At 33.3% G+C, this 112,670-nt stretch overlaps 5 protein-coding genes and 3 long non-coding RNA genes across 13 annotated transcripts; 5 read left to right on the forward strand and 3 right to left on the reverse strand.

Annotated features, from left to right (window-relative positions):
• Nucleotides 1-209: 209 nt before the first annotated feature.
• LOC125050551 lies at nucleotides 210-24,503 on the forward strand. Its single transcript, XR_007117156.1, has 3 exons — nucleotides 210-291; nucleotides 7,037-7,081; nucleotides 24,025-24,503. It is a non-coding gene; the product is annotated as an uncharacterized LOC125050551 (long non-coding RNA).
• Nucleotides 24,504-32,955: 8,452 nt separating this feature from the next.
• LOC125053103 lies at nucleotides 32,956-56,111 on the reverse strand. Of its 2 annotated transcripts, none has more exons than XM_047654325.1 (12): nucleotides 55,997-56,111; nucleotides 55,549-55,655; nucleotides 54,446-55,179; nucleotides 54,021-54,236; nucleotides 52,049-52,215; nucleotides 51,248-51,360; nucleotides 50,079-50,328; nucleotides 49,327-49,486; nucleotides 48,833-48,934; nucleotides 47,634-47,723; nucleotides 46,172-46,290; nucleotides 32,956-37,010 (listed from the first exon to the last, which is right to left on the reverse strand). In XM_047654325.1, the coding sequence occupies exons 2-12, from the start codon at nucleotides 55,578-55,580 to the stop codon at nucleotides 36,966-36,968; spliced, it is 2,028 nt and encodes a 675-aa protein (XP_047510281.1). In that variant the 5' UTR covers nucleotides 55,581-55,655; nucleotides 55,997-56,111; the 3' UTR covers nucleotides 32,956-36,965. The 2 variants fall into 2 exon arrangements, with proteins under 2 accessions (XP_047510281.1, XP_047510275.1); XM_047654319.1 differs by having other exon boundaries at nucleotides 54,446-55,185.
• Nucleotides 56,112-56,728: 617 nt separating this feature from the next.
• On the forward strand, nucleotides 56,729-67,088 carry LOC125057486 (serine/threonine-protein phosphatase 4 regulatory subunit 3). Of its 5 annotated transcripts, none has more exons than XM_047661244.1 (10): nucleotides 56,729-56,851; nucleotides 57,248-57,662; nucleotides 57,793-58,728; nucleotides 58,939-59,131; nucleotides 59,397-59,539; nucleotides 60,008-60,183; nucleotides 60,898-61,088; nucleotides 62,290-62,472; nucleotides 62,781-62,908; nucleotides 65,080-67,088. In XM_047661244.1, exons 2-10 carry the CDS (start codon nucleotides 57,366-57,368, stop codon nucleotides 65,194-65,196), a joined length of 2,364 nt encoding a protein of 787 aa, XP_047517200.1. In that variant the 5' UTR covers nucleotides 56,729-56,851; nucleotides 57,248-57,365; the 3' UTR covers nucleotides 65,197-67,088. The 5 variants fall into 5 exon arrangements, with proteins under 5 accessions (XP_047517200.1, XP_047517506.1, XP_047517284.1 ...); XM_047661550.1 differs by having other exon boundaries at nucleotides 62,781-62,884; XM_047661328.1 differs by having other exon boundaries at nucleotides 56,790-56,887.
• A 1,300-nt stretch (nucleotides 67,089-68,388) lies between these two features.
• On the reverse strand, nucleotides 68,389-73,259 carry LOC125057761 (cilia- and flagella-associated protein 36). Its single transcript, XM_047661672.1, has 7 exons — nucleotides 73,013-73,259; nucleotides 72,859-72,935; nucleotides 72,467-72,670; nucleotides 71,927-72,063; nucleotides 70,981-71,167; nucleotides 70,522-70,645; nucleotides 68,389-69,844 (listed from the first exon to the last, which is right to left on the reverse strand). Exons 1-7 carry the CDS (start codon nucleotides 73,116-73,118, stop codon nucleotides 69,687-69,689), a joined length of 993 nt encoding a protein of 330 aa, XP_047517628.1. The 5' UTR covers nucleotides 73,119-73,259; the 3' UTR covers nucleotides 68,389-69,686.
• A 218-nt stretch (nucleotides 73,260-73,477) lies between these two features.
• Nucleotides 73,478-75,622, forward strand: LOC125054197. The gene is made up of 4 exons (XR_007117678.1): nucleotides 73,478-74,013; nucleotides 74,442-74,566; nucleotides 74,759-74,839; nucleotides 74,908-75,622. It is a non-coding gene; the product is annotated as an uncharacterized LOC125054197 (long non-coding RNA).
• Nucleotides 75,623-76,296: 674 nt separating this feature from the next.
• LOC125054733 lies at nucleotides 76,297-78,170 on the reverse strand. The gene is made up of 2 exons (XR_007117746.1): nucleotides 78,020-78,170; nucleotides 76,297-76,330 (listed from the first exon to the last, which is right to left on the reverse strand). It is a non-coding gene; the product is annotated as an uncharacterized LOC125054733 (long non-coding RNA).
• Nucleotides 78,171-88,520: 10,350 nt separating this feature from the next.
• Nucleotides 88,521-89,765, forward strand: LOC125053423. Its single transcript, XM_047654803.1, has 2 exons — nucleotides 88,521-88,637; nucleotides 88,873-89,765. Exons 1-2 carry the CDS (start codon nucleotides 88,557-88,559, stop codon nucleotides 89,656-89,658), a joined length of 867 nt encoding a protein of 288 aa, XP_047510759.1. The 5' UTR covers nucleotides 88,521-88,556; the 3' UTR covers nucleotides 89,659-89,765.
• Nucleotides 89,766-96,513: 6,748 nt separating this feature from the next.
• On the forward strand, nucleotides 96,514-97,949 carry LOC125051111. The gene is made up of 3 exons (XM_047651270.1): nucleotides 96,514-96,763; nucleotides 97,070-97,139; nucleotides 97,614-97,949. The coding sequence occupies exons 1-3, from the start codon at nucleotides 96,515-96,517 to the stop codon at nucleotides 97,913-97,915; spliced, it is 621 nt and encodes a 206-aa protein (XP_047507226.1). The 5' UTR covers nucleotide 96,514; the 3' UTR covers nucleotides 97,916-97,949.
• The last annotated feature ends 14,721 nt before the right edge of the window (nucleotides 97,950-112,670 follow it).

Genomic DNA, 112,670 nt, shown 5'->3' on the forward strand with positions numbered 1-112,670 from the left:
TTTGGTTTCTTAAATATAAATATTTTAACATTATTATAATTTTCATAGCATAGACCTCGTAGAAAACTGTCGAAATTACTATGTAGAGAGATCGAAACTCCGACCGTATCGGATATCCGTGATTGCACATCCACTTGCACATATTCTGTGTAAATGTTAGTACACATTTACCGCGACCGCCTGGAGAACTTCAAGTTGATGTCAAATTTGACATATGACTCTTTTTACAGAATTGCCACGCTTCGGTTCCACGTTTTGAAGACTTCCGCTTTCTATGGCCTGAATTTTAATGTAAGTATTTTTCAAATTTAGAATTCGCATGATTTAACAATGGTGGAGATTGCTACGTTGGAGCCAGTAAGCTATGATTGAAATAAGTTCACCATACTGAGCAAAAACGGTCTTTTCTACTCTATATTAGTGAATTAAGTTCATAGTTAAATTGCACTTTTAAATGTATGTACGTACGTATGTGGACTCGCTAATAATATCCAGCTTCATTAATCGTCCGTCACAAAATAACCCTACGTATATAACATTAGAGTAAGAGCCAATTCAATGTATCGCTTAAATGTGACCCAAAGTAAAAATATATGAACACTGCATGTGCATCTTGCAGCCTACTCTTATCGATATCAAAATATACGCTAAAATTCTCGAGATTGTCACAACCAAAACGCTTTGGTACGATTTGATATATATATATATATGTACTTTATAGTACATTTTTGTCTATTGTTTTGATTCCATCCCAACTTAAAGGATGTTCGTGTTTAATAAATTTTATTACATACAAATAACACTTTCTTCCATACCTAAGAAATTTATAAAATAACTGATATAATGTATATCAATTTTAAACCAAATTAATAGTTTTTATATTGTGTAACTGTATATATATCTCAAGACACGTTTCGCTCTTTAGCTAAGTCTTGCTAGTGTGTGTAAATGTTACATATGTAGTTGTGTGCAGCTTGCACATGCGCTGGGAGGGGCACGGCCATGGCCACCGAGACCTTGAACGCGCCTAGTAACAGCGACGGGTTATTTTTGTTCCACTCAAAGCACAGGGTAACGTAAAACTTTATGAAGTAGACAGTTCGCTAGGAAATTAACTAGAAAATTTTATCTGTAGATGTACCTTTTAATGGCGTCAGGCCAGAGCACAGAGTATAATTAATTTTGGATTTAAAATATAAACATTGTGGCAGTACTAGTAACGTTATAAATGGGGGATGGTAAAAAGAGGAAAATTCAAATAAATTTCGATTAAGTCACTCTTATCACTTAGGGGCAAAACAGCTTACTACCAATTCAGGCCTTCCTAACAAGTTAAATTTTCATAATAATTGGTCGAGCTGTTTCAGAGGAGGCTTTTTTAGCCTGCGGCATTAGAATGATATTAATGTATTAACATTGTTTATTAAATAGTACATACACAATCAGGTACCATAAATTATTAATCAAGCCAGCCTTTTCGCTAATGAGCGATCTGTTCCAACTTCCAGGCAACAAGGAAAAATAAATACTAAGGGTACAGTGCATAACTACCTAACATCAAAAAAAGCTAAACTTAAGAATAATGTATCACAATTAATGCTAGGTTAAATATATATATGTATTATGTCTCTTATATAAGAGACTGGAAGCCCATTGCAGAGTTTGGAATTACTCAACTATGTAATAAATTAACAGTAAACTTGACATTTGTTTTTACACTTAAAAATAGACCTGCCCTTTGCTTTATAGATTGCATCCATATTAATTGCTTACGTCATTTATAACTTGCACCCACTCTGTTCTATTTTCGTTTACATTTAGGGCGATCATTTAATAACATATAATCCAGCTTTTAGTAGAACAACTGACATAGATGACATAGTGGTATTTATACATTACCTCCTACTAATAAAGATTTATGCACATCGTATAAGCCTGTTATAAGAAAAATTTTACGAATAATTTCTGAATAGGCAAGTGTAAGAGTCATTTAAAACTTGAGACGAGCTGACGACATCTTTAAAGCTTTATTATATATCTACTAGCTGATTCAGCAGTACTGTACTCACGTTTTAAATACAAAACTTACACACAATCATCAGAATCGGTCCAGCCGTTAATCAAGAGTTTAAATACAAGTACATACTATGACATATATTTAAATAAACATTTATGTTATTTGAATGTGTAGTTCTTGTAAATCAAAGACAATTTTATGTACGTCATAGAATTATATACATATTTAAACATATATATATAATTAATGTCTTTAGATAATTCATAATACAAGGTGCACTCTGGATGCCTTTGATGAATTAAAGAATTTACTTAATTTAATTACTATTTTTAAGTAACAAAACTATTTTTGTCGATTATACATATTGAAAAACAAATACAGAACTCTGAGGCCAAGATGTTGTACCACTGTATTGTAACTGTACGTCAATATTCTCTACATAATAAATATATATTGGTGCATAATAGGCCCAAATACCCGCACGAAGCGCAGCTCAAGTTTTTAATACAAAATCTTTTACTTATCAACCTAACGATATATTTTTTGAAAAGCGTCACGTTTTACGAGAGTATAATATAATAAACGCTGATGCTCTCATAGTTAAGAATTAATGGATTGTTTCCTTATCTCACGTTTCTTGTATTCTGTTATACTCGTCGTACAATGATACCTCGAGCACCTACATATTTTTAATGTTACTACTGTATTTATGTCATAAAACAAATATATGAATTACAATTAAATTTCTAACATATCTTCCTTTTTCGCTCCCTCTAAGTCTCGGTAATCTAAAGTTTTAGATTTGTATAAATATGAACAAGACTTAAAAATTAGTTTGCCAAAAAAGTAAGTTCAAGGAATAAATAAAAAATAACTCCAGCCGTCTTCCAGTTTTGAGCTTAGCAACGTAGGTATTTTGCGATTAATAAAATATTCCCTATCGATTAGTGATATGTAAAAATGGGACTTTACAAATTGCAACAAATAATTTATACCCACTATGGTGTATCAGATGTCCAGCGAGTATTCGAGGTCGTTCAGTATAATTAACAACTTACCCGCATGTTAATTGAAGATAGGGTTGCATTCAATGGCGAAGCGAAATGTCTTTGAAATATGCCAAACTGCTTTTAACACGATTTGTTATTGCTGACTCAGACATATAGCGTCCCCTAAGTATTAACCGTTAGTTTATATTCCTCGATAGTTTCATAGTAGACAATTGGAAATTACATAATTATTTCGTCAAATAAATGCAAAGTACTTACAAGAGTTTATAAATCTTGACCAAGGAGTTTAGCATTTTTCTTTATAAACAAATAATAATAATAATAAAAACTTTATGTATGACAAAAGGGTTGTGACAGATTTCATATATCGCTAGTCCCCACACTAGGGAGGCCCTGTGTTGTGGGTTACTAGAAAACAATTATTACGTGGTAAAAAGGATAATAATAAAAAATAAAATTATGTGAGTGTGTGAATGGGGGTGTGTATGCGCATGTATTTGAGAGTGTAGCTGAAATTTTGTTATGATCGTGCACCGTGTCTGTGTAAGTTTGAAATGTCTGCGATGTTTTAATAAAACATCGATTTCCGAAATTATTTGCGCCCATACAAATTCCATTGACGCACAACCAACGCACTCTCCTAACCACAAAAATTGCCGTTATAAAAGGCTTTAAAGACAAAGAAAGGCTGGTAAATACGTAAGCCTGGTGGACGAGTGGCGCCAGTGCCGGAAGACCAAAACCTAAGTTATTAATAGGCTTTTGCGTCATCTGCCCACGCGGGGTGTTTCCGAGCGACAAGTGCGCAGGCGTCCGCCCACTTAAATGTCGAAGGGCATCCCGGATCCCTGGATCCTAGGACTCACGGAGCGCTAAATTGATTTCCCGACTCGTGTAGACTTATGTAACCGTGAACTTTGACTTTTACAAGTATGGCTTTATGTTGAATGTTTATTCTGTGACACGAAACTTAAAAGAGAGGAGATATTATTCTGATTATTATATAATGAAGGAATCGAATTTTTTTTTCGTGAAGTCCTATCGGGCCCCAATTCTGTAACAAAGGCTTTCACTGAACAAAGGGACAAAGCCCGCCCGTGAAATGTTCCTGACTTTTTTAGAAGTAGACTTTTTTTTTAATTATGTCTAATTATTTTCATTACATTAAATCAAATGTTTAAATCAAATTATTTTTTAGAAATATATTAAATTGCATATTGTATTTCTTAATCTAGTTTTTTAATTGTATAATTTACTGTCCCTCTAAATGTTGTGCACACTTGTCATTAATGCACTTGCATGTACTTTTTTCCCTTTATAAGTACATTATATCCACATCTCGTACAAATAACAGAAAAACAATAACTAACTTCAAAATATAATAACTAAATTATATTATGAAAAGGAGTCCCTTTAGGCAAGGTTCCGAAGATACTGGCAGCGTTCCCCCTTTGAATAGCTAGACTAATTCTTTGTCCGAGGTAGCTGCCAGCTCTTCGGTCTCCTGTGACGTCGACTAACCTTTTTGCCTTTTCCTTAAAAGCCTTATAGCGCTTGGACCCCACGGACCAAGGGTCTCGACACCGAATGGGACAAAATCATATTCGGATCCTAGACGTATGCCTTTGCCTTGCATGTATTGTGTTTTTATATGAGGTGATTCTCTTGTTTGTATGTGTTCGTGTGCCTTTCAAAAAAAAAAAAATAATTGACATTTACTAATGGTATCTAACCGAAAGATTGTCAAATTGCTTTAAAAAAATCAATAAGAAAACTTTTATATAATACCTACAACATAACTTAATTTGCTTAGCTACTAATTTGTTATATTAAATGCAAGCTATCGGGTCTATGACCCCTATACCCGCCAAGGCCAGTGACACCTGTCAGATTTATCACGAAACAAAGGAGTTAGTCTACTCTCCATTATTTACTGTCAAATTTAATTATTGTATATAGAAAAAAAGAAGTTTACAAGTGGAGACATAAATTGGCCACAGTTTGTCTGATCGCCAGGACGTGGAACAGATTTCAAACTTATTTACTAAAATACGCGTTCATAAGTATGCATATTATTTGTGGAAAAGTTTTTAAATACAGATAACGAACGGGATCTTACATTGAAACTACATGCAAACCATTACCAAGTTTACACTGTTATATAAGTTATATGTTGCACATACTTGAGAATTCTATTTTTTTATTGAAGTGAAACTTCGTTATCGGGGTTGGAAAAAATTTTAGTGTAACATTTTTTCGTTACGCGTCACGTTTTTCGGTTACGCGCCATGTTACTTTTTGAAGTGAAACTTCTTTATCGGCGTTGGAAAAAATCGATTTAAATTATAATTAGATGCCTATTTATTACTATTTTAAGATAACTTATATATACCTGAGTGACCTTAAAAAAATTTTTAGCCTTTAGATGGGCTAAAATTTTCGTATTTCATAGAGAAGTAGGGAAGGGGATGACGGGTCTGGGCGTTACTGCATACGGTTTTTTGCATTTTCTGAGAAGATTTACTATAGTAATATATATATATATATATATATATTTTATAGGAAAGTAGAGATTTCAACGAACTGAAAGCACACCAACTTATAGAAAAAAAGCTGAAATTTTGACGTCAGAATTTTCGATTGAAAATTAGGGTGTTTTTTCGATATTAATTCAAAATAAGGTGAAAAAATAAATATTTTTAATCAAATAAATTACAGTATATTTGGGACATAATAAGGTAAGTTTTCACCAAATTTCGTTTAAAAAAATAAATTTTTGTAAAAGATAAAAATAAAAAACCAAAAAGTTGTTTTTTTTAATTTTTCACATAAATTTTGAGGTTATGTGAAAAATGTGTGAATACAAAAGTTTTAGATCTTTTTATTACCTACAACTTTGCGATTTAGTTTTCTTCGATAGGACTTTTAGTTTTGCCGGAAATCGAGATAAACCGTTTTTTACCCTTAAAACTCCGGATTTTATCTATTTATTTGGCAGGAGGCTCACCTGATGTTAAGTAATACCGCCGACAATAGACACACATTGCCAGAAGGCTCGCAAGTGCGTTGCCGGCCTTTTCAGAATTGATACGCTCTTTTCTTGAGGGACCCTAAGTCGTTATGGTTTGGAAACACTTCAGCTGGTTCCACATAGTGGTGATGCGCGGCAAAAACTGTTTTAAAAACGCTCAGTCGTGGAACGACGGACTTCGATATCTATGGCTGAATAATATGCGTCCATAAACTAGATAGAGTACATAATTGCATGCATATCTTAGAATTTCTGCATTGTAATGAAATCAAAGCTCACAGGAAATAATGTAAAGTTAATATTACCTTGGACATTATAAACAAAACAACACCATCTAAGAACATTGTAATTGCTATTTTTATAATACACCTGTTTGTCGTTCGAGCTTTCTCTGCCAAAATCCCAGATGCAATTCATGACTAAAACAATGAGAATATTTAATGCAACATTATAATGCAATGTATACTATACCTACTTATTCCAACAGCATGGGTTTGATGAGGTTTAAGTTTCTATTTAGTTTTTTTATATTTTCTGGTTGCTTGTTTCATTTTTCCTATGCTCGTTTATGTTTTAATATAATTGATGTATCTGTGTGTAAAATTTGCGATGTCATATTTTCTTTTATTATGCGGACACGCTGTTTTAGAACTTATTAATAAATAAAAATAATAATAAAAGTGTGTACCAGCGTTAGAAGTTATACTTCTTTGGCGTAACCAAAATCTTTTCAGAATTGTTATCTTTCCCCTTATTCTACGTTTGTAAATAACGACACTAACAATAGAAAAAGTTTACTCTCATCATTTTTCCGGAACGCGCCAAAAGAAGTATAAATTTGTTTGATTAATTTGACGTGACGGAAATAATTCCAGAAAGAAAGTAATTCCCTTGTCCCTACAGCTGTCATAAATAATAAGAGAAAAACCCTTCATTGCCAAGAAGAGAAAATCTATAATTTGTATAATATTTTTTCAGACACCCGAAGATAAGCTGCTCTTTGGCCATAGCGGAACATCAAAAGTAAGTAAATTTATATTTAATAGTAAATTATTTTAAGATTTCCTTAAATATTTGATTGTTATTCTTATTACATATTTCGGATTTTGTCGATTAGGCCCTTATTTAAACTACCCTTCATCCATTGTTGACCTTCGGAAGCAAAACAAATCCCTCGACTCATTAAGTGTTAAATAAGTTTGAGGTATAAGACAGGAAAGTCTGTACTTAAAAATAATAATGGCTGAATATTAAAATACTAGTGAAATTTCGGCGCACTAGTACCGATTCGACTAAAGAATCATAATTTTCATCTATTATGCGTAATTAATAGTATATAATATATACACAATATGCATACCTAGGTATATTATATGCATTGTAATTATTAAATGGTCGTAGGTGTACACGTGTATTTATAATCGGTGATGTCACACATGGCCAATACTGATAAGATACGCTCATCAAATATTTCGTACACTTAAGCTCTTTGCCCACTACACCGTAGCATACCATGACCGTACTAGGACCGTTTCAGACAAAAAACTATTCTTTGTATGGAGAAGTATGAGACCTTGCCCACTAGACCGTTCCGTCACCGGCCGACACCGTAGCGTGCCATGCACGGGCCGTCAACTATTCGTCGGAGGGAATATTTTGCCGGTGCGGACACGCTACGTGCATGGCACGCGACGTTGCCAGACCGGTGACTGAGCGGGGAGTATGACCGTTACAAACCCGTTTTAAATGCGTTAAATTTGAATGTACACATTCGGAAGTACTGAAAAAACTTTTCTCCGTCATCAACTAAGTGCCTGAATAATGTCCAATATTAACACTGATATTTGTACGAGAATGAACCGATGCCTTACGAGTGTATTGAAAAGATTTCTGCCGTGTCACATACGGGCATCATACGGATTAAATACGGGTTACATACGGGTTGTAAACGGGTTTAGAACGCTGTCGGCCCGCTTCAGTGGGCGAAATAGAGCGTACCGGATTGCTTTCCGTGCCTGATACGTTCCTAGCACGGTCATGGTATGCTACGGGATAGTGGGCAGACACCTTTAAGTGAAAGTAGCTATCTTTAGAATCAATACTTCATCGTTATTATCATTTTGATAATTGAATATTGAAAATCAAATAATTTTAACCTCAAACTACATTTAAAACTATTAATGTTTGACTTATATGTATATTGTACATATCTTCATTACTAAAAATAACTATGTTTTTTATTTAAAAAAAAAACGTAAATACCAAATATAATCTTAAAATACGCCGTGTAACAAAAACAAAATGGTATACGATAAAAAATACAATGACGTATTATTAGTGGCCAATGCGTGCGTAACACAAATGTCCTTGGTTAAATTCCTGGCCATCATTGGCTTGTAAACAGGCTGATCGCGAAACTAACTTCAAACATTTAAATGAATATCGTATAGCTCTTACTGATATCTATCTATCCCAGTATATCTGTAAAACAGGTAGCAATACAAAGTAGATACATGACGTAGATAAGACAATATTCCACAACAACCGATTTGCACGTGTCTTACGTACGTAAGAATGTGTGCGTGCGCCAAGGTCAGGGTTGGCACGTGGGGAGGCCGACCCTACTTTTCCACCCTTTCTACAGCTGCCCGTCTTCTTACCTATTTATTATATAAAACTTTTTTATTATACTTAACATTGCTTAAGCTAGCTACGGTTTCGTTAAGTTAATAAATTAGGTATATTATTTAAAATAGTTTGTTGCGTATTTGAGACAATGTAGAATAAAACGTTGTTTTAAACATTACTATATACGAATTGTTGTATTTAAAAAAGCAATAAAAATTGAATTATCATAAAAATATTCTTGACGCAAATGTTGACGTCATAACTTATTGTTTCATAATCGATTTAATACACTTGTTTATAGCATTTGAACCCCTATTTATAAAATACCTACTAAAAACGTTAAATTACTAGTATAGATTTAAAGTATGATATTTAAATTTACATACATTTTTGTCAAGACCAAAATGTATAGGCATGTCAAATTGAATATATACTCTTTTAAGTAACGTTGTCTCGTTTTATCCCAGCGTAAACACAGGATTTTAGAAAGACACAAACACATTAAGTTTGTTCAGAACTTAGATCATATTAAAGAATATGGTGGCAACATGTTGACATTACCAATAGTTGTATTACTTATAATGTACATAAAATATATAATTATTAGAGCCGTGTAACCATATTTTCATCTTTTCGAAATGTAACTATTAACAGACATGTCGAGTCTGCCTAAGCTAGCATTGTAAAATGTAAAGCATTCGAAACATCCATCCAAATTTACGTTTTAGTCCGTTAAATATTTTAATAATGTTAGCTAGTATTGTAGTGACATCTTGAATTGTGAAATGTCTATGGTAAGCTTGGGGAAAGTTAAAATTAACTTAGTTCTGTAACTGTTACATAGGTGGCACTGCAAACACTGTAAGCATGCTAACGGAAGCAATAGATGGCGCTACTAAACAAAGGTTATCGAAATTTTCCCTTTATTGCGATTTCCAATTAATACTGATTATAAAATGATTTGTGATTACACATTTATAAGAGATATGTCGTTTAATAAATGAAGTAAATGTTCGTTTGAGACAAATTGCTCGCATTTTAATTGTTATAATGCTTAGTAATATATTTAATTACAATTTTATAACTTATCTAACTGAATGTTATTATTGTGGCCGTACATATTGAACACGGCAAAGAATAGAATTCATTTCCTAAGGTCTGTTTCCTGTGCTGTGAAAAGAAGATAAGAAGACGGGGCTATCGAACAACCGGGTGCCACGCTGTGCTCTCTCGGGATAGATGCGAGTGAACACAGCTGGTGGTATCTCAGTTGTTCCTTAGTTCACTCCGCTCAGCCCATCAATGAACCCTTGAAAACGGAAGACATCAGATAATTGAGGAGATGGCAGTTTTGTCCTTACTACTCTACTATAAGAATGTGAAAAATGAAGTTAGACAAGACAAAATTGTTTTAATTTTTCTTTTAAATTTGTAAAATTTTAATCATATTAATGCAATAATTCTTAATTTATGATTGTTGTTAAATTAAGTATGTTTATTTATTTATTGAAGCTTACCACATCATACATACTATATTACGGTATATGTTAAAACCTCTTTTATCTAAAACAATACAATAAAAATATATCAAATAAAATAAAAATACCAGCCATATTTGTTAAGCAGAAAAAAATGAATTAGAATGTATTTATAAATTGATAACATTACATTAAATGGGTTTAAATCAATTATGAAACAGTTAATAAAACATCGAGTAATACAAACATGATTTATTCAACATTTTTCAAAAGCCGTCCGCGCAAATAAGTCTACCTCAGATTAGGGTAAAAAACCGCCTTCAGCGGGGAAGGCGTGGACCTTTACTTCGTACTTCGCTGACTCCAGTGAGCTTCCGTCCTGCCCTTCAGGCGATTGACCACCCCGCGACGGCCCAAGCCGAGGTCCGAGTCTCGCAGGAGACGCCCTTGCGCTAGTCGCAGGAAAACGCCCATTCCGGCCGATCTACGCTCGCCAAAACAGCCCGAGCTGAGCTGTAAAGGCCCTTAAGGCCGAGCGAGATTCCATTCAAGCCAGTTAACTGTTCAATTATCAAGAAGCTATATTGTCATTGACGCAATAATGTAAGTGTACATTTTAAATTATAATTAAGTTATTAATGAAATGGTGCACGCAGTGCTAACGGGAAATTGTCGTAACTTATAAGTGAAAGTATGTGCGTTTACTGCCTTCATTGAGTAAAGATTTATTTTCGTTTTATTAACATTGACTCGTAGTAAAAATCTTATATGATTATAACTCTATTCTTTTATAAGTCAGAAAATCACATGTATCGGTCGGTAAAAAAATAATTTGTAGAAACAATCAAATAGAAATTGAATTAGTCAAATACTTTGAATTTAAATTAAATTTAACTTCCGACACTTATCGGAATGAAGTTCTAGTTCAACTTGCGTAATTCCTAATTAATGTGTTTTGAATGTAAAGTAGGTACTCATTATTGTCACTAACGTTCATTTATTTTCTAAACGTCGTAAGTCAAACTATATTTTAGAAAGATACGAATTCTAAATTAATAATTATTATTTCACGTTTCCAAAAATGTAGTGAAATTCTAAAGACAATGGAATTTTTTAAAAACTAATGGATTTTTTTAAAGATTATTGATTTTGATTCCGTTATAGTGAAATAACATAACGATTATTTATATTTAGATCAAGAATATCTTTAATTAAAGTGTCGAAGCCCTATTTGTTTAAATTTTATTAAAAGGAAAACTCTTCGCAAATCCAATTCTAGTGAAAGTTGTTATGAGAACTTGTAACACATTTCAAGTTGATGTGAATACCGTAAGTTGAATTATATTTGCGTATAGTTATAGGCTGTGAAAGGCCGATAGGGTTTATATGATAGCCATTTCGAGACGAAAGCGTTTTTAGAATCTGTGTAACGGAGTCTGTCTTCAAGGCTATGAAAATGCAGTCAATTAGTTCAGGAAGGAGGAGATGGTCTCCGAACCCAACATCATGCTAGACTGAGAGGGAATGGGAGAAGCCTGTCCAGAAGGCATATATCGGAATACGGGCGAGATATCGCTGGAAAGACGCCGTAGACTTGCGCGAGTTCTTTGTCACCAATTGGCAAACAGCAGTGGAAGATCGAAGGGCGTTCTCTTCTCTCGTAGCTCAAAACTCACGTCACGGTAGGACAGAGGACTAACCAAGTCTAGTAATGCTCGGCTTACTCAAAAATTTTAAGATATAAAATGAAAACAAAATATAAATGTACCTACTCATAGATTCAGAGTTAAACCAATTTAACTATAACTTTAAAAAAAAACTATAAGCAGACTTTAGAGGTTTTGTTATATGCTCTATCATCTATAGTTTATAGAAGTAGAGTATTTTAGATATTACGTCTTAAACGCTTTCGTTACAAACATGTCCATGTTTTACAACTGTTAATTTCTTTTATGCCTAGAAAGATATAATGCCTACTTTATAAATGCCTAGAAAGTATGAAAGTATACATTAAAAACATATGTGTTCTTTTTATGGTATTTTTAATCAACGAGGGATGGTGAAAATTGGTATTGTTTGAAAACTTTAGAAAAGGTTTTCGTGGAACACGGAATATTAGTTTTACACAAGCTTGTTTAATTTTAATTTTTTTTTTTTTTATTTGGACCACAAAATTAGGACAAACACATGATATAAACTAATTTAATAAATTAAATTAATAAATTAAATTAATCTTATTAAATTAATTTAATAAATTTATAATTTAAGATAACATTTAAATATAAGGAACAGGAATTTATGATATTTAAATTACTCAATGAATCAATGCTTTACTAAACAGAGAGACTATTTAAATAAATAAAATAAAAGCGAAAAACGATATATGATAGGTACCTATCAATGTTAGTAGTAAATGATAACGTCAGAATATGGCGCTGTCCATTCTAGTTCTATGCAATACACACAAACATTATTATAAGTTTTAAAATGAAAGTATACTTGATAAATATTAATGTTTGACTAGCTGTGCCTTACGGGTTTACCCGCGTTGATACCGTCGTTGCGTCATTATATAAACAGTAGGTAAACATTCCTAAATAAATGGATTAATAACAATCCTCCATGTATCTAACACATATTTATTAACGTTTTTATTGATGCTCTATTCCACAGTCCACTCATAAGCCTATGTTACTCGCCGAGAGAGAGAAATAGTAGAGTTTATGTATTACAAACAAAATTAAAATCTTTCTCTATAAAAAAAAAAATTAATTACTAAAATGTATCTTTAATTAACATATATTGTATCTTGGCGCCTCCGAGTCTAAATAACTTTGGCTGGGGGCTCACTGAGCACAATTGGCGTGCCAGTTCTGCTTCTTGCATGCCAAGTGTCGCTGGCACAGCCCTTGTTGCATAAACGAATTTACTGCAAGGGCAGGTCGAGGTGACGAAACGCTTTAGCACTGGCCCAGTCAATCCTCGCTTTTCTTTTCCTGTTGCATTTTGCGCTCAAAGTGAGTGGAAAAGAAAGCAATCGTTGCTGTGGGATTTCAAAGACACTTAATATATACAACATTATATAATACAACAAACGGGCAGAAGGCTCATCTGATGTTATACCGCCGCCTATGGACACAATGTCAGAGGGCGGGCGAGTGCGTTGCCGGCCTATTATATAGTCTATTTCAAAAGAACAAGTCAGAAGTGTTTCTTAGTATTTGATAACTATATTTTATATTATAAGATATTACATAACATTTTGCAAAAAAGATAAACCCTTTAAGATGCTACGCCGTAGCAGCGTAGAGTATACCCTAATCTGACCAAAACGAATGTGTTTAACCAAATATAAATTAAAAAAAACATATAAATTACAAAATTCGGCGCTTATCTCTTGATAATTTTTGTTTTGTTTCTGCTCTTACTATTTTAACTTACACATTTATTTATTAAACTATTGTCCTTTACAAAATATAATATTCAAAGCAGATTTGATACGCAAAAAGGTACCTACTAGAATATTCTCGTCCGTGGAGCTGAAAGGCAAAAGTTCAAGGACATCGGGAACCATATAGCAACAGCTGGATCGATAAAGGCTCCGATAGAGCTCTCCATATTACCATGACGACCTGCAGCCCTGACCTGGAGGGGGGGAGGGGGTGCATCGAGCGGCCGGGCTGCATCTAGCAGTTATTTCGGTGCAGCTCGGACGCCGCAGTCGTTCTCCGCGCCTCGCATCGCGCGCGCGTTTCAAACCGAAGCCAGTATCCGCCCCCGTACACTCTGCTATACATATACGTGTTCTTTGTAATAGTTCTTCGATAATTTTTTTTTTCTAACGCTCGAAGTGTTGACGCACCTGTTGCGCGAGGTGAAACCGCGTGGAAAACTGTTTTTCTCGACGGACGCGACCACTTTCACCGTTCACATTCCGCGCCTACGTCGCACTAAACCCGTCTATGCCACGCTAACTTAAATCAATTATACCGCCTTTACTTATTCGTTACGGTGCGTAAGGTATTGTATTTAACTAGAGCTCTAGAATCAGTAATGTTCTATTGTATCTGACGGCCTAAATGTGCCACGCAAGATAACTCATATCTAATTACCAGTGATTAAAATAAACATCTGTTTTAATCTTCGGTCATAGTTGCCAATGCAGTTGTCACGTTATGCAAGGTCTGATGCGTTAAGAATGTGTGCTGATAATTTAAGGTGTTGTGGAGAGATGCTGGCAATTGGCCAGGGATGCAGCCCTGAAGGTCGCGCATCTGCGGGGCGAGGGGGGGGACAATGTATGACTGTAATGCGCAGGTACACTGTATCCGGGCTAGGTCTGTAATTGATCATCGATCGGGTGCATAGTTTGAAGTACCTCCTCCTCCTACCTCTTCCTCCTACCTCCTCCTCCTACCTCCTCCTCCTACCTCCTCCTCCTGCCTCCTCCTCCTACCTCATCCTCCTACCGCCTCCGTGAAAGTGGAATTCCCAGGATTTTCAAGGTCTATAATAATTATCTTTATATATTTCCTTGAGATATGATATATGCATATCAAAACAAGGCAGGTAAATGTGTACCAATCATACTTTATTTCATATAGAACATTGCCTTATTGAGGCTGTATCCGAAAATGTTTACAACATTATCCAAAATCGTACCAATTTTCCTTGACCGTTTGCCCTTTGATACCTCCAGTTTTGTTTACCGTTTCCAAATAGACAGCTATCACTTTCATCTCGGGAACTCGTATTCGAGCATCTCGGTTGCGAAACGCATAACACAAGACTTTCACTGGCGGGTCCGTTGACCGTGGCTCGACTTTCTAAATGTCGTAACTCGCAATTGTAATTCGTGATACGCCTCGCCGATACACGCGATGTCATTACCTTTTTTGCGCCAAATCCGTAGAAAGTTTAAAGAATTTCGACAAAACTTCCTTGTAACGCGAATATTGCACTTGCAATTTGTAATAATTTTTTACTTATAAATAGTATTACATTAGAATCTACAGTTCCATACTACAATCAGAACTAAAACATTGCTTTTGCTCTGTTGTCGCTGCCCCTCAATTGGATTTTAATTATTAAATTTAATATCTACTTGGTTAAAAATAAAGCCACTAAATTACCCCAGAATCTATTGTGTATTTTAAGTTATAAAATCATGTAACTTCATTATGTAGACCCGTCCCTAGTTGAGCTAAAGTCGGTTTTATTTTTCACTATCTATGAAGTTGTTTGTTCAATCGTAATGAAAATTTCATTCCTTAATCGTAAATTTAACTTAGAGAGTTTCAATCAATTCTCAAAGAACAAAATCTCGTATCAATTGAGATGCCTCTATGAAAACCCTTACAAACGGTATATATTCGCCTCCCAGTAAAACGCTCAATGCAACAGGCGTTGGCAAGCCACCTGTGGAATGTAAACCTTCGCTAGAACTGTGAGGTCGTTCCTTTCTTTTCCCATAGCAAATTGTAATCAAACGTTTCGCGAAGTCTTAAGTGTTGCCATTCGTTTCCGTAAGAATACAAATATAAATTAAAATATAGTCGTGAGATTGGCAACATCCTGCAATCTATGTTTCCATCTATAGATTGTATTGTGCGTATTATATATATTTCAGTGTATAATATATTAAATGATGTGTCTAGGGTTAGATTTAGCAGAGACTTGGCACTTAGTTTTATTTTTGATATAGGTTAGTATATAATATAATTTACCTTAAAGTACATAAGGCTACATAAACTTCTTTAAAGGATATTGCAAATTTATTCTCCCGGTGACTACGATTGCTATCAATATATAAATTATTTTATAAATATAGTAAAATACTTAATATGACTATAACGATTAGTTATATTATTACTAACCGAACGTTTAATTTATCAGTTAGGTATCACAGCGACCCTGACCGGTCGTCCTAGGTTGCCTAGCCGCGTCCTTGGGCATAGTGCCAACCCCTCCCCGCACACAGGAAGTCACCCATATTGCCAATATAGCCATCAATAGATCAATAAACGAACATTCCTTATTAATGAGCCTTGATATAGGATGAACATGTCGAAGCATACAATTCCATTGCATAACTATTATTTAAAAAACAATTTATTTTACCGATTTAATTATATTTTACAGAATATAGTAAATGTAAATCCAAAATAAATCGCAACACTTTCATAGATATTTAAAAATAAAACTGACTTTATCTCAATGGGTCGACATTAAAAAAGTTAAGTGACGACGTTATAAAACAATATTTTAGTAACTTTTTTCTTAACCAAGTAGATCTTAATTTTTTTAAATTAAAATCTAATCGAGGGGCAGCAACAACAGAATCAGAGTAAACGCAATGAAAACGTTCTGATTAAAATATTCAAGATTTCTTTATTATAATTACAAGTTTGTATTGTGCAGAATAAACCCACAAATGTAATTTACATTTTCATCTAATATTAGATGTACCTAAATGCAATACGTCCGGCATTTGTTTGAGCTAAGGTGTATGCACTAGATCGCTGTTTGAGCTGGTGGGACGCACTCGTGACTAAGCCGACCTTGGATGAAAATTCACCTATTCTAGGTTTTATTGGTTCACTGGCCAACCGCCGAGGTCGCTTCGTGAATTCAATAAATCCGACTGCATTCAGATTGAGGATAAAATATTGGAGATATTAGTTCTTTTTATTACTTTAGGTTACTTAAGGTTAATTTCTTGTTTTAATATGTTTGTTTTGCGATGTTTTCGCGTATCTTCGTGGGCTGGCCGTCGAAATGGGGCATCTATTTGTGGAGATCGAGGCCCGCGGCGACATTATTGTAACGTACCTTACGCACTGTTCTAAATACTACATTAGCGGTTATAAAACGTTATTTTCAGCTCTATAATAACCTTCCCAGTATAGAAATAGCAGAGTGTACGATAACCTAGTTACTGTTGCATCGCGATGCGTGCGTTTATCTACGAACAGCAAAAACGTTCACTGCGTCGATTACGTACGTTTAGGATGAAAGCGATGGAAAGTAAGCGTGAAGTGATGCAGAGAAACTGCAGAGTGGCGCGACAGGTGTCTATAGATCGTTGCGACAGTTCGGCCCCGTTGGCAGTATCCGAAGCAGGCTGCGTATTTGAAGCCGGCTCGCTGCAGTGGCTTTGCGAAACCGGCGGTTATGCAAGGCGCGCCGATGCCAACTCGCAGGCGATCGTGGCCGCGCCGGAAGGAAAAGTGGAACGAGCCGCAGTGAGGCGGGCGCGCGCGTCGCTTCCACACGCCCGTTGTCCCAGTCGAGTGCCCAGTGTCGTGTAGTGTCGCTTCTAGAACGTTGAATTGTGTTGCGCAAGTCCTACGCCTACAGTGGGATTATTTTAAACTAGATAATAAGACCTCGCTCCGACGTGTCAACCCCTCGGCGCTGATGGCACGTGCAAAATAACGCGATCGCGTGTACCACCCTTCAATCGTAAAACCCGCGATACAAACACCCAATCAATCCGTGAATAACAAAATCTTAAGCAATTGAATTAAAAAGTCTAATTTGCTACCGTATGCGTAGGTATTCATGAAAACGAATACATTACCATTCAGCATTAGGAAACGCTACAATTAGTTACTTTAACGGAAAGTGTTCTTCAGAGCGTGGTAACTTCCTGAGATTATTCGTTTCGTTTCGCGTACCGGACTTTCGAATACCACTAAATCAAATACATACTGACAAATGTAATATATTGTTGCTATATTATAGTTAGGCAACTGGCAAGTCGTGAATAATCATTGTTGAAAGGTCCCACGCGAATAGTCACATAAACCTCTATCCATGTACTCAAGGACGTTTTAATAGTGTACAATGGCAATCAAGCCATAATTTATCATGTGCCTCGTGTCATTGCACAATGCAGCTTATCTAGCGGGAGCCTAACAATTATTTGTCCTACTTTCTCGTTGGGAACAGTTGCTGCAGTTGATAGATTAGGACGTCAAAATTTACGATTAATCGACGTATAGGTACTTAGGAATCGCAATGATAAATAGCGATAAATAATTGCAACGAATGCAACAGGACGTGTATCAATGCGTCATTCTTGTGCAGTCGCTTTGCGTTGGCGGCTGTGACTGCTCTTATGCAGGTACTAGATTGACATCATCATAGACCTGGATATTAAGTCTGTTAATAGAATGATTATTCGAAAAAATTCTGGGTTCCAATCTCACGCTACAATTTAAAATTTGATTCATCAATATAATTTGAACAATAGATTCCAAAAAAAGTCTTATTAGTTAGTAATTTTAATTATACGTTGTTTAGGTAATACTTTATAATGGCAGTGATAAATCATGATGGATTAGGTATTAAAATGGAGAGGCTAGAATGTAATAAATCTATTATTTTATCCGATGGAGGGCTATGTCAGAGTCTACAAGGCCGTAAGCGTGACCCACTTACGTTCACCTTTATTTAACTGAAGCCGCGCGAATTTCAACCTAATTACAAGTAGGATGATATTCGATATTCATAGTAATACGTTATTTTATTGGGATTATTGGGATGAATTTATTTCAATAGAAAATCAGCCCGTTCAAAGAAAACTATTATATTTTAGTTGTCCTGAATTGTATTTTCCTTCAAGAAATGCATTGATATCGCAAACATTATATGTACTTATCATATTTATTGTATTTGTACACGTGTAGATTCAACATGATTTCCACTTTACGTCATAAGGAAATCGCAATAATTGTATCTAATTACTGTTATTTTACATTTAAATTTGCGACTGAAAAATGTCTTTAAAGTTAAATAAATAGAACTGCCTGAAATCATATACGCTATTATTAGTACATATTTATTTTGCACTTAGTTGCATAATGCATGTAACTAATTCCACAAAGCGTTTTCCCCATGATGTTTTTCATTGCAATTCACGATGACATCATTCTTCGTACGTAGATGTTACCTAGATTTTATGTTATTGCATCAATAATTATCATCAGTCTTATATTTTAAATTAATAAATTTATTTCGTACGTTTCGGGTAAAATCATAAAAGTTACATCGCGAGCTAATTTAGCCCACCTTTGTTGAAATGTCACGCTCTCTCTGCACTTTCCAAATAACAAACTTTCAAATACACATGTTCTTTTAACATTATGGCGTCGATACGACATGGACACGTGATAAATCTACACGTTGAATGCATAATTATAATCAATAATTAGTCTGACAAGCGACGCGTCAATAAAATACTAATTATTGTAACTCACGACGTGATATAATTTTGAATGCACTAACAAATGCTTGACCATAGTGATTTGACATAGAGGACAGTAAGTGATAAGGGAGGACATTCCATAGACTCGTAGTGTTGCGCCTAGTGAAGTCTCGATATCGAAGTTTGTACGCTCCGGGGTTCGTGCCAGGAGTGCGTTTGCAACGCACGCGCCAAGTTTGCGTTTATGCAAAGTTGATTTTGTAAATGCACTATCTGGTACGACACCCAGGGGCGTGATGCATCGCATAAGATCAACCGTTCGGAACACCAAACAGTTTTAACTGTTACGAACTCTTAAGTGACTTTTAGTTTAATTTTATTTATATCTGTACTTGTATGTAGACTTGTTGTATTTTACCAACGAATTTATTATAATTTTTATTTATTTATTCGTGTATTTAAGTTTGATGTACAATGTTTATTTGTGATTTTTTGTGCCAATTTTGTCTTTATTCTATTGATGGTTTATTATACTGCTTTATTTTATTTTCATTTGTTTTATTTATATTGCACCGTACTTTTAATTAGTGGTGAACGGGTGATCTGTTTATTGCGAAATTTATAACATTACGAGAGAGAGACACCAAGTATTGTTATGAACAGGTATCCTAAATATTATATATACATAGCAAAACAAAAGTATCGCTTATTGTGTAGAAAGGTGGAAATGTTATTTTATCACATTTTGCAACTGGCAAATAACATTAAAGAGATCAGTAATTAATCTTACATATAATAAAAAATCTTGCCAATATTCCTCTAATAGTACTTTTTGATATATATTTCAAATCTAGGTCAATTGATTCGATAGATCAAATCTGATTCTACTATATTGCATCAAGTGACATTTAGATGTATGTTGAGATCAAACAGCTGACGGCGAGAAATGTTGGCGTGTAGTTAGTTGCAGATCACAGATGCAGTCATGTTCCAGATAGATACACATTGTTGCAATCTATTCGTGCCGAAGCAATAACCATATTATAAGTTAGGTCAAATATAATATATTTAGTCTCGCGTTAAGGTCTGTATCGATACATATTCACAACACTTAGCGATTAATTGAGCGTAATTAATATTAATTAATTATGATCTAGATATAGGCCGACAGGAACTCATATTGAATAATGTAGATATAATAGTTTATGTTAATGGGTTATATACATTCTTCCTTTATGGAAAGCAATTGCTTAGGAGGCTTCTTGAATAAGGCTAATATAAGGCTGATTATGGTATTAACGCCCTTTTAGGCCGAGCTACGCTCGCCAAAACAGCCCGAGCTGAGCTGTAAAGACCCTTAAGGCCAACAGCGATTTTTATTGGATGTTATATATATTGTTTTTGTACTATTTATGTTTACCAGAAATGTGTTTTAGAAAAGACAGCCTGTAACATATACTGTAGATTTAATACTATATATAAATATAATGTGGTAAAGTTTTATAAATAAATAAATACAATTTAAACAATTAAATAAAAAGGAGAACACCTTATAGAACCTACAAAAATGAGCTTATAGTTCTGGAATTTTCAGAATCAATCTTTCAATACCTACTTGTCGGAGAATTGAAAAGATTGGAGGTGTAATGTAAGCCTTTACATTGCAGTTCATTATTGGATAAAACAAGCCGGTATGCCAGTGGGTCAAGTATACTGTGTGTAAGAAACCTTATGCAGTAATCTCATTTTACAACAACTTACAATTATAAAACCACACAAATACCACTCATGGTTAATATGTTCCCGATTTGTTTTTAGACAGGTTTCATTTGTAACGTGAAGGAATTTTTCATGCCTGGTTTGATTCACTAAATATATGCAGACTAAATTGGCAGAGAACTATATATATTATATATGTAAATAAAAGAACTTTAAATTTACTTATTTTCAAATTATTAATTTACTTTGAATTAACTGACACGATAAAACAATAATGAATAATGATGATGATATTAATTTGTCCCTAATGGGAAAAGCAAAAACATAATAAACAATAACACTTCTCTTGTCTTAAAACATTTACGACAAGACAAGTGTCAGTGCCACTTCACCATTAATTAAAGTGAGGAGTTATATACGTACGATCATAAGTGTACAATGTGTTACCTATTTTTTTTTTTTTTTTTTTTAAGACAATTCACACCAATTGACCTAGTCCCATGCTAAGCTGGTGAAGCTTGTGTTATGGGTACTAGGCAACGGATATACATACATATTATAGATAGATAGACATATAAATACATATTTAAACACCCAAGACCTAAGAACAACACCAAATGCTCATCACATCGATGTTCGCCTCAGCCGGGGATCGAACCCGGGACCCATGGATTCGCAGTCAGGGGTACTAACCACTAGACCAATGAGTCGTCAAATATGAGTATATGATTAAATGATTTTTGAATTTGAATTAAAGTACGAATTTTAAACAAATATATTATTACTAATTAATTAGGTGCCCCAGAACTGACACTTCGTGTAAACAGCAGTGAAAATCAGCATTCCACATTATAATTATGCTGGTTTCACGACAATAATTTGGGGAAATGTAATACCTAAGTACTGAATAATAGTACTGAAGTTAAAAATAAAATTTTCAGTGTTCTGTTTTGTTTTATTTATGAGTTCTCCAATTAGCATTGTAAATTTGTTTGTGAATCTTTTATTCACATTCTTGTCTATCGATTGTGTTTACGCTGTGATGGAAAGGGACAGACTACTATTTATACAATGTAAATAGATTTATTAAGTTATTGTGAACGGCGTTAAAAACTAGTAAAAGTAAATACTTACTGGACTAAAACGCATTTTTTTATCTTATTTTTTTAGTTTAATTTCTGTTAATAAACGAAAAATATATTTTGTTCATTATTTAAAATATATAATGATAGGGTAAAAAAGCCAAATTATATAGGAATATAAAAACTGATGGTTTTATACTAGAACCTAGAATTAAGTACCTATGATAAACATTTTAGACTTTTCTTTATTCAGGTCTTCGCTATTCAGGAACGCATAGATAATAAATCTAGTCCACACTTTCGCTAGAAATATAAAATATTTAAATTTAATAACACTGTCTAGTGGCTTAGTTGGCGATTCTGACCCGTGGTTCGGATCCCGTCTGTGAACAATGGATGTTTCATTATACACATCTTTTAAAACATTGGATTTCATTTCTTGAAATCAAAAATTTACACGTTTTAAGCTGTTACTTTTCTTTACCAAATGGGCAATAAATACATCTGCCCCATGCCCATGCCTGAACTTCATGCATTATACATGTTTAAGCAATATATAAAGCCTCTGTACCTTGTTGTATACATTCAAGTAGGTATTTGTGAGGTATGCGCTATGCGTGACTGCAATAGAAAACGACTAGCCTTCGGAATATCTACTTGGACGGCAAACAAAATATTAATATTTTTTTAAGAAATTGTTGTATTCTGTTTGAACTATTTAAGATTGTATATCATTAGTTTATTTTCTGTTATGGTAGATATTGACATAGGCCATGGGTTTTACTGAGTGTATGCGCAGGCGCCGATACACTAAATCAGTGTTTCCCAACGTGGAGTCCTTTACTTTTTTTTTAAACACTTTAATTTGGGGCTATTCGAAAATTTATTATCATTATTTGAAACTTGAATTTCAGTTTTTTATAATGTTTTAAAAATTTACTTACTGTGTTTCGTTAATTTCATAGAAATTTCTTCTTAAAACCTATCATTTAGGTTCTTTGTAAAACAATTAATTTTTTTAATATAAACAATTAAATGTTACATTCGCATAAGTTTTTTTTGCTAAAGTGAGGCACTGCTCTATAAAGACCCTCACAGGATGGTATTGGGACAATTAAATACTAGATCGAAATATATACGTTTGAAACTAAAAATGCGTTTGCTATGACGAAATAAAAAAACTATATTAATTATAGTAGTTATTTCGTTTATATTTCTTAATAAATACGTAAAGTTAAAGAAATCCTTATTTATCTGAATTTTAAATTACTAATTCACTGATGAAGAACCCGGTAACATAAGGCGTTATCAAGCCAAGTAGAAGCTAATGTTAAAATTATAAAATAATATAATATAAAATAAAATTTGTAAGAGGACGTGGATCAGCCTTGTACGAAATCAGGGTCGAAAATCTCATGACTACCAGCTCAGCTTTATTATTAAAATTTAATTATATTTGTACGAGTGGAGGTTTGATAGGCTAAAACCATACTTCTTCCGATTTTTGGTTTCTTACTTAACCTTCACTTTCCTACATATGATTATAGGATCCTGGAAAAAATCCACGGTTCCTTCAAATTCCTTTATGAAGTCATTGTAACCGTTGAAGCACTTAAAGCGTAAGAGGGTAACAAATAAAACCACAGAATTTGGACGTTTACGAAATTACTAACTACATTTCTTGGTATATTTATTAATGGACCGAAGTATTGTTTTATATAACTAAATTAAATAATTATATCATTTTGATAGGTGCCTTCAAGTCCATAAAACTTTGAGGCTACACCAAAACATCTGATAGGCAGTAAAAGTATGTTAAAAGTAATATAATATCATAATTATTTTCAGGTCATGAGTCCAGCGCAGACACCTGAAGAAACCATGAAGATTGAGACACAGAACAACACCCTCGCAACTTACTTTAGGCGAAGAACCATACTAAAATTTTAGGCTCGTTAATCTAATACTATTAACAGATTCTCGAACCCAAGACGAATCCAATCCGGTCGTTAAACTCAAAAAAAATTTTTTTTTTTTATTCAATAACAAGTTACATTTTTAGCAGATATTGGAGCTCTTGAACTAAGTCTAGGGAGACCTGTACATCAGGGTACTCCGCTCTTCCAATAATATATCTAAGTTACTATAACTTAACAATAATTGAAACCAAAATACTACATAATAAAGAAAAACAGAAATCTAAGACTAATTACTAAACTAAGGATACAGGTTTACATTTGTACGCACCAGAATGATAATCTTAGAAAACTTTTCACAAGTTTTCCTTGAAAACGTAAATAATAAAAAAGAACAAGGTATTTCCCCTGCTAAATTCGACTAGATTAGATTAATCATTAATTAGCATAATCTGCTTTTTATACAGAACTGGACAAACGTTTGGCCAATCCCATCCGATGTGGAGGCAACGCCTGTCCAGGAGATGCCTATTTAACTGCTGCTTAAATGAACTCATATTAAACTGTCTAGGAAAGATGGAAGGCGGCAGGGAGCCGCCTCCTTTGCTGCTTTTACAAGAATCAAAGATCCAAATCCTGCCGTGCACCTGGAGAAGTCAACAAAACAGGGGCGAAACTCCAGTGTGCTTCTAGATGAGCGTTATTTGTAAAGTAGTATTTTATGCAGACTGTCCATACTACTGGATCGATCTTTACATCGCTACGACTAACGGCCGAACCCAATAATCAAACCCTACGAAGACAATCCATTTTTGGCGACGGATTAAATGCTCTTTGTCGTTCCATTTTACCGAGTTTTCACTCATATTTGATAAACAAAGTAAACCAAATAAAGTAAATAAAACAGTACAAATTACATTAAAATGTACATGTGTATGTTTAAAACAAAACAAACAGTTTTTTTAATTATTCAAAAAACTGGTGTAAGTTAAATCTGTTAAAATAATTAACTGTTGAAATCGAGCTTTTGTCAACTGTCATTTTCATACAAAGGTCTATCCACAGACACCGATACGACCTCCCATTGATAAATCCGTCGATTGGTTATTGGCACTCTTGTTACAACTGTGATGAGATGAGATTGAGATGGTGGATTATGGATTGAGATAGGTTACTGGGTTCGGGCGTTAATTTAGTGACAAAAATAATATTATAAGCTTGGGTTATAAGGATAGATTATTATTAAACTTTTCTACGAGATTTTCAGACATTCTTTGGGTTGACCGCATTGGCAGTGTGGTTAGCTGGTTGTTAAGTAATGACCAACAGCCACTAATGGCACTGCCTCTGCGTCCTCCTTACTTACAACAGTCAACTGAACAATGAAGCAGGATTGGCGCCTCAAGCCTTCGTCATCAAGCCCATCAAGAACTAGCAGCGGTGCAATTCTCTAATAAATATTTCGTCTTATATATTCTATTTATTGCATTGTAAGTTTATATATTATAATCATGATCGAATAATATATACTCCTGCCCTATGTTTTTACAAAGATGCAATATTTTGCTTATTGCTAGAAGTATCATTATATTATAAGTACGGCCAAATTAACGATTCATTTATTTCTATATAACTATTATAAAACGTAATTAATATTTTGTTGCACTTGTATTCTAAAGGTGTTTAAGTTTATCGTGAAAATAACAAAACAGGTTAAACTCATATTTACACAATCATTTAACTATTTTGTATTAGCATAAATGCCTTTAAAATAGATACACGCGAATAGTGTCACATGCAATGCGTCAACGCTTGTCGCTTATGCACTGAAATAAATGTAATTACGTTCAGGTGCATTTATGGGAGATGTGCCAGCTCGTGGTAGAAAACACGTGGATTTATATCACTATATATAACAAAACTTCTCCCAATTAATTAATTAAATTTTAATTTAATTTGTTTATATTTTACACTTAATTATCGATAATATACTAAGTAATAATCAATACTTTGTAAGAACAGTGCCATTTTTCCATGTTAAGTGTGTAACGAGGTGCAAAACTGTATATTGTATCAGAAAAGTTCGCTGTCAAACTAAGTTAAACTGTAACGATAATTGTAAAGTGCATTATCATCTTAAACTTGCGTGTAAGTATATTGATATTATTTCTTTATCACACACGTTTACTACAACGGTGTCTTGGTGTTTATTGCCAAGGGATTAACTTGAACTGATTAACTTACAACCTCAAACTTTGCAACTCTTCTTCTAACTTTGACTTAACACCCATCTGATTTGTCACTTCTCTATTTTTTTGCATCTGGAATGGATAGAGTGATGACCAGAAGGGGTGCTGCTCGCTTGGAGGAATCAAAACTCCAATTAACATTACAGGAATTAAATAAATACAAAAATTTGTGTGAGGAGTTGCAAAGAGAACAAGATGACAATGAGAAGGAAGTGCTTCAAATTTTAAACAACAATACCAAACTCAAAAGTGAGATGGCTGAAATTCATAGCGAATTAGTAAACATCACAGAGGAACGGGATAAACTTAGATTATTAGTAGATCAATTTGATCAGTGCAGTGATGAGTTTGATTCAACTCTCAAGCTCAACGCAGACCTTAAAAGTAGATTAAGTGAAGCCCAAGAGACAATCCACAAAATGGACGGTGCTAGCCAGAAAATCCAGGCACAATATACACATGCTCTGTTTGATAGACTGGTTGGTGCCGCTCCACTGCCTTCTGCCAACTCAGTTTTGGGAAATAATAACCAAATTGAAACGATAGACTTAACTTGTGATAACACAGTACAGAAAATAAGTTGTAGTCACAATAAGTTAAAGAAATATATTAAAATTAAGAAATCAATTAAGAAAACACAAAGATTTATTAAAAACAATAAAACTACCTGTAAAAACAATTTTAACTCATTAAATAAATGTAAACAGTTAAAATGTAAGTTCGATTATAGAAAATTAAAATATGAGGCTGATATACAACACCTTCAGTCAGAGATTCTCCGTTTGCAGGAATCCTTGAACAATATTAGTTCTAAATATGACACCTCACAAAAGGAAATAGGAGAATATATACTGGCAATGGATGGCTTGATAGATCTGTGTAGTGAGAATGAAAGGATGTTCAACTCCTTAGTAAACAGTCAAACATCAGACTGTAAAACAGATATGTTGGGTTGTTCACAGCCAGCTGTTTCTCTGGAGTCGTTGCCACCTGTGACTCATTCTGCGGAGTTGTGTAATAGCCTCACAAGTACTTCCTTCGCCACACATGTAAACCTGAATGTTAAATCTAATGTAATAAACAAAAATCAAATAATGATATTTAGCGATGAAATGGGCAAAAACATATCTTATAAGTTATACCAAAATTTAGGTTCTCAGGTCATAAATTGTTGTATGCCTGGAGCTTCCTATAAACAAATATTAGATAAAATAGTAAGTAATAGTTATTGCCCATCCACAACTATTGTACTTTTAATTGGGAGAAGAGGTAATGTAACAGTAAATATGTTAATCAGTTATTTTGAAAAGTTATCAAAACTTAATGTAAATAAAGTTGTCTTATTTGCTTTTCCTTATGGAAAAGGTATGTCACAGACCGAAAACAATGCTAGGTACAGATGCAATAATAAAATTCATACAATGACACTGTATAATAAACAATTTGAATTTATTGACACTAATGTCATCATTAGTTATAATTACTTTTTGACAAAAGATAACTATTATCTTTGTAATTATTATATTGGACAAGTAGCAAATTCGCTATCATATTGTATTTTAAACGAAGCCAAATGTTTGGCTAACCAATCTGCTCCTATTGAGCAGATAGATAATAGTACCTTTTCTCAAGATACCTTGGAATTTGTTCCAAGTAATTATTTAAATTAGATTTTAAGACAAAAGAGGTGATCTCTGGCAATAGTTCTAGTCATAGTTGTTTATTAGGAGATCCATCAAACTCCTTAAATGTCAATAATAAAATCAATAATAAGCATATTTTAAATTTAGTACATCAGAATATTCAGGGTTTGATGGGTAAAGAATTGGAGTTGGAGTTGTTCATGAACTGTAATAACATTGATATCTTATGTATTACTGAACATTGGTTAAAGGACCACCAGTTCATGTTTAGCTTCAACAATCATCTGGTAGCCAGCTCGTTCAGCAGAGTTAATTTAATACGTGGAGGCTCTTTAATTATTGCTCGGAATAATCTTAAATTTAAAGAACGTACCGACATAGTGAGCCTGTCTGTTGAGCGAGTTGCTGAGATAGCATGTATTGAGCTTGAGCAGTTCATTGTATTGAGTGTATACAGGCCCCCTAGTACTTTATACGATACTTTTGAAAAAATCCTAGAAGATGTATTAATAAAAATATCTAATACTAATAAAACAGTTGCCATCTGTGGAGACTTTAATATTAACTTATTAGATAAATCTAGTATTGTTAATAGATTTTTAATCTTATTGAAATCATATAATTTATATAATATTTTCCTTGAGCCAACTAGAATAACTGCCACCAGTGCCACTTGTATTGACAATGTTTTTACAAATGTGAAGCCAACTTTCTACTCAATTATTAATCTGTTAGATTCAGATCACTGTGGCCAGTTGGTTTCATTTACTAAAGACATTGTTAAAGCAAATCGAAAAAATGTTAATTTTGTTCCAGTAACCAGTTATCGTTTAGAACTTTTTAAAAATAATTTAAATGAAAAACTGCCTGGTTTGCCTTATCACAATAACCCTGACCAAGCTTACTCTTCATTATTTAACATGATTAATTCTCAGTTTAAGAAGGTTTTTACATCTAGATCAGTTTCTGTTAGTGATCGAGTTTTGTTTAGTGACTGGGCAACACCAGGTATTTTTAAAAGCAGAATAAGATTATTTGAATTATATAATGAAAGGAACCATGATCATAGTGAAAGGTTTAGGGAGTATGTTAAAAATTACTCTAAGACTTTTAAGAGAGCCTGTGCTGCCGCAAAATCTTTACACATTAAAAACAAAATACGATCTTCTGCAAACAAAATTAAAACTACTTGGAATATTATTAATTCTGAAATAGGAAGAACCACAGTCAAGAATAATGATTTTCATCTTAAAATTAATGATATAGATGTTAGGGCGGATTTGGAGGTGGCAACCGAGTTTGAATCTTTTTTCACTAATATTCCTGTATTAACAACTCAAACTTTGTTGTCATCTTCCGGCTCCGCATACAACATACTTAAAGACTGTGTCGCAGAATGTGGGACAAGTTTTGAATTTACAGTTGTTAGTGCTAAGGACATTCTAGATGCATTTAAAGATTTGGAAGTAAAAAAGTCCACCGATCTTTGGGGGTTGTCAGTTCAAATAATATCCTCAATAATTGAATGTATTTCCCCATTTCTGGCAATTGTGTTCAACTCTTGTGTCGCATCTGGTGTGTTTCCGGACTTAATGAAGTTAAGCAAGGTGATTCCACTCTTCAAATCTGGTAGTACAACCGATCCTACGAATTTTCGCCCTATCTCAATTTTGCCTACACTGAGCAAAATTTTTGAGAAAATAATTTTAAAGCAAATGCTAAAGCATTTTAACAGACAGAATCTTTTTCACTCCAAACAATTTGGATTTACTAAGGGTCGGTCTACTGCTGATGCAGGTGTGGAACTACTCAAAAATGTATTCGAGGCTTGGGAGAATTCACAGGATGCTTTAGGCATATTCTGTGACTTGTCCAAAGCTTTTGACTGTGTTTGCCATGACACACTAATCAAGAAACTACACCACTATGGCATTAGAAATAAGGCTCTTAGACTTCTCAGTTCATATTTAGACAATAGAATACAAAGTGTAGATATTAATGGCAAAAAATCAAAAGGATCTGTGGTAACTATGGGTGTTCCGCAGGGTTCAATTCTAGGTCCTTTCTTATTCCTTATTTATATCAATGATTTACCTTTTTGTGTAAGGGATGATCACAAAATCCTATTATTTGCGGATGACACTTCGCTTGTTTTTAAAGTTAAGCGTCAACTTGAAAATTTTGACCAAGTTAATTTGGCACTATCTAAGGTTGTCCATTGGTTTAATGTTAATAATCTGCTTTTGAACTCAAGTAAAACTAAATTAATAAAATTTTCTACGCCTAATGTGAGGCAGTTAAGCACCAATGTACAACTGAATGGAGTAGAGTTGGACCCTGTTGAGTCAACTGTTTTTCTTGGCATTACTGTTGACGCCAAACTACAGTGGGGCCCACACATTAACAAATTGTCTGGAAGGCTCAGTTCAGCTGCTTATGCTGTAAGGAAAATTAGACAAATTACTGATGTGGATACTGCCAGAATTGTTTATTTCAGTTATTTTCATAGCTTGATGACGTACGGCATTCTCCTTTGGGGAAACTGTGCGGATATTAATACAATCTTCTTATTACAAAAAAGGGCTGTCCGCGCTATATATAAGTTAGGTCCTAGAGTTTCTCTCCGAGAGAAATTCAAAGAGATAAACATTCTGACTGTAACTTCACAATATATTTTTGAAAATTTACTTTATGTTTACAAAAACGAACCGGATTTTGTCAAATTGTCTGATCTTCACTCCCGAAATACTAGGAACAAAAATAATTTAACAGTTCATGCTACTCGCCTTCATAGAATAAGCAACTCGTTCATGGGTCAATGTATACGCTTTTACAATAAACTTCCTATGGATGTTCGTAAACTTCCCCTTAAGAAATTTAAATTTTTTATTAAATCAAAATTATTAACTAAAGGATATTACAAGATATCCGATTATTTAAATGATAGAAACGCCTGGGATTGAGCTGCTCGCTTATACAGCTATCGCTTGTGTTTTTGTAAGCTGTCTTTCACTTCTTTTTTTTTTTTTTTTGCATGTTGTACATATTTACAATCTGACATGTCTTGTGCTTTTGCATATGCATTTTATTTTATTCTATTGACATGTTTGTGCTTAGTGCATATTCATTTTTTTACATTTTTTTTTTTTTTTCTATATTACTGACATGTTTTGTGCTTAGTGCATATTCATTTTTTCTTTTTCTACAGTACTGACATGTTTTGTGCTTTTGCATACAATATTTTACACTTTGACATGCCAAGTGAATAATGATTATATTTCGATTATATTTTTCAATTTCATTATTTTTTCCTTGCTTTAAGGTACACCTTAAAAATACATTTTGTATCCATTGTAAGTGTAAACATTATGCGGGTATATCATAAACTCTTTTGCTTGATTTATAATTTGATACATTTTAGTCTATAGTTATTTTGGGCTGGCGATCTGAGTGAGTTGTTGCCCCACATATTTTTATGGTGCCACTGGCGGTATTGTTGTGTACCGGGTTGTGCAGCTCCCTTAAAAATGGTTGAGCTGCATGAGCTATTCGGGGCATGCTAGCCGTCTGCTGGCACAGGCTTGCTCAGATCGATCTGGTTCTTTCTTCCAAAGACCAGTCCAGTAAATACTCTGCATTTGTTTACACCAATTTATTAATTTATTATTGTATTATCTGGACTATAAAAGAGACTAAGACCCCCGAGTTTGTTTCGACATTTCTTCTCAGGGCAGTCAGTTAGGAAATGTCGACTTCATCTAGTTTAGGATGACATTGTAAAAGTGATTTATATAGTCCTACTTGCAAGAATAAACTATTTCATTTCATTTCATTTCATTTCATTTCATTTCATTTCATTATTAATTATTTGTCAGAACTATAATGGGCCCTGAAAACCTCTATCTGACCACAATAAGCTGGTTTGTTTTTTATGTAATAGGAGGCAAACGGGCAGGAGGCTCACCTGATGTTAAGTGATACCGCCGCCCATGGACACTCACATTGCCAGAAGGCTCGCAAGTACGTTGCCGTTGCGATGTTGTATTCTCATAAGGACAGCTCCAATTGCAAACACTGTCGGTATTTTTAAATCTTTATCCCTAAACGAAAACTTATTGTATAAGGTATTATTATATGTATCGATGCGAGTAATAGCTTTGAAATAGAAAAAATACTTTAAACATATTTCGAAAATGGTTGTACCTTCAACGTATGCTTCAATAACACGTGTGCAAACGAAATTATCCCTTACAGATTGTTGACTCCGCTTGAACCAAATTTATAGCGACATCTTAGCTTTTAATGTCCACTTTTCTTTTTTACGAGGCGTTCGTGCGAGCTCTTACTTTTAAATGTTGCGACTTATCAAACGTGACGCAATTGTGTGAAGGTAAAACGCTACAGTACAATGACCTTATTAAAATGTGTAATTATTGTTAGAGTTTTAACTCTTCTCTCTCTGATCTTCTCTTGTATTACAAAAGAGAAGATCAGATAGTAAGTTAAACTTACAGCTATACTCAAAGTAGTTCATAAAAGTAAACAGTCACTTTCACTGCATAAATAAACTAACTATTAAAATCAATATTTTTATTAATTATAATAGTTTGAGTATGGCTATATCGTGTGTTTATATGTCTATCTTGAAATGTATTCGTATAAAAATAAAGTTCCATACTTTGCCCTTATAATATCGATTTTTTCTTTCTTATTTTAAGTTAATTAAGCCAAGTAATGGATATTAAATTTAACCTTATGCGGTAAAGTAATTAAGTTAATACCAACCATAATTTTAAATAAATAAGTTATATAAGTTATTGTCCTTTTATTGCTGTTTTTAAATTAGCATAAATAGGTTTTGACTTGATTGAATTTGACATTTGCGAACTTGGAATCCTGGTATTCGAATTTTAAAATATATTGAAGTAATCTGTGAAATAATGGGTCTGACTACTAAAAATAAATTAGAAATGTACATTAAATGTTTATTACTACACATAAATTACATTCAGATGCTGGCTAATGTACAATGTACTACAAACTAAAAATGCTTCCTTAACTATTATTACAAAAATATACGATTCTAACTTATATTAAAGAGACCAAACACGTTGTCAAATTAGATTAAGCCTACTGCGATTGGAAACTACGAAGGTAAAAAGTATATAAAAATATGTTACACATAATATACAGTATCCGAGTGCTCGCTAGATTGATTACACTGTGGACCTACTGTTATGTTCTGTGGTGAAATAAATAAATATCAATTACAACGAGTTTTATTTGAAACCGTTTGTTAAATATGTCGGTGGGTTCGCAAATCCTACTATTAAAGCCACTCGTCCGCACACAATCTCAAAAAGAAGCCAGTTTGAAGATCTCAATCGTGATGTTATTCGGTAATAATTAATGGGGCATAGCTAGTGAACAAAATATTAACAGAGAAGAAATCAGACATGTTGGAAACATTACCAACTGCTCACTAGATGGCGTTATTTGAAATATTTCAGATATGGGGTTGAACTGACAAAAGAAACAAAAAAAATTACGTTAGAATAGTATTTTTCAGTTTTATTACCAATATCACATGGACGCGTGAACATCAGGCATTTAAAGAGGTAGTTGTTTTCTGTAACATTCTTGGCGCGAAAATATTAAGACCAAATAATTTGAATTACAATTCCAAATTAAAATCATTACATTTTCAAGTTAACACGTATTTGGAATCAAAGAGTATAGATTTTGACAATCCAAAATGTTTAAAAGCTTACATCGATTTATAATCCAAAGAAATTAGATCAAGTGATCCTAAAATAAGTTGTTAAATTATTACTTTTAGAAACATTACTCACACTAGCAACAATTTTCTAATACCATACGGGCCGCACAATACGCCGTCACCATGGACGTTATGAATCGAATAACATACGAAACTACAGATATTTACAAGGCCAATAAATATTAACGTTAATTTTTGAAAAATTTATTATACCAATGCAACGTTAGTTTAACGCCATCTATGGGTGAAGAATTGCACTATTAAACGCTTCTCCAAAACGTAATGATATTTAAAATAATTTACATGTAAAATCCGGTTAAAATAGTAATTTTCAGATAAGTCGAACCCTCTTATCTCTACTTAAACTAAGGTGCAGTATCTTATACTATAATCTCCCTAAGCGCAGTCAGTTCCAATTCATCTACAAAAGTACAAATAAATAACTAGCCATATCTAACTGTAAAGGGATGAACAAATAGAGTTATTCATTGAATCTGTTAAGTAAAAGAAAATATGTTGTCTGTAGACTGTATAATTATTTGTCTCCACTCTATTGGTTCTTCCCCTCTTTATACACTATTGATGAATATATAAATACCCCTGCAGATAAGCGCATATACATGTTTCACGAGGCGGGAAATACCAATTAAATAATGCCAAAATTTATGATCACAAGGATTTTTACATCGAAAGGCGCCACCTTATAGAACATACAAACATCGTTCAAGTATTTCGGTAGACGAAAAATGGGCAAATATGAAGTTAGTGTACAAGTTAGTGATTTGAAGTTCTAAATGTTTAGAAAGCACAGATTACTAAATTCAACGTTCTATGCTCAGTAAACTAGTCTTTTGACATGACAGTTGTCAAAAGAAATAACTCTTTGGCAGTTGGCAGTCGATTCTACATCAAATTGAACATAAAAATCGATGAATATATTAGTTTTATAGAGTAGTAACGTTGCACAGTTCTCAAAATGCTCGCATGTTTTAAATATCAACACTCTTATAACCATTTATTTAATCTATTGAACAAGGAATCCGTTTTTTTTTAATTTAGTTTCTCCGGAGTAGCAACAACTATCTTTTTGTAAGTTAGTGTTATAATAGTTAGCAACGTAACGCCAAAACATGATAATAATACACAAATACGCAGTTATTTGTGTAATAGATTTTCCGCCACTGTTCGTTGATTTGTGCGCATCGTTACGTCCGAAGACCCGATCCCCCATACATATTGCGTCACTATATCACCGTTCATCACACGTGACCATAAAAATGAATGAATTTCTTTCTTATATAATCACGATTATGGAATATGTATTTCCATACCAATACTGTCCGTGACCCTAAGGACCTCATCAGAGACCTGCCTATAAAGGTGATGCCTAAATTCAATTCCAGAGCTATAAAATATCATTATGACCATAAATTTTGAAGCTGTAACGATTAAAGAACAAAAATTTTATACACTTAATGAAAATAAAAATCACGTTCGAATTAAATTAATATTCACAGGAATTTTAACCTAACGTATTTCGCGTTACGTCTTATATCGCCAATAATCACAATCTAAGTAGGAACATTATCTCCAGGAATATTGATCGTCGAAGGACGCATCACATCCATATTGCGACTTTATGCCATTGTGTTAAGGTTGATTTTAGAATTTTTGTTAGAATTTCCCACTACAGTAGGGTAACACAGTTCAAGGAAAAACAATATTCGTAAATTACTTTCTTACAATGTTTCGGCTGTCTTTATTTTATATTAGAAAATATATTATTGTCCCTTATGTTATACCCAGTACAAAAACAATGTTCAAAATTCCATCGATTACAGAAGTTTGGCAACAAACGAAATGATCAGAATTAATAGTAAAATGACATTGCTGTTACTCGATTTTGTTAAAATTTTTTTATCTATTTAATTGTATTAAAATGGAACATATTGTTTGTTTTGTGAATTAAGTGTATCATATACCATGTTAATTATGAAGAATAAAACCCCATTACCAAACCCTTAATTAACTTTGATCGAATATAAAATGCAACCAGAAACCCTTTAATACTGTTCTCGGTTTTAGATAATTGTGACCAACTATAAAAATGAAATACAGTTTCTATAGATGGCGCTATAAACGACATCGTCGGTCACCCGTGACGAACGGCTATAAAACCAAAGACACCGTTAGTCACGCGTGGTCAAACGCAAAACGGATAATTAAATTTTTTTGATGGGAACTGTACTTCATTGTGAATATTTACAACTTATATTTAATTTTAAAAATATTTAGCTCAACTATGAGTTTGACAAAAGGCTGACAAATTAAAAAAAAAACTTTATCATGAACTAGTTTGGCCTAAGTAGGCACCCAAGCAAGGAACACGAAGGCGAAGGAAAACTTCGCAGGACTTCGGAATGTCAAAAAGTTTTTTGACATATCTACTATGTACTGTGTATTATACCAATGGACTCCAAAATCGTGTGTTAGACATAGGCGAATTGCCTATTTGCCCATAAGAAAAGTAAAAACAACACGGCAATCTAAAGGTTGACCGAGGGTTGTAACGTCACAGATATCCAACCAAGCAAGCGTTTATATTGCCAAACTCATGGTTCAGTCTAAACTATGTCTAACTTAATGTAAAATCTTTCAATACGAAGAAATGGTTATATTTTCATCGCGTGAACCGCTAATGAAAACACAAAAATCTAATTTAACTGTTCAAATATCCATACCAGACATATTTGTGTATCCTTTGATAATATGAGTTCGCCCTGAGTCTACTAGGATATTAGACATTAGTTTAAATCCATTTTTAATTAGATTTTTGAGTATCGACATTTTTGGAAGATTATTTCGGGAGAAAACCAACAGCACTGAACAAATGATTCATACTCGCATTCATCAATTTTGTTTGCTTTTTATAAATTTGCAGCTTTTCCGAATTAAACGGAAGTCATCCGTGACCGACAAATCACGAAATGTAAATTTTTAATCCGAAAAACCGGCAAGAAGCATAACTGACGTCAGAAGAAATATTAAAAGTTTGACGTTTAATTGTAAGTTGACCAAATTAATAAAAAACTACTACGACAGTTACACACTACAATTCACTAACACACAAAATTAAAGCATAATACAAAACGAGTTTGTTCCTAAACACATTATTATTACAGTTTATATAAGCGTATATGTGTTATGAGGGCGCGGACGACGACTCCATACTTACGGCAACTTGCATCTGAAATTATTTATATTTATTTAAAATACAGTTTCAATAAAATAACAGCCGACAACACAACGTCCGGGGGTAATAAGCCTCTGCGAATGGACTTTAAACGCAAACTTTCGACTCTGCATCTTAGGGAGTCTTCAAGTATTACGTAACGAATTTGGGGGACAGTTGCAGGGAAGGGGGGAGGGGGTCGAACTACGCGTAACGCAACATTGTTTTGAATAATATCAATAAATAATATTAACGCGATTAAAACAATAAAGCTATTTCAACGACTTTTCGTTACGCCATATTGTAACTTTTAGGTAAAAATAGTTACGTTACGTTTTACTAGAGGGGTGGGGGAGGTACAGAAAAACGTTACAGCGCCCTAGATAACGGGGGTAGGAGGATACAAAATCTCCAAAAATTGTGTTACGTAATACGTTGAATGCTCCTGGAGAGTTGTGACTTTAGACTTAACGGTGAAATTTGATTTCATAGAACTTTTTTTTATAGAACAGGAGGCAACGAACATGCAGTAGGCTCTTCTGATGTTAAGCGATACCGCCGCCCATGGACACTCTCAATGCCAGAGGGCTTGCGAGTTTTTTAAATGGGTACAATCTTTTTTGAAGGACCCTAAGTCGATTTGGTTCGGAAATACTTCAGTGGCCAGCTGGTACCATATGGTGGTGGTGCGCGGCAAAAACTGCCCGAAGACGGAGGGGCGTCGAGACTTAAAATAACATACTACAATTGAATAACGACATGTCTGTGTATTTTATTTAAATAAAATTAAAATAAATTCACTATTCTTCTATACAATTATTAATAACTTCACTATTCTTTCATTCCGTAAAATCCAGACATTTCATAAGTTTGGATACTAAAAAAGTATTCCACCGAAAAAGGGACAAATTTGACTTATTTGAGGGCAATAAAAACAAAAAAATACTACTACAAAAATAACAAATATTTCAATATCACAAACTAGTGTTGCCCAAAATCGGTCTTGGTCTTGCAGTCTTGGTCTTGTTCTTGCACTTTTGCAAGACCAAGACCAATACCAAGACCGCCTTATTGTAGCAAGACCAATACCAAGACTGAAGCCTGCAAGACTTGAGCAAGACAATACTTAAACCTGCAAGACTCTTGCGTCTTGCAGTTAAGTCAAACTGAGATTTGGGCATTATTAAGTAGGTATTTGTATTAAATCCCGATTTTGAGAAACGTTCCCCAGTATCAAAACCGTAGGTATCGTCATAACACTAAACTAAGGGCTGCAGTTGTATCTGCAGTTGGCAACGTGCCGCTCGTCTGAAAGAACCCTGAAAGGTATTGTATTGATTAGGTAGGTAAGTACTTATTATATTTCAACTATTTATTAAGTAGGTAGCGTGTTAATACTCACAAATCTGTTCCCATCATCCCATGTGATGTAAATGTACCTAGAATAACTTTCTAGCAAAGTTCATACCTTGTTGATCTACCACAGATCTGCCAGCGTTGCCAGATTTTTTATTGTCAAGGCGGGATTTTGGAACTTTTTCAGTTAAAAAAGTGGGAATCTCTCGTCAATAGCGGGACATAGTAACTAAAGGTGATATTTTAAATCAGAGTTACCCTATCGTTAAACACTTGTCTTCTTAATAAAAAAAAAAAAATAAACAAAACAAAACTAAACCAAAAAAAGTATTCATATCATTAGACAAATGGCGTTTCAAATAATTGTCAGAAATCTGAGGAATGAGTATATGATATACCTGGTATCTTTTTTTGGTAGCTGTTAAAAGAGCTGGTGCAATTTCTGAGCATGGCAGTGGTGTCTTGAGTAACCCCAAAAAGCGGGAAAAATGTCCCGCGCGGGGCATTTCATGTTCATTAAAAAATCGGGACGTATGGCAACGCTGGTATCTACCTATAATAATATATTATGCTTGTTTATGTCTAATGTGCAGATTTTACGTTAGTACTCGTAGGTTGGTATGTGCTTAAAATTATATCCAACAAAATTATATAAACATTATGTAGGTAGCTACTTATGTTTCAAAGTTTATATTATTCTTCTATTCAGAAAAATTTAAAACTAACAAGCTAGCGAGTCGAGTAGGTCTAGTAACAGTTTCTACGGCAGCCAATGTTATGGTACAGACGCCAGCACATTGAGCTCCTACAATCTGTCAAATTTCTTTAACAGATTTTCAACTTTATCGCTAGAGTATTAAGGTTCAAGGTTAATTGGGAAAATGTGACGTTCTGCGAATAAACTGTTGGTCGGTCGGTGTATTATATACCTAATTATTTGATAATTTACCGACAAAGACGCCGCGGTTTGCAACAAGTGTATCACAGCATTTGACACTGTTTGAGCGCCGCATTTGCCGACAAAGAGTACGGACAGAGGCACACAAAATTGTTACCTATTTTGGTAGGGTTGGTATAGGGGGATAAAATTAAATGTCTCAGCAGTAGGTAGGTATAAATTGAATGCTCTGAGTTTCTTGTACAAATACATTCTCACACTGGCTGTCCGGCGAGATCATAATTAATAACTAAGTAGGTATTGCATCTATTGAATTTCGAATATTTTAATTTCGAAATACCTAATCATTGTTAATATCGGTAAATGATAGATAGTGAGTGATATACCTAGGTACTAAAATGTGAGCAGCAAGATTGAAAATTGTATATGCCATGTCAGTGCTTTCCATAAGTTTATTTTAAAAAAAGCTCTTAAGTAAGATTTAGAGTTCACTATTACACACAACAAATTATGAAAAATATATTTAGACTGAGTACTTAGGGAATTAGTAGAAAAAATATTCTATCGTAGATACCTAGTTAAAACGTTGTGTTTACTTAATTTTATTTTTCTGTGCTAATGCCAGCATTGACAACCCTACCAAAATAGGTAAAAATTTAGTCCGCCTTAGTCCTAGACTTTGTGTTGCCGCCGTCGCGTCGCTTTCATGTCAAAGGTCGCCGCCACTGCCCATGTTCCAAAGAATAAAATAGGTTTCCGGGTGCTCAGAACGGACGCCAATAGATTATGTTGTCCTCGCAAGGAAGATTGTAGTCGTAAGCATATTATAAAAAAATTTGTAATAACAATATACCTAGTTTATATTATTATTATACCTTTTTAAAGGACATTGCACTGCAAATTTGGAAGTGGGTTAATTTAAACAAACTTGAAACGTGGAAAAACTCCAAATATGAGTGACGTCGTGGGTTTTGTTTTAAAATCACACACTTCCAAAAATCGAGATTTAAAGTGTCGGTTTATCAACTTCTATCGTACCTACATGACGTGAGGCATGACCTAACGGAACATGCCTAGTTCCAATAAAAAAGGAACGTGATAAACAATATTATTTGCATTTATTATCTGCACTATATTTTTGCGTAGGCACAAAACCTATCTGATTCTGATTCTGATACTTCTGTTTTTTAATCTTTCAAAGATTTATTCTATCTATCAAAGAACGCCGCATTTTTCTTTGTCGGTCTTCGGCTTGTGCTTATAAATATGAGTTTTTAAATAATTTTCAGTCATTTCCAATTGAGTTCCGCTTCGAGTCTATCTTATTTATTGTTCTCGCCGATTTACCTAGCTAGATACTCTAAATCCTTATTACTTTCGGAGTGAATGTTTACAATTTGACATGAGTGACGAAGATTCAAATAGCTCTAGTCGGAGTAGTGAGAGTTGCAGAATTAGATCTAAAAGACTTAAAAGCAAATATGACGAGTTTTTCGAAATAACTCATGCGTCCCAAATTGGTATGTGTAAATTGTGCCAACATAAGAAAGTCGAAATAAAAATGAAAAACAGAAACACTTCAGGCTTAAGAAAGCATCTAGTATCTTTTCACGGGAAGGAATCGCAAATATTTGTTCCTGTAAGAAAACCAACATTAAGTCAAAGTCAAAGTGGAGATATCACAAGGTTTTTAACAACCACTGCAATAAGTAGACAGGTAAGAAAAAAATATGTTACGTAAATACTAGGTACCCAATTAATAATTACAGTAATTTCCAGAGTAAAGTACCTAGCTGTTTCTCGTAGGTACTTTATTTTTGTAAATTTATGAAAAAAAAAACAATGCAAATTAGGGTGTTTCATAAATACCTACTTTACTTTTTATAGTTTAAATTTTTTTTTTATAAATTATTTAGTAGTACGTAGTCCTCAGCGTGGCAATTATGGGCAACTACACCCCGAATGGGAAGCCTTTGTCCAGCAGTGGACGTTCTAGTAGTTCGTAGTTATTAAATTTTTTTACGATTTTAATCTCTATTTCTACAAACGGGTGTTTGTATAGGTATCCTTGTATTACGTGTTACAGAAAGGGTAGGTAGGTATCTGGTTTAGAATCTGCATTCATTTGAACCGTGAGCTAAATAAAGTACTCTACTTAAGCAGGTACATAGTTACTTAATTACTGAGGCAGCCGCGGCACTACTTAAGTTTATTTTACTACAAACAAAAAACAATTTCCCAAGCTACAAAACCTACTTCGATTTTGTACTAACTAATATGTGTTCAATTATTTGTTATTTTGTGGCATAAAACTATCAATATAATAATAAAAATACCAGAAAAACAAATGTTATACGGAGTTGTTTCTTGGATGAATATATGTCCCCGTAGAGCGAAAATTCATTAAGTCCAAAAAACCTGTTTTGAGATAATGAGGGTTAAAGTTTTGAAAAATATAAATTGCCATAACTTTAGCATGTCATGCCATATTTTAATGTTTTTAGTTTCATTTTGAAGGAAATCAAATTAAGTTAAAATGTTAGCTACCCAAAGTGATGATTAAGTTATTACTGAGAAAACCTAAAAAAAAAACCAATTAGTTATTTGTTCTCTGTAGAATATCCGATGTAGTTATGAATTAGTTAATATTTGCCCCTAGTTAGTGATTTTTCACTCAGATCGAGTTTATTTTTATGTTATATGTACTTGATTTGGGTAATTTACGACTAACTGGTAGATATACAAAATATACATAATGAAAAAAAACTTAAGAGTTAAAAGACATTTTGTTTTATAATAGTATAAAATCTAACTACTTTTATATAAAAAAAATCTTCTACACTTCCTATGAATTAAAAATGTTAATATAAAAGTAACTTAGGTAATCTTTTATTTTATAAGCTATGTAAGTTTTTGATAAATAAAAAAATAGTTAACATGATTTCGTAATTTCTCTTATTTTCTATTAGGACCAAAGAATAGATTTATTTAATTTTCACTTTTTGTAAATCGGAAACTAGGATACCTACAAAATTGACGGTTAGACAGTTAAATAGGGGAAAAAACTATAGTTTTATTGGCATTGTTAACTCGATTTGGGCATTTTTCAACCTAATGTGTTTTCGCTCTACGGGGACGATTATTAATTGATTGACACTATTTGACACCGATCAGCTGACGTAGGTACCTATGTAATGAATGATTTGTGTACGTATAGACTTACAAACATTAATAATTATGTAGGTAATTATAGGTATTGAAAAATGTTGCCTTATTGGTTTCTTATCACTTATCACCATAGGAATCCGTGCCTTTGATATGTATGTACATTAAGTATATCCTTTCCGTAACACGATTATAATACAGATTATAGGTATACCTAGGATACCTAGATATAGGTACAGACCTATACCTAGGTAATTTATTCAAATGCGAAGCTAGTTTAGGTATAGTTTAGGTTTTCTAGTACCTATATTATATTTTTATAGATATCATGCTATGTTCATAGTTTTAAATTTTAATAGGTACCTATTATTACTATTATTAACACATATTTTAATATTTTATTTCAGTCAGTATCTGAAAACCGAAGTGACAACTTCATGACAGCTACAGTTGATTGGATTGTAAAAAAATATCTTCCTTTCTCATTTTTCGATGATGAAGATACACAGGAATATTTTCGATCGATATGCCCGAATACGATATTTCCTAAAAGGTCGACACTAAGAAGGAAAGTTAAAGAGCGATTTGAAGAACTACAATCGAATGTTAAAAATCGACTACAACAATATTCATGTAAAATGTCATTTACCATTGATGGATGGACGTCCATTGCTGGTAGGAGTTACTACGGGGTCACAATTCATTTTATAGACAATGACTGGAAGTATCGATCTGTAGTCCTTGATTTTATACCATCGCGCGGTCGACATACTGGGTTAGATATTGCAACGATTTTCCACGAATGTTTATTGGAATATGGCATAATTAATAAAATACAGGGTATCACGGTGGACAACGCAACTGCAAATACCAAATTTATGTGTGAACTTGGCAAACAACTGCTGCATTTTGATTCAGACAATCAACATTTCCGGTGCTTTGCTCACATTTTGAACCTTGGTGTACAAGATTTACTAAAGACCTTAGCTTTACACATTGAAACTGACAATAAAGAACAAGAACAGCAGTATGAAGACTATGAAGACGAAACTGAGGAAGATGAAGAATATGTGCCAAATATTGCTGACTCACGTACAGGTATTACAAAATTACGCAGTATTTCCAGTAAAATAAAAAGAAGCGAGATATTGAAGAGGAAGTTCCAGTCTGCTTGTGAAGCAGTTGGCGTGCCATCAAATCTCAATCCTATACTCGACTGTCCAACAAGATGGAATTCCACACATGATATGATTGGATTTGGTTTAAAAGTGAGACCTGGCATTAACATATTATGCGTTTCAGTAACCGAATTGAATGATTTTCAAATCACAGAAACGGAATGGCAAATACTCGAAAAAATACATAAGTTTTTAATAAACTTTAAACTTTTATCAACGAAACTTGGTGGAGAAAAATATGTTACATTACCGCTAGTCATTGTATCATTCAATCTATTGCTTGATAAAATTGAATCAATGGTAAAACAATTAGATGAGAAACCAAATCGAACTGAAGTGGATGAAAGGCTCATTTTAGGTTTCCAAGCAGCCCGAGATAAAATGCTTAAACATTATAAGAAGAGCAACTGGATTTACTGTACCACTTTAATTTTAGACCCAAGGCACAAAGCTCAGACTTTTGATATTACATTATGGGGGCAGCAAATTAAAACAGAAAGCCTGCACAAATTTAATGAACTTTATAAAGAATATAAAAGTCTACACGTACAGCAACACTCGGTGTCTAAATCTCCAGAATTAACAAGAAATGAAAACAAAGTATGTGAGGATGAGGAATATGAAGATGTAATAGACTTTGAGAAACTGTATGCATGTCCCTCTACGTCGTCATCTGGATCTTGTCTTCAAGGCTTAGTTTCTGACGAGTTGGAGGAGTATCTAAGTAAACCGAGAGCCGCCAGCTCGGAAGACATTTTAGAGTGGTGGAGGACGCATGAGACGGAATATCCGATTTTATCCAAGATGGCTCGTGATTTTCTTTCGATACCTGCAACTTCAGTACCTGCTGAGAGATTATTTTCTAAAGCATCGCTAGTAATTAGAAAACATAGAAATAGATTAAGTGATGAATCAGCGAGGTGGTTACTTTGTATTAATTCTTGGTCAAAAGAATTAATATAAAGTAACCAATTTTTTTTAATTCGAAAACAACCATATTCATATTTAGTTTTAGCCACACAACAAAAACCTCTCGGGGTTTATATCTGCATGTTGGCGAGCCGTTCATATCATTTCTTTACCAATTTATAGGTAGATACAATAATACATAGGTATTTACATAGGTACATTAGGAGAATTTTTGTGTAAGGAAACGCTTTGACTTGTACTTATAACTTTTTGAACTCGTTTTGTATAACGTTTGCAAGTCTACTGGAAGTTAATTATGTCGATGCTATTCTGTACTGTACTGCAATTTTTTTATTTAAATAAATGTTAAATTGCATAGATTGTCTTTATTCTACAACTCTTCCATCCCATTCCATTAAACAAATTAATTATTATTAGTTAGTAAATCATCGCTGAAGACAATAGTCTTTACTAAATAATTAAATAAATTTACTAAATAAATAAAACTAATTTAAACTAACGTGTTCAATAAATAGCAATAGGCTAATAGGTATTTGTAAGTCTCGCAAGACTTGCAAGACTCTTGCTGCAAGACCAATACCAAGACCAAGACTGAGAGCGCAATACCAAGACCAAGATCAAGACCAGGTGTATTGTCGCAAGACAATACCAAGACTGGGCTAAGTCTCGTCTTGGTCTTGCATTTGGGCAACACTATCACAAACAATATTTCGAATTAAGTTTCAAACTCAAACTCAAACTCAAAATATCTTTATTCAAGTAGGTAACTAAGTACACTTTTGAATAGTCAAGTTAAATTAATCGTAAATTTACATTTACTACCAGTTCGCAAGTCAAGGGCGTAGAGCGGGTAAGAAGAACTGGCAAGAAACTTTCCGCCACTCTTTTTAATCGCCAAGTATTGTCATACAAATTGTTTGAACTGGAGCAATTCAATCCCAAGGATTAGGATCATTTAAGTAGTCCTCAAATTTATAAAAAGCTTTGTTGATTAATTTTCGTTTAACGAGGACTTTGAATTTATTTAGTGTTAATTCTCTAATTGCGCTTGGGAGTTTGTTGTAAAAACGAATACAATTTCCATATAAGGAGTGATTTATCTTTTGGAGCCTGGTTGGTCGTACACTCAAATTAGTTCTATTTCGCGTATTATACTGGTGAAAGTCACCATTTGTTTTAAAATCGTTTATATTTTTTTGGACATACAACAAGGCTTCAAGAATATATTGACCAGATAGTGTCATAATATTTAATTCCTTAAACTTATTCCGTACCGACTCCCTCGGAGAAACACAACAAATACCCCGAACAGCCCGCTTCTGCAGCACAAATATGGATTGAACCTCTGCAGCAGCACCCCACAATAAAATGCCGTACGACATAACGCTATGAAAGTAGCTATGATACACAATTTTAGCCGTGTCCTCATCAGTAAACTGTCGGATTTTCTTTACTGCATATGCTGCAGAGCTCAATGTTTAATTACATTATTTTATTCTTTATCTGGCATCACTGCTTACTAATTCCAGGTTTAGTAAACCTTTAAAAAAAAAGCACCGCACTTAATAAAATGGATACATTCACTAACAAATGAAAAAATGTATGTAAAGACTCAGATGTTCTGACTCGGGACGGATTTTTTTAATTACCTTATTAGCGGGTACGGGTGAATTCGTAAACACGTCGGTCATATCGAGCGCACGCTCGTCCAACACGGCCTCCAATGCGGCCGCTAGTTCGCAGCTTTCCGCGAACGTACCCCCCTCCGCTATAAATTAAATACTCATTTATACGAATAATTGGCTACTTGATCAGAATTTAAAAATATTTTCTGACTATTTATTATTGTCTACAGATCCTATACAAATTGTTAAAAATCATTCATAATTTTATATTTCTTTCGGCAAGATGGCGACGCAATTGTGACCACGTAACAGACGTCAAGTTTATTTTTTAGACTTAACTAACCTTATCTCTAAGGCCACTTTAACTTTGTACGAATTCTACTAACGTAGCGTTTAATTATTGCGTTTAATTGTTTTTACCTGGGTTCCGATCAATGAATGAAGATGTACAGAAGATATCGAGTAATAAGAAAAAAATTATATACCAAATCTAAACTGTACATTCATTTAACATTTGTAAAGATAATAAACGGGATTTTTTTAAATATTATTTTTATAGGTAGTAATTGTTCGGACTTTTATCGACATCTTTGAATTAGATCTTTCATTTAATGTTTTTTTTTTCTATTCATTAAAAAAAAACTTATTACTATCTTTAGCATACATTTAAACAACAGGTAAATTAAATAACGTATGGTAATAGTTTTAGTCCACGTTTTATAAAGCAGTAAAGTTTTAAACATAAATGGTTTAATATAAACAGTTTATGTCACTATGACACGGCGAACTTTGTTGTGTTACAGATTAGCTAAAACAAAGTTCACTTATTTATTAATGAAACCCGTTTTTCGTTGTCACGACATAACATGAAAACGGCTTGACCGATTTGTCTGATTCTTTTTTTATAATATTCCTTGAAGTACGAGGATGGTTCTTACGGAGAGAAAAATTAAAAAAATTGAATGACAAAGTCTAAAAATAACACTTTTCTATATCCTCATACAAAATATTCGTAATAATATTTAAAGGCAATTTGAAATTTAATACCATAGCATAAAGTTCAAGTGTTAGTGGAGGGGTTCCGGGAAGGTAAACTTTTATTTTTTGACATAATGTATTTGTTGTCTTATCAACTTTCTTTTTTTTATCTTACTAGCTAGACCGATGTCCCGAATAGCAGAATAAGTATTTAAAAACAATAAAGAATCGACTGTTAGGCGCTACGACATTCGCCAGGCCAGCTAGTTTATTAATATTAAAAGACAGGACAAGACAAATTGTTGAATATTGATAAATAAATTTATTTTATATCGACGGGACGAAAATTAAATTTTTGAATTACATTTGTATTGATAAATAAAATATTTGTAAATATTCCATTTTTTTTAATTTTCTGCTATTCTGGACGGAGACAAATACAACGGTCCAGCCTTTCTCGTGTTATAAGTGTTCGAACGACGGCCGACTTTGTTCTACATAAAATTACCTTGATTAAAAAACTCCGTGAAAGCTTCGTCCGGCATCTGGCTCAAGACGCTGGGGTCCAAAATGTCATCTGGGGGCACTTGACCGACTTCTTTGAAATAAGAGAAAAACACAGTAAATAATGGTTAATCATAAATAAACATACGAAATTCTCGACTACTGTCAAATGATATGACACAAGGTCTGATTGTTTGAATTTAGGCGCAATATTTTGTTTTAGTTTGAACGTCCCTTCTTTTAATTATGTAAATTCTAAAATATGTTTGTCGAAGGCTTGAATAATGGAAAGAAAATATAAGGGTAAGGTCAGAAATTCATACTTAATATCGAGTTCATTTTAAATGTGTAAAACCACACATTAGTACCACCACTATTGATTTGCAGGCATAGAAGACTAATCTCCCTTATTTATAGAACAGGGGGCAAACGGGCACGAGGCTCGTCTGATGTTAAGTGATATCACCGCCCATGGACACTGGCAGAAGGCGTGCGTTGTCGACTTTTTAAGAACGCTTTTTGACGTGACAACGTCTTATAATTCGATCGAGCCGGCTGCACGCACGAAAAAACATGACTCATGCGGCGTTACCTCGCTATGAGGCGTTCCATTTAAGGCTTGAAGTGCAAGCGAGAGCTCGGAACGAGCGACAAAGAGGCACAATCGTACAAAAAATTACATAATTGTATTTATGCGTACAAATAAATGTAACTTGATCAATTCAATTGTGATTTCCATTTACCTCCTTCTCTATATCCATACAAAATATCTATCAAACAAATAAAATTTAAATTTTCTTTTGAAAAATGCAACCATTCCATCAGTATTTTCTTATGACGTTGTCACGTTCAACTATCGTCAGTAAACCGACTTTACAGACGCCTTAAAACTAGCTTATTAAGATTTTTTTTTTATTTGATGCGTAAAGTATTAAAGTTAAGGTGTGATTGAGGAAGCAATTTGTGGAACTAGTAAATTTTTATTCTTTTATTAATAAATTCTTAAAACATAATACAACGAGTATTTTAGTTACTCTACTTCTTTTACAAATACCACTTACAATATTACTCGTATCCCTGAAGTCGTAGATTCGATCCCCGGCTGTGCACTGGGACTTTGTCTATGTAATGTGTTCTAAGTTTTTTTTAAACTTGTCTAAATACTTAGACTACGGCGTTGTTTTAAATAAATTTAAAAAATACCTAGTTCAGTTGCAGTTCCACCAATATATTCGCTCTCACTCAGCCCACCAATCCCCGTGTCCTCGCTGTCATAAGCCGACGAATTTGAGTAGGCATTAATTTCTGTAAACACAAAGTTACAATTCATTTTGTTCGTATAACAAAACAGAACAAAAAACGACGGGTTGCACTCCGGGAGTGCCGGCAGAAGTGAAACCTTGAATATTAACGTTGTGCATTTTGATATTTTGGAATGGTTAGGGAATAATTAATTATCAGTATAAAAGTACTATCATTTGGTAGAATACAATATTTATTTATTGCGCTATCGTACACAAACATGACAATTTATAGGTCATTCAATACGCCGCGCCAGCTGTCTACTCTCCATCCGTCTTACGAATTTTCGATCAGGTCACGTGTCCTGACGCGAGTGTAAAATTTTTTGCCTATTCCAAAAAAAAGGTGTACAACGCCGCTAAAGAAGTTTTCACTTCAATAAAAAAAAGGAATACCTGACAAAGACTGCGTATGTACGGGCGGTCTTTTGGCGACCAGTCGACGTCTCCGCTTGGGTTTGCGCGGCGGTCGCGGCGGACGCACAGCGCTGCCCATGGGACACGCACGCTTGCGGCTCTTTTGGGGCTTCTCGCGACTGAGGAGCTCGTAATTATCCTGAATTAAAAGTTAATATTTTTTAATATTAACTTTATTTTTATATACAGTCAATTCAAAGGCAAAAATCGTCAAAAAAAGAAATGTATAAAAATCTAACTTTACATTTAGTGCCAGTTCTCAAATCAAGAGCGTAGAACGGAAGAGAAGAAGTGGCAATAAACTCTCCGCCACTCTTTTTAATCGCCAAGTTTTTTGTTTTACACTAAGTTTGTAAGAAGCTGCATCCACTACAACATATTCCACATGGCCACCTTAAGTAATAAATAATTATAAAACAAATTAAAAACAAAGATTTGTCCTCTATCAGCAGGAGGCATGTTCAAATAGGAGCAGGCACTTACATTCTCGTGGGAACAACACGCAAATAGATAGTCGAAACAACTAACATCACCGCATACACGAATTCAAGTACGACCAGTCACCACAAGTAACACCCGTTCACGATCATGACGCATGGCCAGGCTTAAGTAACACCAAGTTGTGGAAGGACGGACGTCAGGTGATACGGGCGGACTTTCATTTCAAACGTAAATCTGCTTACGTAATACTTGAACGGCCCCAAGCGCTTAAATTACTTATTTTTACTCACCCTCTTCCAAGCATGTTCCGGACACAAAGGCGTCTGCTCGTGCAGCGGCAAAAGCGGTTGTTTGCAGCGCTCGCCGCCGGCGAAGACTGCAGCACACGCTGCATACAGCCGCTGTTCCGGCGCCATCGTGATGTGTGATAAGCAATACCGAGCGCACGGTAGAGGCGTTAAAGTGCATTTTTCCTCAGCACACATACTCGTTGCGTTCGAGTCTAATTTACTGCTGTCGCTCGCCGACCAGCCGCTTGCTCTGTAAACACCATAACTTATGGCTATTTTTTTTTATTAAATAAATAAGAAAAAAAATTTTTTGCCATAATGTTGTTCGACAAGATAATGTTAATTATATAAATGAAATATTTCAAATTAAGGAAAATAATAATATATAATTTTAATACAGAAATATATGAGTCAAACAGAAATTGCTTCAATAAACAGCTGATTAATATGTTCTGGAAAAATTTAATAAAATAGTTATTTAAAAATATGTCAACATACTTTTGTTTTAATTATGTTTTATACATAATTTAAACAAAATTTAAGTGAAAGTAAAAATTTTACATTATTTTTATACTTTAATTCAGTAATTTTTGTACTTATTTTTTAATATCCACCGATCATATCCGCCTGAACTCGATTTTTATAACCTTTTCGTTCGTCTCCTTTGAGAAATAGCAATAAACTTCGAAGTATTTAATATTTTGTAAAAACCTGTCCTAATAAAATAACTTATGTAAAAATCATCGTAAAAATTTACTCTCATAATTTTTTCCTATCGCGCCAAAAGAATGAGATTTGTCAAGGAGAAATGGAGAGATAGTGTATGAAATATAGAGGATGTTACAAAGAGCATTGAAAAGGACAAGTGGAGATGAACAAGACGCACCTTGCGAGGAGCTGATGGAGTCAAGTATAACCCTAATAATCGTTGGTAGCGGAAAATTGGAAAAAAGCGGACAGTACAAGAGATGGGAAGATGAAATAAAACCGGTCGCAGGCAAGGTTTTGTCTAGATTGGAGCGAATAAGGGCAGAATAGAAGGGTATGAGGCCTTTGTCAGGATCGGCAAACGGACAAGTTTGATTTTAATTGATTGTGCGGAAGAAAAAAAAAATAAGTTGTGTCGGAAATACAGGGTATATTTATTTTATTTTATGAACAATTAATACCTCAGTGTCCGTCTCTCTTGTAAAGATAAAGTTCCAGTCATTCCGCGCATCGCCAAAAGGTGATTCATCGTTTGTTGAGGAAGACGACAGGAGCTCGCTCCATTTAGTTGTCTCTGAAATTGAAATCGTACATTGTAAAATGGACTGTAATACAAAGCAATAAAGCCGCTAATGCCATGTTATTATGCCACGCATATTAGCGTTCCAATAAATAATAATATTTAGCAAAATACGTACTCTTTACTCATAAAGTACAAACAATAGACTTCATAATATGGTCATTAAAAAAATGCGTCCAATTTTTTGACTTAATCAAAAATTTAATATTTAATTTACGTCCCAAAAATGTATTATTGGTTAGATATTTCTTTTAATATTTTTCTTGTAGCAATCGCGACGCGTATTTTGAGTATTGTTTATTAACTTTTTCTAATACGCTGTTTATTAAAGGTCTTGGGTGCAATTAATAAAAAAAGTTAGTAGCAAAAAGCCATATTATGGCCTCCCATAAAACCCCCTTCACCGTAAAATTAGCCTTCCCTTTTGGCTTTGCTTTATAATATGAATTATAGGTATATTACATTGACCCATATCCCAATAGTTAGTTATAAAAGAGTGGCGGAGAGTTTATTGCCAGTTCTTCTCGTCCGTTCTACGCCCTTGATTTGAGAACTGGCAGTAAATGTAAAATTATAAGCATTAAGTATTTAATATGTATTTCTCTACTGACGTTCATAAGTATACATTGTGTTACCTAAATGCAAAATTATTTAGATTTTTTTTTACACTTTGGCCTCTAACCTTTATAAGGGCTGCCAATGCTCTATGACCATCATGCTTTTTGGTCAAGTGCATAGCCGTCGCCGTCCGAGACACCTGTCTTCTCATCGCAGACCTACGCAGTTCTAGTCTGGCGCTCCGTGACTCTGCCGCACTTTCTTCGACACAGACAGGCCCCGAACCACTCTCTAAAAAAAATGGACACCATTTAGATATAATTATCACTTACTATGCCCCGTCTGTTCGTCAAATAATTGGACTACCCAGCAGAAAAATTATTTTCAAATCAAACCAATAGATCGATTACTGGTGCGTGATCAAAATGCTCCTTTAGCCATTCCACATACCGACCGCTGTCGTTGTGGTCTCGGCGAAAACGTCACTCATGACGTCATGACTAATGCTCACGCAACGCTCACAACGACCCATCTAAAGAGGTGGGTCGTTGTGAACGTTGAGAATAATTTGGCGCAATTTTTGAAATATGATATCCAAAGCTTAAAGATGGCGGTTTTCACGATTATATTTTTTTTATAATTGCATCCCATTCTTCATCTGAGCTAGATGAACTAGTTTCTGGAGTTTTATTGCGATGCATAAGCAAATATCCAACTGCTGTTAAAGCCATTTCGATTATATTTAAACTTAAGTTGTTTGATAACTTCACCAAAATTATTTATAAAATATTCAATTATTCTTCACTTTTAACATAAATAAATTTAAGTCACAAATATTAAAACTTATTGTTTAGGATTACCTAACCTCCTTAAAATTCTACTATTTTCAAACTTGACATTTGTAATATTTACAAGAACGCCCGAAATGCTCCATAATCCATTCCACTTGAGTTAACGACAGTAACATTCACAATCAAGTGGAATGGGGAAATCAGCGATCGTGAGCGTGAGCGTTGTGAACGCTTAGTGGAACGCACCATACGAGATTTATTTAACTACAAATAACTAAACAATAGCCAATGCGATGGTTGTGTAACTTAATTACCGTAACTGAGAATAACATCGCTGTAGAATGATAACCTCGTATGTCCAGAGAACCAAAGATACAGGAAACGAAAATGTTTCATTTCGTCAATGTTCGTTAAAATATTATTATGTTTTTGTCCATAGTTTTGGATGGTTAAAATGACTTATATATTAATGACATAAACAAGTCCTTACTTCATGATTATATCAGTTAAATGACATAAGAGTCACTTCACTTCACTTTATTTATAATGGCGACTTCTGACATAAGTCTTAGAATAAACAAATGGTTTTTTGACATATGAGGTTATCATTCTACAGTGATGATAACGCTTTCGTTAAGTTGTCTAATGCCCCAATGACAGCCAATAACGTCTGCCGTCTCAAATAGCCGTTGAGTAATAAATTGAGTGATCACGCGTTTAACCAAAAGCTCTCAAAAGGAAGGTTAACAAAACATTTTCATTGATACCTTGCTCCTATCAATTGTATTGTTATGTTATATAGAAATATTACGTTAATGTAGTTTGACATTCATTAATAAATTTTTTAAATCAGTACAGCAGTTTTATTTATAACAATAACAAATTGTCTATAAAATTTGAGTAGGTAAGCAAGGTTCACAGAAAATATGACACATTAAATACTTTGATACATGACATATCTGAAGTAAATTTTCTGTGACGGCCCTGAAATTGAGATATCCAAACAAGAATTTCAAATGTACTCCAAAAACGTGGACTACATGATCCTACTGAGTTAGTAACACACTCATGCCCTCTTTATTGACTATCGAATAAATTACTAATATTTTTACGCTTACTCAATAAGCTTACTTAAAATTTTTACTTACTTTAATTTCAATATAGTATGTTATATTAACAGCTAAACTGCTCTCAGCCAATCATTACAATATTAAGGCTAATGGGGTTATGAGAGGAATTCATAGGTAAGGTATTAACAGTTTAAATTAAAACATACCATTTTTTGAGGTTTAAACTGTAACATACCATAATCAGGCATAATGTCATCATCGCTACTGCTTTCTAAGAGTTTGTATGGGTTTGTATTCTGAATATCTAGTGGGCCACATTCAAACAACTCCTCATCTGGTGAGTGCCAGTTCTTTATTGGCTGTACTATTACTCTGTGGTGAGGGGATATCCGTTGCAAGGCCTCATGCTGTATAGGCCCTCTACCTTTTTTCGCCTTGGTTGACGGTTTGGCTAAAATATTAATGTAATAAATTCAATCAACTTTTTTTCTGAGACTAATAATACAATTACATAAAAAAAATAAGCCTCAAATAATACAAATTTCATTATCATTTTCCATTAAATATTTTGATTACAAGATTTATTATATATTGTCATAGAGACCAAGATAAAAGTTATAAAACACAACTATTCTAAAATGAAATTAAAAAAATAAGAACCTGCAGATTTCTTTTGGGCGGGAGTGGAAATTTTAACAGGTGCAATGTAAGGTTCAGTCTTGTTAACTGCTACTTGGCTGTCAGACAAAATTTGCTCTCGCTTAAAAACATCCAAAAATGTTTCTCCTCCTGCTTTTGCAGTTACATTCTGGGCATTATCCTTAGAAACATCACTGTTATGCTGTAAAGCTTTGTTTGTCGGTGGGTACCCCTTAGGGCTTGGAAGACCTGGACGATGAATAACAGTTATCTTTGGCTGATTGACACAAATGTCTTGAGCCTGAACTTTTTTCACTTTGGCATTAACTGTCTTTTTATCTACTGCGTTGTTAATTTCATTGATCTTACAGTGACCATTCAAAAAGGGTTGATTAGCAGTTTGTTTTATTTCACCATTATTTAAGCCTCCTAAAAGATCAAGTTCCTTAATTGGGCTTTCTAAAGGTATAGCTTTCCCTTCAGTATCAGACAGAGTCACATTTTCTTCGGTGTTACTAACAGTAATTTCACCAGCTATAACATCTGAATCATGAAACGTATACAGATCATTAGGATCAATCTTAAATTTTGAATGAAAGAAGTTTTCTGATAAATGAGGTATGTATGATTGCTCATCTCCTGAGCTGTCATTAATGTACATATTCACATTACTGTTACATGATCCAGGAACACTTTCAACTGCCATTTTATATTGACTCGCACAACTTGTTTCTGATATATTTTGGGGAATACCACTGAAACTACAAAAATATGCATTATTACATAAACTAATAATCTAAAAGGTTAAGTCTGTTAATAAAAAGTAAATATTGAGAATGTTTGCTACATAAGATTACATATGCTATTATAATAGTTATTTTATTATAATAGAAACACCAGGAAAATAATAAGTATACTTAGATATAAGTCACTACATAAAACTTTATGGCTGAGAGGAAACTGGATCATAATTGAACATTTAAATAATTATATTATTCAAAGTATGTAAAGTTTGGACTTCAAATAAAAGCCCTCTTTGTCGGCAGAAATATGATAATGGATTGATTATAATAAAAATCTATAAGTTTGATGTTAAGGGTATGTTTACAGTAGTATGAACTCACCCCACATTTTCTGAAGTGCTCATATAAGACATACTGGGAACATTTTACAACCTAATATTACATACATAAGTCAAATGCAATAGGGTCATTGGTCCCAAAAAATGCCACTGAAATTTAAGAAAAATATTAAATGAGTATTTCAAAGTCAGATATTATTTGTAAAATACGCAATATTTTGCATTCAGACGATAAGAAATTGTATTTTATAATGTAATGACAATTAGTGACATGTGTCAAAATTACCAAATAATTTTATTTCTCAGTACTTTTTACTTTTCTCTAAAATTTCTAACCAAATACATAAACCCGAAATGCGTATATTAAAACAACAAAAAAAAATAAACATTAGTTTAAGCAAAAATAAAATGAAATAAGTGAAGCTCAAAATATGCACCGATTATTGTAAATTAGTTTCTCTTTTACGGGAGTCCTACTTTATATTAATTACCTTATACAAGAGCAGTGTCGGATAGTATAATATGATTATTTTTTGGCAGTATTTTGTACACAAATATCTTTTTATCGAAAAGCTTTGTTGTAGAATTAATTTCAATAACATCAAATGTTTGACAATTGACAAATGGCATGTTTATTGTTTACTACTTGACAGCTTAATTTGTGACAACGACATTTTAATTATCTTTGGAGTCTATGACCTGTCTTTGATTATTTATAATTTAAAATACAGCTTATATTTTTAAAACTAATGTTATCATTAACCACACATATATTATATTTTAAATTTCATATCGTTTATAATTTATGTTAAAATATAGTTACATTATATGTTGCTTAAATCTTTCGATTCTGCATTACGATGCTGCAAACAAGATAAGAGATACGCTATTACTAAATACATATTGAATATGAAATTATCATTTTATTTAGCAGAAACATTAATAATGTTGTCAATGAGCATTAGAAAATATTTTTTATTAGTTTTAACTTTGGTAATGAGCTTGTCGTTGGATATATCGTAATACAGGGTTGCCATGATTCAATTTCTATTTACATATGTGATGACTGATTTAATTTTAAACATTTTGAGTAACCTCGAGTTCATGTAATGTAAAAAAAAACTTAATATTGTATATTAAAGTCACATAAAAGTTATTTAATATATGATTTTACAGTCAAATTCATACAAAAAAACAAATAAGACGCGTAGCATATTAAACTATCAGTTTATAAATATTGTGCATTTAAAATTACCGCCATTTCACATTTTAATTTGAGAACCCCATTAGTAGAAGCGTTGTTGGAAATCCAATATGGCGTTATCTGATGTTTTAATATTTTGAAGGTACGTCAATTTGACGATTCTGTAATGTGTATCCCGGTAAATATCTTGTTTTTAGTGTGGTTTAAGTATAAAATGTAATCAATGATATAGTTTTAGTTTTATTTTAGTTTATGAAAGTGTAGTGAAAGTCTGGTGATTGTATTGTTTTGTTTGTAATTTCCGATAATTTAGTGAACCATTGTCGTACAAAAATTTAATGAGCTCAGTTGATATTTACGTTTCTGCTTATCAGTAAACGTAATTTCTTAATATATACGTTGTTATTTTAATGTACAATGTTGTGTTTTTGTAAAGACCCGAGACTTGAATGTAATTATAGTAATTGTAATTATATTATATCTATATATGCAAAATTTTAGTGGTTATGTGTATATTATCGAATGTTTTTTGTTACAGAAGTCTATGTTTTATTACCAATGGGAGTTAAATAATTCAAACTGCCGGTGCATATGAATAGCGCCAGAAAACGTGATTCATAATTTGAGATATTAGTTGTAGTCGCGCGAATGCGATCATGACTGACACTAGACGAAGGGTGAAGCTGTATGCTCTGAACGCTGACCGGCAGTGGGACGATAGAGGGACAGGCCATGTATCCTCATGTTACGTTGATAGGCTAAAAGGTACCTCTTTATTGGTGAGAGCAGAATCAGATGGAACATTATTATTAGAAAGTAAGATACAACCAGATACAGCGTATCAAAAACAACAAGATACTTTAATAGTATGGTCAGAAGGTGATAACTTTGATTTAGCTTTAAGTTTTCAAGAGAAAGCTGGATGTGATGAAATATGGGAGAAAATTTGTCAGGTAAGAGTGATTTTTTTTATATGTATTAAATTAAGGCTATTAAATTGTGCTTCTTTACCCAACAAGCTAAGCTTGAGTATAAAAAAACTCCAATTACAATTACTAGTAACTTTAAACTTTATGATTATAGGTACAAGGCAAAGATCCTTCTGTTGAAATAACACAAGATATAGTAGAAGAATCTGAAGATGAGAGGTATGATGAAATGTCTGATAGTGTACAACCAGTAGAATTACCAGCCTGTGAAATGGGTCGCTTGGAAGATATCAGTGAATTGGTTAACAGTTGTTTGGTCTCTCCAACGAGAAAGGACAAGCTAGCAGCAGCTTTAGAGACCCAGCACTATATTAAAAAACTTCTCAATCTCTTTCACATGTGTGAAGATATAGAGAATATTGAAGGCTTGCACCATCTCTATGAGATCTTCAAAAGCATTTTCCTTCTCAATAAAAACACGCTGTTTGAAACAATGTTTGCAGATGACACAATATTTGATGTTGTTGGATGTCTAGAATATGATCCCAGTTTACCCCAGCCTAAGAAACATAGAGAATATTTAAGAGAGCTTGCTAAATTTCGAGAAGCCATTCCCATTAAAAATAAGGATTTACTAGCTAAAATACATCAAACATACAGAGTACAGTACATACAAGATATTGTCTTACCGACTCCAACAGTCTTTGAAGATAATCTGTTAAGCACATTGTCCAGTTTTATATTTTTTAATAAAGTAGAAATAGTGAAGCTAATAGAAGAAGATGAGAGGTTTTTAACAGATTTATTTAAGTTACTTATGGACAGTAAGACTCCTGATGTCAAAAGGCGAGAATTAGTTTTATTCTTAAAGGAGTTTTGCAATTTTTCTCAAAATCTTCAGCCGCAAGATAAAGATGCCTTCTATAAGACGCTTGTGTCGTTGGGGATCCTTCCTGCTTTAGAAATAACACTAAGTATAGATGATCAGAAGACGAAGACTGCATCTATAGATATTTTGACTTATATAGTTGAGTTTTCACCTTCAGTGGTGAGGGATTACACATTACAACAAGCTAACAACACTGAAGAGGTATTTTATCATTTTACTAATGACATTATTTCTGTCAATAAATGCATTAAATTAGCATAAAAATTGTTAAAATGATCATTAATAGCTAAATTTACATTACAATGTCAATATAAGGCTCATTAACACAAAAAAATTCATACTAAAAAAAGTTTATTGTTGCATCACATCTTATTCCAATAAGCACTTTATTTCTTTGGTTTAATATTTCAGGAACAAATGCTTTTAAACATTGTGATAGAACAAATGCTTCGAGATAGAGATCCCGAGTTGGGTGGGGCCGTCCAACTTATGGGTGTTCTACGTATACTTCTCGATCCCGAGAGTATGCTGGCATCTGTGAATAAAAGTGAAAAGGCGGACTTCTTAAATTTTTTCTATAAGCACAGTATACAAACATTAATAGGTAAGGGTTGTGAATTTATATAGAGTTCGATATTCTACCTACATGTAAGGAGTCTTATTTTAATATTATTAAACAAATACTAGTTAATTTTTAAGTACATGTAACATATTGAAGAGTTTATGCCCGACTTCATAATCAAAGAGTAAATGTTCCACTTTTAAGCAAATAATATAATTTTGAAAAAATATATCTCTAACAATTTTAATATATTTAAAAGGACATTTACAAAAAGTATTAATATTAAAAATATGTGAACAAATTACAGCACCCTTACTAGACAACACAACAGGAGAGACCCCTCTAAAAGAAGATTACCACACAGTGCAGTTACTCGGTTTAGTGCTGGAACTACTTTCCTTCTGTGTCGAACATCATACATACCACATCAAGACCTGTATATTAAATAAAGTAAGTTTTGTATATTATATTATGATTATATCCCCGAGTGGGCTGTGACAGATATTTTTTTCTTTAATCCTTATACCTTCTGATGAATTAAAACATTTTGTTTCTTTGAGACATTTTGGTTAAAACAAAAAAAAAGCTGGACTAGTTAAATTCAAAGGAAGCACACATCATTAAAAATTATTAAAGATTTTAAATCCTTTAAATCGTTGTATCTGTTGGCAGAGTTTATTTCTATGTTGTTCCTTTTATTTTCTGTTGCCACTCGGTTTGTATATGAAGGTAGTAGTTACGTATGTATGTTTGACATACATACATAACATACATAAATTATTTCGGAAGTCAGTCACAAGTTACCCTTGTTTTATACTAATGTTTGCCCCTGCATGCTCCATTACTTAGACCTTTGGATTCTACCTACATAGATAGATGGATTTGGGTAGATTTAAATCTAAAACAATCTAATTCTAGGATCTGCTCCGTCGTATCTTGGTACTGATGAGATCGACGCACACGTTCCTCGTCCTCGGCGCTCTGCGGTTTATGAGGAAAATTATCGCGTTGAAGGACGAATACTATAATCGTTATATTATTAAGGGAAATCTCTTTGCACCAGTGATAGATGCGTTCCTTAGGAATAATGGGAGGTGAGATTTTTACTTTATGATTTTATAAGTACCACTATTGGAAATTATTGGTGTTTAAATTCTCTTAAATTTTTTATCAGTTAAAAATCACTTATTTTTGTCATTTAGTGATAAATATTGGAGCATTAATAATTGTACATTTTTATGTGTTCAATACAGGTGTACTTTTAAATTCTTGCGTACATGAAAATTGACAAAAGACTAACATTTATTTAAAATAAAAAATTGAATTACATTTTTAGTAATTTATAAATAAGTTACTATACTTTATTTAATCTATAGGTTTGGCTTATTAAAATCCGTCTGCTTGGTTCTATGCCCTTAATTTTTTCAAAAATTTTGCAAGAAACTTTAAACCTAGTTTTAATTTCAAATTGTAATAAAAGTTTAATATAGCTTTTAGAAAAATTATTACTATGTCTCAGTAAAATCAAGTTTCAGAGTTAAATAAAGTAAACACATATTTCAAGTCATAACACTGAATTAATTCCTTTATTGATTGAAATTTACTTACGAATTCTTAAATTGACTAAGAATATGAGACTTTTGCCGCTTTACGAGAATTTTTATAAATTTTGTTCTTCAGAATAAATTTCCCTCTCTTAGCTTCAAGTGAAGCACCTTATATTAACTACTATTTGTTAACCAACTTAAACGAAAGAGGTATGATTTTTTTTCAAGAATAATCGCATCAAAATCACTTTGACATTCCAGGTATAATTTATTAGACTCGGCTATTTTAGAATTATTTGAGTTTATCAAACTCGAGGACATAAAGTCGTTATGTTCGCACGTCGTAGAGAACTACGGCAAGATATTAGAAGACGTGGAGTACGTACAAACGTTCAAGGCCTTGAGGACGCGCTACGACCAGCATCAGGATAAGCTTAAGGAGAGAGATAGAGGTGAGTCTGAGATATTTTTACTCAATAAGAGACTTATTTCTAATTAAAAAAAAAAAAAAATGTGGTAGGGGAAATCTTATATTTAATTAAACCAACAAATAAATTAAAAAAACACACAAACTTTTAAGCTGGAGTTCGATTATTATTAATTTCGTAATCCTACAGCTTACATAAATTAAAAAACAATTATACAAAATATATAGCCAAAAAGGGAATATATAATATATACAAAAAGGTTCAAACATTAAATTCGATTCGATTAAATTCGTTTTGACATGACTTTGTGAATTAAACTAGTTTTACTTTAGTTGAAAGCTTTGACCTTAATTGCACTGAGGCCTGCAACTTTTGAGATAATTGTGTTGCAACTTGTGAATATTATAAGAATGTTACCTCGTGTGACTCAAGGTTTCAGATATACTCAAATACTGGTTTGTTTATTTACAGCCCATACTTACATACCCAAATTTCAACAAAATATATTAACATATATACATATATATTGTGCGTTGTTAGTATGAATTATATTAAACAAGGTCACAAGACAATTATTTAATTTAGAAACTGTTTTATTTGATAAAACGTGTTAAATTATTTCGAGAAACGGAGGGATAGTTTTATATGAATAAAGTACCAAAAAAAAATAGTACAAAATAATAAAAAAAATTTTTTTTATTGTACCTATAGTCATTATACGTAATAATAATACATACATATTATTATTTTTTATATAAAAATGTGTACAGCCAGCTAAAGAAAATTGTTATTTTGATATTTTTTATTAATAAACTACGTACTATATACAAATTTATTGTTAATTATAACTGAAAAAAAGAAGAAGTTTCAATGGTACATTTAAAAAATAACTCAGAATATTTCTTTGAAACTGACCCATAAATTTAACACCGAAACGTAAACGCTTACCTACCTACTTAGCTGATAACAACAACAACATCAATGGCGCTACAACCATTTTAGGTCTGGGCCTCAGATTTCTGTATCTGTATCATGATCATTTGGCAATAAGGTGATCAGCCTTCTGTGCCTGACAGACGCCGTCGACTTTTTGGGTCTAAGACATGTCGATGTTCTCCTTCACCGTTCGAGCGAATATTAAATGCGCACATGGAAAAATTTAATTAAAAATTCTATTGATACCACCGTGATTCTTTATATATATGAATAAATATTTTGATTCCAGTAAGTGGTAGCGTTGGAGTATCAGAAGCGGTGGTTCCATCTCTCCTGCGGTCTCGGTACCGACGCGAAGCGCGGCAGCCCGATGACGAAGAGGAGATGTGGTTCAATGATGAGGACGAGCTGGAAGATGAAGCGCCTCTCGATACAGCGCAGACGCACGCGCATCACGCGTTGGATGCCATCGGTGAGCGTTGCTATTACTTTTTTGGACTTAAAATTACATTTTCCATATCCATTTAATATTTAAGAATAAGTGATAAATTAAGGTTTTATTATTTATAAAATAAATTTTAAAAAAATATTTTGATAAAATACTAATAATATACACATACATATAAACTTGTTTTTGTTATACTTAAGTAAATTTGTTGAATTTTGTTTAGATTTTACCTCTTGTTAAGTCCCGTAAGTTGAGTCGATTCCCTTCGAAACACATTTTTGTATAGATCACCTTGAAAATATATAAATTGAATTTGAAATGTCCATTTCCAGGCAAGATAGTGGAGAAGAAAGTGTCCCCCAGCGTGACCACAGAGGTCGCGAACGGGCCAAGTCGGGTGCTGAGTGCGTCGCCGAAGCCGCAAACAGACGTACAGGTATCGCCCACATTACTCAGTAAGGTAATTAGTGTCCTACCGATCACGGAGGGGGCTTCGCTTCGCACCTTACCAGTGACATGTTATTAATACCGAAATAACTTAATAAAACATCATTAACATATCTAATATTAAAAAAAATAAAGTTTCGTTGAACGTGTTGTCTATACGTCCAGTACGTACTAATGGTACATACTGATGATGTAATATGCAACAGTTTTTTTATAAATTGTCTCTGCACCAAGACATCATTGTACATAATGATCTAGCCTAACTTAACACTAATAAGTCATTTAAAACTAACCTGATTTACTAAAATTGATATTTAACATAAGAAAGTGTCCAATAACACTACTTACTCTCTATTAAGGGGAAGACACTCTGTTCTTGTATGTATTATATTTTTCCACTTACCACTGTTTAGCACTTAAGACTAACGTGCACTAACACTAAATCATTAATTCAAATGGTTTTGTCCTTTTCAATCTTTTCACTCGGCCCGTGGTGTCAGGAAGAAAAAAAAATGTTTTTTATTTTATACCGTTACGTTGAATATAAAATTAATAATTAATTTAAGTGTTTGCTTAAATTAATTTACAGTATTTCATGGATGATATATACAATTTTGTTTAAATTATTTTTAGTTACAAATGTTTGATTCATAAGTAAACGGATGTAGTGTGTCGCTGGTAGATACAAAATAAAATACTGTTTATCTAAATTGAAAATTTAAATAATTTTATAAAGTGACTTAAAATATATTAGAAAGGTTTAATTCCCAAAGAAAATTTTGTCAAGACAAAATTTGTATTTGTATAGAAAACGTGCTTCCATAGTTTGAATTTAATTTGTGTATAGATAATGTTAGCTTCTCTTCCATGAGAACAATTATTATATTAGAAGAGAAACCTGTGACAGTATTTTATTTCTTACCTATTTTTAGTGAGATTCGCCGCATGCCGTTATTATTTGCCTTGCCTTCGCATCTCCAAGTCAAAGGTGCCGAGTCGCGTCATCAAAGCCGGCATGTCATAGATTACAGACCTATCACAGCCAGCTTTGATGAGCACGAATCCACCGCCGAACCCATCAAGCCATACGACTTCGTCTTCGTACGTTTGCATATGGAAGAAATTTTATTATTAAGCTTATAAGAGAAGAGACATTTTGTTTAATGTATGGGATATTTCTTACAGTTAAATTTACATTTTGGTTGCACAGCATCACCAAAACAGCTCCAATTTCTATTATTATAATGTTAATTATTTATTTATTAGTAATCTGACACCTAACACATATCCATATTATAAAACGAAACACTTAGACAATACACAAAGCCAAAACAGATTACATAGATACACAAAATATATGAAACAGAATACATAACTAGATTAATAGAAGAAAACTGAAATTATTACTTAATATTTTAAAGAAACAAATAAATTGTTACTGCTAAACAAAATGAGGGTCTTTTTCCGCTTATTTAAATATTTCCTCACGTAATCTTTGGTGAGGTGAAAAATTCAACATCTTCCTAATTAATGTCAGTTAGTTAAAACCCGAAACACTACAGATAATTAATGTTCGATAATAAAACTTTATTCATGACAGAAATGTTCGACTCATTGCAGCTTCGCTTGAAGTTTTGTAATAGAAGCATGTTTAAATAGTTATAATTATTAAGAGCTTATTTATATTACATGAGACTCGCGGTTAATTTAATGGTAAGGTGATTTCTGGCCTTTATAACTAAAAAAAATCAAATCATAATTTGTTAGAGTAAAAAGTCAAAATATTGAAGATCTCACAGTATTGTCTCTCACTCACTCACCTAACTGAGATTTTACGAATGAATTATTGATCGATTTCTTAAACACCGTTTATTTTGACAATAAAAACAATCGTAGTCTGGAAGGTCGTTCGGAATATATAAAATAAAATATGTTTAATTTGGAACATAAGATACAGGTATCATTTATTCCACGTCATTAAATCCCAACTCATCGGCAAAGAAGACAGAGGGTGTAGGCCAAGAGAAAAAGCATCTCGGTACTCTTTTAAAATAGCAAATCATCAACATGCCCGGCAATATTTTTATTCATAGAGTTTATTTCAATATCGTAAAACATTTTATTTACGCTTTGAAGCTACGGGTCATGAGTATGTAGCACTATATTATATTAAATCTGTTCCAGGGTTTGGTGGATTACGACGGAGATTCCGATGAAGAAGAGGAAAGTGGGACGAGCGGGACGAGTGGAACCAGTGGGACGAATGAGGAGCGGGAGGCGAAACGGCCCAGACTCGCGTAGTCTTCAGATTCCAGTCCCCTAACGTCTCCCCTGGAGAAAGTATGATGTTCCCGGGTTCCCAGTTTCAAGGAATATATTCCCCCGTCTCGCTCCCCTGTGCGTACGTAAGGGCTTTTTGTTAAAGGATTGAAGCCAAGTTCATGGTTAATGGTCCGTTTTTCTTAAACGTCGATTTACTGATAACGAAACGCCACTAACGGACCGTTTTCCGGTAAGCTGAACTTAGCTAGTGCATACAAGTCAATCAAAGTTAAGAGCCGCTTAAGTTATATTTGAGTGACTTTAGTTCAAAAAATGTAATTGAGCGCGACCCTCTATTTGCGCTTGATTATATTCACTGATTCGTGTGATTAAGTAATGGTCAGTTGATTATAATATTAATAGCCAAAAAATCAAATTTTTTGTTAGAACGTGTAATATTTGCCTTCCATATTTTAGCCTAATTTTAGTTTATTATCTATGGTATTTGTGCATATTTGGACTATAAATACATAATATAAAAATACAAAGGCATTGCAATGTTTATATTAATCTGAGGTGCGACTATAATGCAAATTAATGTAACATTAGGGTTTAATTTGTTGAAGTATACGAAATTATTTATATTATCTATAGTTCACATACAGCATGGCAACCCTGGCCCTTTAAATATTTTTTTAATATTAGACAAAACTGGCCATTACTAATCTTCCAATCCCGAGCGATATAATTTTAATATCACTGAAATTTAAGTAATGTACAGACGAGTTTTGTCCTCGCTAATTATTTTATTAATTAAAAATGATCCAAAACGAAATTGCGGCCGACGTTCATTGATTTTATTCCTGATGGTACTGCCATATGTTTTTAATACAAATGTATATATAAAGGCGCATAACGCACTCACGTTTCGGCCGCTAATATTTATTAAATTAATGGGGTTATTCTGTAATTTGGTTACGATTAAAGTTTAGGCCAAAAATTCACATTAAAAATGATCGTATGAGTCGTATCTCAATACAAAGTAACCCAGTATTTATGCTTTCTATTATAATATATAATGTAAATACGATTGGCACTCAAGTGTCGCATTATCATTAGTTGAACGTCGTAGTGTATAAACCGGAAGGTATCACAATGTAGAACAAAATATCGGTTATGGTATGTCAAAAACGGCCGATGCGTACGCATTTACGTACTTATACGTCGAACACGTCTACGTACACGGACGTAGGTATACGTTGAACACGATGTCGAAACGCCTAATCATAATTTTATACAAATTTTCTTAAAGAAAACAATTTTCGGAGCTCGGTCAGCCCGACGTATACGTGTGCGATCGCATCGGTTGTGCATTTATGTTGCATTTCCATATTAAGAAAGCGAATTGTTTATCACAAACTTCTCATTAACAATAAAGAAACGATTCGGTATTCGTAAACGACTGAAATGAAACATAAATGTTTTTGAACGGTGAGGTCACCATTCGGATGATTGTAATCAAATAAAGTACAAAGAAAATGTGAGTGGGATTTATTATATTACTTTTAGTAAAGGACACAATGAATGTGGAATGTATGTATGTGTGTCGAAAGGATACACTAAACGACCAACAATAGATTATTTTCATTGGAATTGCATCTGTAGAAAAATAATCGACAAATTACTGCTAGTTACACAAGTTAAAACGTATTCAGTTTTCGTTCTCTTGAATCTCCTAAAGCTGTCTTGAACCTTCTCTAATCGATACCTTCGTTCAAAATAAACGACGCATGAGATTTTCATAAACAATTGTTACTCCATAAGCTTGACAAAGTATTAAAAACTGAAATGTCGACAGATGTTAATAAATAATCTTAGTGTTGGGTATAATATAGCAAGAATCGTATCGAGAACTTAGGCTGTATTTGGAACTAAAGGCAACAAACCATTGGTCACATAGGGCCGTCTACTATGAGGTATCTCAATTCACAATCTCCACTCGAGTACTGTCAAATATGTCAAAAAATCTTGAAACTAGATTTAAAGTTGAAAGTTGACATGTAAAATGCCATATTTTCCATATTTATTCAACCTGTCAAATCTAACAATGTAAAAAACAACGTACGTAACGTATACCAATTATTAATGAAACTATTTCAAGTGCGGCTTAAGACGGATAGACGCTAGAAGAATGTTCATAGGGGCCGTTTTAGTATTACGTAAGCAGATTGATTGCAATTACACCCCCTCCCCCCTCTTGTCAGCAAGAGCTAGCAAAGCTCTCAAAAATAATAGTACATAAACGTTTTAATTTTTTGTAGGAATCCTCGAAAATATATTTCATTTTCAAGCATAGACAATGTAATATGTGTAAAAAAGTAAATACTGTTCACGTAATCACCAAATAAAGAAGATCAAAGACCCCCCTTTCCCCCTATAGTGCTTACGTAATGCTGAAACGGCCCCATACGTACTCGACGCAAATCTTTTACATTTTTTCTTAATACTTTGTCAAACTCCTTAATGCAACTACAAACCTGGTAGTACAGTACAAATTGGAATATTAAAATACGTTGCATACACTAACCAGTAGTTAATGCATCGGTTAAGATAATTTTTAATTTTCAACGTAAAGTTCTTCAAAATCTTTTATTTTATTTTCTCGAGTTTCATTTATTTTGACGAAACGCTTGTGTAATTCGCATGTAATTTTATATACTTGCGTAATAATGTTTGACAATATTCATAAATATTTATGAGTTTGCGATTTTGCATTTTAAATTTTGACACGATACTCCAAAATTGTCGTACATTATTCAAAGGTGATAATCGCTTTGATGCACAAAAAGGGGGGCGTGGCAATGTCGAAAGATCCACATCATTCGATTGCTATTGGTCTGGAAAATGTGACCCGTGTTTGGACCCCTTGTCCAACCAAGCAACAAAATAAGCACTTATTATATAGAGAATTCAAGATTTTATTTGAGTGACTCGGTCCATTCTCAATCAAAAATGTTAACAGAGCCACGCGAAATGCCAGTTTTGCTAGCCTAAAGTTTTAGAAGATTTTCTACTAAAAGTACACGCGCAAACTTTCCCCCACAACGCATATACGGTCTAGTTCACAATCACAATAGACAAACGGGCACATCGCTTGACAATAAAGAATTATTTAAAATCATTTTGCAAATTAAAACTTAGCGTGGCTCTGAGATTATTTTTGTTTCAACCAATATAGATTTAATTATTTGTACTCTATCGTTAATAAAATACAATTACAAAAAACGTAATTGTAATTTTCTTAGTCCTTCCGACATTTCGAAAATGACGCTTGCGGTCTCTAACACAATAAGACTTAGTTTAGGCGTAGGAGACCCCGACTGTTATTTAACCTTAATTGTATTATTATGCATGAAACAGGCTTTTTTAAAGTTACCTAGCCGTTATTTTATTCTTTTAACAGTCCAAAACATATCAGTTTTAACCGTTTTTATAAATTTGATCTCAAAATGTTGTAATTCAAACTACATCGACGCAATCCTATAAATCATTTTTTAACTTATGCACAGCGACGGCGAGACAAAATTTTACGAGCGTGGAATGAATTGTCAGAAATTTGTAAATATTTTGTGTACTTTATTTGTCCTGTGAATAATGCCTGGTTTCCATATCACCTTACGAGTAACGCACGGTTATTGGTAAAGTGTTTATCGAGCGGCATCATCCGACTGTCAATTATATTTGATTTTTTATATTCCTTGAAATGACTTCCGTTGATTAAATTTCTAGATAAAAGTAGACTGTAACAATAACTATTTTTTATCTGTCTAGGTGGTTGACCATCGTAAACTAATTTATACACAGAATTAAATTTATAATAGATTTAACTATTGGCGAGTTGTGTAAAATAAATAAGCTTATAATAATGCTAATTTTATGTCACTAGTTACGTAAGCAATATAAATATAAGAAATACGATACATCTTGTGTTATTTATTTCGACGATCTAATCTTAGTGAAACATTTTGTCACTAACAAGAACAATACATCTATTGATAAGCAATTGCGACAAGTTCTTCAAACAAGCTCATAATAAACAAAAACATCAGCCATAACTTCTATGGAAAACGGTTATTAGAATTAGAAAGAAAAATAAATACATTTTTGGACCTGCTTGTTACAAAGAGCCTAGCCTGACTTTCGGAGTGGTAAAATTTGGGCTGCCCATGTAATGTTTTTCTTAAGAATAGTTTGAGAAATCTGAAACACCTATTTCTAACATATTTTATATCAAATACAAAAACAAACCACTTCAAAGACCCCTTATTCTTTATAGTTGAAGCGGAACCTGTGAGTAAGAAGTACATAAAAATATAAGCATTATGTAAAATCAAAAGAGGATTTTGTCCTTCTTACAATTGATTAACGCAAGTGCTTTCTGCAAGTGTCACCCTTCGTCAAAGGTCAACGGCCTAACACAGGCTTTTAATACCAAAAATAAATACATTAAATTCAAAGAGGCTAAAATATTAATGGCTGCTTTCCACCACTTCGGTCTTAAGTTTAGTAGCGAGGGCCCTTCGTAACAGCATTGCGTCTGGAGACGGAGCTGGTGCTGAGCCAGATAGAGCTGCTTGGGCCATTCGTGCTGATTTAGGCCTTTGGAACTTTGCTGTGCCTTCGCCACCTTGAACAACGTATTTTTTTTTATTTGACTCGTACATTCAAAAAGGCTTTTGTCACAGTGTAAGTGAAACAAGACAACTATTTAAAGAAAAATAAATATGCTTGTGGCATAAAATAACGAGTTTTTATAAGTTACTAGCAGACTATCACCCCAAAAAAGGTTACACCCGATGGGGGGGGCCTTCTACGCCACTGGAGCTATCCTATCATTTAAGTTAGATCAAACTGCACACGGTGTGATTTCATTGAAATCGGTTAAGTAGTTTAGGACAAACAACGTGACGCGTAATTTACATACATTAAGATATATGTATTTATCAACATAATTGTGGCTATTTAAAAAAATCTCCAAAAATTATAGTCGATTATAAGTGGAGCAACAAGTTTTTTTATCTCCGTACGTGGTAATCTCTTGTATATTTAAAAGTTATCGGTCATTATTTTATTCTTTAGTATTATCATTATTGCACGTTAGTTCATTTAATATAAAAAAAATATAAGATTAGAGAGAGAAGATATAAGAGAATTCTGCAATGTGACTATGATCGCTTCTTGGCACTAAATATCACAAGATAAAAGTTTTACAACTTATAAACCCAGAATGGAATTTTATACAACGGAACCAAAAACCTAGACTGAGATTGATAGATGCTGACTTAAAATAGTTAGTAAAATTACCGCCAGACAGCGCTTCAGTTTCAGCGCCAAGTTGTTTTTCACGAACTTGCTTCTTTAAAGCCAACAGCTTGTCCCGCTGTTGTTTTAAATACTCTTGTCGTGCCTTTATTTCTTCTTCCGATACCTATAAATACAAAGGAAGTACCGCAATGATAACAAAAGAAATATGTAGATTGAATATGAAAATATTATTTAATGCGAGCTGATTACAGCAAATAATTTTCAATAAACGTAACGTATAGTGGCAAATAGAAGACCCAGTCTTTTCTCAAAAGACAAATTGAAAAATTAGTTTGTAGAAACACGTATTTTTTATTTTTTATGAAATATTTGTTGTGTTTGAAGTCCCGTAATTATGCAATAGAAATCCGTCCGATTTTGTTTTTCAAGGCATAGGTTAACAGCCTTTTGTGTCTTTGGCACATACGTCAACAAACACGAAGGGTGTTGTTAACTTACCTCTGGCTTTTTCGGTACAACGACCACTGGAATCTTAACTTTTGGTTTTTCTTTGGGGGTTTCTACCACTTTGATCTCATCTCTTTTCTCAAAACTATGCAGTTTCGTCAGAAGAGTTTGCTTTTCAGCCTTAACCTCTTCTGGTGGGACTGTAACCTCGTCGGTATCCGAGTCGTCAAGTTTCAGTCTAAATCATAAAATATCTTTGAAGATTTTTGCTGTTCTTGCACCTACTTCGCGATCAACTTCCATTTAACTGGGGCTTCAGCCCCGGGGCCTCCACAATAGAGACTTCGGATATATTTTTTTAGATTTTGTCAAGAAAACAATTTTTCTTTTGATATATTTTTATGTTTGTTAAATACTAAAATAATCTAATTGCCCAACAATATATTATTGATTGAAAAACTCGACTAAAAAGGTTGTTCATTTTATTTGGAAAATAATTTGGGGCCACAGGGCCTCCACTCCTTTGTTGCCCCGAGACCTCCAGACCGGCGCAGTATATAGTGTTAATCATTCTATAAGTTGTTTTAGATTCTACTATGTAACTTGAAAGGTCGAAGCGGACTAACGCCTCTATTTTAACTACGTCAACAAATGCAATTGAGGGTCCGAGCCACTTGTTTTTTTATGGAACAGGGGGCAAACGGGAAGTGGGCAGCAAGATTATCTGATGTTAAGTGATAACAATGGACACTCTCAATGGCAAGTGCGCTGCCGGCCTCTTAGGAATTGGTACACTCTTTTCTCGAAGGACCCAAAGTCGAATTGGTTTGGAAATACTTCAGTAGGTAGCCGGTTCCACATTGTGCTGGTTCGTGGTAAAAACTGCCATAAATAATGCTAAGTTGTGGAACGATTATTATGAGTTTACGATCTTTATGTCACGAAGACATTTATAAATGTAATGTATGTATACATGTTTTCAAAAAGTTCACATTACTTCTTAATTTCAATCATGACGTCATCGTTATCCGGCCATTCGACGCTTTCGTCACTTTGTGAGGAATCCAGCTCTTCACCGTCACACGAGAATAAACTTGGCATAGTGCCGTATCGTTTTTCAATTAAATCCAAAGCCTGAGGGAATAATATAAGTTATTGTTAATTGTGTTAAGCCTAGGTTTCCTAGAAAAGCGGTGCCGTTAACTAGCGGCCATCATTTTACGGTTGTCAAGCTTAGGTTTCCTAGAAAAGCGGTGTACAGAATTCTGCCTAGTTACTTGTGCGAAACCTGAGGTCGTGTTTGAAGTCCGACTGTGGATATCTTTTTATTAGAACCTCTTGAACAGGAAATTAAGGTAATGGAGAATATCGAGAAGAAACTGGCATGTGACAAATCTATAAAATCAACCACGTAGTAATCAAAGAAATTGATGCAATCTAAGGCCAAGCCTCTAAATCCTTTTAACAGCAAAAACCGGCAATAGATAATCATTATTATAACATAGTCCTAAATATATTTTTTGTAGGTAACAGTAACCTGCAATTGTAATTCCACATTTTTATGTGTCATCATTTTAACGAACATTTCGTAGTCGTTAGCGGCCCATATCTGCTCAAATAGACGTTTGTGAAAGTACGTGGGAAGCCCCGCTAAATCACTCGCGGAGAGGCGACATGCCGCTTCAAATTGATCTGCCGAGATGCCGATGTCATCCATAAACGATCCAAGCATCACGTCCACCTGATAAGAGATAACACAAGATTTTATGAGTACCTATGCATATCATAAAGGAAACATTTTAAGATAAACCCAGACATTATTGATTACGTAACAAAGTTTAATAACTATTGTAATCCACTTAGCTCGGTTAGAAGTTATAATGGCTTTGTAGATAGATATTCAAATATTTTAGTACTGAATACTCATACCAAGTTCCTATATTCATCGTGTATTTTCTTATAATCTGGCCTGTCAACAACTTCTCCATCATCCGAAGGTTCGAAAGCTTAAACATAATTAGGTGATTATAGCTTTACCCTTGAAAAGTGTAAATGTTTGAATATGTATAAAGACAACACATACGCAAAGATTTTTCTTCAATAAATGTTTGTAAAGGAACATTCCACACGGGTCCATGTAGAAAACCAACTAAAGAGTCAAAAACCCAGGCGTTATTGTCCATATTCATGACGACCAAACTTAAATAGATGGTGAGGCTGCTCTTATACCGAAAATGAATGAGCCTTGTCAATAATATTTAGATTATTATTTGCATCTTAGTTACTATAGTAACGATATATTTATGTGAATTTTGTAAATTTGGTTAATATTGCTTTGCCATACTTGCTGTCGAAACAATATAATAAAAATAACCTTATGATATTATTACCGTTAAATTAATAATAAAAATTTCTTTACAAATTTAATAAATTAATTGGGAATTAAATGGGATTATAATAATTGTATTCGATATTAAATAGTATATAACTGATAGTTGACAATGCCAACTGTCAATTGTCGACTTGAAAATCATGTAAGGTTTGCGTTTGACTTTATCGGAAAACTTGTATTATTGTTTACAAATACAAAATAAGCTTGATAAAGAAATCGCATACAATATAATAAGATATTTGTATGTTACAATTATATCGAACTGCATATTTTATTATTGGCTTAGGTGGAAGTTTATAAACATTCAGGACCTCGAAAAATTCAGGCTTTCGAGCTCTTTTGTTCAATTAGAAAACAGAATAAGGATTTCAGTTTTGTAATATCAAAATCAACTTATAATTTAGAAATGACAGTCAACAAACAAATTATCGATAATGAAAATGTCAACGGCTTCAACATTACACTAAAAGTGGAAAAACGTAATATTAATCCAACGTCTCAGCGCTATGTAATATCATACAAAAATAAGGAACAAAAGTCATCATTATGGTCAAAGAAGTCCCTTATATGTGCAATAATCTTCAATATTTTAGCCATGAGCTATATTCGTATAAGTTTTACAGCAACTTTGATTATTATTATTGTGATGTCATTCCTTATATTTTTCTGGGTTACACACACCGTACAGTCAGGTAACTTATCATCAATTATTTATATGGAAACAAAACTACATATAGTTTTACAATACCATATGACATTCAAAAGTGGATTTATTTCATTCTACTTTAGTTTTTCTTCAAAATATAACTATAAGTAACATTCAGATTTCCAACTTTCTAAGTTTCAAATTATAACTCCCGTTTTTATAACACCTTTAACTTATTCATTAATGAAATAATAAAGTCTTGACTTGAAATCTTAATCCTAAACCAATCGTAATATAAATTGGGATTGGTTTAGGATCTCAGTATTTTATATAATGAATATAAAAATACCTAGAAATGATAAAAAAATTTTTGCTTGCAAACTTATAACCAAATATTTAGTATACTAAATATCTCTTTATCTATGTACAAAATCATATGAAATTCATAAAATTTTATCTATTTTTTTATTTCAGAAACACTTCTAGTTATTCCGACTGTGGGTATACAGACCTCAGTGAAGTATGTTGTAGGTAGAGAAGATAATTATGTTTCTTGGAATAACATTGATGATGTCATTATTAATGAAGTTATTAAATTTGTAAGTACATTGTGTATAGAAAAAACTCCTTACATATCTGCAGCTACCAAAATAAATCAGCTAGAGGCACTTCCATCTGTTATTAAGTAAACTTGACTATTGCACACAGAATAATCTTGACTTATTATTTTGTCTTGACTGAATGATTTTGTCTTTATAGAAAAGTAATATTTTCAAATGTTTCTATTTCAGAATAGAGTTCTTTACTTTCTCACAATTTTAGTAAAGGGTAATAACCAGGCAGATCAAATTAAATTAATGCCATTATTTAAGGTATGCATTTTTAAATAAAATTATTATATTTAAAACCCATTATTTAAATAAAAACTTTTTCTTCGCAGTACACAAAACCAAGGCTTATGATGCTGGAAGTTATTTATTCTGAAATACAATTATTATTACTAGACTCAAGGAAAGAAACCAATGAGTTTGGGGAAGGGCAAGGTTCTGGGGATAAATAGAGAAATGTAAAAAAATTGAATAGCTTAGTATATGCAACATTTCTCATACATTGTTAGAAAAAACATTAACAGAGATGTTCTCAATTTTGTTTACTTATTTGTTTTATATAGTTATTTAATAAACCAGACACTACTTGACTGATAAGTTTTGGATTCACAATTACTTTGTGTATTAGTTATGAATTCATAGTTAAAATATATTACAATTATTTTACAATTGTTACTGCTGTTTTAGCAAATGTTTTGAATGAATATTAGGTTTAAATAATTATTATAAAATTACATAATTAAAATTTTAGACTGTGAATATTTTAGTATTCAGAATATTTAATTTAACTGTTTGTATTTGAGTGTTGTAATATCAATATAGATATAACTGTTAGTGATAGTTTTGTATTGTGATTAGTTAAGAATTTTTATTTGAGATAATAGGTTGGATTCAATTTCTTTGTGTTGCTAAATATAACCAGAGCTTGGCTTATAGTTAATTTAGCTAGTACAGTCTATGCATAAAATGTAGCTGTAATAAAATTTAATACAGATGCAAGCATTTATTCATTATTATTGCACAGCAATATACAAATTTTCTTTAATACATTTATCTTTGATTTTCTCTCAACATATACCTATTGTATATAATATAAATATAATAGGTATATGTAGGTATAATATAATAAAATAAACCAGTGGCGCTCTACAACCTCTTTAGGTCTTGGCCTCAGATTTCTGAATCAGTTTCATGATCATTTTTAAATCTTATAGACAAGTAGGTGATCAGCCTCCAGTGCCTAACACACCGTCGACTTTTTGGGTCTAAGACATGTCGGTTTCCTTACGATGTTTTCCTTCACCGTTCGAGCAAATGTTAAATGCGCACATAGAAAGTTCATTGGTGCACAGCCGGGGATCGAACCTACGTCCTATGAGAGTCGCACGCTGAAGCCACTAGGCCAACACTGCTCTCACCTATTGTATATACATATATTAATACTATAAGTAATTTACTAAATGAAAACATTTTTACATGATACATTAAAATGTGAGGTCATTTAAAATTCGCGATATTTTTTAAAAATATACCTTCAATGTTTGCTGTAATTTATAAAAAAAATATATTTAAAAGCTATTAATTAACCGGATATAAACACGAAATTATTACATTAAGATATCTCGACGTTTCAATATTATTAATAGTCCGGGAGGTAGCGTTGCATTTTCGGCAGTGATTTTACGCCGACTATTTTCCTTCTTTCACTATTTATCTCGAAATACTTATAACTGAATCAAGCGTCAGCTGGCGCACCTGCGGTGGGTGTGGAATTGGGAGGTTGCGAAAGAAGTAAAAAAAAATAAAAAAATAAGTAATAGTACGCTGCCTGAAACTTTTTCCGTGAATAGTTGATGTCATACTGAGCATAAAAAAAATCGTCAGCTGCATCGTGAAGGGGGGATTATGCGTCAGCTGCTCGCATGAACTTGTAATAAAATCACGTGAAATAAAGTCATAGTACGCCGGATGAAATTGGACTACGTGATCGTTTAAATAATTCAAAGTACGAAAATAACAATCAGCTGCGTGTATAGCGGTGGAAAGACCGTCAGCTGACGCAGTAAAGGTAAAGATTATTCTAGAAATGCACAGAATCTTTCTCGATATATTTTTGTCTCGTTTTATTCGTAACAAAATGCACGAGATGAAATAAAATCGAGTGTAAAATTAAATAAACGCAAAATAAAATGAAGGGTGATATAAACAAAATCGAAATATAGAAATAAAAAGATCGCAAAAGTTATTCGTTGTCGATGGTATCGCTATCATCATCGTTGTCTGACGAATCATCGGCCGAACTGTCCTGGAGGAAATCGTTCTCTTCGTCTTGATCGAGTTCTTGGCCTCGATTCTCTTCACCGTCATCTGTAAATGACCATGTAAATTATCAAAATTAGGCTACTAGAAAGCTCAAAGAAAGTGTCACCGACAAAAATTCCATACCGCCAATATTGTCGCTGCTATCCGCTCGTACTGGTGACTGATAGGACTGGTACTTGATCTCCTTCGAACCATTTGAAGACATATTTGTCGTCGTTTTCTTCCCATCCCCAAATCCTAAATCCTCCAAAGGTGCGCTATGTATGACGTGCGCAGTGAATGCTGGCGTAGCTCGGATTTACATGGTGGGAAGATCGCCCCGTCGATACGGCTTTTCCACTTGAGCACGCCGTTTTTCTCATTGATTTGATAATTTTTCGCGAAGGTAGCAACGCGTGTAGCATTGACATCGTTTATCGATTTAAACCCGTACAAGCGACAAACTAATTCTTCAATCGTTATGAAGACCTTGTCTAATTCACGACCCGGAATAGTTGCGATATTCCCCAACGCTTGCATATATGCCTGTGATTTTCGGAACAATTGTAAAGGCTTTTTTTTCTTTCCTGTAAAATGCGGGATTAAAATCACAGCCTGTGAGGGCATGGAAACCTGGCAACGCAGAGCACAAATCGGTTCCCAAGGTCCGTTCGTTCGACGAGGAGAACCGAAACTGATTGTGTACGACAAAGATTCCCCAGGCAGATGCTGCTTTGAAATTTTAGGGGGAGAGGTTTAGGTAGCCCGAAGGTCGTGCTATGGGTTCAAGCAAGCCCAGAATGTATCGCAAAATATGTGTTTGAAAGCAAACAGCCTGACAGCAATGCTCCAAAATTTTAAATCTTGACTGGGTCAGCTGACGGTCTTTCCACCGCTACATAAACAGCTGATTGTTGTTTTCGTACTCTATATTTTTTGTAGAATCACGGAGTTAAATTTCATTCGGCGTATTATAACTTTTTTTTTTTTACGTTTTTTTTCACAAGTGCATGCGGGCAGCTGACGCATAATCCCCCCTCCACGATGCAGCTGATGATTTTTTTTTTGCTCAGTATGACATCAACTATTCATGGAACAAGTTTCAGCCAGCGTACTATTACTTTATTTTTTTATTTTTTTTACCTCTTTCGCAGCCTCCTACACCCGCACCCACCGCTACTTGAGCAGCTGACGGTCGGTTCACTTATTAGTCATATAAGATCAACTATCGATGTTAATATCAGCCGGCTTACTATGACTTTTGCATTTGCAACGCTACCTCCCGGACTATAATATTAATCTCGTTGGCCACGATTTCTGAAAAGGACTCAAAACGTCAACCTTTTTATTTATTTCGTAATCCTACAGCTAACAGAAAAATATATATAAAAATTTACATTAAAAATATAGCCGAAGATTGAATACAAAATATTTACAAAAAAGAAAAAAATGTGATGTGTGATGGTGTAAAGGTATACGTGAAGGTGTGGACCCGGCAAACCTTTGTTTTGCCATGTATATTATTTCTAGTAAATATTTTTTTATTTCAATCAAAATAACTATCTTCAATAATAAAAAAATAGGTGTTGATCGTAGAGTGATGAAAATTAGGGGCTGTATGTGTGCTGTGTATTTATGTATGCTATATCATAAAAAATGAAAACAGAAAAAAAATTTTTTTTTTGGGGTGGATACCCCATATCACTTAGGGGTTTGAAAGATAGATAGTAGCCGATTCTCAGACTTACTGTTTATGTATAAAACATTTTATAAGAATCGGTCGAACCGTTTCGGATGAGTATGGGTTTGTGACACGAGAATTTTATATATTCGATAAATTCGCCAAAACCAAAGATTAATGTGTATGAAGCATGGATAAATGTGTCATACTCGTAAATAAAACAATATTTTATTCCATTTTACAATTGTTTAACAAACTGATACAAAACACTGATGCAGTTGCACACGGACTTTCTGCTAACAAAACAGCAATTCGGTGTTGGTATCCCAATTTGTTCTGAGCTTGTTTCGTTCCTGAATATTGCCAAAACAGGGAGCGCAGTTTGCGCTCCATTGCTTCCACGTAACGATATGTAGCTATTGAAAGGTATGTATCGATTGTTATACTTGGTCCGATTATACGTGGAGCTAAACTATGTATAAAATATAACAATTGGATCTGCAATAAAAAGTCTTTATTACGGTCGCAGGCAAATTGACTTTCATCGCATAAGATTTTAAAAACCATTTCAAATTATTTATTCGTGACTGTACAAAACGCCAAGTTTATTGTCATTAAACTTAAGTATAATGTAAACGAATGATCCATGATTAAATCTCGTTGTACACGACTTTCCTAAACATTGGTCGAATCGTGTCAAAATTGCGGGAAGTTTCGTATATATAGTGTAATTGTATAATTAATAATATAATTTTGAGATATACGTATTTTACCGTCGGCTATATTCGAGATGTTCAGTCTCGTGAAGGCTGTTGTACATCATAAGCATCACTAATTGGCAGGCTTGGAGGATTATATCCTGTCGGAGGAGTATTATAATCTGCCAGAATATCCAAAAAAGCTTTTTTTAACATATTGATGGTAGGTATTGTTGAATCAAATGTTTTAATGGAACGTTTTGATTCTAAAACTAATAAACCACCAAAGAAACGGTTCTAATGTTCAAGTCTAAGTTTGACATCTAAAAATCAAATAGATATCTTTTGTTTCCGTAATCGTACTCAGTAAAGGTAAAATAAAGAATCTTGTAAAAAGTTAACATAAAACCCCTATAACAGGAATGTTCCCCGTGACCTTTGCGTATTCACTTTCCCTGCAAATAAAACTGACGGCATGATTATTTAATAACACGACAGCCTCCGGGGATGACAGATATTTCGAATAATAGAAGGGCCGATTTTATTAAGGAGGTTCCTGTTTGCATTGCAAAAAGCTGTACCTATGAAGGGCTGATTGATTGCATTGTCTTCACGCACACAATCTATATGGTAATTTTGTAGCGCGTTTTTTGGGTCCCATCCTTATTATGGTAATCTAGGTCAACTGTAATATCCGGTGGGAAAGCTCAAGATAAGAGTATTTTTTATAAGATAGGATTATGATCCGTGAAGGAGGTTAATTAGTAAGAGCTCACGGAAAATTAAAGAGATTTTAATGAAGTGCTATACTAAATCTTACCTGTCCTAAGCGTTTTGGAGTAGGTACCTGAATAGAATCTATATTTGTAATAATGAATCCCTATTTCCCTTGGTCATAGCATCACGCGTGAACGGCTGAATCGATTTCGGCAATTTTTGTTGTGTTTGTTATTAGTCAGGAAGGAAGGTTTTTATATAAGAAAAAAATTAGAAAATTGCGCGAAAAAATACATTTAAGAAGACTTAAACACACAATTCAAACTTTTTTAATGTTACCTTATGGCGTTTGACATAACATAGACAGAATGCGTGCTGCAAATATGGTCAAAGAGGATGTAAGAAAAATGAATATCGTTTAAAACAAATGCTTCGATCGGAGTTATTACATTGATAAAATACATATAAAATAATTAATTTATGATTTCTAACAAAAAATGACTAGAAAATGTGAACAATAAAATATAGTGAATTTGGAATCCAGATTGGCAGATTCGATCCGACGTGGTTGTTTTGTATATCTACGACCGAGTTGCTTAAAGAAAATATCGCATAAAGTCGAGGTAAATACGTGCAAATTACTATAAAGAGCATTAATTGCAGTGTCATTTGTACTGTCACACTATTGAAGGAGCATTTATTGCTGTGCAATTTCGGAATTCTTTATATTTCCTATATTAAATAAAATCATATAAAATAATCATCTTTACACTAAATTGGAAGAAAGCGTACCATAAGAAAAATAAGTTAAACATTAATGGTTAGTACATCCACTCGTCACAAGAGGGCAGTTTCACCAAGAATAAAAAATATCGTACTAAGCACTCAAGTAAATTAAGTACTTTGAAACAAATACCCAAAATGGAACCCCAATTAAAAATTCTCTTAGAAAAAATGGAGGAAATGAAACAATCTTTCAAAGAACAAAATGAAGAACTGGCTGAAAAATTCACGAAAAGCCTCTTAAACACTATAGACGAGAAACTTAGTCCTGTTATAGCTGAGAACCAGAAACTAAAAGAAGAAGTGAAAATCTTTCAAACGCGCGTGCAAAACTTGGAAAGAGAAGCAAGAAAGAACAATGTAATACTACATGGCATTGCAGAAACGGAAAAAAACACAGCTGAACTCTGGAAAAACGCAATAGATGTACTAAACGAAACAGCACGAAGAAGCGAAGGGGTGCGCCAGTGGGACCATTGGGAGATAAGTAATCTGAGAAGACTTGGCAAGAAAATTGGAAACAAAATAAGACCAATCCTGGTTACTCTTTCTTTAACTTGGCGTAAATACGAACTCTTAAAAAATAATAAAAACTTCCCTCCAAATATATATGCGACGGAAGACTATCCCAAAGATGTCATCTTAAAAAGAAAGGGTCTAAAGCAAAAGAAAGAACAGGAAGAGAAAAATGGAAAAATCGCCTTTATAAGGTATGATAAGCTGATAGTAAAGGAGAAAGAATCGACATACTCGAAAAGGAAACGCTCACAATCCAAATCACCATCTGAAAATAAACAACAACACAAGAATGACATAACGGCTCCGAAGAAAGTAAACAAAACATATAATATATTTCGTTCCAGAGCAAATTCAACGTCGGGACTTGGAGAACATAACAACAAATAACAATTACCACGCAAACAAAATACTCCCCAATCCGGCTGGTCCCCGTGGGGAAAGCGACCACCACCCTCCATTACATCAGAAAAATAAAGAAGAAGACATCAATAAGGACAACAATAAAAGTAAACAAAGGCGCTCCATGTTACAAAAATTAATATTATGCACATTCAACGTTAGATCCCTATCATCCAAAACAAGACAATTAGAACTCAACTATGCACTAAGAGAAATCAATTGGGATGTTATAGGGTTAGCCGAAATAAAAAGGATGGGTTGTAGTATTGAAGAATATGAAGATTACATCTTCTGCTACATTGGGGAAACGTTAGGACTTCATGGAGTAGGATTTTTGATAAAAAAGTATCTCAAAAATAATATTGTAAACTTTACGGGGATTTCAGAAAGAGTGGCATTCATAAAATTAAAATTTAAAAACTTGTCATTAACACTTATTCAAGTCTATGCTCCCACAGAAAGTGCAGCCGAAGAAGAAATCCATAGGTTTTACGAAGATCTTAGGAGAGCTCATGAGTCAGCTGACAAAAACGTAGTCGTAATGGGAGACTTTAATGCCAAAGTAGGGATGCCGGGTCCTTACGAAAGAGGAATAATGGGCAAATATGGTTATGGTACAAGAAATCTAAGGGGTGAACGCCTTATACAATATGCCAATGAGTATAAACTATCAGTGCTGAACACATTCTTCAAGAAAAAACCATCACGCAAATGGACATGGGTATCTCCTGACCAAAGAACAAAAAACGAAATTGATTTCATACTGAGCAATAATCCAAAATCTATAACCAATATGGAAATATTAGGAAATGTTAACTTCCCATCAGACCACAGAATGCTGAGATGTTGCCTGACCCTAACATCCCCAAAGATGAGTCGAAGATCATTTCAAAAAACAGTAAGCTCACTTAAGACTAGGGCAGAAATAACAGAATATATGCGAAACCTTGAGGAGAATTCGAAAGCATTACATGATAGTTTGGAGAACAAAATAAACATACAAAAACTTAACGATAACATAGAAGAAATAATTTCAACAAGTCTTAAATTAGAAAACAAAACAAACAACAAAAACAAACAAAAAATACTTAAAAAAGATACATTAGAACTAATCTCGAAGCGCCGAGAACTAACTTCTAAAAAAAATAAAACTGTAGTTACAAAAGCTCAAATAAAAAACATCTGGAAACAAACCTACAAAGCAATCAGAGAAGACTACGCCACGTACAGGAAAACAATAATCGAGGAAAACCTAGCAACGTCCAGAAGCGCAAAGCGAGCATACAAAGAATTAAATACACACAAAACATGGATTCAGAGCCTAAGAAACAGTCAGAAGAAAGCAATAAATAGGGAAGACATCCTAGAGCTTGCAACCAACTTTTACCAAGAACTTTACAAAAAACAACCAGAAATTACAAAAATTGAAGAAGACAACGTATATCCGAGAACGACTCATCAGGAGCATATAGATATGGATACAACGATCATGCCTATAAGTAAAGTCGAAATATTGCATCACATAAAAACCCTTAAGTCAGGAAAAAGCCCGGGGCCAGATAACATAACCAACGAGGCCCTGAAATTTGGAGCACCTATCCTAGCTACATATCTGACAATACTTTTTAACATGGTAATAGAACGAGAGGAAGTTCCAAAACAATGGCGCCAATCAAATATAGTATTGCTGTACAAAAAAGGCAACCCATTAGACATTGTGAACTACAGGCCAATCAGTTTGGTATCCGTAATATATAAATTGTTTTCATCAATAATACTAAGCAGAATATCAACAAAAATTGACAATAACCAACCAGTAGAGCAAGCAGGCTTCCGCCCAGGATATTCTACTATCGACCACATCCACACTATCGAACAAATCATCGAAAAATACAATGAATTTAACAAACCACTCTACATAGCATTTGTAGACTATTCGAAAGCGTTCGACAGTATAACGCATACATCCATATGGAAAGCGCTTAAAATTAATAAAGTAAATGAAAAATATATAAATATATTACAGAACATATACAGCAATAGTGTTGGTAGAATAAAGCTAGAAAACAAAGGCCGAGAAATTCGAATTGAAAGAGGTGTAAGACAGGGTGACCCACTTTCCCCAAAATTATTTATAGCAGTCCTCGAAGATGTATTCAAAGGTATAGAATGGAATAATAACGGCCTCTGGATACGAAACAAACATCTTACTCACCTTAGATTCGCAGACGACATAGCCGTCTTCAGTGACACCGCTACAAAATTAGAAAAAATGCTCCAAACATTAGACAGGGAAAGTCAAAAAGTCGGGCTTTACATGAATACCACAAAAACAAGAATCTTATCCAACAGTGTGTGCCAGCCAATCAGAGTCGACAGTAAACCTATAGAATATGTTAACAACTATGTATATTTAGGAAAACAAGTATCTTTCGATAAGAACAGCAGGGAAAACGAAGTAGATAGAAGAATAAACGTGACTTGGAAGAAATACTGGACCCACAAGGAAATTCTGAAAGGAAACTACAGTCTACAACACAAGAAGATAATGATGGATTCAAATATTTTACCTTGTCTTACATACGCAAGTCAAACGTGGGTTTTCAGCAAGAAAACAACTAGAAAAATCCTGTCTTGCCAGCATGCTATGGAAAGAAGCATCCTAAAGTTAAGGAGAATAAACAAAATAAAAAATGTTGAAATCCGTAAAAAAACCAAACTTACAGATGCACTTGAACAAGCTCTAAGGCTAAAATGGAAATGGGCAGGTCATATTGCTAGAGCGCGGGATAAAAGATGGACACTAGAAATAACAAAATGGACTGGACCTACTGGAAAGAGACGTATAGGACGACCAAGGGAAAGATGGACAGATGACATTGTAGAAATAGCGGGGGAAAACTGGATGGATGTTGCGCAAAACAAAGAAAAATGGAAAATTATGGAGGAGGCTTTTACCCTAAAAGGGGCCATACAAAAACCAGATATAAAAAATAATAATAAATAAAATCTAACTTAAATTTTGTTAAAACTTACTAACTTAACTAATACTTAATATAAACTAACAATTGTTGTATGTATGGATTAAATAAAGCTTTAATAATAATAATAATAATAACAAAAAATGAATTTCTTAGTGCACATAGTTAAAAAATAAATATTACGCAAAAATCTAGCAGATTTACATTGAAATATACTCTAGCTACATACTAATCCTACGGGCATATAACCTCTTATCCTCCTTCACCTTCATTTCAACAAAGTTTGTCGTGAATGTGCGAAAAGTGGAAATTAAAGTAAGTCCACGAAAATCATTACCTTGCCAACAACAGACTCCAGTTACAATCAGAAATAAAGACATGTTACAAAGTTTTTCGCTAAGCAAACTTTCTTCCCTTGGGTTATTACTTTGACAGTTTGCTTAAGGTTACCCCACGGAAAAATACCTGGATTACTGAGTGTTTTTCATGATCATAAAAGGTCCCTTCGGAAATAAAATAAAATGCAAGACAGGTGATATTAGAATTTATATCACACGCAAGGCAATTGGGAGATTCTAAGTGATATTATAGATTTTCTTTATTAAATGCTAAATGTTTAATTACAAGTAATCGTAAGATGAATGTATAAAAATTCCTTATCACTGGTACGAACAGATTAACATTTTTTAGCCTGCATGATGCAATGCCAAATGTTCTATTGCAAAATTTTAAACAAGACACGCGCTGTTAATAAATTAAAAACAATATTTCACGCTGTAACTTGGTATGAACTTTAAATTTCATATTTTTTTAAATAAGCGGAATAAAAGTTATACTCGTCTGCAGTGCGGTTGGCCCGAGGGAAATCACTAGCTTTAGTAATTATATGTTTTGTCTCCTAGGCAATTCTTTTGATGCGTCATCACTATACTAAACAATAAAATGTTCCCACTTTGTAAATATTTTAATTCTTTTACTCTTGAAAATATTTTCTTTTCACTCAAGTTTTTAAAAATATATCTCTATTATATTCAGTGTATTTTTCTTTAGAATTTTATAATTTAGGTGTATGTGAATTGAAAATTAAAACAGATATACAAAATTATTATTTATTTAGCTATATCAACATTTAAAAGGACTATAAAATTTTAGAAGCCTGTCTGAATGAAATACCTGAAAGGAAGTTGGAATCTATTACAATGTATTGTTATTTTTCTCTGGCATCAAAGTGGACCGGCGGGATGGTGAAAACTTAAACTGCGCAGGTTGCGTTTTTGCTGTTTCAACTCCGTTAGCATATTTGAATTGCATATTGCCCGTGTTCATTCTATTCGAGGCAGATGATATTATCGATGCCATGACGTATGAAGGGTGTGGCAAATCCGGAATTTGTGGTACAGCTTTTTTGATGTTAAAGTCACTCACGTTGGTTTCCAAAGTATCGTTGGACAAGACACTAGAATTTGTTGTGAATGAACTATTGAGGCTGTCATCCTGATAATATGAGAAACGGAGATGTGAATAGTCGTCAATGAATTCTCCAGACGGTAAAGTTTGATTTGTTTCAGTACTTTTCGAATCCATGGTTATCTTAACAATTGTAACGTTACGATACTGTAGATTATACTGACATAAGATAACTAACGTTTTCCTACTTAGTTTTAAAGTACCCTCAAACGTTAAGAAAAATAAAAATTCCCTCGTACGGTAGTTTTAAATAAATTATGTGCAGATGTGACGTCTGATTTCATTTTAAGACGAGTTGTGGGTAGTTTTTAATTTTTCATATGTTAATACAAAATAGCAACCGGATCATAATTCCTATAAAGTCTTAATTTAGACATTGAAGATGAAGCTTTTAATTATTGAGTTCTACCCATCTAGCTGAGACATCCTTCCCAGATGACTTCGAAGATTTGTAGAAACTTAACTTACTTAAACTTATTGAAAGACAAATACTTATTTGGGTATTGAAGAATACCAAAATAACTTGCTTGATTTAGGTTAAGAAAGTGATGATTTTATACAGGTGGTACATTTTAGAAGATGTCAATTTTAGTGTCGTGAGTATCACTCGCTGGATTTCATCCATATAAATTGCCAATATTGCCGTCCATGTAAGTGCAAATAGCCAATATTATTGCCAAAGTTTCTCAAATACTTCATTAAAAAATTTAAGCATTACTGTAGTAGTAAGTACTAAAAACCAATTTATCTAACTGAAACCCATCCCGCTTAGGGCTTTAAGTAGAAGCCTACTTTATAGTAAGCTGTTCATTACTTCCTAAAATTCCGAAAATTTATGTATAAATTCCTGAATCTCTAAATCTCATAGATTGTTTAATTGATAAATCTATATTTGACTAGCGTATTATAATAATGCCTGTTTAAGGAATAGATTGTTCCACAGCATAATGCTGAGCCAGGGCCAATTACACGCATTACACACTTAAAACGTACCTTATTCTTAAAAAGAAAAAAAATCTCTCTCATTTTTTTTCTTAGATCATTGTTATTTTGTGTGTTTATGTGTGTGTGTTTTTGTTAGTAATAAATGTTATGTCTATGTCTATGTTTATGTCAATCTGTTTCCTTACGGTAAATTTCTGTAGGATCTCGCCTGGATTGGTATGCGGGATATAAAAAATAATAAAATTTATTTTTATATGAAAACCATAAACTTATTCTTGTTGTACATTAATCTAGATAATATCTCCAAGAATTATTATAATTACAATATAATTGATAAGGGACACTACATTTTTTATTTGATTAAAATCGTATACTTATATAAATCGTGTAGTAAAACACACTTAGTTTTTAATTTCTCTCTTAAAACATTAAATTCCTTTTTACCTGCTTGTTAGTTACATAGACAGCAATATGAATATACTCGTATATTTATTAATTACAAAAAACATTGGGTTCGTGCTAATAATTGGACTAAATAATCTACAAATTGGGTAAGTTTAGGAAAGTCGAGTGTTTGAGAATTGAAAGAAGCATTATCTAGAAGACTTTAGAGTAGGTAAGTGTTGACTTCATCGCAGAAAAGGATTTTATTTAAATGGAAAAAAAACTGAAAAAAAAAGAATTTCACAGATCACCGGAACAAACCGTGCATACAAAATTTTACTATCGTGTATGGACATCAAATCCTTTGCAATAACCTACGTAAACCAAAACAGGGAATAATTAAATAAATGTTCTTTTAGAGATAAGTCTAGATACCTTTTGAAGGTAAAGGAGTTTATTTATTTAAACTACTAATTCGATTGGAAAAAAATATGTTTGTTTAGTCTATTTGAGGGAAAAGATAAGACCCATTATTGTTGCTGAAGGATCGCTGATTGTATATTATGTAGGATTTAATTTGTGTTTTATTTTATAAAAAGGTTTTGTAGAAAACAATAACACGGTATAAAATAAAAATAAAAATTTGTGTAATACAATAATTTCGTAGGTCTGGGCCTCAGATTTCTGTATCTGTTTCATAATAATTTATCAATCTAATAGGCAATTATCAGTATTTTTGGGTCTAAGGCGAGGCGGTTTCCTCTCAGTGTTTTCCTTCACCGTTTGAGCGAATGTTATACGCACATAGACAGAAAGTCCATTGGTTCACAGCCGGGGATGGCACGCTGAAGCCACTAGGCCAACACTAAACACTATAAATAAAAATACAGACGCATTTTGGGCATGTTCACTATATTATGAATATAAAACATATATCAAATCATTGTTAAAAAGGTATAGTTGATATTTATAAACAATACAACAATTGTTGTTTAGATGATATCATAGTAAAACATTTATTAGATGTATACAAGACAAATACTTCGGCGTTTCGATTGTTTTAGAGCATTCTGAGTTCTCACTTTGTAGCTGCATCACGTTATAAGATGAAATACACAGTACTGTTCATAGTTTCTTGTTATATCGGACTCACTCACGAATATATCGCACCCCAGGGACTTACAAAGGTGAGTAGTTTGAATAATATAAAGTGTTACATAAATTGGGTTATAGTATGCAATATTCTGCAAATACTAGAAAAGTTATGGTCGCTTTATAGTGACGGTAATAAATTAAACTGAATTGCCATGTAAATTATGACTTTCATTTTCTTGAGATGATAAAATTGCGAGTGCAATGAAATGCACTAAGATTTAAAAATGTTTTGAACTGAACATAGAATTTACATATTTTATATTTCAGAATGGTAATTCTGAGCTGCAGCCTACGCATAATTCTACTCTGTCAAATATTTTAAATACTACGAAACCAAAAGGTTTCCAAAAAATCAATACATCTTCGAATTTCCTTCAAGATGCATTCGAAAGAGATTTATATGCTTCATCCCAGCCAAAACTTAGTGAAATAAATGAAAGAGCTTTCATTTATATGAAAAGTATCAAACCTATTCATAATAAACTATATTTGTCTCAAATTCGCAACGATGCCAAAGATGGCCGTCATAACATTCACGAAGATAAGTTGTATGGAGATTTACGAGACAAATTAGCAGCAGATCAAAAGAAAATAGAATGCGCTCAGCTTAAAGAAGAAGACGATACAAATTCTCTGATTGGGTTTGACTGTGAACCCCACAGGATGGGAACAAAAGCCAGTTTAAAAAGGGATTTCTTGGAACTCCTCAAAATGCCACTGGTAAGACTGGTCTCAAAGAACACGGAAGATCAAAGGAAAAGTCACAAATTAAACACTAAAATAAATAATAAAGATACGAAAGCCCACAAAGGTCTACCATTTGATCTACAAAATAAATTGAACGATGAAAGTAGACTTAGTGCCTCAGGTGAAGTAGAAAAGCTTTTGGATCAATTTGTAAATGTGTCCTACGAAAAGACTAATCAAAAACAGAAAACAGCTAAAGGAAACCCTGATTGTCATAAACAAGAAATACAAAGAAATATGTGTAAATGTAAAATGGGTTCGTATGATAATGAAAATACGTTTTATATTAACGATGACATTATTTAAAATGCAAATATTGTTGCAAATTGTTTGATTCGATCAAAATGTTTACCGTAGTTTTATATAAGAACTTTGGTATTTATATATCTAAGAGTTTTTAAAAACCGTAATATGTCCACCATTCTTTTCTTTGTTTTTGTTCCTTTCCAACCGACTCTAGTCCCCGAAGACAAAACACAGAAACTGGTTTGTAGCAACAACTTGCTTCACCAGAGCATTCAAAGTAAAAATTCTGAGAAATAAGCAATCTTGTGTCACCCTTATTTAACCTGGCACACTTACGTTTTGCTACGCAGCAAGGTTTTTTAGCATGATCGCGATACGAGAGCACAAAGTTATCACAAGTGAGATCTCTGCGCGCGCAGCCCAGTCTACGTTTGTCGCCGGAAGAAATGAAATGCAAACACTGAAGAATGCCAACACATGTCCAGATAGTCAACTCTTCAAAGAAATAGAATGTCCAGAGACTATTTCGTTATATTAAATAGGGAATTTGCATTTCCGTTGCCGTTCGATTTTTGAAAGCTTATTAAATATGTATGTGTATCCTGTCTCTTGCAGATTTAAATTTGTAAAGCTTTTATTTCGGAAACTAACAATGTTTAATATAAATTTATGCAATATGGAAGAGTAGTGCAACTTTTGCCAATTTTATTCTGTTCAAAATAAAAGCTTATATCTGTCTGTATGAGCTTATAGACAGCTATTAGCTTTTACGACCAAAACTAACATTTGGATTTTTGAAAAGATTTTAGACATAGATATAACATTTATTACTATTATTTTTGTGTGTTCTGGTTGTAATTGGCCATTGCTCTGCATTATGCTGTGGAGCAGACGTGTTCCACAGTACTGGTCATTCTGCCAGAGACCACAACAGTTACTTTGCCCCTCGGACGCAAAAATTGAAAAATAATGTAATAATAGTAGAAAAAATAATTATAGTAAAAATTAACAGTGTAAGTAAAGAAGTCTTTTTGGAATATTTGTGTGTAAAAGTATAAAGTAAATAAAAATAAGAATAATTATTGTTACTATAACTACTATAAGAAATAGATAAAAAAATATTTTGCTTGCTTGTTCATGTTACTGGATATAAAAAGATAAATATTTTTTAAAACTATTTCAGAGTATTTATTAGTCACTATAGAACTATAGAACCTACACAAAACATTTTTTTTAATCCTGTTAAGTACTGGCTCTAAAAATCATAAATAGATTCAAGTCTCGGCCAAAACGCAACTCTAGGCAAAATGTCGTCGAACCTACGACGTAAAAACGTAAACCAACGTTAAGTTTTTTTTTCATACCATTTGCATTAAGATGAATTCAACCTCTGTGACAAGACAAAGACATATTATTTATTAGCATGCTACGGAATCGTCGATTTGAGTAATCTGTGGTTGCATAAATTTCGAGTTGAAAATATTTTCAATTTTTGAACAGTTTCCCAAGTTTTACGGCATCGAAAAGCGTCGCTCAAAATCTCGGGATGTGCATATTTTATTTCTTCTGGAGTTTTGTTGAAGACTTCGCTAAGTTTCCTTCTGCGCGCGAAATCCTATTTAATTATGTAGATGCGGATGATCGTGCTCGTTTACTTATTTTATGAGGGTATAAACGACCCCCTCGAGTTTGACACTGCCTTATTTATAATGCAACTAAATCAGTACTTTAAGCGATTTTCTTTAAACCTATGCTTATGGGTATTACTAATATATTGGTAGCAATTTACACAAGTAATTTTTTGCTGTAAAACATTCAGTTGGAAATAATTTACGCCTGATATTTTGTAATGAGCAATTTTATGTACTTTAACGGATCAACAGCTACTCACTTGCTTTGTGTTTTTTTTTAGTTTAGTATTACATAAATGCAATTGACTCTACAAAATATGTAATGTATATAGATTCTTTATTTTTATTTTTATTATTCAAAGTCATACAAGACAGACGTGCGTCTGTCATTGCGATCACAGGATGGATTACAACCAACCGAAAATATACTCGTAATAATAGGGATTTTTTCATATATTTTAAAATTAAACAGAACCAAAAAAGCACAGCATAGGAGAGGTACGACTGGAAGGGAAAAGGGATGGAGTTTTTCGACTTTATTACATAAAGCAAGATAAATTCTTTGATGAAGGCTTTTTACTTATACCATTTGTATGTCCATATAAATATACATGTTCTATTAATTCATAAATCACAATGAAGATTATCTACTTTGACAAAATATGCTGATTATGTAAAAAAGTCTGGCATCTGCACAATTTATATATCTTTATGTTACCTTAGTCACATTTAGTCAAGTCATTATGAATCACGATAAAGGGAAAAGGGTTAATAAACTGTCAATTTCAGGTATATCTAGGATAACGTATTGATTGGTAATTGGAAACCTCGTCGGAGTAAGATAATATATTAGGAGGAAAATAAGATATTTCTTTGCAATATATTACTTTTCTTTTATATGCAATAAAGTGTAAGCTTAGTGGTTAATTGCGCTATTTTAGCCCTAAAATCATAAGTTCGAAAGGTATTTATGGATTTTTCGTGTACATCATTGTATCATAATTTAAGACAAGTAATTTAAATCTAACCTAATTTACTAATAAGGGTATTTAACATGAGAAATTTTCCAATGGCCATACTAAGGGCCGACTACTAAGCAATAATACTTATTCACTAATAGAAATGGTTTTTTCATTTTTAATCTTCTCACTAAGGCCGTGGTGATAAAAAGAATAGTCTCGACATTCTCTCTCGTGGGGTTAAATTAAATATCGTATGGAAACTTACAAATCGACTACTTGTGTCAGACATAAATGTTGATGTGTTCATAAGTGTACTTGTTTACCTATATGAGTTAAGTTATTTTGAGTTTAAGTTTGAGTAAAAGGCCTATTAACCAACTTAAGAAAATAATTAATTATGCAGCAATCTTATAATTAGATTATCATTGTTATTCTAAGCATACACCAATGAACAAGCTATGTTATTGAATATTAACGCTAGCAAATTAATATTAATTATAGACCTGAAATATACTATTTCAGTGAAAGTAAAAGGCAGTTAATCCGTTTATAAATCATTAAACATAGTTAGGCAGCAACACATTTTAAGTTTATATATTATTAATAAAGGCCATAATAAAAACAGGCGTCTGTCGGCGACGTTAAAGCTTTGCATAAGGCGTTCTTTGCCTTTCGATATTTTGCGCTTTAAATATTAAGTTTACGTATAGATATAAAAAGTTGGTGTGAAAAGAAAATAAGTTTATATTATTGCTGAAACTGACACCAGCCACTTACTCTAGATGTAATTGACGTAGATTTAACAAATAAAAAAAATAAAATAAAAATAAAAAAATCATTTAATCACATGGGTAACATAATGTACACTTACACGTACAACTTATGACTTGTCAGTAAAGAAATACATAATAATGCTTCTAATTTTACATTTAGTAACAGTTCTCAAATCAAGGGCGTAGAACGGGAGAGAAGAACTGGCAATAAACTCTCCGCCACTCCCTTCGACGATCGACGATCTTAAAATGTGCTACAACTCTTTGTACTAGCCTTTTTAGGTAAGCTGATCATCCCAATAAATTTTATGTACCTGAGCACGTGTTTGGTTTTATAAAATAGTTTCCTCGCGATTCATTTATTTATGGAGTGCATAGTGCAAATAGAAAAATGTGATTTCAACTCACAACCATAGATTAAACGCGTTTTAAGCTCTAGACTAAAATGATGAATGATGGAGCAGAGTTCTGGGACCTAAAATAGAAATTTGAATCATAAATAGAATTAACGTAGTCTTACACATTTATATTACACTTTAGAGTTACATGAATAAGTGATATTTTGATACAGAAATCGTAAAATCCAATTATATAAAAAAAATATCTTTACGCGTATACACTTGAAAAACCTAATTCCCTTTTCAAGTGTGTATAAAAATAATTTTTCATCTCACACCTGATAAGCCGATGACGGAAGGTTTTATCTTACTGTTATTGATACGGTCCAGTCCACCTGTCAGACCCTATTCATGGCCGAGACACGTGGAACAAAAGGGATTGCTGTTTCTAAGTAGTTCCGACGTCATTGCCAATGTATGAACAAAAATACTATTGCCATGACGCCGGCACCTTTTATCGTTAGTAAGCGACACTATAATTTATATAGATCTGATAAGTGAGAATTTCGGATTATTATATCTATACTTATATATAAGAGGACAGATTTATAAAGTATACTTGTAATGAATACATTCAGAAACCATTAGATCTACCTTGTCTAGCGTGACTATCTATTTTTTATTTATTTCACCATACCTGCTGATAGAGGACAAATCTTTGTTTTAATTTATTTTATTATTATTTATTACTTAAGATGTCATGTGGAACATGGTGTAATGGTTGCAACTCATTACAAACGTTGTGTTAAACAAATGGCGATTGAAAAGAGCGGCGGAGAGTTGATTGCCAGTTCTTCTCTTCCGTTCTACGCCCTTGATTTGACAACTGGCAGTAAATGTAAAATTCGAAGGATTTAATGTATATTTCTTTTTTGACGTTGATAAGTGTACATTGTCATCCCGTCCACTTACGATACGTACAAACATCGTTAATTGATAGTTATACAGAAATTTTATTATATTGTCACAAATAGTACAACTTAGATAAGAGCACATCCTGGAGTAGTCTGGCTATGCCATTTTACAGCCTACACGCAAATATAGGTTTACATAATGTACGTTATGCATTGAATTAAGGAAGAAGGGATTAATTCTGAGGTAGATTTCGCATTTTTTTTCGAGGTATTTATTTAACAAAATAAGCTACTATGACAGATTACTTTAATGCGGTAACTATTTACATATACTTCACATACAAAACAATACATACACATAGCAACAACACAACATTAAACAGTATTAGATTAATACAACACAATTAAAAATGTCTGTTAATCTATGCAGTTCGTTGATTAATTCTATACATTGTGTAATGTGTGCCCTTTTTGAGAGGTTAGTTTTCGCTGAGAGTACGAGTAGTAACGGCGGTCTATGATGGCTTCTTACGTAACCATTAGGCACCCTGAGCCCTAGGCACTGGAGCACAGACGGGTTGTTTTCCTTTTCACGTAACAACTTTATCAGGTAAGCGCAAATTCTCGGCGCTCACTGAGTTCGTTTTAGCCCACAGAATCTATTATGAATAAAGTTGGCTAACTGAGCGCGTAAAATGGGTTTACACCGTACATTCTAAAGTACACGAATATATATCAGTACAATAATTATGTAATATAATACATATTCCTTTATACTACGAGGAAATTAAAATCTAACTTTCGTAAAGAAACATGAATGCAGTCTAGTAGCAAACAAAGATGAAACACCGCGTTAACAATGAATTTTATTGTCTAATCCGTTGAGCACGTTAGAATATTATACAAATGTATTACATTATAATAAAAGCAATGAATAATTTTCTAAATAGTAAAATTAATATTTACCTATCATGTCTCTTATCGTATGGACTGCCCATCGCCAGTTTAATTGTTTCACACTATATTTCCTTCACTTTAGTTTCGCCCTATTCCTTATTTTTGTTAGTCTCATTGTCTTTTGATTTTAAACATGATTCGTTCAATCCCTTCCCGGTACACTTAAAAATTTTGTATAATTTTATACTATAGACCATGTTTGGTATTCGTAAGTCTAATTACAGGACTATTACAGGACTAAAGATATTGTAGAATGGGATCCAAGAGAAGGCGAAAGAAACCGAGGAAGACCGTTGATCCGATGAAAAGACGATCTTAAAAAAGTTGCAGGCCTACTTTGGAGAAAGACAGCCCAGAACAGAAGACAGTTGAAAAATCTGGAGGAGGCCTTTGTCGGAAGAGAAGTAAATACCGAGGAATATTGAGTAGATTAGTTATAATATTAATTATAAAAATATGTAAATTCATCATAATAAGATTTGTTATTACTTATTAGTTGTAAGAACTTGGTTGTGAGTTGTTGGTTGATATTTTATTTCAAATAAGGGCTTCATTCATTGATTCAAAATTAATATAATAATGTATTTTATTGAAAATATATTACGTACAGACGCCAGCAGCATTTTTATATATAATGATAAGAAGCTACCTTACTTAGCGATGAATTATCGTTCTACAATCTCTTTAATATTTTTACGTGTGATTGCTCAAGTATATAAATGATAAACTACATGACTTGTATGTATGACTAATATCTGATTGACAGGTATTATCGACATCATATAAGATTAGGTTATTGGAATCCCGTGAATGTTGCTACCAGAACACCAAGACTTGTAGATTTTTAAGGATTTTATGATGCAATTTTGTCTTATGTTCCACGCAAAAAATTAAATCTGAATAGGTATTATTATATAACAAAATCACTTTCAACAATACCATAACATTAAAGTATTTTAATAGTTGATGTGCCGCCTCAGTTTATAAACCAGGGTTTCCGAAACAATGGTTGACTTAAATTTTTTTAGCGAATTGGACGCAACCATCTTTATTATGCCCCATTTGTTTCGACACTTATAGAATGTTATATCATTTTAAGATTTTTTTTTGTTAGTTTAGTATAATTGTCGCTAATAATATAATTTTATCTAAAACAGAAATACATTTTAACAATACAATCAAAATTCACGTGTTACCTTAACTTGTATTTGCATGTAATCTACATGAGTTTTTAAAGTTATCTAAAGATTTGCAGTTTCCACTTCAGATCCACGTGATAGCATTATCTCAATTTTACCTATAAATATTGCAAAAAATTTGATTCTGTACTTAGTTTTCAACATGAAGGCAGCCGTAGTTCTCTTGAGCCTTGTGTGCCTCGGGTGGGCAGCACCCCAGATGAGGAAGCCTTTCCACGAGCATTTCTCAGACTTCATTACTATTATCGATGATGAAGCTGGCGATGAGAGGGACCATTTAACTGAACACTACTTGGAGTTTGAGGAATTTAGAGCGAGTATCGATTATATGGCCGGAAAGGACTTTAAAGGGCTAGTCAAGGAGATGGAAGACCTTCCAGAGTTCAAGGCCGTGAGTATTTTAATTGGAATTTGCTGGAAATGTCACCTTTTCCAGAAAATCAGTCACACGAGTCTTTCATCATAGCCTAAACACAACTTGTATGATAAAGACGAAAGGCAACTTGAACAGTGATTGACAACGAATAATTGTAATAAAATAAGATGGCGCTTATCGTACAAAAACTTTTTTAATTTTTTTTAAATTGCTATGGAAAATGTTTAGTTAATTCAGCATTGAATTATCATAATCAATGTTTCCTTACATTTATGTTAGTTTATCAGAAATGGGAAGCATAATGCTTAATTTTATTTCTAGGTTATTGAATTTTTGGAGGGCCACGAAATCGACATCACTTACTACATTGACTTATTGGATATCTTCATTGGTAAGTACATTTTTAGAATATTATTTGATGATATTTCTATATTGAACTTTTAAAACTTTCAATGCTTTAATATACATTATATATATCCCACTTCTACTTTCTATATTTTCTTGTTAAAAAGTAACTTACTTTTTAACAAGAAGTTACTTAATACATATATTTTTAGAAATTATTATACTTAATTATTAAGATTTTAATACCGATCTCTCACTTTACATACATTTACTAAACAACTCAAACAATATCTTGTTAACCTGTCATATGGTGAAGCTGAAAAATTCTGATTTTGCAAAAATAGTCAAAATATAACCATGTTTAATATAATTTATAAAATTCTGTTAACATCTCATAAGGAAGAGACTGGCTGCCCACAACACAGGGAATCCTAGTGTGGGGGCCAGTACACTTTAGTTAATCTTAATATCCTGTTTATTTTGTATAATAAAGTTTTTTCTTTCTTTCTTTCTTTCACAGATCAGCTCAGCGCCGGCCAAAAACGCCACGAGCTAAGCGGTAGAGACGTTAGCGCATACATCAAAGATACCATCGCCATTTTACCCAAGGAGAAGTTGGATGCACTTTATGATGAGAAGATCGAAAACGACGAAGAGTTCAAGAGGGCCATGGACAGCCTCCAGAGCGACGAATGGAAGGAAATATGGGACGCTCTCTGGGAAAACGAGACCTTCAAGGCCGAAGCAGACGAGCTCTCTAAAAATGGTATTGACCTCCAGATGCTTCTGAGCGAACTTGTCGCCATCTTCGGACAAAACTAAGTCATATCTCTGTATGTAAATAAATAATTGTGGAAAATATTTTCTTTTATTGTCATATCAATCAATATATATTGACCACTATGTGAAACCAGCTGCCCACTGAAGTATTTCAGAACCAATTCGACTTAGGGTCATTCAAGAAAAGAGCGTAACAATTCTTAAAAGGCCGGCTGCGCGTTTGCGATCCATTTGCAGTGTGGGTGTCCATGGGGCGGTATCACTTAACATCAGGTGAGCCTCCTGCCCGTTTGCCTCCTGTAACATAGAAACAAATAAACAAAAAATTGTTTAAGACAAGAGGTCACAGGACACAGAATAAAGAGGTCACAAATGGGATGGCTGGCGTTGATGGTAAAACCCAAAAAATACGATGATCGCGCATTGATTCTTTGAACGGATTTTTCATTAAATAATAAAAAGAATAACAAATTTTATACATCAATCTGGTAACCTAGAGAAAGACATACTTTTTTGCTTTTTACATTATTTTTAAGACTGCAAATATCCGAGTCTTTAAATAAAAAGTCAAATCCCCTATTGCTATAAAATTTATGAATATATCGTTTAATTAGGTCTATTAAAAGTTAGCTTTCTTAACGCTTAAGTACATTAGGTGATTATGTTTAATGAAAAACAAAACCATAATATGTTGAACGACGAATTGATTGTCACTCAACAGAACATTTTGGCAAATCCCACTCACGTGACATAATCCGTGTTACTATTTGACAATCCATTGTTTTCGGAGTGTAAAAAAATAAACAAAAATGTCTAAAAATCAAAACATTAAAAACGTTCAACTTGCATAAGAATTCAGAAACATCAGGCAAACTAAATAAAGCACGCTCGGTGAGATATTTCGCGCAGTAATGAAATATTTTATTGCACCGCATAACAAAAGCTGCGAGGAATTTCAACTAAGACCTTTACACAACAATGTACTCAGATTTTTACTAATCCACAAATATTCTCGCGGTTTTATTTCTACATATGTGACTTGTGTTAACATTGCATTCATATCACTTGTACCTTGAACTATAATGTAAGCTTTGTAGACAAATATTGCCGTTTTGGTCGAATACCTATCGAATATTTGTTGCAAGTCTAATTATATAGGTATTTTCGCTTAAGCGAGCATTAAATTCACTCAATCAATTACAGGAGGGATACCACCTGAGTTGGCAATAATTTAATTTGATCGTACCTGATGATATGTGTACAAATAGGCTTCTGGACTATACAGCGGGAAACAGTGTTCTATGTATAACTTTTCGGTTCTATATTATCAATTCCAATAGTCTATGCTCTTTTAAACGAGTTAACTAATCTGTTTTGGATAAAAATATATAGTTAACTACAGATATTATTTGTATAATATTATTGAATCACGCGAGTATTTATATCTGTACATGCGAATTTATTACATTATTTGGATTTCTCGTGTAAGTTTCCATATTCCATTTGTTAACAGGTTAAAAGCTGTAACATACTGAATAAGTTTTGTAAATATCCAGCGAAATAATGAAAATACCAATCAATACAACAACATTATATATAATCTAATTATAATTTCATAAAGTTGTTAATAGATTAGCAAAAAGAAATCTGTCAACTTGACGTAGCAGTTTTTCGATGACCAAGATTGCTATCCAGGTAGGTCACGAGTTCAAGATGATGTATAATTTCTAATATCATGATTATGAAGTGCTATTGGAATTCACCGCTGAGTCTAATGAAACAATTAGGAGAATAATATTAACATAATCTAAACCAATCCAATATATCTACATAATGTACTACGAGTATATGAAGTGCACATACCATTAATAGAAAATTCGCTATTCATAATTTGGAAACATTTTCTGTTTTTCTACTAGATATGAGCTACTCCTCAATGTTTATTAATTAAAGCTATGCGTGTATATTTTGTTATTGAAGTTATACTTTTTTGGCGCGTTAGGGAAAAATTATGACAGTAAATTTTTTTTCTATTGTTAGTGTAGTTTTTTCTACAAACGTGGAATAAGGCGAAAGTAAAAAATTTTGAAAAGATTTTTATCTTGTTATGCCAAAGAAGTATAACTTCTAACGCGTGTACATAAGTATACACACGTTTTTTATTAATATATTGCCAGCGTGCGGAAAGAAGTATTCTCGGAATATACGCGACAAAGGGAAAAGTGAATGTATGTACCTACAATTAAAATGGAGATAGACAGGGCACGTAGCCCGTTATACATATGACAGATGGTCTAAAACAGTAACCGAATGGACTGGTCCAAAAGGAAAAAGGAACAAGGGCAGACTAATAGAGCGATGGGCCGAGGGATTGAAAGGGAAAGAAAAAATTGGATGACGATGGAAGAAATAAAATAGGGTGGAAAAACTTGGAGAAGGCTTTCTCCCGGACAGGGACCGCAACTTAGAGTAGTAAATTATTCTATTTATATTTAGGTAGAGTCGAAATCTGTTATAACGACATCGAAGGGACTACTCATATTTGGTCGTAAAAACCTATATTAACAGCCGATGACGTTGTATTAAGTACCTAATACATAGAATTCAGCCAGGACCTTTGATTTTGGTCAATACCGGTATGTTTTTCTAAACAATGTCGTCGTTTTGACGTATTTCTGTTAAGTGTATGTCAATAAGATGTGGAAAAAAAAGGCTTTATTATTATTATATTGGAGACAATAAATAACATGAAAATATTTTGTTAAATAATAAAATATAACACTTATGTCTAACAAAGTTATGAATTAAGTACGCTAAACACATTTTTTTGTATTTTATGAATTTTTAAGGTAATTCAATATTTATTGTAAATTTTGCGGCGTTAATTAAGCCAGTCATGAGATTTTTCTGCGTCAAGACTTATTTTTCAATAAACATTGCACAATAAATTAGTGTTTTATATACTAGGAAAACGGTTGTTTAAATTATAAGTGCAATATCAGGTGCGATGGCTGAGAGCGAGGTAAGTAAATAGAGGCGGGCAATGTATCACAGTAACAGTTTTCCGATAAGAAGTGGGCTCTCGGCCTCTCCACCCGATATAGTTGAACTCTGTTTTATTGTGCTATTTTCATTCTATCGCAAGTGAACGCAGCTCAGGCGGAAACTCAGATAAAGTCGCGGCCCCGCGTAATATACAGCCCGGCATAAAGTGGTATTTGGACTGACTGGAAAGAATTACGATGTGGCTATTTAATTAGAGGTTAATTTAGCTCAAGGTTCTACTTTTTTAAAATCAACTTAAACATTTTAAGATTATTGTGTTTGACAATGGACTGTTTGAAAATATCTTCCAAACACTAATATAATATAATCAAAACTATAATATAATTCTTTTAATAACAAAAGTAATTATCAAATTAATATTTAAAACTAAAATGTAATTGCAATTGCAAAAGTAATTGCAATTATAGAAGACAAATCTTTGTTTTTTTTTCGTTTATATATTTTTATTATTTATTTCTTACGATGTCATGTGGAACATGGTGTAATGGTTGCAGCTCCTCACAAACATTTTGTTAAACAAAAAACTTGGCAATTAAAGAGTGCCGGAGAGTTTATTGCCAGTTCATCTCGTCCGTTCTACGCCCTTGATTTGAGAACTGGCAGTAAATGTGAAATTATAAGCATTTAATATGTATTTCTTTATTGACGTTCATAAGTGTACATTGTGTTACCTGAAGGATTAAATGATTTAAATTTGAATTTCAACAAAGCACTTGTTATATAAACTTCAAGAAAAGAGCTTACCAATTCTTAGAAAGCCGACAACGCTCTTGCGAGCCTTCTGGCATTGACAGTGTCCATGGGCACTCACTTAACATCAGGTGAGCCTCCTGCCTGTTTGCCCTCTTTTATATTAAAAAATAAAATACCATAGTTTTGTATTAAATAATTCAATGGAACCTTTCATTTCTGAAAACGTTCCAGACAAGCTGCAGTTTTTGCCAACACTCGCTCAACATTCGCGTACAGACAAGATATAATATGAATTTTCTAAAACTAATAGTACAGTGAAAACAATCTGAAACTACGTCATCAAATTTGTTTTTTGACCTCTAAGTATAAGTTCACATTGTCTGTTATACCAATATAGTCGTGATAAGAAATGAAATAAGGATAAAGAAATGTAACAATAGTAAAAGATCCTTTTATCTTGGCTTCAAATAGTTTCATTTTGTTGTATGAGCTACGGAGTATGTACTGAGTATTGTATAGAGGTATTCCAGGTAAAATATTGTATACAAAATGTTCCTAACATCGTATTTATTTAAAAAATTATTGGAAATAAATTTAATGAAAATAAAAATAAGTATACTAATTTTAATCACAATATATGGATTAATTATCCTTAAAATAAATACATAAAATTGCCAACGAGAAACGTATAAAAAACCAGTAATTAACCCAATTCTAAATATGCATTTATAAATGTTCGCGTTTATCTACTTAGCAATTGTTACTACATACTCATACATACAACAGTACTAGAACAACCCAACAAAGAGTTGATACGCCATAATCCTAGTGCGTACCTGAATAAGCTTACCGTCAAAAGAGTCACACGAGCATTGGTAAATTTTATTTGCATTGGGTCTCTTTCACCCGTTTGTGAGATCATACCATCTGGAAGTGAGGAGGGTTGATGTCAAGCCTAACAAGGGTCGATGTATAGACACGACTCCTTATTTCCAAGACAGTGCTCGGGTTACGGGACATGACTTCGGGAAAGCCTCGATGTCGTAGGAATTTGATAATTCAAATTTCTAACGTTTAAGCACCTGTTTATCAATAGTACTGAATACAATGCGATAGATATTCAAATGAATTTGATATATATAATACGACTGTTTTTTGCTTAACTTATGTAGTATGAATTTTATCGTTATTATCGATTAATTGTCTAAGTGATTTAAAAGGGTTTTTCAAAAGATTTGAAATATAATTTCTTATTACGTGAATTTGTTTGATGAGCGTAGACTGAGTACTCTCATAATAACAATTTTAATTATTTTAAATTTTAAGCATCTAAAGAAAATTCTAAATAATACTTTATATAAACTGCACAATACCTGTTTAGGATCTAATAATATTTCCGACGCTACGTCATCTAAAAATAATCGCCTGAGTGTGTAAGCCGTGAAACAATTCGGGAAGCTGTCATAGTTGCGCTATAAAATTCAATTTTAAATGGCGCGCAATGCATCTTACGAAGTGCATCGCTCTGAGCTTGTACTTTATTTTACGGCAATTTATCTTAAAGCTCGCGACTGCGTCTTGTGGCATCGCATTAGGCAAATCCGCCTAATTCTGCGCGACATGTCAGACGTTTGCCTAACAGATTCCATGCTTAACCCGGCTTCACCGTCGAAAGGATAAGACAGATGTATTTTGATTATTTGTTCATTTAAAACTAAGCTTTTAGGGAATTATATACACTTTCTAAGCATATGTCACGAGCAGTGTAGGCCTACGACCTCACATCCCTGAGGTCGTAGGTTCGAACCCCGGTACACCAATGCACTTTCATTTTCGAATGGTGAAGGAAAACATCGTGAGGAAACGGCTTAGACCCAAAAAGTCGACGGCGAGTATCACGCAATAGGCTGATCACGTACTTGCCTATTAGATTGACAAATGATCATGAAACGGATACAACAATCTAAGGGCCCAGACCTGAAAAGGTTGCAGTGCCACTAGTTTATTTTTATTGACGTGACAACGTCTTATAATTCGATGGAGCCGCACGCACGAAAAAACATGACTCATGCGGCGTTACCTCGCTCTGAGGCGTTCCATTTAAGGCTTGAAGTACAAGCGAGAGCGCGAAGCGACAGAGAGGCACAATCGGACCCCGCACTCTTCAGCGTTCGACATCTGTCTCTCTCCTACTTGAGTGAGCGATTCGTGACGTTGTCACGTTCAACTATCGTCAGTAAACCGACTTTACAGACAACCGATTTTTTTTAGGCATATGTGACAAAACATTATTTTCTAATAATAGTTTACCGTGTCCTTAAATTAATGTAATAATTCTATTGTTTGATAGCAGATTGTATAAGTTTTGGTGACATTCCACTTTATCTGTCAAATCGTTTCATTTTACCTAAACTTGTGATCACACGGCTTTGTAAATCAAGGGCTATATTGAGATATAATATTAATGTTGTCAACATCAGATGCTTCATAACATTGCTATTTGTGCAAATTATCTGTGGAATTTATGTATTACCGGTTACATCAGTTTAGAAAACGGGTTCTCAAATAAAAATACTTATTCAAAGTGATACAGAAAATGTACACAATTTCAAATTCAAAGGAGAAAAATTTCAACATAGTTCAATGCATTTTATGTAACATTTTCTAGAGACTGTTTTGTTACAATACATTTGATAATTCAATTAATATTAATACTCTATAGAGCAGTGTTGGAATTGTGGCTTAAGCATGCCACTCTCATCCCTGAGGTCGTAGGTTCCATCCCCGGCTGTGCACCAATAGACCTTCTATATGCGAATTTAACTTTCGCTCAAACGGTGAAGGAAAACATCGTGAGGAAACCGGCTTGCCTTAGACCCAAAAATGCGACGGCGTGTGTCAGGCACAGGAGGCTGATCACCTACATGTCAATAGACAACAATCTAATAAGATTTACAAATGATCATGATACAGAAATATGAGGCCTGACCTAAAAAGGTTGTAGCGCCGCTGATATAATTTTATTTAATACTCTATTGGTAATTTACGGAAAACAATTTGTAATGGTGTAAATGTAGGTGACTTTACTCAATGTCCCTAGAAATTTGATACCAAATTTGAACCATATGGACCGATCAAGTGAAATCGTCCTCAAAACTGTACACTGTCATAAGAGAGGCGCTGGCCAAAAAACCCGGTGGAAACAGATAGTCCGCTGCAGATGCTTCCTTGCTGACCACGACGCTGAGACACGAGCTGCCGATTAAAGAGAGAGAAATTTGTAGAAAAAAAAGAAAAATAATGAGATGAATCTGGTACATTTTAATTTAGGTCTACGTTTCAATTTAAATCTTTTTATAACTCATCTGAAACGCGGTATACTCAATAGCTCTATCCAACGATTGTGTACTGAGACTGTTTAAACAATTCGATTCCGGACATCGTACACAAAATGCCACTTTGTGGTCGCCGAGATCTTTATTCAAGGTGGGGGTAGCCTAAGTAAATTTACACACTGATCCGTTAGATGCAGTTCCTAAAGAGGCTTACTATAGACAATGTTCAATCACGCAAATTTAATCCTTATGCTGATGGATCTGAGTCTATTTTTAAATAGTTTTGATTTCGCCAATCGTCTAGACATATGAAATATTGCATTAATCGCATGTTTAAGTTACGATTGAAACTCGAAGCTATTATTTCCAACAATACCATTTAATTAGGTTTAAATAATAATCTAGTGGTGCTACAAACCTACAACATCACCTTGATGGCTTCCACAGTCCGTTTCACAAGGCACTTCTTTTGCGAACTAGCGAACCTGTGGAATCGATTAAAATATAAAAAAATAAGTTTATTCTGGAATATAAGATACAGGTATCACTTATTCCACATCATTAAATTTGTATATGTAGACATCCCTACTCATCGACAAAGAAGACAGAGGGTGTAGGCCGAGAGAAAAAGCCGGCTTAAAAACACTTGGTACTCTTTTAAAATATCAAACAATCACGTTAGGGGTCTTCCCTTAGAGATACGACCTTCAACTATTCAAAGTTAGATTGTACTCCTCACTCAAATAATTTGATAATTTTCTTTTATGTGACTAAAAATAAGATGACCCCTAAAACCTAAATATCTCTATAACATTACATACTAAATTTAACAAAGGAGCATACTTACAATGTACTACATTAATAAAAAAGCCTTTCATGAGGAAATATGCTGTAAACCGTGAATGACATAAGTGCAGGGACATTCCACGGTTTATTGAGCTGGTAAGGACCGCAGTTTGTTTAGGCTTGGTATGGCAACCTCCTCCATTACACGACGTAAAGACGGATATAAACATTATGTCACTTTAACGATGACACGCTTCCGTTTATTTTTGTGGATAACGTGATGCAGAACTAAAGAAACAAATGTATGTATATATGGAGAATTGGCGCTGGTGTCAGCTGCCATTGTCATATACATTATACATGTCAAAGACCTCGTTCATTTATAACGTCCAAGTCTATTTTTTATGTCAAAAGTCAAAGTAAAAAATCATTTATTCGTGTAGGTAAGGTAGGTAAAACGGAAGAGAGAGAACTGGCAATAAACTCTCCGTCACTCTTTTTAATCGCCAAGTTTTTTGTTTTACACAACGTTTGTAAGGAGCTGCAACCATTACACCATGTACCACATGACATCTTAAGTAATCTATCTACATATATATATATAAGAAAAATGGTCTTCGTTTGAGGCTCCTTCACGCCTAAACCACTGATCGGATCGACATGAACTACTGCCATTCGATGCGAAATTTTTCCTAGATGGTTTATGGCTATTTATTTTTTAAATTCCAACGTTCCTTCATTTTTTTATTGCTGTTTTACTTTTATGAAAATTTATACACACGGACTTCACCGCGGAGGCTTTCTAGAACCTCAAAACGTCAACATCTGTTAAAAACTCGATTTTCGAAAATTTTAAATTTTCTTAGCGGGAAGTTATGAAATGAAAAAAATAATAATAATGAAACATAAATCAACATAATCATATATGCAGTCCATTTAATAATCATACCCAGGGAAAGAACAATGTCTTTGCTTTAACCATGCCTTAGTCCTGTTCTCAAAATTCATACTACAAAATTAACAAACAAGTTTTTCTTTATGACTCAACAAGTTATTAATAAAAAGGCAGTTCATTAAAACGTCGCGTCCTGCGTCTGATTTATAGAGCTTTAAACTTTTATGGTAGTGCTAAGTAGCTCGCGACGTTCCTTCGAACTCATTTTGGATAATGCTGAAATGTTAACAAATTGCCACAGATTATATAATGACTGAAGATTTTGCTTTTACGGGTTTGTGTTAAAATGCGATCATTTAAAATCAAGAACACCTAGACTTTGTGAAAATAGTAAAATTCGTGTATTAGTTATATTTAGACATCGACGTGCCACCAAAATTTTGTTTATAAGAAAACTGAAAAGTTTAAGAAATTTAACCTGGATTTTTATTTATTTACAAAAATATATACAATATCCTTTAAGTTATAAGCCAATATGATAAATGAAATTTCACAAGGCATTTTTTTAGCGAACTAGCGAACTGTGGAATCGACTCCCGGTGGGGTTCTTCCCTAAGAGATACGACCTCCAACTATTCAAAATCGAGTGTACTCCTCCCTCAAAGGCCGGCAACTCACCTACTAAAAATGGGAGTTCCGTAGGCTCGTTTGTTTGTTATATAAAAAGATAGACACAGCATTCAGTAGGCGCAACGGTTTTGTTAATGGAGATTTGTCCTAAGCACAAAGATATCGAGTTCTGGAAAAACACTTTGGTTGCACCAACCAATAAACTTTAAGTAGATAGTAGGACAGTTGGCGCGTCTTGTTTCTAATTTATTCTACGCCACCTTGCTTAAGACAAAATTAAAGTTTGTTAGATTATGGGAGAAGGGAAAGTAGGTAGATAGTCTGTAATAAAGAAAATGTGTAATATTTATTCAACTATTCAGACTAAAAATATTTACTAGCTGACTATTATAGTCAAAAAAGATGAACTTTAAACATAAACCGAACTCATTATGTCACGAACTTAGTTTAAAGAATTGTTAGTCGGAACTCGTCCGGAATCACAAAGCTTTGAATTCGCTTCCTTCACTTTGAATGTCCTTACACTAGCCCCGATGTCCGAACTCCGAGAATAATTTAAACGTCTTATGATCACTGTACCGGAAGACTACTGACCTCTATTTAAACTTAGTTGTGAACCGTAAATGCTTGGCCTAGTGGCTTGAGCTTGCGCCTCACTACTCGAAGGTCGTGCACCAATGGACTTTTCTTTCTATGTACACTTAGCACTTGCACGTGCGATGAAGGAAAACATTGTGAAACATCGATATTAGAGTTTATACCCAAACATCGACGGCGTGTGTCAGGCACAAAAGAGTGATCCTGATTTCTAAAAGGCTTAAGAAATAAATAATGATCACGAAAAGATACAGTAATGCGAGACCCAGACCTAAAATATTGATGGGATTATTTTTAGTCCAATGATCATTATCGGTTATAATGAAAAACCGACATGGAACTTGTTTGTAACAGTTAATTTAATTAAAAAAAATGTATATTTTACGCGTTATAAAACGGACATATGAAATAGAGTTGAATTTGAAACATTAATTATAAATGTATAAAACAGCCAAATAAAGCTAGAACAATGTTTGTATTTATTTTACGTCACTAAGTAAGTACGATATAAAATAGGTGGTTGTTTACCCATAATGCTGAAAGCCATTTTACATTTTCCGATGTGCGAGAATAAACACCAGATCTGGTCTCCGGGACTGTCTACCTCTGCTTAATTCTTTAATTAGTGCCGATAAGTATTGTATTTTTTTAAAATAATCTTTGTTATTAAACTTGGCTTACTGCCAAAACACATTATAAAATTATAACAATTTTGCTTTTGCGTTTAATTAAATTAAAATTGTATTATTAGAGACCTTTCTTAATTGGTCTCGATGAATAAGTTAACGCGCTTCACCTGAATAATAGCCCTTATGAATAAATCTTTCGTCTCATTAAGCACGGCACTGTACACTTAATTCGCAAAGTTTTGAAGTTCTATAAACATTAGAGACTAGGGGCTTAGTATGACTTCCTATATAAAAGGCTTAGGATTATTTAGATATAAAGAGGCATAGTGCGAGCAGTATCGACTCTGAATCTGGCCCAAAAATTCCGACAAATTACGCCAGCAACGCATTTGCGAGCAAGGAGCGCTTAAGTGAAAACAAAAATATAATTTATTTATTTATTTCCTATTTTTACAGTAACTTAATACTAATACAATAGAAAACTTATTACCTACTAACACTACAATAATGTTAGCCAAGGTGTAAAAAAAATGCCTATAAAATATATATCATCGTATGCGTTGCGAAAACTATTGATGATAGAACAAAAAAATGTTCAGTATTAAAGAACATATCAATATCTACAAAATTTTTTAAAAAGATAAATGTCCAACCGTGCGAAGCCGGGACGGGCCGCTAGTTCAGTTATAAAGCTCATATGTATTTGAATTGCATACTTTACAGTAGTGTGAATTTTCTTAGGTACCAAGCCAAGAATTTCGTACCCGACGTCCGGGAATGGGCACTAGATATTTTTTGGAGAATAAATTATTGTTTCTTAATCACCGTTAGTATGCGAGTTGTCGGCTCAGATTTATAATTAAAACTGCAATATGAATAATTATACACGAATTAATCTCTAAAAGACATTTTTTTAAAGTCGTGTGTAAATTTTATTCAAGAACTTTCAATATAATAAAATTAAAACCCTATTATACAAATTCCGTTCTCAGTGTTCCTGCAATTTTGTAGAACGCATCACCCTTTGAAATAGCGAAGAGCATTCAGTGTTATCTTAATCTAGACGTGTAGAAGCAGACTTCACTGCTCCATTGTGAACTTGCTGACGTGTCTTGCATACGAAAGGCTAATATTTCTGCCTCTTCGCTGCATCTCGGTGTGTCAAAGCTTTGTATTCGAATGTAACTATTTGATAATATGATCATTTACTTACTTTTAACGGCCGGTTGTAAGATTTATTGACATTTTTAGCACAATAGAATAGTGATGTAATTCTTTTAATACGTACAAATATAATAAGATGCTTTAGGTTATATATGTCACCGGAATATAACAAAATCCGCAAAATTTCGTAGGATTCTAAACGAGAGATAAATTGTATTATTTACGCTCACATTTTGTTATATTCCGGCGACATTTAGATATTTTTAAAGTGAAACTTTTATTACATCGTCTTAAACATTTTCGTCTGTGTGTCGCATGTCGCGTGACGGTCGGCCGCGGAGTAGGGATAAAGTGAAAGACGTTCGTCTTAGCAGCCAAGGCCAATATGGCGGTGCCTATAGTTCGCAGCAGCTGACCGTGTAGTGTATAGGCTATTATTTAATATGTGTATATAATCTAAATAATTGTTAAGTATTATGTATGTCGTACTCTCTAAGACACAGAGTTCAATAAAAATATTCAATATATATTTATTATTTCCCATTATTATTCCAATTTTCCAAGTATAAAATAAAGCGATTTTTATACCCTGAATGGAATATTATTCCAAAAAAAATTAGTTAAATGTCTATAAGGTGAAAAAAGTTTCACTTTTACCGTGGTTTCATAAAACCACACAATCCTTTTTTTGCTTTTAACTTAACTTTAACTTTACATGAAAACCTACAACTTATTTACATGAAAAACCTATAAGTTTCAAGCACCTTTTGATCTTTTGGATTTATTTTTTCATAAATTATATAAAAATTCATTTAAAGTTGATAAAATAATAAAGTAACTCATATATATAACCACTATAACTATGTAATTATACTACTTAAACTATGTATTTTACTGTAACTATGAAATGTTACGTGTTTAGTTTAGTTGTTTAAAAATAAAATAGTAAAAACATTAGGCTTTTAGTTATGTATCAGTAATATTCAATATCAAAAAAATATAAATTGAGGCCTCTGTCAAAAATGAGAGTGAACCGCGCACGCAATTTCAGCTTACAGTCAGATAACTATGAGAAAAGACATGTACAAACATTACTCGAAAATCGGATGACGCAGCCAAGCGTGTTGGGAACATTGTTTTTGCTCGAATCTATTCTCTTGCTCTTCATGAAGTTCACTTTTAATTTCAGAACGAGCATTTGAAAGCCTCGTACATACAATATTTTGTAAATAGCCAAATAATATATATATTAAACATAATTTATATACATGAAAGTTAATTTTAAAAAAATACTACTTCCTTGAGAGAGGCTCATCTCATTCGATTAAATCACATTTATTAATCATTTAGTAATGGATTAAAATTGATTGCTGTGTTGGATTGTTTTTATTTATAAATAATCTAAATCTTTCAATAATATGTAAAGTCTACTTTAATTAAACCATAGAGCAAGTGCACAGGCATTAATCAAAGATCAATTTTGACATCTGTAGACAATACTGGTGACCAGAGCTGGTTCTTTTCATCAAGGAAATGCTGTCAATAACACTCTGTCATAGGGGCCAAACGTTTAAAATGTATTTTAGTGTTATTTATATTATTATAAGTGTAATTATTTTCGTGACCAGTTTGTTTTTAACGTATATAATTTAAATAATAAATACATAAAAATATATGTATACAGTCCCTTACTCGCACACAATGCCACTTCGGAAATGACCCGGTAGTTGCTTTGAGCGCGCGGGTATTGTCCGTACCTTGATATTTTGTAGGGATTTTCACGACACCTCTCACAAAGCCCGTTTTGTTTTAAACTTTGCAATTCAGTTAGTTTTAGAGCTTTAACGTCCTCATATTATAATTTTGGAATACATTAAATACATATTTTTATATTCCCTCCATAACAATACGATGCATGCAGGATATATTATAGTCAAGTGATATTGAGCAGTGCTGGCCTAGTGGCTTCAGCGTACGATTCTCACCGCTGAGGTCGTAGGTACGATCCCCGGCTGAGCACCAATGGACTTTCTGTCTATGTGCGCATTTAACATTCGCTAGAACGGTGAAGAAAAACATCGTGAGGAAACCGGCTTGCCTTAGAGCCAAAAAGTCGACGGAGTGTGTCAGGCACAGACAGGCTGATCACCTACTTGCCCATTACATTGCCAAATGATCATGAAACAGATACAGAAGTCTGTGGCCCAATGGCAAGAGGCAAAATGGTTGTAGCGTCATTGATGTTGATGTTATAGTCAAAGCAATAGCATAAATTACAATCTTATATGTCTCTGATTTAGAATTGTAAACCTTTACTAAACTACCACAGTTAAAATAAGAACTTATTAATAAATAATAATAAAAACTTTACAAACACAAGGGAGGCCCTGTACTTTGGGTAACTAGAAAACATTTACTCCTTGGTACAAGGTACATGTTTAATACAGTTTAAAAAAAAGATAGTGTTACAAATCTCGAATGAGTGAATGGTATGAGCATGTATTTGAGAGTGTAGCTGAAAGTTGTAATAAAAAGTGGGTACTTTTTTATTACGTTTCCTATGAAATAAAATATATCATCCCTTTGCGCTTTTTTTTTAAATATCAACCGAGCTGACTAAACACTTGTTACTCTGCTACTCGTCAGGGTGAAAATTTATGAGTAAAATTAAAAACTCTAACAATGTCCCCGAACACGTCCAAAGTATTTTAATTTGTTGAAACATTTTCTTTTGCCTCATAAAATTCTTCGTTACTAACAAAAGAATGAGTGATCACTTTTAAACAAAGTTGTAATATCCGTGAAAGTTTTGTAGACTTCCGGGGCAAGAGCTAGTTTTAGTTGTAATAAAATATTAAAGCGTAATATAAAGGATAAAATCCCGAATTAATATTATATTTTTTATAAATAACTAATAAAATGCGTTGTAAAATATATTCATCGAATCTATTATTGGAGTCCCGACAAAACGTATAGCCATTTTATTAACTTTTTTGTACAAA

The sequence above is a fragment of the Pieris napi genome, chromosome 1, assembly GCF_905475465.1.
Source record: "Pieris napi chromosome 1, ilPieNapi1.2, whole genome shotgun sequence".
Lineage (NCBI taxonomy): Eukaryota > Metazoa > Arthropoda > Insecta > Lepidoptera > Pieridae > Pieris > Pieris napi.

Bases quoted from the DNA above. Each gene is read 5' to 3' on its own strand.
- LOC125057761 (XM_047661672.1), bottom strand. From the start codon at position 73,118: ATGAATATGGACAATAACGCCTGGGTTTTTGACTCTTTAGTTGGTTTT. The intron at 72,671-72,858 runs GTATGAGTATTC...ATCTCTTATCAG, and splicing joins ACGATGAATATAGGAACTTG to GTGGACGTGATGCTTGGATC. The intron at 71,168-71,926 runs GTAATGTGAACT...TTTATGATTTAG, and splicing joins GTCATGATTGAAATTAAGAA to ACTGAAACTTGACGACTCGG.
- LOC125051111 (XM_047651270.1), top strand. From the start codon at position 96,515: ATGAAGGCAGCCGTAGTTCTCTTGAGCCTTGTGTGCCTCGGGTGGGCA. The intron at 96,764-97,069 runs GTGAGTATTTTA...TTTTATTTCTAG, and splicing joins ACCTTCCAGAGTTCAAGGCC to GTTATTGAATTTTTGGAGGG. The intron at 97,140-97,613 runs GTAAGTACATTT...TTTCTTTCACAG, and splicing joins CTTATTGGATATCTTCATTG to ATCAGCTCAGCGCCGGCCAA.
- LOC125053423 (XM_047654803.1), top strand. From the start codon at position 88,557: ATGAAATACACAGTACTGTTCATAGTTTCTTGTTATATCGGACTCACT. The intron at 88,638-88,872 runs GTGAGTAGTTTG...TTTATATTTCAG, and splicing joins CACCCCAGGGACTTACAAAG to AATGGTAATTCTGAGCTGCA.
- LOC125057486 (XM_047661244.1), top strand. From the start codon at position 57,366: ATGACTGACACTAGACGAAGGGTGAAGCTGTATGCTCTGAACGCTGAC. The intron at 57,663-57,792 runs GTAAGAGTGATT...TTATGATTATAG, and splicing joins TATGGGAGAAAATTTGTCAG to GTACAAGGCAAAGATCCTTC. The intron at 60,184-60,897 runs GTGAGATTTTTA...TTGACATTCCAG, and splicing joins TTCCTTAGGAATAATGGGAG to GTATAATTTATTAGACTCGG.
- LOC125053103 (XM_047654319.1), bottom strand. From the start codon at position 55,580: ATGTCTTATATGAGCACTTCAGAAAATGTGGG. The intron at 52,216-54,020 runs GTATGTTACAGT...CATTTTTTTTAG, and splicing joins TGACATTATGCCTGATTATG to AGAGTGGTTCGGGGCCTGTC. The intron at 47,724-48,832 runs GTATTTTTTAAA...CTTATTTCAAAG, and splicing joins TGGAACTGCAACTGAACTAG to AAGTCGGTCAAGTGCCCCCA.